Genomic DNA, 144,179 nt, shown 5'->3' on the forward strand with positions numbered 1-144,179 from the left:
AGTTGTAAGTGCGTTGTATAAGAGTCAAGTCAGTTCGAACGTGGGTAAACTGTTGGCACTCATATGGTAGGTGCATCCGTAAACAAGGTGTCCGAGGTGTTTGGTGTTTCAAGAGACACGGTATCGAAGATTTATACTCAATACGGGGAAAGCGGGTAAACATTATCCGCTAAGTAACAACACGGACGAAAGTGTATGTTGATTGACTGTGATGGACGGTTATTGAAGAGGATAGTGGTCAGAGCGAGCTGGAATGCCAAAACCATTCATCAGTGATGCAAATGCGCGTAACAGGAAAACGTGGCGCCGAAGCCCGTAAAACCTGGGCTATTCAGCTATGCCAGAAAGTCATTTGGTGGGATAAGTCTTTTTTCAGCCAGTTTGCAGCTTCTCGCCGTGTTTAGGTACTAAGAGTTATAACAAATGTTTGAAATTATCTTACAACAAGAAGATAATGAGAGCTTTATTTCATTGGGTTGAATTAATATTTCGTGAGGGTCAGTTATAAATTCGTTGTTACCAGGTAAAGATTATCTAAGATAAACACTATCTTTGAATCAAGCACTAAACTGTTAGCAAAAACTGCATGAAAAAATTCTTTTTAATGCTTGTTTTGATTAAATTCCTTTCTTCTTGAAAAACTCAAGCCTACGTTATTGAGTAGCTTCAGCTTGTGTGGTTGCGTTCGAAAAATTTGTTTACTGAAATTTAGACCGCGTGAATCAATAAAATCACCGAGCTTTAAAGTAATAAAACTACGTGCATGGCCTGAAAAATCGTAGATAGAAGAAATTGCTATTAAATATGCTAGAACATTAACTGCATTACGGAAATCCACACTATTTTCACCAGTACAATCACAGTGGCCACAAAAAGGTGGAAAATTCATTTTAATTAAATCATCTGAGAGTTCTTGGGGAATCATTGAAAGTTAACTAAACAAACACTTTTTTTTGCCTTGCTTCCCGAATTTTATAATAGTTACTGCACAACTTACGTTTGGGATTATAAGCCAATTTTCAAGTACATTAATGATTCCAAAGATGATAACCGAAGATAAACATGATGATAAGACAAAGATAAACACCTCAACTTCTTAATATATGGATTCTTTGCTTAATGAAAAATTACTTCAATGACCGTTTTTCGACGAATTGCATATGGAACTACAAAATTCAGCAATTAAACTAATATGTATAAACATACCTAGGAATGCAGTTATACATCACCCTAGAACTATTTAATCTACTAGTGGACTGAGGCCCAAAGTTTTACTTCTATCTAGGAGTTGTGATATCATCTAAAATAGGGAGTAACTGAACTTGGTTCGTTCATTTAATAGTAGTACGTGTAAGGATACATACACCTGCTTTTAATTTCTAAAATGCCTAACTAGCTGAGTTTTGCCCCCTTTTACTCCGTATGTAAGGTTTCTACATCTATTATGTATTTGTTATTTTTGTTAAGGTAATGTTCTCCAGGTGGAAAATAACATATATAAATTTGAAGAATTCTTTTCAATTATTATTATTCCAACGAGAATAACAAACTTACATTCGTTAGTACAGAAGTGCTATTAGATGCGATCACAATCAGAACAAAGGCAGCAATCAACGATCCATACTACAAGGTAATATACACTACTGGCCATTAAATTTGCTACACCACGAAGATGACGTGCTACAGACGCGAAATTTAACCGACGGGAAGAAGATGCTGTGATGTGAAAATGATTAGCTTTTCAGAGCATTCACACAAAGTTGGCGCCAGTGGTGACACCTACAACGTGCTGACATGAGGAAAGTTTCCAACCGATTTCTCACACACAAACACCAGTTGACCGGCGTTGCCTGGTGAAACGTTGTTGCGATGCCTCGTGTAAGCAGGAGAAATGCGTACCAACACGTTCCCGACTTTGATAAAGGTCGGATTGTAGCCTACCGCGATTGCGGTTTATCGTATCGCGACATTGCTGCTCACGTTGGTCGAGTTCCAATGACTGTTAGCAGAATATGGAATCGGTGGGTTCGGGAGGGTAATACGGAACGCCGTGCTGAATCCCAACGGCCTCGTGTCACTAGCAGTCGAGATGACAGGCATATTACCCGCATGGCTGTAACGGATCGTGCAGCCATGTCTCGTTCCCTGAGTCAACAGATGGGGACGTTTGCAAGACAACAACCATCTGCACGAACGGTTCGACGACGTTTGCAGCAGCATGTACTATCAGCTCGGAGACCATGGCTGTCGTTATCCTTGACGCTGCATCACAGACAGGATTGCCTGCGATGGTGTACTCAACGACGAACCTGGGTGCACGAATGGCAAAACGTCATTTTTTCGGATGAATCCAGGTTCTGTTTACAGCATTATCAAGGTCGCATCCGTGTTTGGCGACATCGCGTTGAACGCACATTGAAAGCGTGTATTCGTCATCACCATACTGGCGTATCACCCGGCGTGATGGTATGGGGTGCCACTGGTTACACGTCTCGGTCACCTCTTGTTCGCATTGACGGCACTTGGAACAGTGGACGTTACATTTCAGATGTGTTACGACACGTGGCTCTACCCTTCATTTGATCCCTGCGAAACCCTACATTTCAGCAGGATAATGCACGACCGCATATTGCAGGCCCTGTACGGGCCTTTCTGGACACAGAAAATGTTCGACTGCTGCCCTGGCCAGCATATTCTCCAGACGTCTCACCAATTGAAAACGTCTGGTCAATGTTGGCCGAGCAACTGGCTCGTCACAATACGCCAGTCACCACTCTTGATGAACTGTGGTATCGTGTTGAAGCGTGTACCTGTACACGCCATCCAAGCTCTGTTTGACTCAATGCCCAGGCGTATCAAGCCGTTATTACGGCCAGAGGTGGTTGTTCTGGGTGCTGATTTCTCAGGATCTACGCACCCAAATTGAGTGAAAATGTAATCACATGTCAGTTCTAGTATAATATATTTTTCCAATGAATACCCGTTCATCATCTGCATTTCTTGTTGGTGTAGCAATTTTAATGGCCAGTAGTGTTACATAAAAAATGAAAAAAAAATATATATATGAGCGCTGGCTCCTTACTGTATCGTTACTCTAGGACAAACATGGAATGTATATCAGTGAACCGGCCGGGGTGGCCGAGCGGTTCTAGGCGCTACAGTCTGGAACCGCGCGATTGCTACGATCGCAGGTTCGAATCCTGCCTCGGGCATGGATATGTGTGATGTCCTTAGGTTAGTGAGGTTTAAGTAGTTCTAAGTTCTCGGGGACTGATGACCACAGAAGTTAAGTCCCATAGTGCTCAGAGCCATTTGAACCATATATCAGTCGTATCACAGTTAGATACATTTATTTTCATTACATGCACGTAAAATAACATTCAAAAATGGAAACTCTCTCTTAAAATACTATGTGGTTCATAAGGAGGCGCCACAAAGTGAAGCATGGCAGAGGTTCGACGGTGACTTGGGCAGCCACAGCGTGGTATTCCATGGACCCCATGGTTGCTCTGCAAAGTCGCGTTACTGTCAACGATTATATGACCATTTTGGCTTATCAGGTCCATCCGATAGTAAAAACTTAGTTTCCCAGTGGCCATTCTGCTTTGAAAGACGAGGCAGGGCATGCTCACACATCTCGCACGGTGCAGGACTGCTTATGTGAGCTCGAGGATGAATTATTGTATCTGCCGTGGCCGCCACAGTCACCTGATCTCAATATCATGGAGCCATTGTGGTGTACTTTCGAGAGAAGGGTGCGACATTGATACCCACCTCCATCGTCGTTACCTGAACTTGTACTATACACATAAAAAAAAGTTTTTCATCACCTCGGTTCCGAGAGTTCCGGAACGTGTACAGAAAATTGGAATAGGGATCAACACAAATATCATTTCCACTCTTTTTTTGCTCATGAAAACCACACATTACATGTTGTACCACAATACAGCGATACCTTCAGATGTGGTGGTCCAGATTGTTGTACAACCGGTACCTCTAATACCGAGTAGCACGTCCCGTATCATTCATGGTTGTCTGTATTCGTCGTTGCATACTATCCACAAGTTCGTCAAGGCACTGTTGGTCCAGATTGTCCCTCTCCTCAATGGCGATTCGGCGTAGATCCCTCAGAATGGTTGGTGAGTCACGTCATCCATAAACAGCCCTTTTCAATCCATCCCAGGTATGTCTGGAGAACATGGTGGCCACTCTAGTCGAGCGATGTCGTTATCCTCAAGGAAGTCATTCACAAATGTGTACGATGGGAGCGCGAATTGTCATCCATGAAGGCGAATGCCTCTCCAACATGCTGTGGATATGGTTGCACTATCGGTCGGAGGATGACATTCGCGTATCATACAGCCGTCACGGAGCCTTCCATGACCACCAGCGGCGTACGTCGGCCCCACATAATGCCACCCCTAAACAGCAGGGAAACTCCACCCTGCTGCACGCGGTGGACAGTGTGGCATTGCCTCCAAATACATCTCCGACGATTGTCTGGTTGAAAGCATATGCGACACACGTGATGCCAATCCTGAGCGGTCCATTCTGCATGTTGCTGGGCCCATTTGTACCGGGCTTATGGTGTCGTGGTTGTAAAGATATACATCGCCATGGACGTCGGGTGTGAAGTTGCGCATAATGCAGCCTATTGCGCACAGTTTGAATCGTAATACGACGTCCTGTGGCTGCACGAAAAGCATTATTCAACAGGGTGGCGTTACTGTCAGGGTTCCTCCAGCCATAATCCGTAGGTAGATATCATCCACGGCAGTAATAGCCCTTCGGCGGCCTGAGCGAGGCTTGTCATCGACAGTTCCTGTCTCCCTGTATGTCCTCCATCTCCGAACAACGTCGCTTTGTTTCACTTCGAGACACCTGGACACTTCCCTTGTTTGGAGTCCTTCCTGGCGGAAAGTAACAACGTGGACGCGATAGAACCGTGGTATCGACCGTCTAGGCATAGTTGAACTACAGACAATTCGAGCCATGTACCTGTCAGACCCCCTCCGTCTAATAGGGGCTGCTCAGGCATTGTTGTTTATATCTTTGGGCGAGTTTAGTGACATCTTCGAACAGTCAAAGGGACTTTCCAGAATGAGATTTTCACTCTGCAGCGGAGTGTGCGCTGATATGAAACTTCCTGGCAGATTAAAACTGTGTGCCCGACCGAGACTCGAACTCAAAGGGACTGTGTCTGTGATACAATATCCACAGTCAACGTCTATCTTCAGGAGTCCTGAAAACCAGGGTGATGCAAAGCCTTTTTTGATGTGTGTATCCCTCAGGAACAGGTGTATAAGATCCAATGGAAAGATAAGGACCTTTATTTATCAATTCCGAGACGACAGGCGTGGCAGTGTTTTGTGATTCGGGTGATTCCATACTTTGGTTCACCCACTGAGTAACCATATTCTTCGCTTCCAGGAAGAGTGTGTGAATAAAAGCAACAGCTGTTCGTCTGCTCCTGTTTACTGTTACAGCTGAGGCACTGACAACGAGCGCAATTTGTCAGCTGGATCACTGCGGGCTGTCCACTCTCTGTTTAACCACGGGGACCGCGGTGTGGGTAGTCCGCTCTCTGTCCAACTGAGCCTCAGATGCGTACACATTATCGAGCAACGTGCTCTACAGGTGGTTCACGAACCACTTTCGCAATTCTATACACACCTTTAGTTATCGCGATGTACTGATCTGTGACGTAGTCAGAGGTATAGGTTAAATTGAAAAGCACAGTCTGATTGTAGATTGGCGAAGCCAACGAGTATGATACCATGAGAACAAATACGATACTTTTTACCAAGCGTAATATATGTATACTGGATTTTGTTGTAATAGACATGTAGTGTCTGATGATTCTGCTTATGCATTCTTCACGAATGCAGTTTTTAGAGGATTTGGTAAGGTTGTAATCTGAATAACACTGTACATGCTTGGATAATTCTACCACCATTTTGAAGTGGAAAGTTATAAGGTGTGTGTTGTGTAATCAAAACGAGATCCTACCATGAGTAGTTAAGTAAAGCCCTGATCTATTAAGCTAAGCTGTAGTTTGTGAATATTTATCCCCCAGAAAAAGATCAGAAACGTGATCTGTCCACAAATGTTCAGCAAAATACAGAGACATATAATTTCTTAATGTAGGAACAGTGGAAATGGGTTTTTACATATCTTGGTATCTAAACACCAAAAAGTGGGTAATCATTTATCAGGAACCCTTAGAAAATGTATATATTGAATGTGTGCCAAAAGCTGTGCAGTGTAGATGATCCATCCTGTCTGTGATCACTGAATTCAGACCTGGAAAGAATATTTAATCAAGTCGTTCACTAAACAACGTAGACCAGAACACAGTTCAAGAATAAGGCCTACACATATTACATTGTTGCAAATAGCGAGCCACTCGGAATCATGTATGCCACAGAATATTTCACTAATATATCGGTACACTGTGTACCGTATTCACAAATCGTCTGACGACTTATTTTCCTCCATCTGTCACCGTAATTCATGCTAAGAACAGAATGTTTATTGCTAATGATTTGCAGTGGTAGATTACGATTAATTCAGCTAACAGTTTCTGTCACGTCAGAGCATAGATGTGGCGAGGCCTGTAGCAACATGTGAGAAGAATATGGCAGTATGACAGCTAGTAGCTGTTTTGCTCAAGATAATAAATGAAATGACTCGGGTTGAACGAATTAATTTAGAGAAAAGGTACGAAAATTTATATATTGTCTCAAAACAGTGCAGATGACACACAAAATACACTTCGGTTCTCAATGTAGATGACACAAAATAAGTTCTCTCCAACAGAATGACGAAATTACTTGTTTATTTTTAGAAGACACTTGTACCTGTCTGAAGGTAAAGACGTAAAAGTAAATATTGCAGCCTAGACGGTCAAAAAAGACGATCTGCTGTCGTTGAACACGTTTCTCATTAACCCTGTTGCGCGATTCTAGGCAAATCTGCGAGCGCAAGGGGCCGTAGTGGCTGTGGCGTTTGGAGGGAGCCGAGATGATTAAAATGGTTCAAATGGCTCTGAGCACTATGGGACTTAACATCTGTGGTCATCAGTCCCCTAGAACTTTGAACTACTTAAACCTAACTAACCTAAGGACATCACACACCTCGATGCCCGAGGCAGGATTCGAACCTGCGACCGTGGCAGTCCCGCGGTTCCGGACTGAGCGCCTAGAACCGCTAGACCACCGCGGCCGGCCGAGATGATTAAGGCGACCGTTGGAGATAAGAGGCAAATCCGGGTTTGACTCCACATTCGGCACAAATTTTATGTGTCACGAATAAGTATTTCATCAATAGTTAACGTAACTGATGTCGAAATCATTCGCAATTTTGACTAATATTTCGGAAATTACATATACTCAGAATTATTTCTGGCAACACAACAAATCATTTATAACATGAGGTAGGATGATAATGTTAAATCTATAATATGACTGACTCAAAAAATTTTATTGAATCGTGTGATCAGCTTCCATTTCATGAAAAGTGTCAAAAGTATGACCTTCGCTTCGCTTTGCGAAACGTCACCAATACAAATTCTACACGCAGAATGACCGCATGATAGCTGTGTGAATATATGGAGTGAACGACTGAAATAACCTGTACGTCACCTATTAGACACCACAGCAAGTAACTGAGTAGCTCTCACCGTAATCTTTGTCACTGTAGTAACTCCGAAATAGTTCACATCAGCACCACACAAAGCAAAAAGTAGAACTGACCAGAGTGACTCCCAAATCGAAAACTGGGAACAGAATACAGACATACAACGGCGAAAACTCCTTCGAAATTATATCGCCTCCCGGCTCCATACCCGCGAACATTTCCCATTGGCTAATGCCGCAACAGTCCTTCAAAGAAATTAAATACACCAACTCAAACACACAGAGATAGCTCAAAGAGTTTGTCACGATTGATCTAAGCCGGCCATAGCATAAACACGCAAAAAATTGCAAAGAAAAACTCTCGATTTAAAAAACAAAAATATCGTGGGTGAAAATGAAAGTGCAAATGACCAGGCAACTTTCAGAATCTCTTTTGCCAGTTTCGAATTCCCTCAGAGTAATAGCCGCATTCTTAATGAAGCTCACGACCTGAAGATAGTTCCACTCGTATGAAGCCTTCTCCAGCAGCTCTGATCGCGTTTTTGATGGCTGCAAAAATGGATCGACTTAATTATGTTGCGCAATAGTCGATCGTTCAAAGGATTTGTTACGATTAATCGAAGCTGCTCATAGCACATACATGCAAAGCCTTGCAAAGATAAACCCCGGATTTAAGAAAAGCAAAACTATAGCGGCTGAAAAATTGGAAATTTGTGGTAAGGACTATGGGGCCAAACTGCAGAGATCATCGGTCCCTAGGCTTACGCACTACTTAATCTAACTTTAACTTATCCTAATTACAACACACACACACACACGCATGCCCGAGGGAGGATTGGAACCTCCGCGGCTGAAAATGAAAGTGCGAATGACCAGGACACTTTCAAAATCTCCTTCACCGGTTTCCAATGCTCTCAAAGTAATAGCCGCATTCTTGATGCACCACACGACTTGAAGATAGTTCCATTCTTGTGAAGCCTTCTCCAGCGGCTCTAGTTGTGTTCTTGATGACTGCAAAAATGAATTGTCTTAATTCTGTTGTGCCAGTAGTAACATGAGGCTTTAACAAGTGTCCATGAAGGCAATTGTGACGCAAAAATTACACTTTCCATCTAAATTACACACAATTCGTCTGAGATTTAAGAAACTAATGTATTTTAAACAATGGCGTGTAAGTATATAAGAGATTTACGCACTGAACGTACATGTTTCATACATTACTTGCACAAAAAAGGAAATTCTGGGTGTTATCAAGAAATTATTTGCCGTTGTAGGTACTTGTGTAACAGTTTTTCGTCACTGACGTGCACCTTTCGGCTGTGACTAGTTTTATCAAATCTATCAGCGCAGTGGCGGCTAACTAATCGATGAACTCAGTGGCCACGGCAGCGCATTTTATTACAGACCAGTATTTGCAAACTGCCAAGAAATGTGTCAGAGTTCGTCACAACTGAAACGAGAGTTAAGCTGGATTTTATCAATCAAGGGTTCTGTGAGCTTCGCTGGCCGCGTGGCCGTGCGGTTCTAGGCGCTTCAGTCTGGAACCGCGCAACCGCAAGGGTCGCAGGTTCGAATCCTCCCTAGGGCATGGATGTGTACGATGTGCTTAGGTTTAAGTACTTCTAGGGGACTGATGACGTCAGATGTTAAGTCCCTTAGTGCTCAGAGACATTTTTTCTGAGGTTCGCATTACGAACATTTGGATGTTCTCAAATTTTTGCAACCTCTTTTTTGTATTTTCTAGTCGTTCTCTGTGGTTCACATCTTGTCGCACGTTCTTATAATGATAATTCCTGTTTGACATGTAACAGAAGCTCAGGAAACATGCTATTCTAACAATTTGTCCATTATATTTGGACTGTTGAGCTCCGTGGCCGTGGATAATGATATTTCACTGTAAAAATACAGCAACCAGCCACTTTTTAATGCGTTTTATTTATGCCAATATGCATTTCGGGTTTGCACCCATCTTCAGCTGGCAAATTACATGGATCTTCAGTTACTACAGTAGTACAATCTCGACAGCAGTTTGGATGCTGCAGCAGGCCTGTGCAAAAGCAACGATTCCAATCATTTACTTCAATTTCGCGAGTTTAAAGTTACGCACTATCAGTTGTTCATTTTACTTACATTCTCCTCTCCTTGTTTTTTCTTGGCTTTTCTTCTTTTTTGCAACAACACAAACACTTTTTATCACGTATTTTACACAGGCGCACTGCGTTATCCGCCATGTTGTCGACTGACAGTTTTTGTTCACATACAAACGGTTTATCTATGGACAGAATTATATTTTTCGAAAGTTTTGAGGTTATAATATAAGCTACTGTTGTCTAAACATTGACTTGGGTGACAGAAGTATTCTAAGTACGATGTATACAATTTTTTTTGTTTTTTTTTTGTAGCATTGAAGATAATAAACTAACATAACACATTTGTACAACGCAGTAATTCATACATTTACAATATAACAAAGATAGAATTAAGATTTTTATGTTTTATACAATTACATGCATTTGTTGGGTTTATATTAGATTATGTTATTTCTTGATTGTGCTTCGTGAGTGGTTTGATAAGTAGAGTGTGGAAGTTTTTCAGAAATATTCGGTTTGGTAGCTCTGTTTGGTCGTTAAGTATGTCAGAAGGGGATGCATGTTTATGTGAATAAATTTCGATTTCTTCTAGGAGGTTCATTCTTTTTCCTTTGTTGGCTAGGTGGAGAACTTGTAGGTTATGGGATATGTCTGTTACTTGATGTTCTTCTTCTGCTACATGTTGGGCGAATGTGGGTTTATTTAAGTTTTTTAAACGAAGAGCATCCATGTGTTCTCGAAATCGCATGCTGAAGTTTCTCCCTGTTTGGCCTATGTATGTTTTTGGACATGAGTTGCAGTTAAGTTTGTATATTCCTGATTGATTGTACGGTTTGGTATTATTTTTAATGTTATGGATAGCTTTGTCCTTTATTTTGTTATTTCTATAGTAGCTGATTTTGATATCTGTTCCTCGGAACAGCTTTGCTGTTTTATATGACAGCTTTCCTACAAATGGCAAGCTTACATATTTTTCTTTTGGCTGTGTTGTGGTATTCTTTAATGTTGTTTTGCTATTGTATTTGTTTATGTGGGGATTTATCTTAGAGTTTAGTTCATCTATTAATTTTGTATTGTAACCATTATTGTAAGCAATTGCTTTGATGGTGTTTAGTTCTTCTATTTGGTCAGCTGGTTCTAGTGGTATTTTGTGCATTCTGTTTAGCATTGCTCTGTATGAGGCCGTCTTATGTTTATCCGGGTGGCAGGATGATTTATTAATTGTGTTATCTGCGTATGTTGATTTTCTGTATACTTGAAATTTGTGTTTGTTGTTGGACCTACTTATGCAGAGATCCAGAAAATTTAAACCTACTTCTGTTTGGTGTTCTACAGTGAAGATGATGTTCTGATGCATTTTATTCATTTCTTTTGCAACGTTATCAATTTCTTCTGCTGTGCCATCAAATAAGATTATTATATCATCAACATACCTTTTGTAATAAATTATCTTGTTTACTATCTGGGGGTTTTCTTTAAAAAATTTACGTTCTAAGTTATTGATGAAAATATCTGCAAGCAAACAGGCAAGGCAGCTACCCATAGCCAGGCCCTCTTTCTGCTGGTACATTTTGTTATTAAAAGAAAAATAGTTGTGTGATACTACTAGTTTTAATAGATCAATGAATTCATATATTTCTGGTAATGCCAAATTTTTATGTTTAAGTAAATTGTTTTTAATTATTTCTATTGTTTCTTTGACCGGTATGTTTGTGTAGACGTTTGTGGTGTCAAGTGATGCAAACCTAGCAGTATCAGGAATCTGAATTTCCTTTAGACAATCAATAAGTTCATAACTGTTCTTTACTGAGTATGTCTCTTCAAATTTGAATGTGTTGCTAAGGATCTCATTCAGTTTCTTGCTGATTTTATAAGTTGGGCTGCTCCGAGAATTAACAATTGGACGTATGGGACAGTTAACTTTATGGGTCTTGGGTTGTGCTCGTAGACGTGGTCCATAAGGGTTCATAACAGTGCATTCATGTATATCTTTTGCATTTAAGAGGAAATCACTTTTTTTCATCATATTTTTAAGTTTGTTCTGTAACTTAAGAGTGGGATCAGACTGAATTTCTACTATATTATTGTTACTGAAAAATTCAATGGTTTTTCTTACATATTCACTTTCATACATTACAACAATAGCATTGCTTTTATCTGCTTCTACTACTAAAGCTTTATTGTCGCTTAGTTTCTTATTAACACTTTTAAATATTGTAGTGTCATGGTGCTTTATACTACACTCCTGGAAATGGAAAAAAGAACACATTGACACCGGTGTGTCAGACCCACCATACTTGCTCCGGACACTGCAAGAGGGCTGTACAAGCAATGATCACACGCACGGCACAGCGGACACACAAGGAACCGCGGTGTTGGCCGTCGAATGGCGCTAGCTGCGCAGCATTTGTGCACCGCCGCCGTCAGTGTCAGCCAGTTTGCCGTGGCATACGGAGCTCCATCGCACTCTTTAACACTGGTAGCATGCCGAGACAGCGTGGACGTGAACCGTATGTGCAGTTGACGGACTTTGAGCGAGGGCGTATAGTGGGCATGCGGGAGGCCGGGTGGACGTACCGCCGAATTGCTCAACACGTGGGGCGTGAGGTCTCCACAGTACATCGATGTTGTCGCCAGTGGTCGGCGGAAGGTGCACGTGCCCGTCGACCTGGGACCGGACCGCAGCGACGCACGGATGCACGCCAAGACCGTAGGATCCTACGCAGTACCGTAGGGGACCGTACCGCCACTTCCCAGCAAATTAGGAACACTGTTGCTCCTGGGGTATCGGCGAGGACCATTCGCAACCGTCTCCATGAAGCTGGGCTACGGTCCCGCACACCGTTAGGCCGTCTTCCGCTCACGCCCCAACATCGTGCAGCCCGCCTCCAGTGGTGTCGCGACAGGCGTGAATGGAGGGACGAATGGAGACGTGTCGTCTTCAGCGATGAGAGTCGCTTCTGCCTTGGTGCCAATGATGGTCGTATGCGTGTTTGGCGCAGTGCAGGTGAGCGCCACAATCAGGACTGCATACGACCGAGGCACACAGGGCCAACACCCGGCATCACGGTGTGGGGAGCGATCTCCTACACTGGCCGTACACCACTGGTGATCGTCGAGGGGACACTGAATAGTGCACGGTACATCCAAACCGTCATCGAACCCATCGTTCTACCATTCCTAGACCGGCAAGGGAACTTGCTGTTCCAACAGGACAATGCACGTCCGCATGTATCCCGTGCCACCCAACGTGCTCTAGAAGGTGTAAGTCAACTACCCTGGCCAGCAAGATCTCCGGATCTGTCCCCCATTGAGCATGTTTGGGACCGGATGAAGCGTCGTCTCACGCGGTCTGCACGTCCAGCACGGACGCTGGTCCAACTGAGGCGCCAGGTGGAAATGGCATGGCAAGCCGTTCCACAGGACTACATCCAGCATCTCTACGATCGTCTCCATGGGAGAATAGCAGCCTGCATTGCTGCGAAAGGTGGATATACACTGTACTAGTGCCGACATTGTGCATGCTCTATTGCCTGTGTCTATGTGCCTGTGGTTCTGTCAGTGTGATCATGTGATGTATCTGACCCCAGGAATGTGTCAATAAAGTTTCCCCTTCCTGGGACAATGAATTCACGGTATTCTTATTTCAATTTCCAGGAGTGTATTATTATTATTTGCTTTCTCTGTTTGTTTGGTGATAAAAATGTTAACTTTGTGGCCTATGGCTATCTGATTATTCTGAGTTAGTTTTGCAGTATCACAGGCTATTTTGGTACCTACAATTAATTCTTTAATATTATTTTCAGTCAGAGATGGGGTGATATTATGTTGAAGCCCTTTATTCAGCAAACTTACTTCTTTATCACTGAAGATGATGTTTGTTGAATTTACTAGACGTTTGGAGAATTTATGCTTAGTGGAAGGTACATTGTCATTCACCTTTGGAATTTGTGACGTAAGCTTTTTCAACTTATTGTTATGCCCACATCTGACTTTATGCTGTTCTTTCATAGCTATTATACTGACAAAATCTAATGCATGGTTGAATTGTGTGGGAGTAAGTTGTTTACCTAGCTCTAAATGTAATCTATATAACTGGTGGTTTAAAAACTGCTTCTTTCTGTGTTGGTTTCGGATTTGAGATTGGAGCCATATAATTTCACTTCTTTCTTTAGCAATTTTCGCTGCTTTGCTTTGACTGTTGATGTTCACTTTGACATATTTTGGAGTTACATTCGCACTTAAACACTTTTTATTGAACTTGATACTAAGAATTGTTCATTCTAACTTAATTTTGTACTTTCTGAAGTCATGTAAAGCTCTTAGTACTTGGCTAGGTAGTGTCATTAACAATTTGTTCATTATATTTGGACTGTTGAGCTCCGTGTCCGTGGATAATGATATTTCACTGTAAAAATACAGCAACCAGCCACTTTTTAATGCGTTTTGTTTATGCCAATATGCATTTCGGGTTTGCACCCATCTTCAGCTGGCAAATTACATGGATCTTCAGTTACTACAGTAGTACAATCTCGATAGCAGTTTGGATGCTGCAGCAGGCCTGTGCAAAAGCAACGATTCCTATCATTTACTTCAATTTCGCGAGTTTAAAGTTATGCACTATCAGTTGTTCATTTTACTTACATTCTCCTCTCCTTGCTTTTTCTTGGCTTTTCTTCTTTTTTGCAACAACACAAACACTTTTTATCACGTATTTTACACAGGCGCACTACATTATCCGCCATGTTGTCGACTGACAGTTTTTGTTCACATACAAACGGTTTATCTATGGACAGAGTTATATTTTTCGAAAGTTTTGAGGTTATAAGATCTACTGTTTTCTAAACATTGACTTGGGTGACAGAAGTATTCTAAGTACGATGTATACAATTTTTTTTTTGTAGTATTGAAGATAATAAACTAACACATTTATACAACGCAGTAATTCATACATTTACAATATAACAAAGATAGAATTAAGAGTTTTATGTTTTGTACTATTACATGCATTTGTTGGGTTTATATTAGATTATGTTATTTCTTGATTGTGCTTAGTGAGTGGTTTGATAAGTAGAGCGTGCAAGTTTTTCAGAATTATTCGGTTTGGTAGCTCTGTTTGGTCGTTACGTATGTCAGAAGGGGATGCATGTTTATGTGAATAAATTTCGATTTCTTCTAAGAGGTTCATTCGTTTTCCTTTGTTGGCTAGGTGGTGAACTTGTAGAACATCAAGTAACAGACATATCCCATAACCTACAAGTTCTCCGCCTAGCCAACAAAGGAAAAAGAATGAACCTCCTAGAAGAAATCGAAATTTATTCACATAAACATGCATCCCCTTCTGACATACTTAACGACCAAACAGAGCTACCAAACCGAATATTTCTGAAAAACTTCCACACACTACTTATCAAACCACTCACGAAGCACAATCAAGAAATAACATAATCTAATATAAACCCAACAAATGCATGTAATTGTATAAAACATAAAAATCTTAATTCTATCTTTGTTATATTGTAAATGTATGAATTACTGCGTTGTACAAATGTGTTATGTTAGTTTATTATCTTCAATGCTACAAAAAAAAAACAAAAAAAATTGTATACATCGTACTTAGAATACTTCTGTCACCCAAGTCAATGTTTAGACAACAGTAGCTTATATTATAACCTCAAAACTTTCGAAAAATATAATTCTGTCCATAGATAAACCGTTTGTATGTGAACAAAAACTGTCAGTCGACAACATGGCGGATAACGCAGTGCGCCTGTGTAAAATACGTGATAAAAAGTGTTTGTGTTGTTGCAAAAAAGAAGAAAAGCCAAGAAAAAACAAGGAGAGGAGAATGTAAGTAAAATGAACAACTGATAGTGCGTAACTTTAAACTCGCGAAATTGAAGTAAATGATTGGAATCGTTGCTTTTGCACAGGCCTGCTGCAGCATCCAAACTGCTGTCGAGATTGTACTACTGTAGTAACTGAAGATCCATGTAATTTGCCAGCTGAAGATGGGTGCAAACCCGAAATGCATATTGGCATAAATAAAACGCATTAAAATGTGGCTGGTTGCTGTATTTTTACAGTGAAATAACATGCTATTGGTATGAGCGGAAGAAACAAAACATAAATTCTTCACCCCAGTCACAAAGCTGGTCTCTTATTTCGTAAGTTCGTATCTTCACTAGGCGAAAATTGCCCGCTGCAAGAAATGTAGGTTATGTGAATGTCATATCATCAATAAAAATCCGTGTTTCGTCTACAGCTGCACTGTGCAACAAGACACTTTGCGGTTCGCTGCCACGTCAATTTCCTGTTCTCTTATTATTTTGCTCCCTTCCGCCTCTATATGAGGGTAGTGCGCTTGGTCATTTTGCTCTTTCTCTGTGTTGATGAGTAATATTTTATTTGGTTCTACGTCGTTCGTACACCATCGATTTATTAATTGGATACCCCCCGGTGAAACGCTATGGTTCAGTTACAGCGCAACCGCTGGAGTTTCATTAGTGGCGTTTTGCACTACCTGCTTTATTAATGCTATTGTGGTTAGGTTCCTACTTCGACGAGCAATATTCAAAAAACGGCCAAACCCTTCTGGTGTATTTTAAGCCACGTTTCTCGTGAGAGGTTTCTCCAATGAATCTCTATCTGTTTTCTGCTTTTCTTGCAAGTGTTTTGGTTGTTCACTTTAAATCTCTCCGGCTGTGTGTGCCTTTTAATGGTTGCCACTTTCCCATGAACGGTTGCAAGTCGTAGTCCAATAGCAACTGGTCGTTCTACCTACTCATGCGCAAAATGTTATCCGTTTAGGCGAGGGTGAACTGCCAGTCCGTGCACAAAGCAGCAGTCATTTTCGGGTCTTCTAGAGATTTATACTAGCTTACCAAAAGTATCCGGACGTCTCCTATGTCATGCCGAATTGTCCACTAGATGCCACGAGAGTGTATGTCACACGATTAAGGAATTGATCACGGACTTTACAACCTTCGATTTGTGGATGATGTGACTGTGCAGTGGAAACTCGGAGGAACGATAATAGCTGTAACAAGATGAGCCAGACATAATGTACCGAGGAATAGAAACCGTCAAATTTTGCGGAGGTCAAAAGTCGCATGAAGGAGTCAGTGGTGAATTCCAAAATGCTACCAGCAGTCCAGGTAATTCAGTGACTGTTCGTCGGAAGTTAAAAAGATTGGGATACACTGATCCTCGTAGCCCACACATTCCCGTAGTCGGTGCTAAGCGATGGTCGAAGTGGTATAAAGAGCTGTGCCAATAGATAACAGATTATTGGAAAGGACTGGCTTAATATGATCAACGAAGCTATGCGCCGTGGCAATCCGATGGAAGAGTAAGTTTGGAAAGGACTGATTTGGTATGATCAACGAAGCTATGCGCCGTGGCAGTCCGATGGAAGAGTAAGTTTTGTCGAATCGCTGGAGAACGTTGCCTACCATCATGTGTAATGGAAAAAGTGAAGTACGGAGAAGGTGGCTGAAACCTGGTTGTCAAGGGAAGGCAGGATTCGGTTACTATTGTGGACGGGGCCGTAATCAGTTACTATCGGTTGCCTTCTACATTAACACACATTTATTTTTAAAACAGCAATTCCAGATTCATCAGTAAATAAAAAATACCACACGTTATTAATGAAGGAACAAACAACTGTGTAAATAATTAAATAATAGTTTTTCAGTGCGTAACAATTTAGCAAAACACCATAAATACAGAAACAGATAATGTTTAAAAAAAAAAAGCCACTGTGATCACGGCTGGAGGCCTTACAAGCCAAGAATGGTAATAAATTAAGAATGTTTAAGAACTTGCTGCAATTACAACTTAAAGGTATTGAAATATTAAAAATAAGGGGCCACAAACACTACAGAAAGTATCAGGAATGGCAGTAAATAAGGCTTAAGGCTTACTGCTAAAATACAAATATCGAATTTTTTTTTTTAAAGCAAATGACCACAATCACGGCTGAAGGCCATATAAAAAATTTAAAAACCTGCTGTAAAACAGCAAATACAAGCAAAGGTTAATTAAAAGAAACAAGAAACTGACCAACAAACGGGCGAAATAAAATAACACAACCCTTACACTGCTAGATTTATTCCAGAAGGCGACCGGAGATATTAACTAGACATACATAACCTGTAATTTAGGAATTATAATCTATGGTAATAAGTAATACAGTAATAAAACACAAGGACCAGCCACAGACGGTGCTACAGGAATCGATCTCTGAGAAGGTCCAGCAACAAACGCTTTCGAGAGCGATTAGATAGGCAGTCAAGAGTTGCCTTCACTTCACAAGGTAGTAACTCAGACTAGTGGCAGTCTAACGAATGACTACTGATAGTCTTGCTGAAGCTACCTGACGTCCAATAAACCAAATACAAGAATGGAATAACACGACAAAGCCGGAACCGGCGGACTGCACTACGCCCCCAGAATACTGTTCTTAGATCGCCCGGAACGAGAAAGGAATCACTATCACCAGAGTAGAAGAATCACAAATGGCTACAATCAAGACAGCTGTCAAAACTATGCGCCTTGCTAGACAGCAGAGGCAAGGGGAGGAAACGTACACTGCCGTTACATACATTAACCCCCAGGGCAGGTAACAGGGGCGTTAGCGCCCACCAGGCAGGAAAAATACCGCTGGTTGAACTTAACAAATTGTAACAAGCTGAACGCAGTAAATAGTTATAAGAAGTCGAGGAAACCTAATCACATCCGCTTTCTCCCAGCAGTCTACTCACTGATCTTCGCCTCGGCGATACTATGAGCAGCAACACGAACCCAAGTCACTGGAGAATCGCGAGATGTTACAATGGTGGAGGTTTCTCTACTTGAATAGAAATGCATTCATCTTAAAGCTTGCAGGATCTGGTTTACGACGAGGTCGTGCACCCTCGTGACCACAGCCCTCTGTGGCGTTCGCTGTGTTATTCAGTGGTTTGGTATTTAACTAATTTGTAAATGGAAATGATAATCTTATTTTATTACATTGAGTAATTACTAAATAATTTTTCTCACGGCTAAAGATTTGATCAAGTTGCTAAAGAACTCCAAGTTAACGTCGTGTTAAAGTGTTGTCTGTAAGTTGTGTAAGTGTCACTAAATCGCAGTTCATACAACACATTCAATATAACTATTGATCTATCTGATTCGAATCGTTTTCATTCAAATGAGTTCGGGACCACCGGTGCACATTTATTTTTACACAACTGTATTACGTTCGGCATTTATGTCTGCAGAGTTGCGTAATTTGAATTTGCCGCAGCGCTAATTGTTAAGATGGCGGCAGACAATTGATAGAGACTTTCTATTGTTAGAGCAAATAAGTAAATATTTAAAATGGTTATTAAACGCTATAAAATCTACTTTCGTATTGTGCACTATTTAGACTTCATCAAGCAAACATTTGATTTGTTTCTAAGAAAAACACAGACAAACACGCGATACAAATCGCTATCATCAATGGCTGCGCTCGTTGCAGCGGAAAGAAATAATTAACACAGATAATGCTTACTGAGAGAGGAATTAGAGTTACAAATAATTAATCACTCATATTTATAATAATAATGAACTCTATTTTCAAGTAATAACTAACAAATAATTACAATTTCTTAACAGACCTCAGTTTGATATGCGTCCGCAACTTACAAAAGCCAACCAACAAAAGGTAAAAAACAAAGGAAGACAAACGCAGATCATAAAAGGAATTTACAATTATCATTGTCTTTGTATGATACACATCGACATGTCCAATTACTTCATAGAATATTATATGAATAATTAATATTTATAAGTTTCCACTGTTTTGTCATACGTCGAATAGATAATGTTTATAACTGTTAGAGGCATAATTTCCTCTCGCCGCACTGTAGCCAAAATTTATCTCGTGGATGTTACACCTTCCATCCGGCAGTCCACGTGCGCTGCCAGTGGTCCCACCGTGTTCTTGCATTCCACTGACCTGGCTCCTCCTGAGTCCCTAACCGAATTGCCACGCACACACGATACGCAAAAACCAACGACGTCGCCCCAAAGATATGGCAACATTTATTACATACCGATAACCGCCGCTGTTGCCACTAGTGGACAGGCAATGCTTCCAAAACGAGTGGCGCCAGTCAAGACGAGAAAAAGACAAACAACCGCAACCATGCCAACTAAAGGATATGGTCTGGCCTTCAACAGAGGGCGGAAACCTACAAACAGCACCAACGCGAGCTGCAACACGGCTGAGTGGCATTACGGTATAAATGGTTCAAATGGCTCTGAGCACTATGGGACTTAACAGCTGTGGTCATCGGTCCCCTAGAACTTAGAACTACTTAAACCTAACTAACCTAAGGACATCACACACATCAATACCCGAGGCAGGATTCGAACCTGCGACCGTAGCAGTCGCGCGGTTCCGGACTGCGTGCCTAGAACCGCGAGACCACCGCGGCCGGCATTACGGTATAGGGATGTTTTTCGTGGTTAAGATGCAGTCCCCTAATTTCGCTAAATGAAGAAGAAAATGAACCTATTTTACAGTATTGTGTTCTGCGTACAGTGGGGGAACGTTTCGGAGACGGTGATTGTATTAGCATGGCAATGCGCCCAGCCGTAAAGCAGCACTAGTGAGCCGATGGGTTGTGGAGAATATTATTTTCGAAACGGAATGCCAAGAGTCTCGATCTGAACCAAATATAGCACCGTTGCGATGAGATAGAGCGTCGACCTCGCTCCAGACCCCAATCTCCAACATCACTTGAAGAACAGTGAGCAGCATTCCTCCACAGACGTTCACAAATCTCATTTGAAGTGTCCTCAGCAGAGTTAAAGCTGTCATAAAGGTGAAAGGTGGACACACCCAATATTGGTCCACTACTAGGTATCCACATGCTTGTGATCAGATAGTTTATATGCACCATGAATCGTAAGAATCGTACAATTCTCTCTTGGAGAAATTTGAATTTACACATTTGACGAGTTCCTTAGGAAATCTTCAATCCAGTCACAATGCTAGTCCGTTATTTTGCGAGGTCGTGTTTTGTTCACTGGGGACTGCGCCACCATGGGAAATCTAGAAGCGGAAAGGTTTTGTAAATTTTTATGACAAGAGGAAATTCAAGAGAGAAATTGAACGATTTAAACAGAAATCTGAAGTCGTTCTCGAAACGCTAATGGAATAAAATACGAAAACTTTTCGTAAGTCCGCTTCGCGACAGAACAGCAATAGAATTTTATACTGTATAATGAGATGGATTTATGGCTGAATGAGACATACGACAGTGAGACGAAAACCTACGTGAAATTAGGAGAGAATGTAAGCGGCACTGTCGACACGTTGGAATCCGACCCTGCACAACCGCGCGCCAGATAGCGCCACAGTGGCCCCTATTACGGCGTTCGATTACGTAAAGTGATAAACAACCGAATGGCGCCATTTGTCGTAATCATGCGCGCTGTTTCGCGAAATAGGACCATATTTCGTAAATCCCTTCTGAGAAGGCAGACGAGATCGAGCCTAGCTGTGCCCTCCCATCGTAATCGATGTTAGACCGGGAGATATACGCCAGCCGTTAACAAGACAGAGAACCCCGCAACGGACCGCTGTCCGAATTTTTGCGGTCGCGGGTGCCATCGGATACCAGACACAGTTCTGGGAGCACGTGCGCTCACACAGATACACACAAAGACGCACACACGTATGCACACACGCACGCACACACACACACACACACACACACACACACACACACACGCACACACACATACACAAACGTATAGGTAATCGGAAACACAAGAGCGTGTTCGCCCACCGATACGATATGGGTCGTTAATTTCACAGTGCGGACTGATCAACGGATCCACGAGAATTTGTTCTCGGCGTGACACCACCGTTAATTACTGCGGCGAACGTGATTGAAATGGCCTGCTCTTGCTGTAACATATTACTCTATTTTCTCTCTTTCTCTCTATTGCGATGATCCTTTTTTCACGTTTTTGCTTTTTGTACTGTTCTTTGTTCCACGAACGACTGTTATTGACAAGAGAGAGTCGCACACATTTCCAATTGTTGATGACACACTAAGTGTGTGAGAATTAGAATGTATGATTCGAATATATCCACAGCTAACGGATACCTTCCGCCCGTATTCAAAATCTCTCCACTCTTGATTCAAACACACGCGCATTTACAAACATACTCCGCACAGCACAGTATATTTCTTTATTATTGATTGATCTATTTTAACCTGATGAGATTCGGACCTGTAGGCTCTATCTTACCAGAATTTTACACATACAGCACTTTTCACATCTTAGTTACTTAAGAAAAGACAATAATTTTAATACTGTAAACATCAGTAAAATAATATTAATATATTCAAAAATTATTAGAAACAAGACTTGAATACATGCAATGATACTGCAAATGACGGTTCTGACTAAGCGATAATGTACTATTGCTACTTGCTAATAATAAAATAATAATATCGATAGAAGCGCATTGCAAATCTATTTATGGGTGTATTAAATTGGTATGTTCTGATGTGGTGAGTTCTGAGGAAGATACATTTAATTAGACTGTACCGGCTACGAGCTTTTGGAAATGAAGGAGGCCAAGTTGGAAAGAATTTTTTAATGAAGTAACAGGTGTAACTGTCCAATGCAGGCACTATCGCTGTTTTAAAAGGTAAGTCATTGATTGCATTTTGAAGCTGAATATTTTGTTTAGTTCTCTGATACACTGAAGGAGTTATTCTAGAGTTGTACTCCAACTGCTGAAAGGGTCGTAGGAAAGTCATTGATGGACAAAAGAGATTTTTCTCTAATGGTAACAAGTGTTTCTTTTGTGTTGTCCAGAAAATAGTGTTAAGATCAAGGAGAGATATACGGGACTGTACGCAATGATAATGTCGTAGAGCAGACAAAATCTGTAGAACCCTCTGTGATTGCTTGCACGTGGCCGGAATAGCTATGCATAAGGTAATGACATATAATCAAAAATTCGAACATCACAGATATATCAGGGATGAAGTCGCACATGCCATAAGCGATCTGAGGAATAATAAGGCAACTGGAAAAGATGGTATATAACGTGGGGAGGCAACAAAGCAATAGACAACATGACCAACATAATTCACTAGATCTGGAGAACAAAGAAGTTGCCAGAAGGATGGAAGAATGCAATTGTAGTACCAATACACAAGAAGGGGGACAAGAGAGATGCAAAGAACTACAGAGGAATATCACTACTAGAAGTCGGATACAAGGTGCTGTCAAAACTATTGCTCAAGAGAGTAGAAGAACAGGTAGAAAGTACACTTGGCGACTACCAAGTGGGATTCAGGAAGGGAAGAGGTTGTGTAGAACAGCTATTTATAATGAAGCAACCGATAGAACATAGGGCCTTAAAAAAACAAAAAGACAGTAATAACCTTCATGGACTTCACAAAGGCATATGTCTCCATCGACAGATTCTTGTTAGGATCCTGAAGAACAGAGGACTTGATGGAACTACACAAGAACTCATAAAAGAAATACTGACAGACACAAGAAAATGTTCAAATATGTGTGAAATCTTATGGGACTTAATTGCTAAGGTCATCAGTCCCTAAGCTTACACACTACTTAACCTAAATTATCCTAAGGACAAACACACACACCCATGCCCGAGGGAGGACTCGAACCTCCACCGGGACCAGCCGCACAGTCCATGACTGCAGCGCCTTAGACAGACACAAAAGCAAGGGTTAGATTCAGAAGAGCACTGTCAGAAGAATTTGAGGTCAAGACTGGTGTTAAACAGGGAGATGGATTGTCACCATTGTTGTTCAATATAGCACTGAAAGAAGTGATCAGGCAATGGAGAGCAGTAAAAGAGGAAATGAGAATACCAAAGACCCATATGGGAGACAAAAAGGACAACAGGGCTCAAGTGGACTGCCTAGCCTTTGCAGATGACATAGCAATAGTAAGTGAGACGGAAGAAGACGCAAAGACACAACTTGACAACTTAAGTTAGGTAGCCAGAAAGGTGGGACTGAGGATCGCCTGTAACAAGACAAAGACATTAAACACACCACTGCAGACTGGGAAACACCGTAAGGCACTGTGCAAATGGTGGAAAAAATTAAATACCTGGGAGAATTTATAACAGGAAGGAACAGGAGCAAGGAGGGAATAACAGAGAGGGTAAAGAAGATGAGGTCAGCCTTCTGCATGACGAGAGAGATATACAATAAAAAGAATATCTCCACAGAGGCAAAGATAAGACACTACAAGGCAACAGTGAGGAATGCAGTATTATATGCTGCTGAGACAATGACACTAGGAAGAAATGGAGCAGAACAACTAGAGAAAGAAGAGAGAAAAATACTGAGAAAAATACTAGGTCCGAAAAGATGTGGAGAGAGGTGGATGCGAAGACCTAGGGAAGAATTGTACCGGAACATGAGAACAATATCCGGGGAAATCATACTCAAAAGGGCAACGTTTGCTGGGCATGTAGTTAGGATGAGTATGGACAGAATGACGAAGAGAGTGTGGGAAACAACAGGGGGGACAAGGGGAACGACAGGAACCAAATGGGTTGTTGAACTTCGGAAGGACTGGTTGGAATTGGGGATCAAGGTCGAAGGAAAGGAGAATTGGAGGAACAAATATACACCGACAAATATGCCGGAGATCAATGACAGAGAGGAATACAGGAAAAGATTAGAATGTCACCAGTGGAGCCGTCAGGAGAAACGGAAACTGAAGATCTCGGAAGAAGAGCGGGAGAGAAGAAGAGAAAGAGGTTCTGGGAGAAGAAGAGGAGAATTCAATCCACGAAGGGGCTACCCGTGGTCCTACAGAGGCCGTAACGCAAGAAGAAGAAGATATCATACAAAGGGATTCATAACCAGTTCCCCGTCAGCTTAACTGAGATATACCTTACAGGCTAACATCGCTGTAATCTAAAACTGGAAATACAAGCGTTCCACTATTTTCTTTCTCACGTCGAAACGGAAAAGCGTTTTATATTTTCGTAGGTCATGGGGTGATTCTAATGCTTTCTTGAAGGCTGAAGCTACACTGTCCAGTCTCCTGTCAAAAGCCTGAGTAACCACCTTTTGCAGCACGGACCACTGAGATACTACTGGAAGAGAGCCAATGACCTTTTGGAAGGTACCAACAAGGATGTAGGATCATGCCGAGTCCAGTACCATGGCCAGCAGTCTTAGGTCTCACGGTTGAAGATCCATGGCGCAAACTGCCCGATCTAGGTGATCCCACAGATTGTCGATTGGGTTTAAACCCCCAGATTTCTTGGCCGGGGAGAGTACGGTAAACACTTCCCGGTGCTCTGTGAAACACGCACGTACACTGCGAGCTGTGTGACACTTTGAATTGTCCTGCTGTTAGATACCATCGTGCTGAAGAAAGACAAACCGCGTGTATGGGAAAACATGGTTCCCAAGGACAGATGCACACTTTTGGTATTCCACGGTGCCTTACAGAACAACGAGACCATCCGGGGAACGCCACGAAGACATTGACTAGATCATAACGCTCCACCGGCCGCTGTGGTCGAGCGGTTCTAGGCGCTTCAGCCCACAACCACTCGGCTACTACGGTCGCAGGTTCGATTCCTCCTCGGGCATGGATGTGTGTGATGTCCTTAGGTTGCTTAGACTTAAGTAGCTCTACGTCTAGGGGACTGATGACCTCAGATGTTAAGTCCCATAGTGGTCAGAGCCATTTGAACCATCATAAAGCTCCCTCCGCAGGCCTGGACCCGTTCGACGATTTTTGCAGTGTGTTTGTTTTCGTAAGTTTCATGCTGGTGGAGCATAAAACGTGATTCATCCGAAAAGACCACCTGTCGCTACTCAGTGGACGTCAAGTTGCGGTTCTTACCTTCTACAGCTCCCTCTGGTACCACGGAAGTCATTCCCTGGTGTCTTAACGGATGTCTTATCATGCTGCCCCTTCTCCTTGTCATTTTTTTTACATATGAGATTTGAAAAATTCATCTGAGTTCTAACACCAATTTCAGTGTATGAAGGAATATTTTCGGACAGTGAAGTTTGATCCTAACTACATTTTCTTCATCTTTCCAAAGGCAAAACATTATGAAAAAATTTTCATGCGAAGGTTTGGCACTGTTTTAGCGAACGGTCTTCCGTTAATAATCACTATTATTGAAGGGACTCCGAAGAATGCCGATTGTATTCGCCAGGACTTTCATCTACTGTAAAAAATGAAATAAATGTGAAGAAATGAATGAACTTGGTAGTTGACTTCGACGTGCTATGGCGGACACCAACCCAAATATAAGAAAGAATTGTTAGAAGTAAGTAGAACCAAACGCACCACTGACTTACTACTTTTTGGTTTAACGAGAAACCTAAAAAAACAGTTCATTTTCAATTGTTTAACACTTACTACTAAAAATAATTTGTCAGTTTAGAGATAGGTGTGATCCTTTTGACGGTCTAACGTTTACATATCCAAACTTTTTTAGGATGTCTGTGACATTTTATTTCGTTCGAGGGTAACTGTCTCAGAAAGCTTGGAAACCACTGTTCTAGTTAGAGTTTCTCACACACTCTCTCTTTCTCGCCAGTTTTTCAGACAACTTCCTCATTTGTAAACTCGTCACTTCCCAGGAGAACTATAAGGAGCAGTCAAATTACAATTAACACATGGTAAAAATAATGAAACTATTTATTATTTCAAAAGTAGTAGAGTACTGGGGTTCTGAGAGGAATTTTGATATAAAGTTGATATGCAAATTAATAAAATGATCAACTAATTGCCCCCACCCACCACGCCCACCCCCAGATGATGTCGTATTTTCTCAGCCTGCAAGTGGGTCCCTGTCCTCTCCCGCCTCCCCACCCCTCCCTGACCCCTGCCACATCTACCCTATTGGCTGGAATTTCAAGTTTTGGCGTGGAATTTCGAATTTTGTGGGAATTTCTTTATCCCAGGGATGTGCTGGCGTCCCACCTGATCCCCCTACCCGGATTTTGCGGAATGTTAGAAATGGCGGTGCACTTTCCGGGATTCCAACCCTTGTCATCCTGGACAGAGAGCCCTAGTGCACCCCCTAATGCAATTATACACCAGAGGCGCTTGAAATTCATGAGAAATTAAAAATGGCGGTGCCCTTTCTGGAACATGAATCGTGGTACTCCTGTACAGAAATCCGAAGTGCACTCCCCAACACTTGAAAACTGCCCAGATGCAGGAGAGGAAGGCTAGGTTTTGTGTAGGTTATTTATTTTGGTCGGGAAATTGAAGTAAAGCTCGGTCCTCATTACGTAATTAATCATACAGATAGGTCCTAACTACACAACAACAGGCGTATCGCTACACAAGAACTGCCTAAAATCGCAATAGAGCTCAAAAGTTGACTGTGCCATTCAACTGGTGTTATCCTGCTGCAAAAGAATTTCACAATGCCCCTCCAAACTAGTGGCAGGCACATTCCATCTCAACCCTTCACTTACAACCTGGCGGGAGAAAGGGTAGTGTGTAAGGTACAATCCTTACTTTTTTATTTATTTTCTTTTTTTTTGTATGCATATGGGTGAAGACTGTGTCTAACGCTGTTTGACATCAGAGTTCGCTACAGACGCCTGCTCGACAGTCACCTTTCAGCCCACGTAATCTAAGCCAATACACGCTACCACAAATGATGGAAAAAATGCATCACTGTTCTAATTACACTTCAAAATTGTCACGAAAAACACCAGCACTCGTAATGAATGGGTCATAATGCAACACATCTACTGGGGAAAATTGTCATCCCGAAAAACTGCTGAATGGGCGATAGTTGAACTTGCATTGTCCTCGACATACAATCACAACCTGCCTAAATTCGAGGTCCCCTTACCTCCCTTCACCTACCTCTCTTCCTCCCTTTCTCCCTCCACCAATCTACACGGGGACAAGGCTTTTTCAAATAGGCACTTGTTATCACCAAGCGCCTCATGGCTTTTCTGCAGCCAACAGCCATCCCATCGTGGTCGCTGTCCGCACCCAGCCTTCCGCTGTGCCCCTGCGGGTGCCATGAAACGGTGGCCCTTCACCAACACGAAAGGGAAATTTAGTGGCACCGCTCCACCATCACATCTGTGTCGGGAGACCACACACACTGGACCATCCCCCACACTGCCATTCTGTGATGGACAACAAATGTATTTAACGTCAACGCATCTCTTATAATCGAGCATCTATTAAAAAGGAGAACACAATCGTGATGATAGTAAACGTCCTCTTCGTACATAAACAGGCAAAGTATATAACTTCTTGGTGCAAGAGGAATGCTACCAAAGGTGTGGTGGTGCTACAATAAACATCAATAGGACTGTTACATCTCCTTTGGCTACTGATCATGGTGTTTACTCCTTCGTAAGAAGTTGCTGCTTCTTCGTTTGTATTTTCGTGCAGCAGGGTGTGGGTATTACCTCAATGTATCACCAATCGAAAATACTCGGGTTGGTTATTCCTCGCTCTAGTTCCTGGTGAGACATAGCCACACCCCTCAAAAGTGATACTACTACAAGTTATAAGAACGACTGATGAGGGAAGTGTGATTGAGGGTACGTATGTTTTCGACTTAAAAAGACATGTATAATCCATTAATTTCCTGAGAGACAGAACATCAGTCTCTGGACTTCATTCTAGTTGGTTTATAAGTTGCTCGAGAGGCGGATATATACTGACAACGCCATCCTAGGACACCAGAAAATTGTAGAAAGAAATAGCTTTATCATTTTAAATATTATCAGCAGAGTGATTTGGGTAGGAAACGTGCAGGATGGTTGTTCACCTGATGTTGGACAAATATAATCCTGCATTAGAGTATTAAGAGCGTTGCATTCCACATGACTAATAGCATTTTAAACTGCAGAACCATGTAACCATAGAATGTGTGCTTATGCTCTACAGTCATTTCTGTCGTGCTTGTATCTTCCTGGTACTTACTCCAGAGAGTGGAATAATGCTTCAGAATCGATAGCACGGTTTCTTTACGAGAAATGTTTCCAACTCCATCCGTCTAGAGATCCATCACGCATAAACAACATATTTTTTCTTAACCATCTGTTATATCACCGCAACACTCTTATGATTACTATTCACGGATAAGAGGCGCTACCCTCGTCGACATGCACACATCTGGAGAGATCTTGTACTTTTGGATGTGTGCCGTGGGTAAGATTGGTGCTGCAGGGAGGATTGGTTAAGGACAATGTAGAAGGGAATTGTCAGTCTACGACTTTATCTTAAGAATGCGAGAACACTCTGTGACGCCCATCCACACAGGGAAAGGTGGTCAGTCGTAATCGAAATTCTGCACTATTATAGTTGAACGAAAATATATAGATAACGTAATTGCATCAGTATAGGACGTTTTCTGGTATACTTTGGCGTGTATGATCGATTATACGTACTGTACAGTCATCTAGCTGCATTTGCAACCTAGTATATTGTAGCTGCAAAGTAGTGGAGGAGTGATTTAGCGATGATACAGCAGTTCGTGAGAATTCTGGTCATTAGCTGGCGTTGAAATTACGGAACAACTGATATACTTTTTTTATGTATGACTGAATGACGGTACTGTACAGTCATATATCTATATTTACAATTTAGTATATGGTACTTGCAAAGTAGTGGAAGGCTGACTTAGTATGGTACAGAAACTGGGAAGCATTCTCCTGTGTCAACGGCTGGTGTTGAAATTACGGAACAACTGGTAAAATTGCTAAAATTGATCATGATATCAACTGAAGTGTGTATTACAGTACATTATCCGATATCAAGTGTCTTTCTCATCCCATCTGTCTGGTACGCTGTTAATTAATGCATAATGGTTCAAATGGCTCTGAGCACCATGGGACTCAACTTCAGAGGTCATCAGTCCCCTAGAACTTAGAACTACTTAAACCTAACTAACCTAAGGACATCACACGCATCCATTCCCGAGGCAGGATTCGAACCTGCGACCGTAGCGGTCTCGCGGTTCCAGACTGTAGCGCCTAGAACCGCACGGCCACTCCGGCCGGCTAATGCATAATGATTGACTTGGTCGAGATGGAGGGAACCTTGGCGGAGCACTACATATCTGCTACTTGCAACTGTGGAGCATGGGATTAAAATCAGAGGCAGTTGTTTGGAAGTGTTCCTCAATGATGCAGACTCATCCTATTTTCTTATGCTGCAACGCTCTCCTCATGATTTTTTTTTCACCAATTAGATAACAGCACCTCTTCTTATTTCTACTACCCATGCATGTTGTGAACGCCAGCTTCTGGCAATGGTCAACACCGGAACAGCAATCGTGTACATGACTTCAAAATGAGGAAACAATGTTTGTCGAAATGGAACACCGAGACATCCGCTACACCGTCGCTGTGGAAGCGAACATAACTGTATAGGTCATCACCTTCGTATAGCTGTTGGAAAAGCTCTATAGGACCAAAGTGTGTTAATATCGTTCTAGCACCTGCCACAGACCTCAAAATCATGGTATAAAAGCAAAGTGTATGGTCGTGTACAAAACTTTAGTCGTATACGGCTTGATGTATTAAACTGTTTAAGAAGGATCAATACTAGAATCTCTTGTGACCGATAGCCTGCTGCATATTGTTTTCCCCCAGTACAGTCAACGGAACGTTATGCAGATCTGTGCAAGTGACTTCGAGAAGTGGCCACATACTCCAATGCGGTGATACATGTATGTGCTCAATGGTAACACGCAGACGGTATTTGTTTCTTCGATATAGCGGAAGAGGGAGGTGGTAAAATCCTGTGGTAGGTTGTATTATAAGGAGTTAACGTCTCGATGCTGATAGTTCTCTCAAAACTACACCGATTTTGCTCATTAAATTAATAAATGGTTCAAATGGCTCTGAGCACTATGGTCATCAGTCCCCTAGAACTTAGAACTAATTAAACCTAACTAACCTAAGGACATCACACACATCCATGCCCGAGGCAGGATTCTAACCTGCGACCGTAGCGGTCACGCGGTTCCAGACTGAAGCGCCTAGAACCGCACGGCCACACTGGCCGGCTCTTAAATTAATAGCAATCGGCTGTATCTATTCTCGTGGAATCATGACTGTTTTTATTATTATCGTCACGACTAAGTGTTTAAAAATCAGGTGTCACCATAAGTCCTATGCCATTTCATACTTTATAACCCCTAATTATAAAGTAGACACCACTTGAATTATAGCTAGTTGTGGAACCTAGAAATCATAGTGTTTTTTTCTCTTCCAACAAGTGAGTAGATTGTGTGAAACAGGCTGTGATGATTAAATTGCTTACAAAACTAGAACACTGGTAATAAATGTGGTTCCGAATCTAATTCTCTAAAAAATGACCCATATTAAGTAGAACTCGATACTGTATCCATATTTGAGGCTATGGCAAATGTGGCATTGGGAGAGAAACAATTAAATGAGTGTGATGGCATATGCATATCAGGTCACATACAGGGAAAACTGTGAAAACTTTACATAACGCTTCATGTTTGTCATATGTTAACCAAAATTAATATAATTGACTTTGTACGTCTGATTTGTTACTGCTGGTGAGACTTCGGCTCACTACATCAGGTGACGAAAAATGCAGCCAAGGTGTTAGTGTACCGCACATCTTAGGAGGGCGGTGTACCTTCTACTCCTCCGGTACTTCACTTAGAAATGCCACACGGGTAGTGAGGACGAAAGGCTGCGCGTGAATAGTGTAAAAGCTGTCGAGGCTTGGGCCAGAGTATGGGCACGAGGCTCATGGCTGTGTTAAAGCCACGGAACTTGATGTGATATAGCTAGTTAACAGCGGAGGAGCGATACGATATTGTGAGTGATTTATACTTAGGCCTTTGAGCTCCAATATTATAATAAAAGCTTTTAATTTTAAAATTTTTCACGAAATTGACCTTTATCATAGTAAGTAACCAATACAAGAATATATTGACAAAAAGTAAACAGTCAATTGTTTTAAGGGGGTGGTTTCACTTTGCAATACAATTTTAATTTTTTTCTCAAAATCAACTTTTATTATCACAGTTCGCAACGAATACAATCAGAAATTGGCAAAAAGTAAAGAATAAACTGTTTTAAGGTGGTGGTTTCTCTTTGGAACCACTGGGAAAACAGTTTTCAGGCACCCATCATTTCATGAGAGATATTTGAAAGCAATTTCGCATTTTCCCTAGATACAATTCCCAATCTCGGAACTTCCATCAACTCATAATGCCTAAAACTAATTGCAGTCCTAAATAAAAAGCAAAAATGAGCCTAAAATTTGATAAATTCATATCAAAAGTGCATACTGTCCCAGCGGTTTCATTTCGAAACCACTCACAAAAGCAATGGTACAAACTCAAATTTACGTTGCAATATACTTAGATATACTTATTTTGACTGTCAATGACTTGCTCAGTGAGATCACTATACAAAAAAGGTCACATGTCACAATCCCCTACAATCACGTAGCACCATCTCCGCTGCAGCTATTGCTGTGAACGCAATACTGCAATGTACTACTTTCGTAGACGTACCTTAGTACACCACTAGATGTCTCTGTCTTGCAACAGAATCGGTGCCTTCACGCTAAAGGCACTTGTATTTTAAAAAAAAGTTTCACGCAGAAATCACTGATACTCAAAAGCTTAATATAGAGCAGACTTTTGTACATGGGGACTCTTGTCAGACTATCGCCTCTACCCACCCCTATAATAAAAGTGATAACATTCACGTTATCTGTGCGGCAGTCTTTTTTTGCAATCATGAAAATTACTACGAAAAAGTAAGGTTTTTCCAAATGTGAATACATCTTCCAAGGTACAACATGGTACTGTGCCTAGTAACAATTATTATATTCAAATTTAAAAGTGTTGCAATCCAGAAATTCTTGTCAGTAATGTATTTGTCTGTGTGTTGCATTCTTACACTATTACACACCAATAATCACTCAGTGACATCAAATTTAGAAGTATTATTATCAAAAATCAGTTACAAGATAAATATGTTTTGCAACAGAAGCTATTCTCAACCAACTTAAATTTCTATTTTCAATGCAGGGTTAGGATATTAAAGAAACTCAATTCATTTGCAATTTCATGTGTTCCATGATGGAAAAGACCTTCCGTTTCAAGGTACAATATGGTACACGACTGACGAAGTGTGGCTTAACCGTCCACACGCTACGTAACTAGTTTTAAAGATATATAGAAATTTACTCATCATAAAACAATATCCCCAAGATATCTTTAATACTTTATACAGCATTTAAATATGAACAACTAGTAATATTTAAAAACTCTACACAGAAACAATATCATAACTCCCAACACCAAACCAGTATAAATGCTGGGAACTGATTATGGCAGTATCTAGTCGCAATTCTTTCCTGTGATTCCAAAATCGGTTACTAGACTGAAATAACGAGCAGGAAACACCGAGTGTTCCTAGTTTCACTCTCCTCCAGATACAACTTTCTCCCCTATTTTGTGTTGATTATTTAAAAAACTGGAAGAATTGTCGCTGGTAATGAACTAATGTGTACGAAAGATAGTACTGGGATTTCTATAGCTTGCGGATATTTGATCTCTCATTATTAAATACTTTACTGGTCATCAACAGTACATACTCGAAATAATGAGTTTAACCAATAAATTGACTAGTTAAGGCAACTGTTGGAAATAATAACGATGGATGTGAGCTTTACTACTAATTAAATAGTCTAACGGCCGAAAATTAATTACATCGTGATAAAAAATAGCTACACTTATGTAATTTTATATATTTACAATTAATGCAAACATTGTGAACCTTAAGATGAAGCCTTTACTGTAGGGAAGAGCTTGAACGCTCTATACTCGTCAAGAGAAGAAAATGCAATAAATATCTATATAAATAAATGCGTAAACACTTACAGAAATATATGTGTAGGGAACGTCTGTAACGAAATGAAGAGGTTATATCAGCTGCAAAGGCGTACTTAGCTCACATAAAATATCACATCAAGGATTGAAAAATTTAATCTGAACTACATTGATCTAAAGCTATATTAGAATTAGAAGTAAAAAAATTTTTCGTTAAATAAGATATTCTTTCACTACCAGTCACAGCTCTTTGCACTGTTTCTCCGTACCTTAAATCAGATGAGATCTGCCAGAAATAAAACTGTCAATGAAATAGATTAAATTTCGAAAACTACAACCAACAAAGCAATGGTTTTTGTGTTATTTCTTGTTGTCTACAAAGTTACAACTCTGAAGTCACTTTTTTTTATTATAAACGTTTTACGTGCACATGCAAATCCGAGGTATTCCTTTATCAGCGCTTAAACCGATTTAGGTGTTCATAATTAGTAAAAAGACATTGCACTCAAGACCATCCCGAAATAACATTTTTTGTTGAAAATGTAATACAGTAAAAATTCTTTGTCGAAAATGCTATTCCGGGATTCTCTTGAGTGCAATGTGCTTTCGCTGATCATTAATGCCTAATTCAGTTTGAGCGTGGACAAAGGAATATCGTGGATTTGCGTATATAATCTGAAACTGTAAATTGTTAAAAAAACTGTAGCATATACCTTCTTACACTTCGTGATAAATTATAAATATTCTGTGAAATTCAAGATGAAATATTGCAGTAACGTAAATATCGTGGCGAAGAACCTGGTGAAAAACTGAAGAATAGGGGATAACTCGATAACTCATTGTAAAGTCACTGAGAAATGGAGATAAAACGAGAATACGGGGACATCCACGCAAGTAAGTGATTCACGGATGGTGCAGCAAGACAGTGAAATTAAAAATGTAACGGAGGGTTTAAAAAAGTGAAATACAAAATGCGCTAAAACAGAAAATTTAATTTTAGTATGGAAGTTAAACTGAATCACTGAAGTAATTAAGCCGTTCGTACTGGAATAGCTAAGGAAATGACACATTCTCAAAGATGCAGTAGGACAATGAAATTAAGAATGTAACGGGCAATTTAATAAAAATTGAAACATAAAAGCTAATAAAACAGAGAATTTTACTTTCCTGGGGTAATTCAAATGAGTCATTGAGACAATTTAAGCGTTCGTAGGGAACTACATGAAACAGAAGATACAGGCGCAACATTCCACGCGCCGTTTCTTTGTAACGACGGCATTTCAAAGGCCGTGCTCGATTATAAGCATAATCGATTTAGCTTTTCCACGCAGCTTTCACGTCGACTTTGATGTTCCCTAACGTTGGATATATCCCTCTCTACCTCGCCCCTGCTCCTCCATCAAAACATAAAAGTCTACCGTCGGTAATATAACTGAAGCTAAATATTACGTCAGTGTTTGTAGTTTTACCTCACTTCATTACAACACGTAAAGAATCCACCAATTGACAAATGCTCGTCTAAGACGGGATTAAAGAGGTGCTGGCGATAGAGAGCAATTGTTAAACGAATAGCAACTGTATTTCAAGGCAGTACACACAACTTTAAAATTTATACTAGAAAGGAACCATGGCATTTGATGTGAGAAACTGATCCAACAGTTTCTGTTGATGCTTCTCATGCTCGTAAATAGTAGAACAATAGTTCAGGTTAAAAGATTCTTCCGTTGTCTCTTGATTTAATGTCATCGCACTTAAAGAAATTGTAGACTTTCTACTATTATTCATCTTTAGAGTAAGCATTCTGTTAGTAAATACTTCCTCACACTATAGCGGACTGTCATTGTTACAAACTCCCATTATCTCGTACTCTGAAGGACCACAGTTTACGTATCTGTATGTCTTCCTTGATTTTAGTTTATTGTTGTTTCCATAAATATTTTAATGCAAAATCTGTCTTTTCTTTCTTTCAAAAAGAGCTATCCTAATTTTTTTCTATACCTTAAACGATGTATTACTTTATCTAGAATAATCTTGACATCGAGAGGATGTTCCTTTACATCATATCTCCAACTCATTGTCAGTAACAGTATGTAATTGCTCTGCCAACAGATTCAATTCACGATATTGCAGTGCCTGTGCTCTTCAGAAATTTAATGCAATTTTCCTGCTGACATGCATGCTTCTCAGAAGGAAAATTTCATCGTATTTTTGAACAAAATAGGTGCTGCAATATAGTATTTATCCGCCAACGCCGGAGAAGCAACTTTCAAATAAAATCTCTCCTCCGTACAGGAATATACATATTGGATATACGAGTGCAGATTGCAGACAAATGGTTGACAACAAGTGGAACTTTGGGTCTGGCCGTGGAGAGTGCTTGGGTAGCCTAATAGTAAGCTAGCGATAAGAGAGGACATACTGGTTCGAGTCCCGTCGAGAGAAATTTTCACAATCGTCATTCCATTATAAAGCTGTTGGTTATCCTTATTCGCAACTGCGAATACCTTTCAGGTGCATTAAGTTTAGTATAGAGATGAAAATATGAGCGATTGAACGGGACAATGTTGATAAGATTCAGCATACTGAGTATGGACCGGGCGTAAGGAACGAAAGAGGAAGCCGCCGGGTAGAATTTTGCAAAGAGCGTTACTTGATCATCGCTAACACTTCGTTTAAGAATCATGAAAGAAGAATGTCCACGAGGAAGAGATCTGAAGAAACCGGAAAGTTTCAGATTGATTATATAATGGTAAGACGGAGATTTAGGAACCAGGTTTTAAATTTTAAGACATTTCCAGAGGCATATGTCGACTCTGACCACAATTTACTGGTCATGATCTGTAGATTAAAACTGAATAATCTGCAAAAAGTAGGAATTTAATGAGATGGGTCCTGGATAAACTGAAAGAACGAAAGGCTGTAGAGACTTTCAGCGGGAGCTTGGAGAACGATTGACAAGGACAGGGAAAAGGAATACAGTAGAAGAATAATCGGTAGTTTAGAGAGATGAAATAGTGAAGGCAACAGAGGATTAACTAGATAAAAAGGCGAGGGCTAGTAGAAATCCTTGAGTAGTACAAAAGATATTGATTTTAATTGATGAAAAGAAAAAATGTAGAAATGCACTAAATGAAGCAGACAAAAAGGAATACAAACGTTTCAAAAATGAGATCAACAGGGAGTGTAAAATGGCTAAGCATGGATGGCTAGAGGACAAATGTACGGATGTAGAGGCTTATCTCACTAGGGGTATGACAGATGTCGCATTCAGGAAAATTAAAAAGACCTTTGGAGAAAAGAGAAACACCTGTATGAACATTATGTGGTTCAGATGGAAAACCAGTCCTAAGGAAAGAAGAAAAAGCAGAAAAGTGGAACGAGTATAGTCTATAGAAGGGAGACGTACTCGAGGCCAATGTTATGGAAATGGAAGAGGACATAGAAGAAGATGAAATGGGAGATATGATACTGCGTGAAGAATTTGACAGAGCACTGAATGACTTAGGTCAAAACAAGGTCCCGGGTGTAAATAACATTCCATTAGAACTACTTATAGCCTTTGGAGCCAGCCCAGACAAAACTCTACCGTCTGGTGAGCAATATGATTGTGACAGGCTAAATACACCCAAACTTCAAGAAAAATATAAAAATTGCGATTTCGAAGACTGTAGCTGCTGACAGGTGTGAAAATTAGCGAACTGACAGTTTAATAAGTCACTATTGCAAAATACTAACGCGAATTCCGTCCAGACGAATGGAAAATCTGGTAGAAGCTGACCTCGGGGAAGATCAACTTGGATTCCTTAGAAATGTAGGAATACTCGAGGCAATACTGACCCTACTACTTACGTTAGGAGATAGGTTAAGGAAAGGCAAACCTACGTGTTACCTTGTAGAGATTTTGACCATGTTGACTGTAATACCCTCTTTCGAATTCTTAAGATGGCAGGGGTAAAATACTGGGAGTGAAAGTCTATTTACAATTTGTACAGAAACCAGATGGCAGTTATAAGAGTCGAGGTGCATGAAATTGAAGCAGTGACTGAGAAGGGAGTGAGACAGGATTGTAGCCTATCCCCGATGTTATTCAATCTGTGTATTGAGAAAGCAGTAAAGGAAACAAAAGAGGAATTTAAGTAGGAATTAAGATCCATGGAGAAGAAACAAAACACTTGAGGTTTGTCGATGACACTGTAAATCTGTCAGATACAGCCAAGGACCTGGAAGAGCAGTTGAATGGAATGGACAGTGTCTTGAAAGGAGGATATAAGATGAACATCAACAAAAGCAAAACGAGTACAATGGAATGTAGTCGAATTAAATCCGGTGATGGTGAGGGAATTAGATTAGGAAATGAGAAACTTAAAGTAGTAAATGAGTTTTGCTATTTGGGTAACAAAATAAGTGATGATGGTCGAGATAGAGAGGATATAAAACGTATATTGGCGTTGGCAAGGAAAGCGTCTCTGAAGAAGATGAATTTTTTTATCATCGAGTATAGATTTAAGTTTGAGGAAGTCTTTTCTGAAAGTATTTGTATGGAGTGTAGCCATGTATGGAAGTGAAACTTTGACGATAAATAGTGTAGACAAGAAGAGAATAGAATGTTTTGAAATGTAATGCTTCAGAAGAATGCTGAATATTAGATCGGTAGATCACGTAACTAATTCGGAGGTACTGAATAGAATTGGGAAAAGAGGAATTTGTGGTACGACTTGACTAGAAGAAGGGATCGATACTTCGGACAAGTTCTGAGACATCAAGGGATCACCAGTTTAGTATTGGAGGGAAGCATGGAGGGTCAAAATCGTAGAGGGAGGCTAAGAGATGAATACTCCGAACAGATTCAGAAGGCTGCGGGGCGCAGTAGTTACTTGGAGATAAAGAGGCTTGGACGGGATAGAGTAGCATGGAGAGCTGCATCAAACGAGTCTTTGGACTCAAGACCACAGCAACAACAGCACATTTTGATAAAGAGTTTTATGAAGTTGATTCCGCAAGATTGAAATAAAGACAAGAATTATCATGTGCTACAGAGACTAAATGTACAATAATTAAGAGGCCACTGACATTAAACCACACTGTGGAAACAATGTCACGACACCAAAAACAACTAATGTAGTGTAATGAAATTCGGGAAAACATTTGTCTGGATACTATATTTAAGTGATTAACACTGATCATTAATTAATGCAAGCGCGAGATAAGCCATTGCAAATGTGAAATGCTAGCACATTAACAACCGGTGTAATCGTCAGAAATTCGAATGCAAGCATAAAACGTTTATGCATTTTGTTGTACAGGTGCCGGATGTCAGGTTGTGTAATGGAGCTCCATGCCTGTAGCACTTGGTCTGTCGATACAGTGGCAGAGAATGCCGTTTGTGAATGATGATAGAGTTATCGTCCGATGGTATCCCACATGTGCTCGATACGAGACAGATCTGCTGATCGAGCAGGCCAAGGCAACATGTCGACACAATGTAGGGCATGTTGGTTTATGACAACGGCATGTGGGCGCACGTTATCGTGCTGATGGATACCCTCTGGAACACTGTTCAAGAATGGCAGCACGAGAGGTCGAATCACCAGATTGACATACGGTTCTGCGGTCATGGTGCGTGGGATAACCACGAGGCTGCTGTTGGTGTCATACGCAATCGCACCCCACACGATCTCCTAGTCAACTCCATGTGTATATCCAGTGTATCCAGCATGCAGACAGGTTGCAGGGCAACACACAGCCATCACTGGCCTCGGAGCAGAGCCAGAGCTCATCAGAAAACAGAACAGATCTCCATCCTGCCCTTCAATGCGCTCTTACTAAACACCGCTAAAGTCGCAAGTGGCGGTCCATAGCACGCTTCAGGACGTCTGGGTCGGAACTCTCCTTGAAGTAATCAATTTGTAACAGTTCGTTGTGTCTCTGTGGAACCAACTGCTGCCCGAATTGGTGCTGCAGATGCAATTCGATGCACCAGAGCCGTATACCGAACACGATGGTCTTTCCTCTCGGTAGTGGCAGGTTATCGTCCAGAGCCCGATTTTCTTGAGACTGTACATTCTCTTGACCACTGCTGCCAGCAGTCATGTACAGTGGCTACATTCCTTTTGTGTGTGTGTGTGTGTGTGTGTGTGTGTGTGTGTGTGTGTGTGTGTGTGTGCGTGTTTATCGCAGAAGGGAAATCCAGCTCCATGTGGCCTCTTACACGACCTCGTTCAAACTCAGTGAGGTGTTGATAATGGCGTCTTTCTCACCTTAAAGGAGTTCTTGACTAATACCAACTCACCACGTCCAATCTCAAAGATAACTAACGCTCACGACCGATACAGGGTATATTTCAAGCAAATTTGATTTGCACTCTCATAGTTCCGCTGCTAGCCCTTTTTATCAATGTAATGCAAGGGAATTTTTTCAAAAAAAAAAAAAAAAAAAGGTTCAAATGGCTCTGAGCACTATGGGACTTAACGTCTGAGGTCTTCAGTCCCCTATATCTTAGAACTACTTAAACCTAACTACCCTAAGGACATCACACACACCCATACCCGAAGCAGGATTCAAACCTGCGACCGTAGCAGCAGCGCGGTTCCGGACTGAAGCGTCTAGAACCGCTCGGCCACACCGGCCGGCTGAATTTTTTCGTTGTTATTTGTAACTGTCGTCGTCGAGTGACTGTAGGAGGATACAAGATGACTTGGACAGGATTTGTGATTGGTGTAAAGAATGGCAGCTAACACTAAATATAGATTAATGTAAATTAATGCAGATAAATAGGAAAAAGAATCCCGTAATGTTTGAATGCTCCATTAGTAGTGTAGCGCTTGACACAGTCACGTCGATTAAATATTTGGGCGTAACATTGCAGAGTGATATGAAGTGGGACAAGCATGTAATGGCAGTTGTGGGGAAGGCGAATAGTCGTCTTCGGTTCATTGGTAGAATTTTGGGAAGATGTGGTTCATCTGTAAAGGAGACCGCTTATAAAACACTAATACGACCTATTCTTGGGTACTGCTCAAGCGTTTGGAATCCCTATCAGGTCGGATTGAGGGAGGACATTGAAGCAATTCAGAGGCGGGCTGCTAGATTTGTTACTAGGAGGTTTGATCTTCACGTGAGTGTTACGGTAATGCTTCAGGAACTCGGGTGGGTGTCTCTGGAGGAAAGGAGGCTTTCTTTTCGTGAATCGCTACTGAGTAAATTTAGAGAACCAGCATTTGAGGCTGACTGCAGTACAATTTTACTGCCGCCAACTTACATTTCGCGGAAAGACCACAAAGATAAGATAAGAGAGATTAGGGCTCGTAGAGAGGCATATAGGCAGTCATTTTTTCCCTCGTTATGTTTGGGAGTGGTTCAAATGGTTCAAATGGCTCTGAGCAGTATGGGACTTAACATCTATGGTCATCAGTCCCCTAGAACTTAGAACTACTTAAACCTAACTAACCTAAGGACATCACACAACACCCAGCCATCACGAGGCAGAGAAAATCCCTGACCCCGCCGGGAATCGAACCCGGGAACCCGGGCGTGGGAAGCGAGAACGCTACCGCACGACCACGAGCTGCGGGCTTTGGGAATGGAACAGGGAGAGAAGATGGAGGTACCCTCCACCACGCACCTTATGGTGGATTGCGGAGTATGTATGTATATGTAGATGTCTACTATGGACGCTCCTACAGCGACGTCACAGTTTAACAATACAGGGATGTGTTACTTGTAGCAATAGTTTGTTTACTGCCTTATGGTTGTTGCTCATTCTCTTACTTAGGGTGGATGTTTGTGGGAAAGTGGCTAAAATTATAGCAAACTAGTGAAAACCGGTAGATTTTGTACTGCATGTATGTACTCGGGTTCCCGGGCTCGATTCCCGGCGGGGTCAGGGATTTTCTCTGCCTCGTGATGACTGGGTGTTGTGATGTCCTTAGGTTAGTTAGGTTTAAGTAGTTCTAAGTTCTAGGGGACTGATGACCATAGATGTTAAGTCCCACAGTGCTCAGAGCCATTTGAACCATTTGTATGTACTGATATACTTCTGCGTATAAATAAAAAGGATTATCTTTGTGTAGTCTAGAATCTATAGTACGTTGTAGGAAAATGTCGAAAGATGAAAGAGATGTCCTACTGATGAGATTCCACTACTTTAAGTGGTGCAAACCGAAGATGAATAATATAGGTTTTTTATTAATAAATCACGCGAATGAATAATATGTTTGACTGTCCCATAACTTTGGCGTGTTGAATTTCAGAGGGAGCACAACTGATAAGCCAGTTTTCAATGTCATTGTGTACGGAGGCATTCCAGCAGGCTTCAGTGAAATGAGAAATTCTACTGGATAATTAGCTGCACAGTCCTCTTCCGCCACTTTGTCGATGGATTTGTATTTCGTAACGACACCAGCAATCTTCAATTGAATCTTATTACTGATTCAGTTGACGTCAGCATTCTTTTGAACTAAGATAGCTTCCTCAATTATAAAATCGTGAGTCCTGTAGTTGTTGGCGATGCTCGGAGAAACCTTCTCTTTCCGAAAGTCGCTTTGCAAATGTTTGAGGAGGAACATCTCAAAGTAAATGCCCACCAATGGTCGACAATGTAATTTTCTCCTCAAGTCTCCAGAGAGTCGAGTTCCTCAGCCATACGTTCATACATTCAGCTCGTCTGGTGGGTTGATCTTGGAACGACGGGCAAAATTTGAAGAAAAACAACGGCGAGCAATATCAGAGCTCAACCCATTTAACGCCTGTCGCTTTGAAAATTTCGCAGAGTGCGACCGAGTGCCCCAAGTCCCTTCTTATGGGCCATAATAATAATTTGACACGTTTTCAATATAGTTGGCAATATAGGTGCATAGAGGTCTGGAGCTACCTTTAAATTTAATGATAACTTGATAGCGTAATACGGCGTGCGTCCTCCTTCAAGTTGCATTGTTGCTATCACTGATAATGTCATAGTCAGAGCAATATCGTGCTCCATTCGAAATGCGGCGAGTATCAATTTGAACACAAAAGTTTACGCCGTGCCACCTGCTGCATCAAGAAAAAGAATCCCAGCAACCCCGCCTCGTACATACTCCGTAGCAGGGTCGAACGGGAGTCGTTGATCATGTATTATATCTGGCTGATCTTGCAGTGCTTGGTTCACTGAGTGGCATTCCTAATCATTTTCAGTACCTCATGTTTGGTGGCAGATGAGGTACAAAAGATAATTTAGTTGTTCGGGAAAAATTTCTTTCTCCTGGATACAAAAGAAAATTGGAATGTCATTCGCCTATGAACAAAAGAGGACAGGTATCCATATCGACATCCAGCACTCAATCAAATGAAAATGGTATTCCATTTCAAAACTCAGTCACCCACTGATAATGGCAGTCACACTACTATTTGTTATTGCTGTGGAGTGATGCGTTGGTAGGATGTTCACGATCTGCTGAACGATATAGAAGTTGATAGGTTGCAGCGTGATCTGGTGGTGGATTACAATGTGGACACTGCGAAAATATTCTCCATGCTCAGATACCCAAGTATAACAATTTTCATGGCAATCGGTTGAACAGTATAAAAGTTGATGTGCTGCAGTACCATCAGGTGGCAAGTAATAGCAAATTTGATAGCATCAGAACCTTCTCCATGAAAAAATACAAGTATTTGACAACTTTTGTGGTGATCGATCAAGCGTGTCGAAGTCTCTTAATCTCAAAGAGATATACTAACAAGTACTTTTTTACATAAACGTTAATTAATATAAACAAGATCGGTAAAAATATGAAATAATATTCAAAACACGGGGTAGCCGTGCGGTCTGAGGATCCTTGCCACGGTTCGTGCGGCTCCCCCCGTCGGAGGTTCGAGTCCTCCCTTGGGCATCGGTGTGTGTGTTGTCCTTAGCGTAAGTTAGTTTAAGTTAGATTAAGTAGTGTGTAAGCCCAGTGGCCGATGACCTCAGCAGTTTGGTCCCATAGAACTTACCACAAATTTCCAGTTTTACAATTAAGAAAGCAGATATTCCTGTTTAACTGACACATATTAGCTGCATAAGACGAACAATTCCATCACAAGATGTTGTTGCTATTAATTCACAGAGGCATTGTCCAAACCTCGTGCATCAGTTTGGTTTTCTTAAGCATAATTTTACGAATGCCGTGGCTGATTCAAACCCACATGCCTACCTCCCGTTGGCGTGTGTACTATTAGAAATTTACTAGATAAGCTGTAATAAATGAGCCAGAGAAATGAATGGTAAGTTTGTGACGGATTTTGGGAAGTGGCAGTATGGACCAAAACAAGAAAAAAATGTCCACTAAACATGTACTCTAAAATGCATACCTTAAAAGTTGTGGGCATCTGCTCATTAGCCGGCCGCGGTGGCCGTGCGGTTCTGGCGCTGCAGCCCAGAACCGCGGGACTGCTACGGTCGCAGGTTAGAATCCTGCCTCGGGCATGGGTGTGTGTGATGTCCTTAGGTTAGTTAAGTTTAAGTAGTTCTAAGTTCTAGGGGACTTATGACCTAAGATGTTGAGTCCCATAGTGCTCAGAGCCATTTGCTCATTAGAAGAGTTACGTTTCAAAGTAGCGAAGATGAAAAACTGCTCATAGCTCTTAACGTTTGCATTTTAGACCACATGTTTACTGTACTTTTTTCTTAATTTGGTCTTTACTGCCACTTCCAAAAATATGGAAAGCAACGAGCTTGCAGTATCGAAGATAAAAAATCGCTCGTAGCTCTTAAGGTATGCATTTTCGATCCTATGTTTACTTAGACTTTTTCACTTCTAGTATCGTGTACTTTCAACTGTATGCGTTTACGCCATTAATTATGATACTCCCTGTATATCCAAGAGTGCCTTTGGGAGTCCGTGCTTTACTGGCTGTTAAAGTTTGCTGGTGGCTGACACTCAAGAGCAACAAGCTTAGGAGTTTTATAGACACACTTCAATAAACCTCCTTTGCACAAAATATACAGAATAATACAAAGCAGCACTTGGGCTAGAGCTGTAGAAGTGCTACTAGGCAGTATCACAGTTAACGGATATCTCTGCGGTGCCAGTCTTTAATGTGCGCCACAGTATGACCCACACTAATATTTGTCTTTTTTTTTCCTGGGTAATAAGTTTATCTAAGGATTGTAGCAAATGAACGTCGGCAACGACGAACTGTTGCGGGAGCCCACAGTCAAAGATAGGTCAGAGGATACAACAGAAATGGTTTCAAACTAATGTTGAAGTCCTATACCAACTGAGCGGATATTTTAAAGGACGGAGTGATAGTGTCACACTGAGCGGAAAGCCTCTGCCGCTCATAGATGCATAATAAGTTTGAGGCACCAAGGAATGTTCATAGAAGACTAAGTAATAGTCAACAGTTTAGCTGTAGAGGACAGTCTGCTGTTATCGATAGTAATGATCATAAATGACTATAATGTAGTCACAGTTCGTGGTCACTGGGTTTTAGTAACTCGACTTGCAAGAGAGCTGTCTCGTAATTAGAACTGCCTGTTTGAGTCGATAAATCTAAGCACAGATAATCGTTTGTTCCGATACGTAGTTGCAACTTGGCAACTGTTAGAGTGGGATGTGTTTGCTGGTTAACATCTACATCTACATCATTAGTCTGCAACTCACAAGCCGGCCCGTGTGGCCGAGCGGTTCTAGGCGCTTCAGTCTGGAACCGCGCGACCGCTACGGTCGCAGGTTCGAATCCTGCCTCGGGCATGGATGTGTGTGATGTCCTTAGGTTAGTTAGGTTTAAGTACCTCTAAGTTCTAGGGGACTGATGACCTCAGATGTTAAGTCCCATAGTGCTCAGAGCCATTTTTTTGCAACTCACAATTAAGTGCGTGGTAGACGGTTCGTCGAACTGCCGTCAAGCTCTTTCTGTACCGTCCCCCTCCCGAACGGCCCGCGGGAAAAACGAACACAGAAATCTTTTTGTACGAGCTCTATTCTTCTCTTATTTTATGAAGATGATCATTTCTTCCTATGTAGGTGGGCACCAAAGGAATATTATTGCTATCGGGGAAGGAAGTTAGTGATTGCAATTTCACGAAAGATCCTACCGCAACGAAAAACGCCTTTGTTTTAATGCATACCTTTTTAATTTACGTACCATGTTGTGGCACTTTCTCCCCTACTTCGCGATAATACAAAATGAGCTGCCCTTCATTAAACATTTTGATGTCCTCCGTCAGTCCCATCTCGTGCGTTTCCCGTTCCGCACAGCAATGGTCCACAAGGAAGACAAGATTGGTGTAAGCACTCTTTTTAGTAGAACTGTTGCATTTTCAAAGTGTTCTGCCAATATATTGCGGTTTTTGGTTTGCTTTTTCCATAACAATATCAATGTTATCGTTCCAATGTAAGTTAGTTCCAAGTATTTAGTTAACTTTACAGCCTTTAGATTAGCGTTTTTTATTGTGTAACAGAAATGTAACGGGTTTGTGTTAATACTCAGGTGTCTGACTTCATAGTTTTCATTATTTACAGTCAACTGTCACTTTTCGCACCATCTACATATTTTGTCTAATCATTTTTTCAATTGGTTTCCATCATCTGATGACTTAAGAGGGTGGTAAATGAGGGCACCATCTGCAAACAATGTAGGAGAGCTACTCAGATTGTCTGCTGTGTCGTTTATATAGATCTGGGAGTAACTGATAGCAAGTCGTGTGTATCCCAGATAATATATTTTTGATGTACTTCTCACGCAACAGGAAAAATGTGTAACTGCCAGCATTCAAATTCACAGGCGGTGCAGGTGATAAGTAGTTTCACTTGCACCATGAGATCGTTGGCGAGGCGGATTGTCTCCACGTGGGCGGTGGTGTAATAGCGAGACTGATAATATTCAGTGTGAGGCTCGTGGAAACATTAGGTAATACGTGCATGCACAAATCAACAGGCAGGAGAGCAGAATTAAGTGTATGTAGTAAGCCAAAGTGGATAGCAGCACGCAAGGTGTTTACATGCAGTTGAGCTGCATGGTAGGAGGAGGAGAAGCAGGATGAGATTGGTGTTTAACGTCCCGTCGACAGCAAGGTCATTACAGACGGGTCACAAGCTCAGATTAGGGAAAGAAAGCGGCCGTGCCCTTTCGAAGGAACCACCCCGACATTTGCCTAAAGTGATGTAGAGAAAACAGGAAAACGTACATCAGGACGGCCAGATGTGGGTTTGAACCGTCGTCCTCCTGAACGCGAGTCCAGTGCCAATCACTGCACTACCCCGCTCGGTTGCTGCATGGGTGTTGTAGAGAAGGATCAGTATGGTTCATGTCACTTCTAGCACAGTGTTCAGATTGGATAAACCCTCATGCAGCAACAGGAAGTCACGGACAAGCTGCTTTCAATTCCTCATTCTGTTGTATCGGCCCAGTTGAAGCTGTTGATATTTTTTGGTGTAGAGCAGATTTTCCTCTATAGGCGTAGGTCGCCGATGTTGACGGATGAGCGTGTTATTCTCGGAAAGGACAGCGGCACGATGGATAGCTGTGTCCAATGGGTTGGCGTCTTTGTAACCTGGTGTTCGGAATACAGTCGTAAGCTATCGCAAGGGCTGCAATGGCATCGACGATGCTGTGTGTTCACCGACATTACCAAGCGCTCACACTCTGTCGGTTTCTCGGTCATGAGTTCCAACTCGGCTTCTTCATTATGAACTGGTGACAGCTTGATTTCTGGAATGATTACGGTTTGGTGCGGTGTATGGACTGGGTTTTTCACAAGTTCAAATAACACTCCAGATCGGGATGGCTGTAATCTGACAAACGTGATTAGACAAAGAAATATAATACTACACCTCATTTCAATGCACTGCGTTGGACATAAAAATTCACACAACAGGCAATGGTACAGCTACAGTCAATCCGACGAGTAAGGCAGTTAATGATCGCTGCCGCTGGTTCGCAGAAGTTGAACAACGGCGTCTTCGGCCCATGGGAACTTATTGCTCAGTTACTTCTGACGAGTGTCGCATCAAGCTTGTTCTGTGGGGTAGGTGTGGAATCGTACAGTATCCATACCATACCAGGCAGAATGCGTCCCTAGTTGGCAGCAAACCACCCTTCGGCCTCGCCAATCTGCGGCCGGCTTGAGCCACACCTCCTGCTACAAGCACATAAAACGCCACCACCGAGCCGGCTTAAGAAGCCGCCGCAACAAGATCAGGCCAAGTTGACACCAGTCCAGTAGCGAGTCGGTCGAAGCCTCAGCAGTTTATAGTAGCGTTTCTGTATTGTGACTCAGACTTGCTGTTCAATTTAAATAATGTTCTTTTGTCATTCAGATTACTTGTACTTCTAGTCATTTCTGGTTTCTGTCTGAATACGCACCTATTCCTCGCCACACACTTCTGGTGAATCTAACACTTGGGACTGTAAGAAGACACTTCTATCACACGACTAAACTGAGGCTTCAGCCATAAATCCCGGCTCTTCTAGTAAACCAGAATCACCAATGTAATTTGAGATGCTCACAAGGCAGAATTAAATTTCTAATACTACTGACAGTTAACACAATACTTGCAAGATGGAAATATCTTTAACTGGACATTAAGCTAACCGATGCAGCACCAAACCAAGTTCAAAGTCAAGTTATGTTTGAGGAAATTATATAAGCGATTGAAAGGGATAATTCCCAACACACTCTGGGTTAATGGTTTTCGATCCAAACCTTAGCTTCAAAGGCAGTCTTTGTATTGCGCACAATGCGGGATAGCTCTATCAGCACTGGATTGGCAGTAAGGGTTCCAGAAAGATATGTTAGGAGAGTAGGGCGGCTTGCTTCGTTGTGATTTGTGTCTGATACATGACACGCTAATACTGGGTAAGACATTAAAGCTTTCGTACTGTAAACTGGAAGCAACAAAAGAGGTTCTCAATTTTTTTCTGGGGTCCAGTGCATACACTGGCTACTGAAACAAATGTAAGTTATAGAATCCAACGACAAATTTACAAAATATGGGGTAAAAGCAGACATCATCACGCCAGATGAGAGCAAGAACATTCTTCCTACGGTCAACAGATTTATGCACGAGGAAAGGTTGTCCTACTATAAAATGTCACATCCGGCGACACAGATGGTTCAGGCGTCATGGTACTAGCGATCAGAGACATAGACAAGATGAAAGATTTTACTTGCATTCTGGCCATTGATCAAAGGACACGAAACTACAGTGTCATAATAGGAACTGACTGCTACCGCATTAAGAGCGGCGGTGTAAAATTAGCAACATTAGCATCAACTTCATATCAGACAGGCGCGTTCGGAAAAGGTTTGTTCTCACACCAGAGTTCTGTAGAGTGATGTCAGCCGACACGGTAAGAAGGGAGATAAAATGTCTCTGTGATTTTGCCCGGGAAAGACGAGATAGTGAACCGGTATTGCTAGGTAAGTATAGACAGGGACTACTAACCATCAAGACACCAATAAGCAAAGAACAGCTTGAGTAGCTAAGCAGCAGAGCAAGAATTATAGAGGCAGACACAAAATAATCCCAGTTTCAGCGGAGAGCAGTCGCTCACCGATATTAATTCACAACGCATATGGCTAGAATGAACGACCGTCATGCTGTCTTTGTAGTAGCGGAAGAACCTGAGCTACTCAAAATATGTCGGAACGCGTCTCTATTTGTCGTGACTGTGATACCATATCTCTGACTGTCCATTCGCCAAGCAAGAAACACATGGGCGTCAGAGACGGTTGGAAACTTAGTTGTTTAGTTACAGACAACCCAGTAATAGGGCACCTTTTATCATCGGAAGCACTTGGAGTGTCTAGGAGACACAGCAATTAAGTAAAATCATAGACAGGAAATGGACTACACAAAAAAATCATGTCAAAGTATTAAAACAATATATGAAACACAATATTTACTTACTGACTCATTATCACATTCTCAAAAGTAACTGTGATTTTTTCTATCACCATTACCTGTGCTTTGGAGAAGATTCAGTAGAGGCCTTTACGAGCTGCTAGTCAGCTGACTGATGCCAGCGCATCTTAAAAATAAACCCAAGTGAACACAACTATACTCTAACTCGTAACCAAGAGAGGATTGAGCCAGCGGTGGACTCAGCTTATTGAAATTAATCATTCCTGTAAGGCGGCACGTGACAATTCATGCCAATAGGCGGATACAGCATATAACAGCACACAGTTCAGTTCCAACAGTCATGTTCACAGTTTCTACTTACGTATTGCTTAGCACCACAATGTGTTTGTATACAATGTTATACTGGCAATAGCATTGTTGGATGTGACGATTAGCAAATATTCAGACGTAAAGCTTGTAACAAGAAGTTACGTGACGTAAACACGCCTTGCTGGATGCCACAATTGGAGGTGGCGAGAAACTGAGTATTCTTATGTGCAGGTCACAGAGTGGGTGGGGGATGGGGGCGATAATGGTTCATGAAGAGTTTAGTTTATTTGCAACATTCTGATTCATAAAATTTTCAGTTGGCGTTTGTCCATGTCACGGATGCCTACACCACTGTATGCACTGTCGAAAACTAAGTTTGTGGAGCTGAAACGGCAACGCGTTATGGAAAGTAATTTTATTGCGGTCTGAGTATTCAATCAGTTGAGTGGTCAGTCAGATCTCAAAAGCTTGATTCCATCTCATATCGTTACATATTGCTGTTATTCTTGGTACCCAAGGGTAGTAACATCTTAAATAATGCAAAGAGGAAAACGAGCCTTGTTCATCTCATCACTGGTTCGGCCATTTCACTGCCAGATGCAGGGCCGTGCTCAAGATGCCTGCTGGCTGCTGCCTGCTGCCGCTGTCGGAGTGAGGTTCCCAGATTTAACGCTCAAGTCGTCCTCGCCTCGCCACCGTTGCCACCCCGCCATCACTGCCGTCGCCACCGTCTCTGTGTAAGGCTGCTGATGTGAATGTCGCTGTCATTAGCCTCTGCTTTTGCATGCTGTCGCCACATTGCCGGTGTATGTACGTGCCAGCTAGCAGCCATCCGTAACCTTCAGGGAACCGTCTAGCGGCTGACAAAGACCGCGGAGGTTAACTGTTATGGCTCCTTACAGCAAGACCTGAAGAATGATGCATTCAGGACTGTCACAGTGCGTCGTTTGCACTTGTCAATTACAGCATTGTATTACGAGCGACGCTCTGCTTTCTGCAACAAATCACTCGCTGCATGACGCAAACACCGATTGTGACACATGATATTAGCCGAATCTGACTTCCTGTCGCCCGCATCAAATAATAACTGTAAAAGTTTATACGCATACCCAGGTATCGAATTTGCTGCTCTTCAGTACTCTTCAGAATAAGCTGTCACACATCTGATTAGAATGTTACGGTACACTTGAAGATGGTCTCATTATGACTGGAGCTGGTTGTGCAACAAATCTATTAATATAGCCGTATGCAACCATGATATCTCAACGACTGTCAGTGAAGCCTACCTAATTATAGATGCTGTATATAACCTGAGGTGGTAACATATAATGTAGCCAGGAACACTGCAGAACATAGTGTGGGGAGGCATAATGTTGCATGGGCGTACTGCCCTCCAAATATTTAACACGATATAGTCACCAGTGAACGTCACTGAGATGTAACTTATCTCTGGAGCGGTTAGTGTGCCGGCTCCTTCTTGTGCCCGCTCTTTGCCGAAGTGCGACTGGTCGCGATCGCCTATTTAGGTGAGCGCGGAACAATGCGAAGGGACCCTCCTGGATGATGCCCTCTCTCCCTCCATTTATCCTTCCTATCAACTCTGATCCTCACCCCCCCCCCTCCTTTCCTCCGTCCTTTCCCTGGGCTCCCTCTTCCTCCCCCCTTCCATCCTGTGTTTTCTCCCCACCTACCCTCTCCCTATCTCCTTTCTCTCCCCCCCCCCCCCCCCGCGTTCTTTTAGACTCCCCTCCTCTGCCTTCCCCACTCCCAGGCACGTCTGCTCAGCACCCCCCCCCCCCTCTTATGTATCCTCATCTTCAATTGGCTCCTTTCCCCCTCCCCCTTCACTTTTCCTCTCCTTCCCCCCCCCTTTTTCCCGTTATCTGACCAGTTTCCCCCCACCTGCTCTCGGGTGTGGTATGTCATATATGTGCCATTTTTTTAGAGCAGTGTTTAAGTGTGTGTTCAGTGTTGTGCGTCTTTCCACAGTGTTGCGAACAGAAATCATGCTGTCGCTGGGTGTGCATTTTATATCTCTTGCGAAGAGAAACCAGACTGTCGCCGTGTTTTTTAATTGTCTGTCTCTTATTTTTTCTGCTTCCTGTGTATTTTATTAGCATCATCCACCCTGTGTTTTTATGTTTTAAACTCCAGTATTTTCTGCCATTTTACCTTTAAGTCACCGATTTTATCGCCAACTGTTATTATTTTCTATTATCTTCCTCTTTTTAAAACAAATTCTGTAAGCTGACGAGCGGCGTACTAAGCTGCTGGCAGCTCTAAACTCAATAAAGGAAAAAAAAAAAAAGATGCGAAGGGAGTCCGCGTAGCAGCGAGATGTGGTGGAAGTAACGCTGGTTACCGAGAGAGGGCACTGACCCTGTCTGTCGTCGTCGCTGCGGTGCTGGTCGTGCTGTGGGTCGGTGGTGGGCCGCGCGAGCCGGGTGGTTGTTTTGGCCGAGTACGGAAGCAGCGCTCGTGAGTGGATTCAAATGGTTCAAATGGCTCTGAGCACTATGGGACTCAACTGCTGTGGTCGTAAGTCCCCTAGAACTTAGAACTACGTAAACCTAACTAACTTAAGGACATCACACACATCCATGCCCGAAGCAGGATTCGAACCTGCGACCGTAGCGGTCGTGCGGTGCCAGACTGTAGCGCCTTTAACCGCTCGGCCACTCCGGCCGGCGCTCGTGAGTGGACGTCGTGGCGAGAGACTTCACGCTAATAGTGGAACTGGGGCCTTTGCTACGTCTGGAGCACGGGGCAGCCGTACAGAGGCCTGAACACAACAGTCCGCATCCTACCACCGTGCCGAGACTTCTGTCTGCCGCCCCCACCTTCAGCTGTGTCCGCCCCGATAGCTGAGTGGTCACCGTGACGGATTCCCGGCTGGGTCGGGGAATTTTCTCCGCTCAGGGAGTGGGTGTTGTGTTGTCTTAATCATCATTTCATCCACACTCGGCGCGCAGGTCGCCCAATGTGGCGTCGAATGTAATAAGACCTGCACCACGGCGGCCGGACCTGCCCCGCAAGGAGCCTCCCGGCCAATGACGCCAAACGCTCATTTCCATTTACCGTCAGCTGTATTATTTCTGGTGGGTAAGTTGTTTTCTCATTCAGGATCGTTCTTGTACGATTAACTGTTGGGTGGCCCTTTACGAGTTTCGCGTTGGCTGTGTTACCTCAGATGTGTTGTCGCTAGGGACTGATGACCTTAGCAGTTAAGTCCCATAAGATTTCACATACATTTGAATTTTTTTTTTGTGTTGTCGCGTTGTGTGTGTTGGAGTTTCTCATCCTGTAGGTGGTGTTTCGCTTACAAGTATCACCTGTGTCTACTGCGTGATTTCCTGGGTCTAACTTACGAAAGCTGTGCAAATTGTTCAAACTGTATAGAGTTTGCGTCCGGGAAATTTTGCTGCTGTAATATCTGTTCATTTAATGCCCAATGCCCTACAAGATCGATAAGCTCGATTGAGGTAAAGTTTGTTGTGTTGTTTCAAGTATATTGTATTGATCAGCAGTGTGTGTGGTCTTAATTGTGGGTCAGTCAGATTACTGGTAACGGTGGCTCTTGCAGTAGTTCATTACATGCTGGTTACCTCTGCTCAACTGAGTGGCCAAGCATATCAAATCATGCAATGCCGTTTTAGTTGTAATTTTAAACGTGTACTTTTATCTTAAACGTATAATGAGCTATGTTTTTACTGCTTTGGGCGCTGATAGAGTATTTTAATAGGCCCCCTACTTATATGCCTTTTATGATTTACATAAACGATCTGGTTGATGGTATTGACAGCGGCATTATACTGTTTGCCGATGGTGCTGTAGTCTACAGGAAAGTAGTATCACACGAAAGTTGTGAACAAATCAATGAGGATTTGCAGAAAATAAATGCTTGGTTTAATGACTGGCAGTTATCTCTCAATATTAGTAAGTGTAACCTACTGCGAAAATCCACATTAATGTACGAGTAGAAAAAAAAGTCCAGTGTTTGGAAGCGGTAACATTCGTCAAGTATCTCGGTGTGACTATTCAAATGGAATGATCAGATTACACAAGTAACGGGCAAGGCGAGCTCTTGATTGCTGTTTATTGGTAGAATCCTGAAGCGATGCGGTCCTTCAACAAACGAAATTGCTTACAAAACGTTAGGTCGTCCTGTCTTAGAGTACTGTTTATGTCGATGGGACTCTTATGAGTTGGGTCTATTGCAAGAGATTGAAAAGACCCAAAGAAGAGCGGCAAGATTCGTGACTGGTACATTTAGCCATCGCGAGAGCGTTACAAATCTCATAGAAAGTTTGAAGTGGGATACACTTGCAGATAGACGACGCGCTAAACGGAAGGGGCTGCTCACTAAATTCCGAAATCCGATCTTCGCCGAGGATGTAGAGCATATATTATTACCACCAACTTTCAAATCGCGCAATGATCACCATTCAAAGATAAGGGAAATTAGAACTCGTACTGAGGAGTTCAGACAGTCGTTTTTCCCTCGTGCGATCCACGAGTGGAAGAGAGAGGGGGAAATATGACTTTGGCGCGAATTGTGCTTGGTTGCTAGCGGAGTACATATGTAGATGTAGATTTAATATCGAAGCATAGCGTTGCAAAGCGATATGGTGTGTGGCATGAGCACATAAAGAAGATAGTAGAAAAGACGAATGGTCGACTTCGGGTAATAGGCAGAATTTTGGGAAAGTGTAGCTCATCAATAATGGAGACCGTGTATGGAACACTAGTTCGACCTATTCTTAAGTACTACATACGTATTTGGGATCTTCAGCAGGTCATATTGAAGGATGATACCGAAATAATTCAGAGGCGGGTTGCTATATTTATTACCGGTAGGTTCGATCAGCACGTGAGTATTATGGGGATGCTTCGTGAACACAAACAGGAATCCATGGGGGGAAAACGACTTTCTTTTCGAGAAACCCTATTTAGAAAATTTGATAACGGGCATTTTCAGCTGACTCCATAAGGATTCTAGAGCTGCCAACGTATATTTAGCGAAAGGACAGTGTAGCCAAATTAAAGAAAATAGAGGTATACAGACTTTCGTTTTCCTCTCGCTTCTCCGGCCGTGGTAACCGAGCGGTTCTAGGCGCTACAGTCGGGAACCACGCGACTGTCACGGTCACAGGCTCGAATCCTGCCTCGGGCGTGGATGTGTGTGATGTCCTTAGGTTAGTTAGGTTTAAGTATTTCTAAGTTCTAGTGGATCTGACTAAGGTGCTTTTGGCTTTATCTTAAAAACTCTAGTACAGCAGGGTCCCGCTAATCCGAACCCCGGTAATCCGAACGTTCGGTTAACCCAAACATGAGAATTGTTACTCTAAGTATGTAAAATTGTGCGGTAAACTGCTGTACATACACACTATTTGAATTTACACAGTACAGTAAACATGTATTAGAAAAATTGGCAAGAAAACATTAGGCTTAATCTATGCATAACAATGAAAGAAAAGTTGTCAAACTTACTAAAGTTCAGCGGACTTTTATCCCTACTTTTAAGGTGACAAAAACTTTCCTTTTTTTTTTTGGCATAATGAAGGCAGTCTGTTATATGACGCATAGTTGCGCTATCGTCTCATAAACACCAAATCAGCAGGTGTAGCAGACAGCTGTTGCCTCAAATAACGTAGCGGGAGGTCAAGGGCTTCTGCTGCGTCACTGTCTGACACCAGCTCTTGTTTATCGCTTTCAGACTCATTATCACCTCTGTCGCAGCAGTCCGCTTCTTCCTGGTCTCCAATCACAGCAGCAACTAAATCAGCATCAGTATGGTTCTCCAGATATGCCCCATCCGCTGCCATCCACTCATCTACGTCTCCTTCACTATCTTCTTCACTTCCAGGGATTGTCTGTATCATTTGTAATAGATTTTCCTCTTAATTTTCAAATAGAATGTCCTGAAATTCAAGAGATGTCCACAGTTTTCTCCACGATTTTCTTACAGTACAGGGTGTTTATAAATTAATATCGGAGTTTTAACGCTTTATAATATTAATTATTTTTAACTTTTTAACTTGTGATAAGTGATATGTCAAATGAAAGAGCAACTCAAACAGTTTTTCCAAGAATCTTATAAATGTCCAATGTGAGCACCATTTGTCACACAGTACACATCAAGTCTATGGCCGAGTTCTTCCAAACGTTGATAAGTGTGTCTTCAGCAAGCCCTGTCATTAGGCCCCTTCTGGCCTGTCCAGGGATGGGTACAGTGAAGTTCAATCTATCGCGTACTTTGCTATGTCAGTGAGGTAGCGCACCATCTTGCTGGGAAATGAAGTTCTCTGGCTCATCTTCTTCAAATTGAGGGAAGAGCTATTGCTCTAGAGTATCGAGGTAAGAAGTGCCAGTTACAGTAGGTTCACCAAAAAAGAAAGGCCCATAAACTTTCCGCCGCGATACAGTTCAAGAAACAATCACTTCAGGGGAATCTCGTTGCATTTGTATCACCTCGTGAGGATTTTCTGAGTCCCAGATGCTCACATTGTGAGTGTTAATATGCCCACTAATGTGAAAGGTCGATTCATCACTGAAGACAACATGATCCAAAAAAGCTTCATCGTCATGAAACAACATTTTGTTTCCGAAGTTGGCACGTAATCCATCATCTGCCGAATTTAGAGACTCTAATAACTGTAAACAGTAAGGGCATAGTTGTATGCGTTTTCTTAAAACTTTCCAAACGGTCGACTTGGGAACTTGTAAATCTCGACTAGCCTTTTGGGCTGATTTCTTTGGGCTACTAGTGAACGACTCTCTCACTCACTCAACAGTCTCTTCACTAACTCTTGGTCGTCCTGTGCACTTCCCTTTACAAAGGCAGCCAGCATCTTCAAATTGATGATAATATCTACTAATGTTATTATCACTTGGAGGACCACAACCAAACTTCACCCGGAATGCACGTTGCACAGTAACTACACATTCTGTCTTTGCCAACTGCAAAACGCAAAACGCGCTCTGTTCACTAGTCGCCATCTTCGCTACTACCGTTGTCTAGCGGAATTGCGGCGGAAACATTGCGCGCTGAACATGCGCACTAGTGCCAAACACAACTGTTTGAGTTGCTTTTTCATTTGAAATATCATTTATAACTGTAAGTTTAATGTAATAAATATTATAAAGCGTTCAAACCCAGATATTCATTTATAAACACCCTGTATTTTCTTAAATATTCTGCCATGACTCAGTGGCCCAGTAAACAACATCCTTCACATTTGTCTTTTTTATTTTGTCCACTAAAGGAATGCTATCACCTTGGATCAGCATTCTTAAAAATTGTTTTCTGTAAATCAGTTTTAATGTTTGCAGTATGCCCTAGTCCATCGGCTGTAAAAGTGGAGTAACATTAGACGGCAAAAACTTCGCCACAATTTCTCCATCACATAATTCCTCAGTGCTGGGGTGAGATTGCGCGTTATCAATCAAAAGGACTGCATGGCGAGACAAATTATTTTCCTTAGAAATACGTCGAACAGACGGAATAAACTAGCCGTGAAACCAATCTTTGAACTTTTTTTTTCATTTAAACACTATAGAGTAGCCCACCATCTGGGTTACTAAGGTGGGCCGTGTGCTACTTAAGGCAAGTGACAAGCCGGGCAGTGGTGGGTCTCTTAGCCGTAATTCGCTGCTTGCAAGTTAGGTTAGCTTGGCAAGCCCCCATTCCGTTACCGTCCCTGCCACGTGGAGGCGGACCTTCTTGTAATGTTTCTGCCCTGGCTGTTGCTCTGTGTGTTGATACACTCTATAATACAGTGAGTGATGTTTATATGCAAAATAATTAATAAAAACTAATATAATTAATTAAGTATAAAATAAAACAAAATAGATATAAAAATATATACACAAAAGAAAACAAAGGAAAAGAATTCTAAACTATATATTATCTATCAAGAACCGAGTTCTCCCTGATGCAATTTTAGAGTGCAAGTCTATACATTTGCCCCAAAAATTAAACTGAGCTAGATTTCTCTATGTGAGATTATAAATGATGTTAGAATTTCACATGAAGTATAAGATCATAATGAATATTAAGATATAATGGTATTGGTAAATTCTTGCGTAAATAATCTTACATACAGGAAATATTCAGGTAGCTATGTTTAAACATAATAGGATTCCTCTATTTTAAATTTAAAAATTAAATTTAAGTATGAGATAACTTACAAATCATCAATTGTTAAAGATAAGTGGTTACCAAAGTTAATATGATTGATAAAAAGGAATATAATTATACTTAGAATAAAAGAAAATAAGTATAAATAGTGAGTTTTTTAAAGAACATGGTGTCTCCTAAAACCTGATTCTCTCACATGCAATTCCTGAGTGTGGAGGCTATGTATGTGCCTGTAGATTGAACATAACTAGATTCCTCTATATGACATTGTAAATAAGGTTTCAAATTACACGTGAATAATAAAACAATATGAATATTAACATATAGCACTACAATTATACCTTGCAGGCTGTTAATCATAACTGATACCAAAGTTATCCCCAACACAAATGAAAATACAAAAATATTCAGATAGCTGAAGGTTATACATGATAAATTCCTCTATACAAGAGATTACTAAAGCAGAAAAGGATGTTAATATATCATAAAAGCTAGAATTCTATAGTAGACAAATCAAAAATTAAGTTACATAGAAGTCTAAAATGTGATAATTCAAGTGTAAGGTTACTTAAATTGATTACAAGTAAATGCGGTACATGTGGCAAGACAAGTGACAAGGTTGTGAGCCAGGAAGGGGAATCTGCATGAATGTCTAATGAAATCTCTGATTTTCTGTGAGCCAAAACTGGGAGCCTACATTATATGTCTAATGAAGTACATCATCAGTTGTGTGACACAATCATTGTAAGTTTGGCCCATCTACATCCATATAGTATTAATCAATATCTATTTCGCTGCCCTTCTACACCTTCTGTCAATATTAATCACTATCTGTTCTAGTCTCTGTGTCAGTGTCAGAGCTTGTATCTTCCCGAGTATTGTGTTGAGGTTCTGTTACTGTCTGTGTTCTTGTTCTGGCAGTAGGATGTTGATTTTTGTATATGTCAAGCAGTGTCGTTGACACTGAGTCAGCCAGACTATTTATGGTGTTCCATTTATCTGGGTCTCGAAGAATCGCACTGTCCTCGTCGTCTCTTACAGCAGGTCGTGCATGGTCGAGTAAGTTACACGTTAACACAACATGTTCAGGCGTTCCAAGAATGCCACATGTGCAAATCTCGGTTTGCCTTACTCCCATACGGTTTAGATATGTTGGGTATGGTCCATGCCCAGTCAAATAGCGAACCACGCCACGACTTGCATCTACATGCTGTAGTTTTAGCCTCTCAGATACGTTTGGAAAGACACGCCGCCCTTTGTCTGATGTCTCCCATTCTCTTTGCCACGTGTCTAATTTCCATTTGTGTAGTTGTTGCTTAGTTTGTATGTTTTCTCCTGTTATTTAGAAAACTGTTTCGAAGTCACCATTCTTCAACCAATATGAGGTCTATTGGGCATGTTCCTAGAACCACATACAGGGCCTCAACACGTGTTGTGCTAAACGCTCCCGACATCCTGAGTAGTACACTTCTTTGTCATCTCCTGACTATTGTTTTGTAAGTCACTAGACACAGACGATGTGCCCAGGCACTAGCTGCAAAACATGCAATGGACTCAAATAGTGCTGTATGTTACTTCTGCATCGTCATTAGTGAAACTGTACAGGATTTAATCTAGCAAGTTTATGCAGCTTTGTCTACAGTAAGTAGAAGGAGAGCCGTTCATCTAGATGGAGTCCTAAATATCTTGCTACCTGTTTCCTTTGTATATTAATGTTATTGAATTTTATGCTAGGATTCCGCTGTAGTACTCCCTTAAGCAATAAGTAAACTGTTTTATTTCCTGCTATTTTCAATTTGTTCTGATTACACCAGCAATTGATCATCTGTAGTGCTAATGTACATTTATTTTCCAATTGCAGTCTAGACGGTGCAGAAACAACAACCAAAAGATCATCTGCGTAAGCGACAACACCTCCTATAAGTGCGTCTCTATCCAAGATGTCCAATAGGGGCTCAATCGCTATATCCCAAAAAATGGTCCCACAGATTGATCCCTGTGGACATCCATTGGTTATTCTCTTAACCACCTTCTGTGTTCCTGCTTTCCATTCTACAATTCTTCCCCTACAGTAGTCCATAAAACTAGAATACATGGCAGTAGGTAGTCGAATTTCCCTTAATCTGGCGAATAGTGACGGCCACCAGAGATTATCAAAAGCTCCAGCGATATCAATAAGTACAGCGACCGCATATTTCTCCGTCGTATTCCCCACAATTTGTAGGGCGTGGTTTATGGCGTCATCTATCGATCTGTGTTCTCTAAATCCATATTGGTGGGGAGTTAGACCAAAAATGCGCCTATGTGCCTGCAGTCTATCACACAGAAGCCTCTCCTGCATCTTAGCAAGTGTATTCAGGAGACAGATAGGTCTATAGGATTTCGAGTCAGTTGGGTCCCTATCTTCAGACTTTTTAATATTTACTGCATTAGCCATTTTCCAGAGTGTAGGGATTCTTCCTTGTAGAAGGGCATCATTAAAAAGGTCAGTCAGATACGGGGTGATCAATGTACTGGCATTCTTCAATGTTTCTGTGTATATTCCATTGGGGCCTGGCGCCTTTCTATTTTTAAGTTTATCTATTGCTAAGGCTACCTCTTCCTGCGAAAAGGGGAGTGTGATACCCTGATTTACATATGCAGTTTCCATTCCATCACGTAAGTCACGATGATGTCGCTCGTCCTCTATGTATGAGTCATCTGGTAGGAGCTTGTTTACGAGATATTCTGCTGAACATCTCCAGCCGCTTGTCATGGTTCCGTCTGTTCGTTTTAACGTTGACAGTACCATCGGGGTTTTAATACGATCAGTCATTAGTTTAAATGGTTGTCCCCATATATCTTTCTGTAGATTCGTTTTAACAAAGTCGGTCCAATACTTTTGTCTGGTTTTACAGAGTTCGGTTTTATACTTTTGTTTTGCATTCCGGTACTGACCAAGTCCTAGCTGTCGTTCTTGGGCTGATCCCTCTGATAGTACTTTCTCTTATTCCGCGAGTCTTTCCGTAGTCGAGTTAGTTCAGCTGTCCAAGGTCGTTGACGCCTCCGCTTAGCACTGGCCAGTGGAATGGCACTCATTTGTGCTATTTGCAGGACTTCTGTCAAAACATGTGTTTTGAAGTCTATACTACCTCGAGTAGTGTGCAGTACCGATTCTTCTATTACATTTCTTAATTTGTTCCGGTATGCCCTACCAAAAGCTTAGTACTGTTGTAGTGCCTGGGTATTTTGAGTGTTTCTATAAATGTCTGTGTGAATAATGATAACATTGTGGCCCCATCCATGACTTCCCACATGGTAAGGATATATCATTTGCCAAACAAATGCCAATGTTACTTTGGCCACTGGCATGACCACGAAAGGTTGGTGGTTGTCCCGCTCTGTTTAATGGGAATAGATTACATTCGTTTATTACATTATCGACCATGTGTCCACTAACATCTGTCCTATCAGATCGTGTCAGTGTCGTCGTAACTGCCGCCTGCTTCACGTCTGCTGTGCAGCGAGCTACCTTAATTTAAGTATTAACTGTATTTTTCTTACTTGTCACTTCTTCTTCCGTGTGTATTTGCTTTTAGGAAGCTTTAATTTTCGAGTGCTCTTAATAGTGTTCCATAGATTTCGTGTTTGTTTTGAATACAGTCAGAGAGTCCCTTTAGTCAGCCATAGTGCCAGTAGAGTCAGTGTCGTCGTAACTGCCGCCTGCTTCACGTCTGCTGTGCAGCGAGCTACCTTAATTTAAGTATTAACTGTATTTTTCTTACTTGTCACTTCTTCTTCCGTGTGTATTTGCTTTTAGGAAGCTTTAATTTTCAAGTGCTCTTAATAGTGTTCCATAGATTTCGTGTTTGTTTTGAATACAGTAAGAGAGAGTCCCTGTAGTCAACCATAGTGCCAGTAGTGCTAGAGTTTGTTTTCAATACAGTCCAGAGACAGGTAGTGCTATTTTCATTGTTTTCTACAAGAAGTGGCTAGCAACCACAGTTTAGTGAATAAGCAGCCGCCTTTAGTGAATTAGCAGTCTAGTTAAAGGTTGATTAACTCCCTTCAGTAAATTGTTTCCTTAGGATGGATAGGATGTGTGACTGCTGTGTACGGACGCAGGAGGAGCTGGCCACTGTTCGCGAACAGCTGAGCGTGTTGATGGCCGCGGTCAGCCGTCTTCAGGCTGCTGCCTCGGAGTGTAGCGGCAGTGGGGAGTCTGGTGCGTCGCAAGGTACACCCCAGGTGTTACATGCTTCACCCACTGTCCCTGCTGTCGAGACATCTTCGCGGGTACCGGGCACGGTTGGGCCACCCTCTCCCCAAGGGGAGTGGCGGGTTCAGCGGCGTTCGCAGCGCACGAGGCGGAAGGTCAATGTGGAGGCTGGCCGTGTGGCATCGCCCGCTCTGCCTGTGAGGGGACATGTGGCTGCTCCTTCAGCAAGGTCCAAGCAGGCACACGGGGGGAGGGGTTTATTAGTTATTGGGAGCTCCAACGTTAGGCGGGTGATGGAGCCCCTTAGGGAAATAGCGAGAAGGTCGGGGAAGAAGGCCAGTGTTCACTCTGTCTGCTTGCCGGGGGGTCTCATCCGAGATGTGGAGGAGGCCCTACCGGCGGCGATAGAGAGTACTGGGTGCACCCGACTGCAAATTGTTGCTCATGTCGGCACCAATGACTCCTGCCGTCTGGGTTCAGAGGTCATCCAAGTTCGTACAGGCGGTTGGCGGAATTGGTGAAGGCGGAAAGCCTCGCTCGCGGGGTGGAATCAGAGCTAACTATTTGTAGTATCGTTCCCAGAACCGATCGCGGTCCTCTGGTTTGGAGCCGAGTGGAAGGCTTAAACCAGAGGCTCAGACGATTCTGCGGAGATCTGGGGTGCAAATTTCTCGACCTCCGCTATCGGGTGGAGAAATGTAGGGTCCCCCTGAATAGGTCAGGCGTGCACTACACGCCGGAAGCGGCTACAAGGGTAGCGGAGTACGTGTGGAGTGCACATGGGGGTTTTTTAGGTTAGAGAATCCCCTCCCTAGGCCCGACAAGACGCCTCCTGAGACGCGGCAAGATAGGAGTAGGCAAAATGCAACAGGGAATAACAATATTAATGTGCTAATAGTAAACTGCAGGAGCGTCTATAGAAAGGTCCCAGAACTGCTCTCATTAATAAACGATCACAACGCCCATATAGTACTAGGGACAGAAAGTTGGCTGAAACCAGACGTAAACAGTAACGAAATCCTAAACTCAGATTGGAATGTATACCGCAGAGACAGGCTGAACAGTGAAGGGGGAGGCGTGTTAATAGCGGTAAGAAGTGCAATAGTATCGAAGGAAATTGACGGAGATCCGAAATGTGAAATGATTTGGGTGAAGGTCGCGGTTAAAGCAGGCTCAGACATGGTAATTGGATGTCTCTATAGGCCCCCTGGCTCAGCAGCTGTTGTGGCTGAGCACCTGAAGGATAATTTGGAAAATATTTCGAGTAGATTTCCCCACCATGTTATAGTTCTGGGTGGAGATTTTAATTTGCCGGATATAGACTGGGAGACTCAGACGTTCATAACGGGTGGCAGGGACAAAGAATCCAGTGAAATTTTTTTAAGTGCTTTATCTGAAAACTACCTTGAGCAGTTAAACAGAGAACCGACTCGTGGCGATAACATATTAGACCTTCTGGTGACAAACAGACCCGAACTGTTTGAAAAAGTTAACGCAGAACAGGGAATCAGTGATCATAAAGCGGTTACGGCATCGATGATTTCAGCCGTAAATAGGAATATTAAAAAGGGTAGGAAGATTTTTCTGTTTAGAAAAAGTGACAAAAAGCAGATTTCAGAGTACCTGTTGGCTCAACACAAAAGTTTTGTCTCAAGTACTGATAGTGTTGAGGATCAGTGGACAAAGTTCAAAACCATCGTACAATATGCGTTAGATGAGTATGTGCCAAGCAAGATCGTAAGAGATGGAAAAGAGCCACCGTGGTTCAACAACCGAGTTAGAAAACTGCTGCGGAAGCAAAGGGAACTTCACAGCAAACATAAACATAGCCAAAGCCTTGCAGACAAACAAAAATTACGCGAAGCGAAATGTAGTGTGAAGAGAGCTATGCGAGAGGCGTTCAATGAATTCGAAAGTAAAATTCTATGTACTGACTTGGCAGAAAATCCTAAGAAATTTTGGTCTTATGTCAAAGCGGTAGGTGGATCAAAACAAATTGTCCAGACACTCTGTGACCAAAATGGTACTGAAACAGAGGATGACAGACTAAAGGCCGAGATACTAAATGTCTTTTTCCAAAGTTGTTTCACAGAGGAAGATTGCACTGTAGTTCCTTCTCTAGATTGTCGCACAGATGACAAAATGGTAGATATCGAAATAGACGACAGAGGGATAGAGAAACAATTAAAATCGCTCAAAAGAGGAAAGGCCTCTGGACCTGATGGGATACCTGTTCAATTTTACACAGATTACGCGAAGGAACTTGCCCCCCTTCTTGCAGCGGTGTACCGTAGGTCTCTAGAAGAGCGTAGCGTTCCAAAGGATTGGAAAAGGGCACAGGTCATCCCCGTTTTCAAGAAGGGACGTCGAACAGATGTGCAGAACTATAGACCTATATCTCTAACGTCGATCAGTTGTAGAATTTTGGAACACGTATTGTGTTCGAGTATAATGACTTTTCTGGAGACTAGAAATCTACTCTGTAGGAATCAGCATGGGTTTCGAAAAAGACGGTCATGTGAAACCCAGCTCGCGCTATTCGTCCACGAGACTCAGAGGGCCATAGACACGGGTTCACAGGTAGATGCCGTGATTCTTGACTTCCGCAAGGCGTTCGATACAGTTCCCCACAGTCGTTTATTGAACAAAGTAAGAGCATATGGACTATCAGACCAATTGTGTGATTGGATTGAGGAGTTCCTAGATAACAGGACGCAGCATGTTATTCTCAATGGAGAGAAGTCTTCCGAAGTAAGAGTAATTTCAGGTGTGCCGCAGGGGAGTGTCATAGGACCGTTGCTATTCACAATATACATAAATGACCTGGTGGATGACATCGGAAGTTCACTGAGGCTTTTTGCAGATGATGCTGTGATGTATCGAGAGGTTGTAACAATGGAAAATTGTACTGAAATGCAGGAGGATCTGCAGCGAATTGACGCATGGTGCAGGGAATGGCAACTGAATCTCAATGTAGACAAGTGTAATGTGCTGCGAATACACAGAAAGATAGATCCTTTATCATTTAGCTACAAAATAGCAGGTCAGCAACTGGAAGCAGTTAATACCATAAATTATCTGGGAGTACGCATTAGGAGTGATTTAAAATGGAATGATCATATAATGTTGATTGTCGGTAAAGCAGATGCCAGACTGAGATTCATTGGAAGAATCCTAAGGAAATGCAATCCGAAAACAAAGGAAGTAGGTTACAGTACGCTTGTTCGCCCACTGCTTGAATACTGCTCAGCAGTGTGGGATCCGTACCAGATAGGGTTGATACAAGACATAGAGAAGATCCAACGGAGAGCAGCGCGCTTCGTTACAGGATCATTTAGTAATCGCGAAAGCGTTACGGAGATGATAGATAAACTCCAGTGGAAGACTCTGCAGGAGAGACGCTCAGTAGCTCGGTACGGGCTTTTGTCAAAGTTTCGAGAACATACCTTCACCGAAGTGTCAAGAAGTATATTGCTCCCTCCTACGTATATCTCGCGAAGAGACCATGAGGATAAAATCAGAGAGATTAGAGCCCACACAGAGGCATACCGACAATCCTTCTTTCCACGAACAATACGAGACTGGAATAGAAGGGAGAACCGATAGAGGTACTGAAGGTACCCTCCGCCACACACCGTCAGGTGGCTTGCGGAGTATGGATGTAGATGTAGATGTAGATGTAGATCAGCATGCCATATGGTTGACCGTGCATTTATGTCTGCTAATATAAGCAATCTTTTCCCTTGTGAAAACCGTGCAATGTCTCGCATTTCTTCGATAAAGGAGTCAATTTCATGTGAATATTGGGCATATATAGATGAAATTATCCATATGTCGCGTCCGTGTACAATCTCTGCTGTGGCAATGTGTTCTGTACAGAGCTGAGATATCCTTGTCACAATCAAATTGGGGTTGATCAGCACTATTGCTGCTTTAGCACTTTGAGTTCACACAATTGTGGTGAATTGCATCGATAAGCCGGGAACTTTGCCACCTCGCATATGTGGCTGTTGCAGACAAGCTATATCAACATGTATTTCGTCTATTAACCTCTTAAGTTCCATACCCACATGGGTACTTCCCATACAGTTAAGTTGCATTATCTTCATTTGTTTAGTATGACTAGGATTAGATGTCCGTGTGACTACTTCCGTGACTGGTTGGGGGTGTACTGTCTCGCGATTTGAATTACAGTTCATATTAGTGGGCATTATTCACTATATCGTAGTCTTTACTTTCAATTTGTCTTTCATATGTTTGACATTCAGGCCCCCCTGCCTTGTCACAGACCTTGTTCCTACACTTGCATGGTATATATCCAATTTCCATCTCCTCTTTACATTCAAATCTCTTATGCCCTGACTTGGCACATCTTCCATACACCTGCATCTTGTCACATCGTTTAGTGGAGTGTCCAAGACCCCAACAGTTAAAACATTACTGTACACCTATGAAATCTCTAATATTTAGTGCTTCAAACTGAATGTACACCCTATCACTCAGTAATAACTGCTGACGAATTTTTGGTGATACCTCAAGAACATTATTTACTGCACGTTTCCCTCGCGGTCCCGTTTTGAACTTAATTGAAACACCCCCACTGAATTCTTCCCTTGAAATGTGCTCACTTAGGTTGATTTCATACAACTCTTCGAGAAATTCATCATCAGTTAGAGTTGTTGGTACTTGATACACAGCAAGCAATGGCCTAAATTTTCTAGTTTCCTCACATCTGATATTCTGAAGTTGTGCTGCCTTTTCCATTATTTTTATTTTATCAGCTTGTGTTTCTGTCTCCAAAATTACAGTATTTGCCGTCGATCTTATTGCCTTTATTTTAACTTTGTCCTGTTTGGGATTTATTGTCTTTGTTAACACTACCCTTATTGTTTTAATATCTTTATTATTATCTGACTTGAAAAAGAGGGCGCTGGTCTGTTTCGCTTTCATTTGACTAATTTGTTGCTCCAACTTACTTTTCAAATTTGAACAGCTTACCATCCATCCATGCTTTTTCTGGTTGCGATAATATACGGGCAGGGACTTGATGTTACAGTTTTTAGAGCCGGCCGGTGTGGCCAAATGGTTCTAGGCGCTTCAGTCTGGAACCGCGCGACCGCTACGGTCGCAGGTTCGAATCCTGCTTCGGGCATGGATGTGTGTGATGTCTTTAGGTTACTTAGATTTAAGTCGTTCTCAGTTCTAGGGGACTGATGACGTCAGATGTTAAGTCCCATAGTGCTCAGAGCCAGTTGAACCAATTTGTTACAGTTTTTAAAATCTCTGGGCCTAGCAATTTGCCCATACGCATTAAAGGCAGCTTGTGATTACCAGCAGCGTTACTGCACGCTAATAAAGTCTCATGATCTTTGCACATTTTAAAATCAGGAGTATGGTTTTCTGCTTTTGATGCCAGGGTTTTTGCTGGCAATGCCCTAAAATTAAGGCCAGTCTTGCCAGTGTTATAAATTTGTTGGGGAGAATACTTTCCCTTTCTTATCATTTTTTCAAATTTGCCCAAGCACTCCTTCGCTGCATTACGGTCAGACGAAAACTTCTCTCGAATAATTGTTAGCTGACGGATTCCATGACGTTTCTTCATTCTGTCCAACGAACCCGTACTCGCACTAAAAGACTCATCACCATTCATTAACTTGTTCAGGTAAACAACCTTCTCCTGAACCAGTGCTCCACCCAAAGGCGTTCCCCTTTCTCTTTCCTGCGTAAACCAAAGGAAAAGAGCTTCATCCACTTATCGTACTGGGGCTGTTTCAAAGTCTGCCGAATTTCGAGTGTTTTCCCTGAAGACGTTGCACAGGCCTGTTCAAGGTTCACTCGGTTCTTCTTCCAATCACAAATGGTTGCTTTACGAACACCCATTTCCGTTGCCAGTTTAGACACATTCTCACCGTTGTCTATCCGCTTCAAATCATTCAGTTGTGAGTTAACATTGCATGTTTCCGTTTACACATGACGAAAATACGTACACCATTACGTCTGAACGAATACAGCACAACTGTTACGAGTGCCAGCGATCCCACAACTAACATAACCAAGCGCTATGCGACCCAAGTTTCAGTGCACTGACCTCGGATACTACAAAGGTCTCAACACTGCACAGCAACAAGGGCAGGGAATGAGAGTCAGCCATTGTTCCGACACATGTTCCCTTTTTTTACCATGGTGTACCTACTTATATGCTGGGTATACTTCATTCTAGAATCTCGTCACCGTACTTCCGACTAATCCGAACAAATCGGTAATCCGAACAAGGTCGGCTGCCAATTAATTTGGATTAACAGGACACTCTGTACTAATACTAGGGCTACCCAGAAAGTAGGTTACGTTTTCACCTGTAGCAGCAATGGGCGGGGCTAGAGCGGCCATATGGTTGGTTGTCTGGGCGTTTGTCCGTTCAGTTGGCATCAACCGTGCCACGATGAGGTTCGTGTCGTTTCCCTTTTTCACAATAAAAGTTTTATTTGAGTGCCGCAATTTAAAATACCATGAACTGCCAAGTGCGGTTAATAATACGGTATTTGTTGGCAAAAAAAGGTAGAAATTTATCACCAGCTGTATTGAAGAGTATGGTAAGAACATAAACCACTGAAGGTGGAGTGCGCCTATGGAGCATTAGGTTTAAAAGTGACCGAAATAATGTTCACGGTGAAAAGTGAGGTGGAAACTCAGGCATTGTGACTGATCAACTGGTCGCAAAAGTCGATAAGAACATCGTCCATTCACAATGACGGAACTCTCGTCTACTTTTCCACAAATTTCATGAAGTTTGTTGCCTCAGATTTTATGCAATCCTTGACAGAAAACCACAAGGACCAGCGTATGGCGGCATCACTGACATATTTGAATTCTCACGGAAGAGATAGTAACTCATTACTTGTTCGAATCGTAACTGGAGTCGAGACTTGGGTCGAAAATGTGAACTACGAGACAAATTTGCAATCTAGTGGGGGCACACAAACACTGCCCTTCCCCCCCCCCTCCATACCCCCCCCCAAAAAAATTGAAAACTTAAAAATGCTTGTAAATGTTGTCTACAAGAAAGGTTCATGGTGACTGTTTTTGAGACAGGAAAGGTACACTTCTTGCCTATTTTCTTGAGCGTAGCACATCAGTGGACTGTGCGAGATATTATCAAACTTTGGAAAACTTAAGAAGAGCAATACAGAATAAGCTTAGCGAAATATGAGCATAAAATTTTTTTTCCTCTACGACAACGCTAGACCACACGCGGCAAATCTCAACGAGAAGTGCTCGATGCTTTCAAGTGGAAGGTATTTTTTCATCCGACGTACAGTTCGGATCTTACATTCAGTGACTACTATCACCTATTTCTAACGATGAAGACCTGTTTCGCAACGCAGTACCCTGACTTCGACACAGAACAGTGGATGGGCGTTATTAAGCGACAGGAGGCAGAATTTTATGAAACTGGAATATTAAAGCTTGTTCGCCGCAGTGATACGTGCCTAAATTTTTATGGACAGTATGTGGAACAATAGTGAAGAACTGTCGCTTTCAAATACATAAAACATTTTTTTCCTATATTTTTTTAACACCAAAACATAATCTACTTTCCGGATATCCGTCGATAAGTACGCGCTCGTGAACATGAGCCACATGGTTAATTACGAAAACAATTGCACGTACACTATTCCACTCCGTAGCACTGACGAGAACTATTTGTCTATTTAGTTACGCAACACAGTAATTTATCCGCAATTAATCAAAACCCTCGTGCTGTTCATATTAACGCCGCTCAAACTACAAATATGCGCCTGCTGTTCCTAGTAGTTACGATATGGTCTGTTCACAGACTGTTTATCGATACCCTGTGTCCTCCTGCTGACAGTACTAATGCTGTTCACACGGCATTTGCGAAACTGTAAGCGGATCGTGACACACGAAAAACCACCAACAGTTACGGTTTCCTATCTCTGGGATATTGATTTGGTAAGTCTGGTAAATTTCCATGAAAGAATGGAAAACTTTTTGTTGCTCCATCATGGTTGGTTTTATTATTCTAAGGATGGTATAAAGAATTTCAACAACGTACAGTTAGCAGGACTTTTTTACAGTCGTCTGAACTGGCCAGTGTGTCGACTACGACTGAAAATGGAGAAAACTGAGGTTACCTGCTGTTTTGATTTGAAGGGTTGGACTGCCGCACAAACCAAAACAGAGTTGAATAAAGTTCACACTGACTATGCGCCACCACTGAAGACCATTTACCTTTGAAGTAATGAAGCTAAAGGTGGCCGGACAAGCATCGAAGGCGAAGCGCCCTCCGGCCGTCCAGTTGAGGTCACCACAAAGGAGAACATTGAAAAAATCCATGATGTGGTAATGCAAGACCGCCGAATAAAAATTCGTATGATAGTTGAGACTGTGGGCATCTCAACTGAGCGAGTGCATAATATCCTGCTCAGAGAAAACACAGTGTCTGGCGATGTTTAATCGCTATCCGCAAGAAGTTTTGCCCCGATAAGGGACTGTTGATGAAACCTGTATCCACCATCACACACCAGAGTCAAAACGGCAATCAAAACAATGCGGACAAAGATTGGTGTAACTGCAACACAGAAGACAATGAAAATTTAGTCAGCTGGTAAGGTTTTGTCACTGTTTTTTCTTCTATTCGCAAGGAATAATTCTTGCAAAAAGGCAGAATCATGACTGGACCCAGCCGGCCGGGGTGGCCGAGCGGTTCTAGGCGCTACAGTCTGAAACCGCGCGACAGCTGCGGTCGCAGGTTCGAATCCTGCATCGGGCATGGATGTGTGTGATGTCGTTAGGTTAGTTAGGTTTAAGTAGTTCTAAGTTCTAGGGGACTGATGACCTCAGAAGTTAAGTCCCATAGTGCTCAGAGCCATTTGAGCCATTTTTTGACTGGACCCTATTATGCTTAACCGCTGGATTGTCTGAATATGTGTTCGCTGGAAAAAGACCACGGCTGGCATGCAAAAAGTTCTCTTTCAACAGTATAACGAACCATCCCACACATCAGCGATAACTATGACAAAAGAGGATGAACTGGGCTCTGGACCGGTTCCCCATCCCCCCTATTCACCAGACTTAGCCCCTGCTCCATAACTTTAATCTTTGGCTGCTGGAATTCTTTCCATCATCAAATGAGGAAGTGATAGTTTCTGTCAAAGATTATTTTGCAGAGTCTGACAGAACCTATTTTTCCGGTGGGATCAAACCGCTGGAGAATAGATGGACCAAGTCACGTGCATATCGCCAAAGAAGATTACATCACGATGTAAAGTGAGCTGTTTGCAAAACAAATATTTTTTCTTGCTTTTTTACTAGACTTACTAAACCACGCTCGTATTTCGCAACAGATTCTCCTCTGTTGATAATCTCTCGTAACACACATTACCTACTCATACATCAGTATTCAATGGTAGTACAGCCACATTTGTAGCTAACAAGAAACACTGGTACTAAGGACAAAATACTATAAAATAATTTACATCGGCCCCTGATAAATGCCTCATTACATCTAGTATGTGTACCGATGTTCATTTAAAAAGGTAGAGGTTCCGGTGGGAGATAAGCAACTGTATTAAAATGCTGCCTATACACTGTAGCGTTTCTCTGTTACTACGTACAGTCGTGGACAAAACGAGGGAGAGTCCGCAGCTCGTGGTTGTTCGGTAGCGTTCTCGCTTCCCACGCCCGGGTTCCCGGGTTCGATTCCCGGCTAGGTCAGGGATTTTCTCTGCCTCGTGATGACTGGGTGTTGTGTGATGTCCTTAGGTTAGTTAGGTTTCAGTAGTTCTAAGTTCTAGGGGACTGATGACCATAGATGTTAAGTCCCATAGTGCTCAGAGCCATTTGAACCAAAACAAGGGAGACCCCTCGCCTTTTCGCTATGCTGATCCGCACAGCTTTAAAGTCTGCTACACAACATAACAGGCAAGGCGACCAAGTGCTACCAACATACTATGCACAGGCGTGAAATTGAAAAACTATCCGAAATTTGTCAGACTGTTTTCAATCGTGTGTAACACTATATTAATGCTGATTAGTGTGTTAACCACAACACCTAAATATGAGATATAAATGAAAGAAGAAACGCTAATTAGTACGAACCGTACTAATGAAAATTAATTTCAGCTTATTGAGATAACATAACTGTTTTAGTAAACCAAAGTAACCCAGATCGTTACGAATTAGCAAGATATTATGCACATACGGCCGCGAAATGGTCTGCGTCAACGTTCAGACCAGTCATACTGGACTACCGCTGCTGACCTTCCATGAAAGTGGGCAAATTTAGCAATGCGAGAAGATTCATAACGAAATTCAGTTAAAAATCATTCAGCGCCACACTCAAGTCAATTCAATTACTGACAGAAGCGGAAAAACATAGGCACTAACAAGTATTAAATTCTACAAGAGTTTCATATCGACATCCACAGGGCGCCGGTACAGAATAAAGGTAGCGATAAAACGTATTAGGGACGCGAGAATATCTTAAAATTCCTTTACTGATAGTCTATCTGCCTCCATCGAGGTTAGAACCGAAAACAAACCAGACCTCCCTTGCAGTAGCAAACTCGTTTCACTACACTAGCAGACAACCCAGCCCAACAGCCTTCTACCTTCTACCCCGGACATGAATAAGCCGGCAATTTCGCAATGAAAATGGCAAAATGGTCTGCAGTTTCTGTTGCATAGAACTTTCTGGACTCAGAAACATGTATTGTCTACCTTTATGTCACCCCTTATGTGACAATCATTCTGCATGTTTATCGAAATAACAAAAAACTGTTATTAGCGAGTAAATTTAGTAGGATAATTCTGCACCACCCCAGGAAATAAAATGGCGACGTAGCTGCCAAACGTATTCTACAATGTTCAGAATTCTCCATTAGACGTGGCACATCCAGAAAACGTTCATTAGCCGAAGTGTTCCTTAAGGGAATGCTCGCACATCTAAAACGCGGTGGCATTAATAGTGGGATCTGAATTACCACGTGTATCGGCAAATGTATTTTATTTGCATTCCTGTAAACGTGATTTGGATCGAAAGCGTAGCTACGATTAATATGCTGATGTATCGACTGCAACTGGAACATTTCGAATGACGAGTAGGGGAAATTATTATGTCGCCCTCATCTTCAGTAACTGTGGTAGCTATTTTCGTTGTTACGATTTCGTCACGTAAATCGGTAAAAGTGGACCCTTACTAGTCTCTCTTTCTCGACCGTCTATTTCTTTACCCAACCCCTAAAACCCGTTTACCTCGAGTACGGGTGGACGTAATAAGCGGAAATGTATCGCTCTCCCTGCGGTATAGGGTCCCTTGGTGGTGTAAAAAAGTGAGCTATGTCAACGCAATCTAAAGATACGGCCGTTTATGTAAAGAAAATTTACGCGGAAGGTCAAAAAATGGCTCTAAGAACTATGCCACCAAACTGCTTAGGTCATGAGTCCCCTAGACCTAGACCTGCTTCACCCTACCTAATCTAACACACATCCATGCCCGGGGGCCGGCCGCGGTGGACGTGCGGTTCTAGGCGCTCCAGTCCGGAGCCGCGCTGCTGCTACGGTCGCAGGTTCGAATCCTGCCTCGGGCATGGGTGTGTGTGATGTCCTTAGTTAGGTTTAAGTAGTTCTAAGTTCTAGGGGACTGATGACCACAGCAGTTGAGTCCCATAGTCCCCACGTTCGAATCCTGCCTCGGGCGTGGATGTGTGTGATGTCCTTAGGTTAGTTAGGTTTAAGTAGTTCTATGTTCTAACGGACTGATGACCTCAGATGTTAAGTCCCATAGTGCTCAGAGCCATTTCAACCATTTTTTATTCATGATGTTATATTCGCAATCTTAGCATACGTACTATCCATAACCACACTTTAGAACCAAGTCATAGTCATATATATGCGAATACAACACATTGGCTTATACTTGAGGTATTTCGTTTCCCACGAAGTGGTGGCAGACGATGCTGTGGCGTCTTCGAAGCGCGAGTTTCTCCTGTGCTATCTATCTCAGGACATCAGCTGAGCGAACCTGCATAGTATGTTGGTAGCACTTCGTCGCCTTGCCTGTTACGCTGTGTAGCAGACTTTAAAGGTGTGCGGATCAGCATAAAGAAAAGGCGAGGGGTCTCGCTCGTTTTGTCCACGACTGTACATGTTACAAAGTGTCGTCCGGGTAAGCTCTTTTATTCAGTTGTCGTGAAATGAAATAACTGAAAAACATCTAATTCTTGTTCTTTTGAAACTGCAATAGCTTCATTAACCTTCTGTCGACCAAACAAAATCATAATGACGACAGTTCATCACACGGGCAGAACCTTTACAGACTTCTCGTACAGTCTGCGTGAAGTGAATACGTCGAAAGCTAAAAATATTGCCAACTTTTACCTAAATGAAAGGACGCATTTGCAGTTAACTGTCTGTTCGACTGCTTCGTGAAGAGCGAAGTGCGTGATATTCAGAGCGACAGACAGTTATAACTGCTGGCTTTGTACGTTCTCATCCCTCTTGAAAAACGAACAGCGAGACTCTGTAACGAGAGAAAATGCACGTGTTAAATCCGTAGCGGCGGGGCGACCTTTTTTTAGTCGTGACAGCTGCGAGCTGCGAGCCAGACACGCGATGTCACGCGGCAGCAGGTGTGTTCTTTTTTTGGCCACGGCTTTTCTAGGGACGGCCATCGCGTTCGCGGCAACCGTCGCCGGTACCAACCGGAATGAGCCACGTTGGAGAGAATATCCTGAGCGCGCTTTTGGTACAGGCGCTGCCATCTGTTGGTGAACGAAGCAATCTGGGCGACAGCGCGACATTCAAGTGGAAGTACTTCTGTAGTATCTGGTTCCGTAGTCAAGGGAACCGACTATAGCACATTGTTTAAATCGATATGAAATGTGAATATAACATCAAACAAAATTTTCACTATTACCAGCATATTCCGCAACTAAGATGACATTTAGAATTTACCGTTTCTTGTGACATTTCAGTAGCATATTCATTTTTATGATAGGACCACTCTGAAAGAATAGTTCCGTATGGATATAACTGGATGCTTGCACAACTGCCTTGTTTTTTTTTTTTAACTGTCCGTCTACTTTTTCCCTGTGTGCTTCCTGTGTAGTTTCTTATCATCGCCCACCATTTTGTTTTATGTTTTAACTTTCCACAATTTTCCGCCGTTTTACATTTTACGTCACTGTTTGATCGCCTGTTTTTATTGTTTCTTGCTTCTTATGTTTTAAAAATTCTGTAGGCTGAAGAGCAGCGTACTAAGCTGCTGCCAGCCCGCCCCCTTCGGTGGGAATCGAAATCCAATAAGAAAAAAAAACTGTCTTGATCTAAAGGTGATAAGACTGATCTAAACTAGTCATATCACAAAAATAAGTATGTAGTAGAAACTTTTAAGAAAACAATAATTTTTAAGCATTGAATAAAGTTTTATTTTACTAATTTAAGAGCTAGTTTGCCTTCTGATGGTAATAAGAATTTGCACCTGTATAAAGCAAGAGGCGACAAGTGCGAGAATTATCGCGCAACCAACTTAACAGTCCATACATCCAAGTTGCTGATAAGAATGATACACAGAAGAATGGAAAACAAAACTGAAGATCTGTTAAATGATGATTAGTTTGGTTTTAGGAAGGCAAAGCTACCAGAGATGCAGTTCTCGTGCTGCCGTTGAGAAACGGAAAAAAGGATGAACAATATTAAGACACGTTCATAGGATTTGTTAACCTGTTCGACAATGCAAAATGGTGCAAGATGTTCGAAATTCTGGTAAATATAGGGGTAAGCCATCGGGAAAGGCGGGTAATATGCAATATGTACAGGAACCAAGAGGAACAATACGACTAAAAGACCAAAAGACGGATTAACAAAGGTTGTAAGGCAAGGGGGAGTCTTTCGCCCCTACTGTTCCATCAACACATCGAAGAAGCAATGGCGGAAATAAAATAAAGGCTCAAGAGTGGACTTAAAACTCGAGGTGAAAGAATATGAATGATAAGATTCGCTGATGATGATGCTATCCTGAATGAAAGTAACGAACAGTTACAAAACGTGTTGAATAGAATGAACAGTATAATGGACATAGAATATGAGTTGACAGTAGATCTAAGAAGAACGACAGTAACGAGTAGAGGCAGAAATGAGAAAAGCGAGAAACTTAACATCAGAACTGGGAATAGCGAAGCGGATGAAGCTAAGAAATTGTGCAACCCCGGCAGGAAAATAACCCATGATGGTACAAGTTGAACATAAGAAGCCGACTAACAGTGACATAAAGGGCATTCTTACCCAAGAGAAGCCTAATAGCATCAAATACAGGCCTGAATCTGGAGAAAAAATTTCTGAGAATTTTCCTTTGGAGACAGCATTGTTTGGTAGTGAAACTTGGATGTAGGACAACTGCAACGGGAGAGAATAAAAGCATTGGAGATGTGGTCCTATAGAAGAATGTTGAAAATTAGATGGATCCATAAGATAAGGAATGAGCAGGTCCTGTGCACAATCGGTGAGGAAAGTTACACATGGAAAACACAGGCAAGAAGAAAGGACAGAATTGTAGGACATCTGTTAAGATACCACTGAGTAACCTCCACGGTACTAGAGTGAGCTGTAGAGGGCAAGAACTGTAGAGGAAGACAGAATCTCAATACATCTACCAAATAATTGAAGATGTAGGGTGTAAGTGCTATTCTGAGATAAAGATGTTGGTACAAGAAAGGAATGCGTGACAGGCCGCAAGTAACCAGTCTGAATACTCTCTTTTAAAACACATGGAATCGACACCATTTCCTCAGAATTATTGAGATCCTTGGAATAGCTGCGCATGACAAAGCAACTCCATCTGATCTGCAAAATAATAGTCTCACTTGATACTCTCACACCCTGAGAAGAATGTAATAACCACAATAAAAAAGACAGTTGTAGACGGAAATTATATTACAAAACAATCACTTTAATAAGGCATGATTGGAAAACACTGATATGTTATTTGCAGAGAAATTGAAAAAGTGGCATAAGCCGACCTTGCGGAAGACAAGTTTCAGTTCGGGGAAAAAAGTGGGAACACGCAAGGCAATACTGTTCCCACGGTTTATCTTCGAAGACCGATTATAGAGATGCAATCCTACATTTACAGCATTTGAAGATTCAGAGAAGCCATTAGACAATATTCTCTGGAAAACACTCTGAATTTCTGAACAGAGTAGGGATAAAATACAGAGAGCAAAAGTTTATTCAAAAACAGTACGCAAATTAATCTGCAGCTTTGTATTAAAAGAGGTAGTTGTAAAACGAATGAGACAGAGTTGCAGTCTATCCTCGGTGTTATTCACTACGAGCACTGAGCAAGCAGGAACAGAAATCGCTGAGAAATTTGGGAAGAAATAACTCTAATTCCGTCTGTCAGAGACGGCAAAGGACTTGGAAGAGCAGTTGAACGGAAAGGGCGTTATAACACCAATAAAACTAAAACAAGGGTAATGGAATGTAGTCAATTGAATAAGATGATAATGAGAACATTTAGTTAAGAAATGAGACACTAAAAGTAGGTGAGTTTTGCTATTTGGGCAACAAAGAATATGGTGATGGCTGAAGTACAGAGATATCAAATACAGGCTGTAAGTTTCTGAGAAAGACAAATTTGTTAGCACTGCATATAAATTTAAACGTTGGATATAAATTTAAACGTTTGAAAGTTTTCCAGGAGATTATGTGCAGTCTACAAAATGCTGAATAGGTCGCCGAGGAAAAAATCATTGACCGGATGCAAGCTGACTTTATTGTTCCAGTACTACGCGTTTCGGATATGGCCATCATCAGATACCTCCAGAGAACAACATAAAAATACATAGCTACACAAAAAATAAAAATGAGTTACAGAACCAAGATAACCAGACACACAAAAAATGTATTACAAGTCATCACAAGACACATACCTCGGAACATCATGTGGCACATAGATACAAAAGTTACTTGTCGAATTGGTAACGATCATAAGGAGACTGCTAATAGCTTAATGGTTGCCATACTAAGGTACAAATTTTCATCAGCAGATGACGTTGATGTGGCGATAGTTGCTCTGTAGAGTACCACAGTTTAATTTCCATGTAATTTACAAAAAAAGAATCGAATACAACGAGAGACGAACCCGCTCGTTAGGCAGATGCGCTAACCACCAGGTCAGCTCAGCACTATGGCTTTGCACAGCTGCAAAGGTTACCTTAGCATACCTCCACATTTATTGAAGCACCTATGCCTGGGTTTCAGGCAGGATCCTCCGCGCTATCTCAATAAGTTGAAGAGCCTCTGCAAGGCTGTTACAGTTTAGGGGTAATACCAAGTGGGCTGAAGCCTGAATGGAAATTTGGATTCCAGAGGGACGCATGCTAGGGAGCAAAGCCACTGTGCCATGGTGGCATGGTAGTTAGCGCATCTGCCTAGTGAGCAGGAGACCTGAGTTCGAATCCCAGCATTAGTACCAATTTCCACTCGTCATATCAATCATATATCATACATGTTTAAGATTTGGAAAGCTCTCGAAACCATATACTTTCATTGTAGAAATTAATGTAATCTGACTCCAATATTAGGAAGATAGGTCCTTTCTCTGTTAAGCGAATTATCAGCGAAAGAGGAAATATGGTGCTCGCACCGTTCGGTCGCTGAACAATCCAGTTCCAGCTCTCTGAAGATGTCCTCTAAAAAACACAAATAACACATGTAACCCAAAAATGTTATTCAGATAATGGAAGTAAGTTATTTCATCTATTACAACTAAATTAAACATAGTTAAACAATTAATGTTTGATTGTTATTCTGTAAGCAGGTTCTGCACATAACTTACATGATGCTTCCGCAACAATAAGACAGAAAATGACAAGTAAGTATGGATGCGACAAACCAATATGAAACATAGACATGTTAAAATAAGACACCGTAACATACAGCGAGTCTCTCAGTCTTGTCATATCAGTAATATACTTATAATGTGCGCAAAATGCCGCAACCATTGGATGCGCAGTCGGCTGGGGAAGCTTTGAGAGAGTGGCTGTAGAGGACGGGGTGTGTGGATGGTGATGGTGGTGCGGGGGGGGGGGGGGGGGGGCTCAGAGAGCTGTAGGAAACATGCCGTTCTAAAGTGAAGATTACGCGAACATATTTTATAAATATTAAGTGGGGGTCCCTCCACGCCCACACTTGCATGGTGACCAGTCAAAATGATTTACTGTCACCTCTGCTTTCGTTAGCATCTAAAAAGTATTCCGCCAAAAATTCGGCGATTTATTTTCGCATGGCTTATTAACCATTTATAACTTTCCGAGACGCATCGTGAGTGGCGAATTTTAAGTAAAACCTACAGATTTCTTTGGTCGCCATGTCAGAACTTGCTTCTTTTGCTAGAACACATACGCAAAACATATTACATAATACGCACCAAACGCAGAATCATAGCGACCCCTATTTTTCATTGCACAGTTTCCCGAATTTTGAGGAGTGTCTACTTTCACGTACATATTACAATAACTGTTACCATTAACGAAATGATGGGCATATCACCATGAATCTGACATATAAATCTATAAGTAAAAAAATTAAATCTGTTTTACCGAATAGTTTGTGTAAAATCGTTTGAGGAACATTACATTGTTCGCGCCTCAGTTCTGTCATCGCTGACCGGATGAAAGATGGAAAAATCGTAAAAAGGGCTCTGAGCACTATGGGACTTAACATCTATGATCATCAGTCCCCTAGAACTTAGAACTACTTAAACCTAACTTAACCTAAGGACATCACACAACACCCAGTCATCACGAGGCAGAGAAAATAACTGACCCCGCCGGGAATCGAACCCGGGAACCCGGGCGCGGGAAGGGAGAACGCTACCGCACGACCACGAGCTGCAGACCAGGTGGAAAACACTTATCGGCCTTCTCTTCCGAAGAAACGAATTAACTTGCCCAGCGCATCGGCCACTGTATCCTGCGCGAGCTATAATCAGCTGTTCGAAAATTGAAGTTTTTTATCCTAAACACTGCGTGTGCAAAAACAATTTTGTTACGCATCTCAGTTTGTGACAAAAAAGAAATGCTAAGTAGCCACTGCCCCAAGTTCACATCCCCTCTTAAGAAACGTATTAAGAAAGGGCGCCACCGGCCGCTGTGACCGAGTGGTTCTAGACTCTTCAGTCTGGAACCGCGCGACCGCTACGTTCGCAGGTTCGAATCCTGCCTACGGCATGGAAGTGTGTGATGTCCTTAGGTTAGTTAGGTTTAAGTACTTCTAAGTTCTAGAGGACTGATGATCTCAGATGTTAAGTACCATAGTGCTCAGAGCCATTTGAACCATTTGAAAGGACGACCTCAGGACTGTGTTAGTGGTCCCAATTTCTGGGACTTTAACTTAGAACCACTTCTGCATGGACTTAGAACCACTTCTGCATGGACTTAGAACCACTTCTGCATAGACTGTAGAACGGTGAAGATTTATTATCAACGAAGCATGTGATGACGACTCATTACTTTTAGTGCACACCAACAGGCGAAATTCAGTATAAGATACTGTGTCAAATTCCTTGGACTCATGCCTGAGTGGAGCTCGCACTTGCAACTCAAGGAAGCATCACAAAAATCGATATATATATATATATATATATATATATATATGTGTGTGTGTGTGTGTGTGTGTGTGTGTGTGTGTGTGTGTGTGTTGCTTAAAGAGAGACTTATTAAGGATCCAACGATTAAAAAAATCATGAGATACTTAAAAGGCTTATTGTTGAAAGTTATTTAGCTGTACACCTGGACGCACACTGGACGATCAATGCCCACACAGAATTTCAGCTTGGAAAGGGAATTGTATAATGAATAAAATTATTAATAAGGGACAAAGGAGGTTTCATTTGCCCCTGAATGTAACTAGACTGAACCACGAGTATATATTAACTGCAGTTGTGGTCTATGGTGACAGTGTTCGGACGCACGGCTTACGTCTGGTCAGACCTGACGTTATGGTGAGAAAAGTACAGGAAGGAATTTTGCTATAATGCTGTGGAGCCTACAGCATCACTTCTACAGAAGTCCTAACTGTATTAATGGACGTATGACCCCTGGAAAAAAGGCTGCTATCTATTGGCTGAAGAAGAAACAGTATGAAAGAATACACGGAATTCTTGAAGAACTGGCAAACAATCTGTTAGTCATAAAGAATATAATGTCTATAGACTGGCTACAGCGATGGAGTTCCTTAGAGATAAGAAAGAGAACGTTCCAAGTGTCTTCGTAACGTAAACGAAAGGCTTGGTTCAAATGGCTCTGAGCACTATAAGAGTTAACATCTAAGGTCATGAGTCCCCTATACTTAGAACTACTTAAACCTAAGTAACCTAAGGACATCACACACATCCATGCGCGAGGCAGGATTCGAACCTGCGACCGTAGCAGTCGCGTGGTTCCGTACTGAAGCGCCTATAACCAAATGAAAGGTTTCAGATATATTTTGAGCCAAGTAGGAGATTGGCCCACAGACATTGCCAGATATGAACCATACCTTACATATCAAATCAGAATTGGTAAGGGGGATACGACTACTCCTAACTGTGGCGGAATCGGCACACCGAGTCATGTACTACGGAGAAATACTAGCTGAAGAGACGGAAAGCACTGCGAGGCAGGGTTTAAGAGATAAAAATGTTTATAACGTGATTAGAGTGGAAGACGAATTTGATACCTTAAATTTTGTAGCTGATACTGTCTCAGAAAAAACAAGACATAGGTATAGCCAACACACACCATGGCAAAGACGAGCAAAGCCTGTACATGGCCCTAGCCAACGCGAACTGAGCCTGATATCATTACAATCGACTGATCCAGAAACACAAGAGAAGAGGGAAGTGGCCACAAGCGTACCGAACAACATAGGAAAAATCAAGGAAATATACGTGGCGTCTTCTGTGTGTAGTCATGCTGTCTGGAGACAGCAAAATATTGCTGGGCCCCATGGGGTTGCTGATCTGCTATGGAACAGTGAGAGAAACTAGATACATTTGAGTAGCAGCCAATTGTGTTGTGTGTGTGTGTGTGTGTGTCCCTCTCAGAGCACTGTAAAAAGAAAAACTGAAGGTGCATAAGGCAAAAACGCTATTTATTGTTCTCTGAGTGTCAGTGACACCAACATTATAATTTATTGTCGTAGTACAAATATTAATATTACTATTAGCAACATAATTTTCAATCGTAGTATTTACCAAAGATAAAGATAGATAGTGGTAGCCGTATTTGTTTTTTTTTTATTGTAAGAGCTATACCGTTTGTTATTCTAATAGTAATATATTTTGGTGTAACTGTACTAATAACAGTAGGTACAACAATAATTGCCGGCCGCGGTGGTCTAGCGGTTCTAGGCACTCAGTCCGAAACCGGGCGGCTGCTACGGTCACAGGTTCGAATCCTGCCTCGGGCATGGATGTGTGTGATGTCCTTAGGTTAGTTAGGTTTAAGTAGTTCTGAGTTCTACGGGACTGATGACCACAGATGTTGAGTCCCATAGTGCTCAGAGCCATTTGAACCATTTTACAACAATAATTGAAAAATTAAGTAAGATACTTTGAAATAAGTGAAACCTTTGGCTCTTTTTCTGTCGCAATAAAGGAAGACCCAGTCTGAAGGTGAAAGAGATGCCATGGGTAAATTATATGTGTAGTAGCGTGTAAGTAGCCATCTAAATGTTGAAGACATAGTGATAAAAATAAATACAGATAAGGAAAATACAATGTTCAGAATAGAAAAAAATTAAAGGAAAGAAAGGTTCCTTTCGGAGTATGCTGATGCATTAGCTCCGTACTTAATAATCATATAGAACCGTTCGCTCGACGAAAGATCCGCACCCAAAGACTGGAAAGTTGCACAGGTCACACCAATATTCAAGAAAGGTAGTAGGAGTAATCCACGAAATTACAGGCCCATAACGGTAACATCGATATGTAGCAGCATTTTAGAACATATATTGTGTTCGATCCTTATGAATTACCTCGAAGGAAACTGTCTATTGACACACAGTCAACATGGGTTTAGGAAACATCGTTCCTGCGAAACACAACTAGCTCTTTATTCACTTGAAGAGCTGAGTGCTATCGACAAGGGATTTCAGATAGATTCCGTATTCCTGGATTTCCGGAAGGCCTTTGACACTGTACCACACAAGCGGCTCGTAGTGAAATTGCATGCTTATGGAATATCGTCTCAGTTATGTGACTTGATTTGCGATTTCTTGTCAGAGCGGTCACAGTTCGTAGTAACTGACGGAAAGTCATCGAGTAAAACAGAAGTGATTTCTGGTGTTCGCCAAGGTAGTGTTATAGGTCCTTTGCTGTTCCTTACCTACGGTTTTGGTGACAATCTGAGCAGCCGTCTTCGGTTGTTTGCAGATGGCGCTGTCGTTTATCGACAAATAAAGTCATCAGAAGATCAAAACAAGTTGCAAAACGATTTAGAAAAGATACACTACTCTTCTCCGTCCTCTTTTAGAATACTACTGCGCGGTGTGGGATCCTTACCTGATAGGACTGACGGAGTACATCGAAAATGTTGAAAGGAAGTCAGCACGTTTTGTATTATCACGAAATTTGGTAGAGAGTGTCACAGAAATGATACAGGATTTCGACTGGAAATCATTAAAAGAAAGGCGTTTTTCGTTGCGACGCAATCTTCTCACAACATTTCAGTCACCAATTTTCTCCTCCGAATGCGAAAATATTTTGTTGACACTGACCTATATAGGGTGGAACGACCACCACGATAAAATAAGGGAAATCAGAACTCGTACGGAAAGATATAGGTGTTCATTCTTTCCGCGCGCTATACGAGATTGGAATAATAGAGAATTGTGAAGGTGGTTCGATGAACCCTCTGCCAGGCACTTAAATGTGATTTGCAGAATATCCATGTAGATGTAGATGAAAACATATGTGGATTACCATTAGAATTCACGTAATTTTAATTGTATATGTATCGGTCCATTGTTATTATCAAGGAAGTAGACTAAAGTAAAAAAATCGCTGGGATTATCAGCAAGTAGAACGGTGCCTGCTTGTACAGACTGTCTTGAAATATTTTATACATCGTTATAGCTCATGCTATAGAGTAAAATGCGTCATATTACAAGGCTTAGACCTCTGGACAGAACACAATTTCAGGACACGCTTCACAGGAGTAATCTACTCCGTAAGACATTGCGAGATCAGGGAAAGCCGGCTCCACATTGTGTTACGCAGCTCGAACCGTTGCACGATCGATAGGTCGCGACACGGTCCCTAGTAGAATATATTTGCCTTAGAGCGTGGCTCGCGTGGGTCTCAGTGACAGTCAGACGGTGAGACCGGGAAGGTGAAACAGTTCGCGCGGATCGAGGCGGTCGAGTTGGAACATGGCGAGGAGGCGAGTACTGCGCCAGTAGTTGATGGTTGGTATAATTTCGGCAGTTAACGGTCACAGGCTCTGAGCGTAGCAGCGGTACCAGAAAGAGACACGCAGTCAGGTTCCTGGCTTACGAACCGCCATTACCTCGGTTGCGGCCAGCTGCAAACCTTTGGACGTGAGGGGGCGCGTACCGAGGGAGTAGCGTGTTGTGTGCTTCAGCGAGTGGCAGGATCTGGAGGCGGGCGGCGGTCCGCCGCTGTGTTGAAGTCGTGTGTCGGCTCCACGCTGCCCTTCATGGATTGTTGTACGGACGTGTCTGGTGAGCTTCCGATTTCATTTATCGGATGCGAGTGGGCCGAACACCGGCAGTAACCATAGCTATAATTAGCATTTTCTGTACCAGTGCTGTGACCGTTTAGTTCTGTAGTTTTCTGGTTGTCTGTCAGAGGTTCACGTCCGGTTCTATATCGGATTTCTGGTTATTGATCTTGCTTATGTCTCTAGTCAGGGAAGTTGTGTGTGCTCTCCTATGAAACTATGGAATCTTCATTTATTAATGCTTCACTCTGAGTCCAAGTGTATTCGCTATAAGGCTTCCGATTTGTGGCAGCGCTCATTCACGTTTTAAGTGGGTTCACTTCATGTGCCACGTCTTGCATGTACTACTGCTGGAGAGCCCAATTTCATCTATTGTCTTATTGAGTGTTTAAGTCTGACCGTGTTTTTTTTTTCATTTTGGGTAAGGGTGGAACCTCTTAATTATTAAGTCTCTCTCAATGAGGACTTTATTTTGCGTTTGTTACCATCATCTTATACGTTGCTGTAACGTTATTCAAAAGGTTATATACCATCTTCTGTTAATCTGGGGTTAGTTAGACAACCGGACGCGTTTCTTTGGGGTTTAGTGCTTCGCTCCCCTTCTGCGTGCCTTGCACACCTGCGTTCTCCGCCGATATAATAACTTTCCTACATGGTGCTTTCTTGCGGAGCTTACTTCTATGTTGGATTGTAAACCTTGAATGTTCTTTAGAGAAAGAATTTTTACCTCGCTTATTGTAATGCTACACTTTTAATTATCGTATTTAATCTGTTTGCTATTAATCAATCGAGCACAGTGTTATGACTGTCAATTCCTCTTTTTCTTAGTAGTCGATGCAACTGGTGGTGTTTTTCAAGTAGATGTTTAATAAATCTAACTGAGTGTGTTCTGTTAAAATGAAGGGAAAGTTCACAACACGAACGATGTTCAGTATACCTTAGGCCCTGTACTTCCTACCACAGAAGGCCAGACGTGGGTACTGCGTACCACACTGGAAGCTGAAAATCGACACTCTGCTAAAAGGAATGAACACATTGGCGTGTCTGCATGGGTTAATGTTCAAACACCCACGGAAGCCAGACAGGATACAACCATACTGTAAGGACACAGTGGATGAACTTAAAATTAATAGAAGGAACGTAAAACTGGATCGCTAAAACAGCAGTACGAGAGCTAAATTATCACCGACCTGAATTCAGATGATTTTTGGTAATCCGTTTGTTTTGTTTAGCTGACTATGTAATTTTGTGTGAGGTTATATTAGTCTATAATGCGCATCAGACGAGAGGGGAATTTATTTATTTGAGGGGTTCAATAGTCAGTGTTCTAACTAATTGGATGTGGTATGCTTGTAACAACCTTTTTATCTCAGTAGTATCGTCTCCCAATGTCCTCAACCATTTACTATACATATTTAATCTCTTTCTTGCCCTGCATTTTATACATTTTTCAGCTCCCTCATTTACCAAAGAAATTATTCCTTGATGACCTAGTACATGACCAGTCATTCTGTCCCTTCTGCGTGTTAATGTTTTCCCTGTGATTCTTTCTCTCCTCGCTGATTTTGCAGAGGAAATCCCGAGTTCTTATCTCATCAGTCTACATAGCTTTCAGCACCCTTCTATAGCATCATATTAAAAACGCTTCGTTTCCCTTGCCTTCCTTTCCGTTTTCCCACAGGCCATAGTTCACAAGAGACTTCTATTGGGCACAAATGCCTTCTTCGCTTGTGATAGTCCCCAGTTCTAATGTTGAGATTATCGCTAATCTCATTCTACTAATTTTCATTACTTTGGTCTTTCTTCGATCTATTACCATTTCATAGTCTGTGTTCATTATAATATTTATTCCAATCATCAGGTCCTGCAGTTCTTCTTCGCTCTCAGAACGATGTCATCAGCTAATATCATTGATATCCATTCAGCCTGAATTTTAATCCTACTCGTGAAATTTTCCTTTACTTCTGTCATAGTTTCTTCAATTCATAAACTGAACTGGTTGGTGAAGGGCGGAGGGGAGTGAAGGAAGACTACACCCCTGCCTCTGCGTCATACCGTTTCTAACTTGAGCACTTTGCTTTGGTCTTCGAGTCTCATTTTTCCCTTTTGGATCTTGTAGATATTGTATATTACCCGCGTTCTCTACCGTTTACACCTATTTTCCACAGAATGTCGAACACCTGGCACTTTGCTAAATTGTTGAACATATTTTCTAAGTCTATGAATCCTATGAACAGGTTTTGATTTTTCCTTCCTTGCAGTGTCAAGGGGAAAGTCTTAACTGATCGTCATATAAAAGATTCTCAGTTTTCTTTTCCCTACTTCCCAATTTTATTCATTTCGGCAACATGTATGTATGAAGAAGAGGGTTCTCAGAGATTTACTTAGCAATCTTTTGACCGTGCATTTCGATTATTTAAGCTCAAAAGGAACCCGTTTTACTTCCCAAACTTAATGAAAGCAACCACGTCAGAATATCCCAACGAACACCAAAAGAACAAACAACACGAAAACTCCCGTAAATAATTAAGGATACTACTTTAATTTTGTTTCGTTATAACTGAAAAATCGAAATAAACTCGCATTTGGCATTGAGAATGCCATAATACGGTGTCTTGCTATATGTCAATGCAGTTTACGTAGTTGACAGCTGTAAAAATAAAACTTTCCTTTGGTAGCGTGCCTTGCACCAGTAACGAGGGAAAAGCATTGGTGTGATTGGTAGGCAACCTGAATCTAATGATGGACGCCACAGTTTACCAGGGCTGGCACATACTACGATAAATATATAAATTTACCTGGAAGAACACTGACTAAAGGCACAACCCTCCAAAGGAACACGTAAAACATTTGCAGTAATTACTTCAATAAATAAATTAATAAGATAAAGTAGATAGCAATAAGTACTATTAATGGTGGGTCAACGATGTCAACATAACTAGCAAAACCGCTTGATTCAAATTCCGTTTATTTCTAAGGAAAGCAAATACTGAAAAATGTCTGTCACAAAACACAGATATTACAGCTGAATTACATGAAATTCTTTGAGTCTTTAGAGGGAGAGCATTTGTCGTTACAGCTTATTATGGCTCCTTTAGTCATGTTACTGCCTTGAATACATCCTCTTGTTGTTATAGGTTCCTCCATGCAGCAGTGTTGTCCTCTGTTGCGATCATTTAATCACAGGCGTGACGGATGTAGTGGTTGCTGCATAAAATCAAAGTTGGTATGTGCATAGTTACGACATTCCTTATACAAATGATTCCGTTAATAACATTCTGTAGACAGTTTTAAAACAGTATGAGAGGTGGCACACCATTCGCTCCCTTTAACAACATTGTCTGTCAGATTAACGTTCATATATTAGGTCATCATCTCTGTGTGGTTTGATCTTTTCACAAAGGGAAGTTGTAATTAGGATGCTCTTATACTGTATGTGTAACCTGTAGAGAACTTGTAACCAAGTGGCCATAATGATGGGGATGGAGAAAAAGGAGAGAGATGAACTATACTGAGTGCAGCAACCTGGCCATGTGAGGGATTCTGCGAAGCAGCACTCAGTGCATGTTAGCTGCAGACCAACTTCTGGCTGAAGCTCTCTCCTCCTTCCACTTAGGGTCAGACAGATGGGCGCTGTTTCACAAAAACATTTTACCTGGGCTCGGTGGCAGTCAGGAGGCTGGCCAATGGCTGAAAGTGGTTGGAGGAAGCCATTTAAGAGAGACTGCTGTAAAATGTGATTTTGTGCAAATCATGGAAGGTCATAAAACCCCATGCATTGTCATGTTAGAAGCTGGGAGAATATGCACAGAGCAGATGGTGTAAATGTACAGTGGAGGCAGGAATATAACCCCCTCCCCTCCCCTGACACCAGGAAGTCGTCAGCTGCTTTTAGCGAGCAGCAAAAACATACATTTCACAGGCACGACTGTCTGGGAAACTTAACAGCTTTCCTTCAGAAATTTGAAATGGCCAGCCCAGAAAGATTAGATCAGTCCATAAATGAGGGACTGCAGTCTAATCTAGGTAGATGTTTTTTGCCAAAACTTAGCCTTGCTTCCTGGGAGAATGATGCCTCCCTAGTCTAAAATCTTCCTTTTTCAGACAAGAGAGATTTGGAGTCGCTGACTGGCTCCTCTCAGGACTTTGAAGGTAGAGGCTTGCTTCCCTAGCATGGGAAACCCCGTGCTGCGTCTAAACTGGCTACCAGGTCAATAGAACAGGCGAGACTGGCGATTCAATGAGCAGGGGATAGTTCGATTGGGTTATCCAGTGTGTGTGTGTGGGGGGGTGGGTTCGTTTATTTATTTATTTATTTTTTGTTACGTGGGACCAAATTAAGGAGAAGTCTTCATGGTCATGGAACGAGTCAATACATGAAATTATAACACGATAGTAGAAACAGATAAAATGAAATATAAAAAAACATATTCAGGTGACAAGTCGTAAGTTTAAATAAAAAAAATCAACAATGTAACACTGGGATTTGCTTAATTTTTTAGCTCTTCCAGGAGCTCCTCGACAGAATAGAAGGAGTGAGCCATGAGGAAACTCTTCAGTTTAGACTTAAAAGAGTTTGGGCTACTGCTTGTAGTAGCTTATTGAAAATGGGTGCAGCAGAATACTGAACTCCTTTCTGCACAAGAGTCAAGGAAGTGCATTCCACATGCAGATTGGATTTCTGCCTAGTATTAACTGAGTGAAAGCTGCTAACTCTTGGGAATAGGCTAATATTGCTAACAACAAACGACATTAAAGAAAATATATACTGTGAGGGCAATGTCAGAATTCCCAGACTATTAAGTAGGGGTCGACAAGAGGTTGTCGAACTTACACCACATATAGCTCGAACAGCCCGTTTTTGAGCCAAAAATACCCTTTTTGAATCAGAAGAATTACCCCAAAAAATTACCATACGACATAAGCCTATGAAAATATGCGAAGTAGACCGTGCTGAAGTGTCACATATTTCAGATACTGTTCTAATGGTAAATAAAGCAGCATTTAGTTTCTGAACAAGATCCTGAACATGGGCTTTCCACAACAGCTTACTATCTATCCGAACGCCTAGGAACTTGAACTGTTCCGTATCGCTTATAATATGCCCATTCTGTCTGATCAAAATATCGGTTCTTGTTGAATTGTGAGATAGAAACTGTAAAAACTGAGTCTTACTGTGATTTAGCATCAAATTATTTTCCACAAGCCACGAACTTATTTCATGAACTGCATTATTTGATACTGTTTCAATATTACACGCCAGATCCTTCACTATCAAGCTGGTGTCATCAACAAACAGAAATATTTTTGAATCACCTGTAATACTAGAAGGCATATCATTTATATAAATAAGAAACAGCAGTGGCCCCAGCACCGACTCTTGGGGAACGCCCCATTTAACAGTGCCCCATTGGGACTGAACATCACTACCACTCTCAATATTGCGGAGAATTACCTTCTGCTTTCTGTTCTTAAAGTAAGAGGCGAACGAATTGTAAGCTACTCCATAATGGTCCAACTTCTGCAGTAATATTTTGTGGTCAACTCAGTCAAAAGCCTTCATTAAATCAAAGAAAACACCTAGCGTTCGCAAGTTTTTATTTAATCCGTCCAAAACCTCACAGAGAAAAGAGAATATAGCATTTTCAGTTGTTAAACTTTTTCTAAAACCAAACTGAACATTTGACAGCAAATTATGTGAATTTAAATGCTCCAGTAACCTAGTATATACAACCTTCTCGATAACTTTAGCAAACACCGATGGCATAGAAATAGGTCTAAAATTGTCGACATTATCAATGTCTCCGTTTTTATAAAGTGGCTTCACTACCGAGTACTTTAATCGGTCAGGAAACCGACCACTCCTAAAGGAAAAGTTACAGATATGGCTAAGTACTGGGCTAACATACATAGAACAATACTTCAGTATTCTGCTAGATACCCCGTCATATCCATGAGAGTTCTTGGTCTTTAGTGATTTAATTATTAACTCAATCTCCCTCTTGTATTTCGCTATTTCGGTTCCTGTACTGAGCCTTGGTGGAAAGTGGTTGTGTTTCTTTGCCTTCTTCATCTTCCAGTCCTCTCTTGGTGGAGAACTTCAGGTCTGTCCCTAGTGGGTGAGACTTGTTGTCTGTATCTTGTCGTGGACTAAGAGCCAGTGACAAATTACGGCTGTAGTGACAGTGGAACTGAATGTCACCTCAGGCATCATTTATCATGGGGCTGAACTTAATCGCCCTGCGTCGGCCGTCTGACGTTTGACAGTTCCAACACGTTTTATCGTGCCTTTGGGTCAAATTGCTTTGGCCAGACCGGCGAACGGGTGCACCTCACACTGAAATCTGCTTGGATTTGAGGTCTCTGATAAGGAAGTTCTCCAAGTTCTGATAATCAGAATGCCAGACCATGTAATTTTCATATGTTAGTGGACATGTCAAAACATACAGCTGCTGCAGCACAACACGCTTCGTTTTATGAAGCCACACTAATCGAGGTGAAAGTGTTAAGTACTGGTGTACTGGCGTAGGTTTGTTAAATATTCACAGCTCCCTGTTCTCAAGTGAGTCTAGCGGTTCTAGGCGCGCAGTCCGGAACTGCGCGACTGCTACGGTCGTAGGTTCGAATCCCTCCTCGGGCATGGATGTGTGTGATGTCCCTAGGTTAGTTATGTTTAAGTAGTTCTAAGTTCTAGGGGACTGATGACCACAGATGTGCTCAGAGCCATTTGAACCATTTTTTTTCTCAAGTGAACCGTAGTTTGTGGTATACTTGATCGTAGTTCATTCCGAATAGAGTTTTGCCTCGCAGTGGATTCATTTAAACAAAGTCAGATTGCGTTGTTAAAAGGATTAATTTAGGGGAGAATTAAATGGCTTCCACCACAATGTTTGCTTTGCCTATCAAACACAATTCCTTAAATGTTTTCTGTTTGTCATTTTTGTGTAAGATTTATCAGCTGGTTATCCAGAAAGTTGTAGTTACTACAGGTTTCATAAACCTGTCATTATTTTGTAAACTTTAATACATCACTGTTGTCATTCATACTCCCTCTGCTATTCACTGTTTTTATTTTATTGAGGTAGTACATGGATTCACCAGCAAATTAAGGTTTAATCTTATTAAATTAGTTAACTTGATCAGTAATTTGCTTTCTCAAAGTGATGAGCCATAAGGAAACGAAAGTGCCATGAGTGAATTCACTAATTCATATATGAAAAATAAGGGTGTAGCAGACGATTTGAAGGTTCTTGCCAAGCTAATATTTCTCTTTATGTGAAGATAATAACATTTAGCTTCACGCGGATGTATATTTATGATTAAAGCAAGTGAAAGCTTGTAAGTACAATATTCAGTTCCACGCTCTGATAGCGATATTACTGTCTGTACACTGCTAGCAATCACGATCGCAAATATACAGGTCTGGCAAAAAATGTCACAACAAGCTTCTAAGTCTCAAGAGCGACAGTTACTGACTTAACGCACATCACAGCTCATTAAATTGCACTTAAGAGAATAAATTCAAAGGACATTAATCCATATAGTTCAGTACTCACAACGACAATCACAGTCCATTTGCGAAAGCATTGTCACTGCTGTTTATGGTACTCCACGTAACTCACAGCAGTCACACAGTCTAACATTTTGTTACGTAACGTCCAAAACGTGACCGAAAAAAAATTACGCTTACATGAATTATCGCGTCATTCTGTCTAGCACGATTACACAACACAAACGGCCCATACACCACGACACTACATACCACTGAGTGTCCTCATTGTCCGACTGCCGCTATTGACATCGTTCTCACATCACAGCTTACGCAACAGCGCTGCATTTTGCATTTGGTTGGCACAGCACATTTCATAAAGGCATTACAAAGAAAATCAAACATTCATTGACACTTTGACATACCCAATTGAAATAAAGTCTTCTAGAAATATCAACAAAGCAAAACATAGTAAAATTCATATTAAAGGACATCCAAAAAAGTATTCTAGACCAAACACGTACATACACAGTAAATGAAGCAGAACAAACGAAAGAAGAAAATGTAAAAAAAATCTATCCCATTATTATCAACAGCTTCACAGATGTAAGAGCTGTTAAGCTGACTGAAAGTAGTTATCGCACTTATGTGCACTTGCTGCTTTCCGAAGTTTCTAGATTATATTTTTCCAAAAGCCTGATTGTTTGTTATTGCTTTTTGTTTCTATTTTAGGGTGAAAAACAATTAGGGTCATACGCGCCCATGTCAGAACCATAAAATACGAAGAAAAAAAGGGGTTAAAAATGACTACACGCTAAGCCCAATCGATGGAAGGAAAGACAGCTAGAAACAGGGGCTTGGAAAAAGGTCTATTAAATACACCACTGAGAAACGAAGCTCCTGAACTAAAGATTCAATGTCCTTTCCATATTGGTACAACGGATAAAAAGTAAAACGCAGTCGAAACCCGTGCGTCGTTCGCTAAAACTGCTGACAACTCAGGCGGCAAACATAAATGAGAACGTGAGTGGTTAAAACAATGGCACTCCGTCAGGAAACGGAAAGCCATCAGAGGTGGAGGGCAATGGGCACAAAGTGGTTGGGCAGCACCACTTAAATAAATGGCGATGAATAAAAGAACAGTGCCCAATACGCAACCTAGTTAAAATAATCTCCTAGCAGCTAGAGGGCTGATAACAGATCCTCCAAGTCGTAGAGAGAGGCTTAATTCCCCAGAGCTTGTTCCCATGAAGTCACCAGCGGCGATGCCAAAGTAATACCACCTGCTGACAGACAGCAACACAGAAATGACTGGAGGGAATGGAAGAACTAGCAGGCTGAAGTAAGAGGACTGCAGCCATGGCAGCACCGACAGCAGCCTCGTTTCCCGTCAGACCGATATGACCAAGAACCCACAAGAGTCAGCAAGAGACAGCTCTCCTGGACCCAATGCACTAAGGAATGGACGGTGTATAGCAGGTGGAGGCTGTGAAGGGGACTGAGAAGGTCGTAGCAGGTGACGCAATTCAAAAGCCTATGTCGCCAGAGGTACTGCATGGCCTGGTACAGGACGAAGAGCTCTGCTGTAAATACTGAGCAGCTTTTCAGACGCCGATACCGAAAATCGTCATTGCCAATGATGAAGGCACAATCGACACCACGCTCACTGAGGAGAAAATCACGGCAGTATGACAGCAGTAGTTCGGCAGCCTCAGGATACAGACTCACAAATGGACCAGTGTGAAAGGCGCCAGTGGTCAAATGAAGCCATGATTGAGGATAGTACTGAGATGGAGCAAGAGGGTCGGAAGTGTAGATTCATAAACGAAACACCGATGGTCTAGTTTCGAATGGACAAGGCACTGATACAAGCGGAGGAGAATGGTCTGATCCGCTCGCCAAGAAGTACCGCTGACAACACGTAGGACATTGAGGGACTGCGTACAGCGGGCACCCAGGTAAGACATATGGGAGGATCAAGAAAGTTTCCTATTGAGCGTGAGCCCCAGTAATTTCACAGTTTCAAAGAACAGAAGAGCAACAGGCCCGAGATGTAAAGAAGGTGGAAGAAATCAATCACGCCTTCAGAAATACATACACATCGTTTTGTAAGTGGAAAATCGAAAGCCTTGTCGATGTTCCATGAGTAAAGACCATCGAGACATCCCTAAAGACGCCACTCAAGGAGATAAGTCCGTGCAATAGATCGCAAAATCGTCAACGAAAAGGCAGCCGGAGAGGCTTGACGGGAGAGAGGCCGTTATAGGGTCAAGGGCGACAGCAAATAGGACGACACACAGGACAGAAACTGAGGCACGCCGTTTTCCTGAATAAAGGTGTCCGACAGCCCACATGTACCTGAAGGAGACAGGGCATGCGGCAACATGTAGAGAGTACAAATGATACCAGTCCTGCAGTGGGTGTCCCCAGATAGAAAAACACGGCCACAGTCTGGTATTTCCGCAGAAAAACGTTCATGACATGGGCTGACAAAGTGACAAGATGGTCAATTGCAGAACGGGCGCTCAAAATCCACACTGTGGAGTGGTTAGTAAATTGCAAGCGTCAAGCCATCATACCAGCTGGGCAGGAATCATACGTTCCACCGCCTTGCAAACACAGCTGGTGATAGAATCTGGGTGGTAACTAGAAGGAAGGTGTTCGTCCTTGCCGGATTTAGATATGGGTATGACAGTGGCTTCTGCCCAGATGCGATTTTATGTATGAAGTGCTTTCCCACTAGATAAAGATTCTTAGCATCTGAACGTTAACATCGTCGGCCCTTTGGCGGAGGATTGGGAAAAAGTGAGAGCATGATCTAGCTCCCTCATGGTAAAGGCAGCATTGTAGCCTAATTCTGAGAAGAGGGAGGTATCGTTCGAGCCTCCTCCACTCGTTTCCGATGGATTAAGACAGGATAATTGTGGGTGGAACTCGAAATCTCCGTAAAACTGTGGCCCAAGGTGCTGGAGACAGCAGTAGGAAACACTAAGACATTATCTGCTACTGTCAGGCCGGATGTTGCTGGAGACAGCAGTAGGATACACTAAGACATTATCTGCTACTGTCAGGCCGGATGCTGGCCCACACAACGGAAGAGGGAGTGGAACTGTTAAAAGAAATAGTAAAGTAAATCTACATAGCTTTTCTGCTATCTCGAAGAACGAGACGACACTGTGCACTGTTTGTAACAAATGCAGTTTGCCATCGTAGAATGGCGGTTAAAAACATGAAGAGAATATCTCCACGCGAAAGTTGCATCGTGGCACGCCTCAGTCCACTAAGGGACCGAGACATGTTGCGGTAAAGAGGAAGTGCGAGGAATGGAATGTTTTAGGGATGTGAGGATAACGTTTGAAAGATACTCTGCCTGACCATTGCAGCTGGGAAAATATTGTTCGTCGAAGGTCGCCAGGGAGAAGTAAAGCCTCCAGTCGGCCTGTGAAAGCTGCCTTTTGGGTGTGCACGTAGGTGGGGTAGCAGTCAGCAGTTGGTTAGCACACGGGAAATGTTCGCTCGAGCACTTGTCAGAGAGAATGGGCAACTGGGGAAGTGCAGAAGAACAGGTCCAAATGGGAATAAGTGTGACTGGAACGTGGGTGCTGAGAGGCAGATGAGGGTCAGTTGATTGATAAGGTCAGCCAAGAGGGCACCTCTGTGACAGATTACAGAGAACTCCAAAATGGATGGTGCGCATAAAATTTACCAAGCAGCAGACAGGTGTGAGGGAGTTGCCCAATAAGGCGGAGGAAGTCTGCTCTGGTGACATCAAATGATGGAGAATGTACGAAGTTGAAAGGTCAAATAAGGAAGGAAAATGCAGACTGCAGCAGCTTGAAGCTGGGTAGTCAGGGAGATAGGTTGACTATGAAAATCATCCCGGATAAGCAGCATCATTTCCCATGAGATGGAATGCCATTCTCGAGGGAAAGAAATGCAAGATCTCAAAGTGGTCAGTACGCAGTTTTGTTTCCTGGAAGCAGAGGACAAACGGGTGCTGCGCTTCTAAGACCAGCTGTAAGACTTCTTTGTTGGATTGAAGGCCACGAATGTTCTATAGGAGGGAGTCAGATGAGGAAATGGGAGGAGCGAAAAAAAGAAGGGGCGTCACTGCGGCAGCTGCGAAGTGGCAGCCTTCGAAAACTCACTGCTACAGTGTGCAGAGGCTAGAGGATCCTGCTCCACGAGATCTACAGTGGTGTTGGCATTCTCCTTCAGTCAGTTTGCGCAGTCCAGGGCAGAGAAACGGTTGGCGGTGCGCACCGGCGACACGGAGGCCGTCAGGGCGAGGGTATCACAGGGCAACATCATCAAAGAGATGGCGAAGGAACAGATGATTTACCTTTGGCATCTTGGTTTGCTGCACAGTTGGAGGAGAAGACGAGGATGCTGCCGTGACACTGTGTGATTTCAGAACCATGGTGCTAAATTTGAGGTTGCACATCCGTGTGGACATGTCCTCTGTGGAGCAAGATGTAGCAAGAACAGTACAGGGAGAATGCAGGGTTTCCGACTAGCCAAAAACTTGCAAGCGACTGGGTAATGCACTTTTTCCTTCACCTGAACAGCCTGCTTATCGGTATACACGGGAAAATCTCGGGAGGAGACGTCATGGTCGCCATTGCAGTTAATACAGCTGAGAGAAGGAAGCAGACAATTGCTCTTGTGAGCATCCCTACCACAGGTAACACATTTGGCCGGATGTCAACAGTACATTCGAGTGTTGTTGTAACAGTGACACTGATAGCAGAGCATCGGGTTTGAAATGTGTTGTCAGACTACGATAACTTCATAACCTACTTTCATCTTTGACGGAAGCACCACTGTATCAAATGTGAGAGAAAGAGTCTGTGTTCACATTAATAATGTATCTACCTTTTTCATCACCCGATGGACTGCAGTGAGAGGTACGTTTGGATTTCTGCCTCAGTCAGACCATCGAGCAGCCTAGTGTAGATAATACAGCTGGATAATACGATGAGCCTGACACAAACAGAATAGCAGTGGAGGAGCGAAGCTGCAATCAGTTGTGCTTGATAATCAGAAGTAGTCTCCAAAAGCAAAGTGCCATTAAGTAAACGAGAGCAGCATTTCTCAGCTCCAACAATTTCATCAACACCTTTCTCAATAGTAAACTTGTTTACTGTAGCAAAGGACTGACTGTCTTCAGTATGTGAACACGAGGAACCATGGTGCAGCTAGGAGGGTCTTTGAATCATTATCTTCATTCCGTTTACGTTTAGTAGACCTTGACTGTGAAAAGGTGATAGGCTCATTGCGAGAAAATCCTCCATTATTGACAGCTTCTTCTTCCAACCGGGGCCCCCACTCAGAAGGGGGCGCACCTTAAGTGATAGTTCACACCTCAGCTCACACCTCCCAAACACCTGTCACAGGGACCAATCGGCAATTTGGGAAAGTATTACCTAAGGGAATCATCCCTACCTGGTCCTGGGCGTACGTGGGAGCGTTATCTGTCAACCCGGGCTGGGAATTTTGCTTTGCCCAGTCACCTGTTTCGCGTCAGACGCGTGGCAGGAGCGCACAGGGAGGAAGAAGAAAAAGAGGAACCTCAAACTCCGAAACTGAGAAAGGATAGGAGAAGGTGAACGAGAAAAGAAAAAAGGAACGAGAAACAGTGGAGATCTGTTCTGATATCGCCTACTGAAAATGCAGAACACCTTTCTAACAACCCCGGGGGGGTGGGGGGGGGGGGGGGAAATAGCAAGAGGACAGACATGCACCACACAAGGGAAAAGATGCTCCAAAGGCTGGGGCGCTGTGGTAGCCAAGCACGAACCCGCCAAACAGCGGCGAGTCCCTGGAGGAAGTCTGTATGTCTCCAGATTCATTGATTCTACAATCCAACTTGAATAATCGTTTCCACTTCCGCTCAATGGTTATAAGGATTCTGAAAGAAAGTGGTGTATGCCTTTCGCCTATATTTGGCCAGAATAGAATGGAACAGAATATGAACAGAAACAATTTTGCCAATTTGTGGTATCTAATATGTATTTTAATAAGGAAAAATTACATCTTTCTTCTTCAAACGTTCAAAAATAAGCATAATTTTATGGCGATGATCTATGTATTTTTTCAGTGCTAGACAACAGTGCACAAACATTTCAGAAACAGAGTATTGAAAATGTAAATACTATTAAGGCAACCAAGGCATTAATAGCAATATTAGTGTTTAGGCATTAATAGTGTTTTAAAATCTGGATGTCATTTGAAATGGAGTCATCGAACTAGTAAGTACTCATTCGAAATAATGGTCTAATATCTACAAACAAGAGCAACAGAGCAACTTATTAAATTCATATGAGCAATGCCACATACTGGTAATACGAGGAAATACTCTAAAGAGTAGTTACTGACAGAAGCTGGGCAAACAAGCAAATCAGTGACGCTCAAAGACTGCATTTGCGTAAGTCGGCGAGGAAATTTACAATCTTGCTTATAATACTCTGATGGAAAAGAAATCGCAGCACCAAGAAAAAAAATACTATAGAGTAATGTAAGTTCAGGATTACATTTGTCTAGGTAACATATTTACGTAATTAGCGTTGAAATATTACAGGTTAAAGTAAACTCGAGATAAGGCATTGCAAATGCGAAATGCTGGTACGCTGATAACCGGTGTAATCACCGGAATCTAGAATCGTAGCAAGCAAACGTCCATGGATTGTGTTGTACAAGTGCAGATTGTCATTTTGTGTGATGGAGTTCCATGCCTGTTGCACCTACTCGCTCAGAAAACGCACGGTTTAATTCTGGTTGTGGATGACAATGGAGTTGTCGTCCGATGTTGTCCCGCATGCGTTCGATTGCAGACAGATCTGGTGATCGATGAGGCCAAGGCAACCTGTCGACACTCTTGTGGGCGAGAGTTATCCCGTTGGAAACACCCCATGCATGGCAGCACAACAGGTCGAAGCATCAGACTGATGCACAACTTTTCAGTCACGGTGCGTGTGATAACCATGAGAGTGTTCCTGTTACACGAAATCGTACTCTAGGCCATAAATCTAGCTGTAGGTCCAGCTTGTCTAGCAGGCAGAGAGGTTGGCTGCAGGCTCTCAACTGGCCTTCTCCTAACCAACACACAGCCAATGTTGGCGCCAAGGCGGAACCAACTTTTATCAGAAAATACAACAGACCTCCACCCTGTCCTCCAATGGCGGTGGTTTTGAGTCAGTGGAATGCACGCTATAAGGCGTCTAGCTCGGAGCTGTTCTTGAAGTAACCGATTTGTAACAGTTCGTTGTATCACTGTGGTGGCAACTGTTGCGCAACTCACTGCTGCAGATGCAGTACGATGTGCCAGAGCCATACGCCGGGTCCCTACCAGGCCCGTATTTAACTAGTACTACAACCATGGACCCTCCAACTTTTCCGCCCCACAACAACAAACTTAGGTAACTCTGAAAAAAAAAATTGGCAGAAAAATTGTAAAGAGGTAACCTAAAATAATTATGTACACTATTGGCCATTAAAATCGCTAAACCACGAAGATGACGTGCTACAGACGCGAAATTTAACCGACAGGAAGAAGATGCTGTGATATGCAAATGATTAGCTTTTCATTTACACAAGGTTGGCGCCGGTGGCGACACCTACAACGTGCTGACGTGCGGAAAGTTTCCAACCGATTTCTCATACACAAATAGCAGTTGACCGGCGTTGCCTGGTATAACGTTGTTGTGATGCCTCGTGTAAGGAGGAGAAATGCGTACCATCACGTTTCCGACTTTGATAAAGGTTGGATTGTAACCTATCGCGATTGCAGTTTATCGTATCGCGACATTGCTGCTCGCGTTGGTCGAGATCCAATGACTTTTAGCAGAGTATGGAATCGGTGGGTTCAGGAGGGTAATACGGAACGCCGTGCTGGATCCCAACGGCCTCGTATCACTAGCAGTCGAGATGACAGGCATCTTATCCGCATGGCTGTAATGGATCGTGCAACCACGTCTCGATCCCTGAGTCAACAGATGGGGACGTTTGCAAGACAACAACCATCTGCACAAACAGTTGGACGATGTTTGCAGCAGCATGGACTATCAGCTCGGAGACCATAGCTGTCGTTACCCTTGACGCTGCATCACAGACAGGAGCGCCTGCGATAGTGTACTCAGTGACGATCCTCGGTACACGAATGGCAAAACGTCATTTTCTCGGATGAATCGTGGTTCTGTTTACAGTATCATGATGGTCGCATCCATGTTTGGCGACATCGCGGTGAACGCACATTGGAAGCGTGTATTCGTCATCGCCATACTGGCGTATCACCCAGCGTGATGGTACGGGGGGCCATTGGTTACACGTGTCGGTCACCTCTTGTGCGATTGACGGCACTTTGAGCAGTGGCAACAGTGGACGTTACATTTCAGATGTGTTACGACCCGTGGGTCTACCCTTCATTCGATCCCTGAGAAACCCTACATTTCAGCAGGATAATGCACTACCGCGTGTTGCAGGTCCTGTATGGCCTTTCTGGATACAGAAAAGTTCGACTGCTGCCTTGGCCAGCACATTCTCCAGATCTCTCGCCAATTGAAAACGTCTGCTCAATGGTGACCGAGCAACTGGCTCGTCACAATACGCCAATCACTACTCTTGATGAACTGTGGTATCGTGTTGAAGCTGCATGGGCAGCTGTACCTGTACACGCCATCCAAGATCTGTTTGACTCAATGCCCAGGCGTATCAAGGCCGTTATTACGGCCAGAGGTGGTTGTTCTGGGTACTGGTTTCCCGGGATCTATGCACCCAAATTGCATAAAAGTGTAATCACATGTCAGTTCTAGTACAATATATTTGTCCAATGAATACCCGTTTATCATCTGCATTTCTTCTTGGTGTAGCTATTTTAATGGCCAGTAGTGTATTATTTAATGAATAAATCTTCGAAGGAGGAAATTGGGTTCTGAATAGAAAGATAGGTTACAGTGAGTTCAAAATTCGTTATGGAGATGCCAAAATATACTACTATTAACTAAATATATATACACGCAAAGTATATCTCAGTAGAAACTAGATTATGCTGGTAACAAGACAAGAAGAAAGCCATTCAACTATTGACCAATACATTTATCACATTGCCAAAGTGCGCTTTCTCAGTGAGATGATTTTGAAACCTTGCCAAGGACTACTCCACACTATAGCCATGAATGCACTATCTTTAGAGATAAGTGAGCCGTGGCAGGTGTGATGCTTGTTCCATTTCATTTGAGGCCTCTACAAAGCGTGTGCTCTGCTTCCGCATAATAATGGTGTATTTTCAGATGTGTGTCATTAAGTTCTAGTGAATGCCGGTTTTCGTGAGCTAATTTCTTTCCCACTATCAGAGTTTGTTAATCAAGTGCTGTTTCAGTTAAAGGAAGTACTTCCTAGTCAAATTACTTGTTGTTTAGTCTTGATTTTCTAAAGTTGATTTACTGGTCAGTCTTAAATGTTGAGGTTAAGAAAAGTTTTCCTGCCTTCTGTTGTCGGGTGTGGTCCCTGTTTCAGTGAGCTTAGGCATCGGGCAACTGACGCGCAGCCGGCCGAGGTGTACGAGCGGTTCTAGTTGCTACAGTCTGGAACCGCGCGACCGCTATGGTCGCCGGTTCGAATCCTGCCTCGGGCATGGGAGTATGTGATGTCCTTAAATTAGTTAGGTTTAAGTAGTTCTAAGTTCTAGGGGACTGATGACCTCAGAAGTTAGTGTTCAGAGCCATTTTTCTTTTAACTGACGCGTAGGGCGTCCCCCTTTAGACTACAAGTTTGGCTTACGGGCGATGGACTTCGCCTGAGCTCGTGAGTTCCTCTTCGGTAGCGTTTGCTTGCTTCACATTTTGGTGGCCTACTCTACGTGGGGTTGCAAACGGAGCCACGTCTTGGTTCGAACTTCAGTTCAAAAATGGTTCAAATGGCTCTGAGCACTATGGGAGTTAACATCGGAGGTCATCAGTCCCCTAGAACTTAGAACTACTTAAACCTAACTAACCTAAGGACATCACACACATCCATGCCCGAGGCAGGATTCGAACCTGCGGCCGTAGCAGTCGCGCCGAACTTCAGTATTAAGTATTACCTCTCTCAGTCGGTTCCACCGTTCATGGTTAAACTTTGGCCTTACAAGCTTCGGCCTTTCTATTTATCAACTAGGGTTGTGTTAAAGAACTACACAGCAGCACTATAATGTTGACAAAAAGATTTGAACAGTAACAGACATATGGAAGTAAGGACGGACGATTGTTGAAGATAGAAAAAGGCCGCTTAGAAAAGGGAGGGAGCATTTTTCCGAAGTCCTGAAGAAAGAGCAATTGAAAGACAGGATGAAATATGAAACGTGGCAAATGGCAATGCGAGAATCAACACAAACATCTCAACTAAGCCTGAAATCAAAATAGCCCTCCAACAGGTGAAGAACGGACAGGTTCAAGAGATGTACGGCATTACACCTGAAGTGCTTAAAGAAGATATTGATACCGTGCTAAATCTACTGCATACATTGCTAAGGAGATATGAAAAGAAGAGAAAGTAACAAAGGAATGAAAGAGGAGCTGATTATTAAGTTGCCATAGAAAGGGAATACTACCAGTTGCAATAATACCGTCCTATCTGTGCCAAGTAAAGTATCCTGTTGTGCTAAATCTTATTAAGAATTCTAAGGAGGCACAGCTGAGAAAAGAGCAATTTGCACTCAGAACACCGAAATGTCTGTCTGATAACACTCTACCCATAGCACTTGAACAGAGTGGAGAATGGCAGAACACACTCTTACATACGTTTACTGACTTCGAGAAAGCTTTTGACATATGGCATACCATGGAATGACATGAAATACCATGAAAAATCTTCAGTATTATTAAAGCGATTTATGATTGATATGAATGTAGGTTCAAATGGCTCTGAGCACTAAGAGACTTAACATCCGAGGTCATCAGTCCCCTAGAACTTAGAACTACTTAAACCTAACTAACCTAAGGACAGCACACACATCCATGCCCGAGTCAGGATTCGAACCTGCGACCGTAGCAGTCGCGCCGAACTTCAGTATTAAGTATTACCTCTCTCAGTCGGTTCCACCGTTCATGGTTAAACTTTGGCCTTACAAGCTTCGGCCTTGCTTCATTGTACAAAGTCGTAACTTTGTATGCCCTAAAAGTCCATCTTACACGTCAATGGCCATTTGAATAATTTCGGGGTCGCTCTGTAAGATTGACCAAGTTATAAATATGTTCTAAGTATTCGTGTTAAAGGAAGCTGAGTGTCAAATGTTATTTTACATGTAATGTAAGGTTTTAATTGAAAGAGTCTTAAATAATGTGTCTTAACTAGAGTTGTTTGTTAAATTTATGGTTAAATTCAGCCTCAGTGGCATCTGTAAGTTTTGGTGGGAAATCGTGGGCTACATGTAATGTTAATTGAAAGGGTCTTAAATAATGTGTCTTACCTAGAGTTGTTTGTTAAAGCCATTTATTAACTTTCTCGTGATTTATGTAATGAATGTCTCTTAAATAATCTTGCGCGAGTGTTGCTTGTCAAATTTTAAGTGAGATTGTTTTGGTTAATTACTAAACCCATTGGATTTGAAATGATCACTTTATTGAGTCAGCGCTTCCACCCCCTTTAGATTAAAGGTTAAACAAAACAGCTGTTAAGTACTCCGTTCCAATAAGTTTGTGCATTATCCCTGTTTCTGATTTAATCACAGCTTTCTTTCTTTTCTCTTCACAAATACACTTAAGAGCTTCATTGATTGCATCCCGATTATCGTTTATGCTTTTGCAGACATCTTCTCGAGCTGACCATCTGATACGTCCGTATGTAGCCAAAAAAATTAACGCAGAGGCATTGTTGCCAGCAGCATGATCCGCAGATCTCGGTCCGGCTATCTACGATTGTTCACTCACTAATAAGAATTCCCGCAACCACCGCCGCTGTTTCTTTCTTCTTTTTCCTCAAAAATTTGTCACCGGTAATACTTTGCCGCCCTGGGACGGGCTCGTGTGATCCATGTGTAAATACACGATTGGTCTTGTCCTCACGGTAGTACCAGGTGGCTATCCGGAGCCCTCGTGACCACCACTGCCAGCAGTCATGTACAGTGGTTACACGCGTGCCAAGTCGTTCTGCATTACCGGGAAGAAACATTCTTCTTCTCGTGGTCCTATTACACGTCCTCGTTCAAACCCAGTGAGGTATTCACAATGGCGTCTTGGTCGTTTTATAGGTATTCTTGACTAACATCAACTGGCCACATTCAATCTCAGAGGTAACTAATGCTCATAGCCGTTACAGCGCGTATTTAAAGCAAATCCAATTTGCATCCCCACCTGCTCCTTATGTCCATCGGTGTACGTGGAAAGAAGACGGGAACTCCATAGAAAGCATAAGAAGAGTGTAACAAAGGATAATAAGCAGACGATCTTAAGACTGTGTACAACCCTTTATTCCCAAAAGAGTTTAGTATTCCAGTCGGACAGAAATACTGTAATGTTTTTTCATCTGTGCGTCGTTTCATTATGGTTGTTTCCCGAGCCAGCACTTCATTTCAGTCTTCCAGATAAATGCAGCAGGAGACTGTATACGATAAATGAAGCAGGAGACTATTTGCAAGTCGTTTAAAGAATGCGATCATGTCTTTGAATTTCAACGCTGCACTTAAAACTGCCGAATTTTCTCAGAACTAAGGAGCTCAAATGGATGATGACCCAGGAGGAATGGTCAGTATTGAGGGATATGACGATCATTCGATGCAAAAAAAAAACTAGTAAACATGGGCTCCAAAATGCATACGTTAAGATAGTGTAAAACAATTCTCTTTGCTTCGCTGTTGTGAGCGGTGGTAGCGTGGACCAAAAGGAGGAAAAAGATGTTCAGTAAACATAGTCTCTAAAGTTCGTACCTTAAGAGCTATGGGCACTTGCTAATCTTCACAATGTGTAGCACACCGAGTGAGGTGGCGCAGTGGTTAGCACACTGGACTCGCATTCGGGAGGACGACGGTTCAATCCCGTCTCCGGCCATCCTGATTTAGGTTTTCTGTGCTTTCCCTAAATCGCTTCAGGCAAATGCCGGAATGGTTCCTTTGAAAGGGCACGGCCGATTTCCTTCCCCATCCTTCCCTCACCCGAGCTTGCGCTCCGTCTCTAATGACCTCGTTGTCGACGGGACTTTAAACGCTAATCTCCTCCTCCTGTAGCACATTTATTCTACAGAACACGTGCTCATAGCTCTTAAGATTTGCATCAGTTGAATTCGCAATTGCAAATAATGACAATCATCAGCTGTAGAATGGAATTCCGACAGTGAAAATTTGTGCCGGACCGGGGCTCATACCCGTATTTTCCGCTTATCGCGGCCGGTCGCCTTCCCATTTTTTATTTTTTTCGTTATTATCAGAATGATTTGGTACTATGACGACACTTCATAGACCATAGTCAAATCATCATGTAATATAAGCTGCAAATGGGAGAAAAATTTAATTATGATAACAGAATAATAATAATGTAATCCCAATTTGATTGAAAGGACAGTAGACGCTCATATGTATCTATACTTCATCTATACACATTTAACAATAGAACTGGAGCGATGCTGAGTCAATATACACAACAAAACGAACAGGGAAACCAGGAGAGGACAAGCCGAGGCAAATCAGATGGAAACATACATAACAAAAAAAAAAAAAAAAAAAAAAAAAAAACACTGATCAGAAAAATTAAATTAACAAACACCTTGCAGACGGAAAACAAGATTCAATATGTTGGCGAAGAGGTCTCGATAGCGAGCGATTCACAAGCATGCCCAATAGGCAGTGATTATGTACTGCATGAAGTTCATGTCATCTTTCCCCTTTCCTTCTACAACATAACGAACCAAGTGTCCCAGCAACCACATAATGGTGTGGGTTTTCGAGCTCGGAAAAAAAGAAGAATCTGGGCTCAATATAATGACGTAGTGTATGCAGCCTCAGAACATCGAGTAAGGAAGGCCAATTGTGTCCTAATCCAAGACCAGTTTGCCATATGAACTCCACAAGTAAAGCGATGTCGTATCGTATCTGGAGCAGAGTAACAGAACGCCTTTCATGTTCTAGTACCGCTCCCTGAAATTTTCCCGTGACAAACTTCCAGTTGAGCGTCCCATTCTGACAAAAATCATCGATTACAGCCTTCAGTCGAGGTATCTCACCAGGATTGCGAAGTAGAACCTTCACGTCATCCGCGTATGCAGGAACAGCTATAGTCCCGCCGGAAAGCGTCCAGCCTGTCAGCTGGGATGCTAGCATCCGAAGTAGGGGCTCCAGAGACAACACAAACAAAGTCATTGACTGCGGGCTTCCTTGAGGCACTCCCCTACGAATATTTATTGAGGGCGTCAGTTGGCCATTAACAACCACCGAAACAGATTTGAGAGAACTCACCGTGTGGCAACAGTGAATCCAACTGCCTCCAGATTGGTTCAAATGGCTCTGAGCACTATGCGACTTAACTTCTGAGGTCTTCAGTCGCCTAGAACTTAGAACTAATTAAACCTAACTAACCGAAGGACATCACACACATCCATGCCCGAGGCAGGATTCGAACCTGCGACCGTAGCGGTCGCTCGGCTCCAGACTGCAGCGCCCAGAATCGCACGGCCACTCCGGCCAGCCAACTGCCTCCAGAATGCGAAGCAGAAAGCCGTGATTAACACGATCAAATGCCTTATCGAAGTCTAGAAAAGCAAGGGCACAAGGAACGGACGTTACAGCAGCAACCGAGTATAGGAATAACAATGGTACAACCAGGTACGCAGTTTTGATGTTTTGCAACAGCCGTTTCCATCACAGCCTACATACTACTGTCAACTGCCCTCGCTACAGTCTTATAATCAAAGTTTAACAATGTAAGGGGCAGCCGGTCCTGTGCGTTTCAGGATTAAAAAATTTTTCCCACTTTGAACGAGGTTGGCAGTACTCTATCCTGTAAGGGTAGAGTAGTAAGGGAGGTAAAGGTAGCACTCAGCAACGTCCAAAAGCGCACTTAAAATTCCTTGGGAAGTCCATCTAGATCCGGGGACTTTTGAGAAGGCGATCCCACGATAATTTTGTAAAGTTCCTCAAGCTGAAAGGCGGCTAAGAGCGTGGATCGTAAAAGGTTTCATTGGACGCATCGATGCTGTAGATGTCTACACAGTACTGCTGTAAGATACGCACTATATCAGCTTGCGCCTTTACGATACATCCATCATTTGTCGTGAGAGAGTGAATACAAGTACGTCAGCGACGGGTCTGATGCCGAAGCAAATTATATAAGGAAGTCAGTTTTTTTCCGTCACCAGTGAACGCGGATTCGATCGGATTTTCAAAACTTCCATTTGTATTCTCTTCAAGGTCAACAATTTTGCTTTTACACGCCTAACAATCGCAATTCGCAGAGGGGCACGATCCGAAGCAGCATAAAATTCACGCAGGATGGAATAGTAATATTCGTAAGTTCTCCGAAAGTCTCGTGCTTTGGAAGCACAGAAAAGTATCAAAGTTTCCCTGACCCTTGGTTTTGCTAGCTGTGTCCACCAGTCAGGGGTGGAAGAGTATTATCCAGTGGACCATAGAGTACGCTTCCACATGACTCGCATCACGTCATGGAGAGAGGGGGCACTCAGGTGAGCGAAGTTTAACTTCCGCGAAGGTCGAAACAATTTGACTGGTTGCCGTTCAAGATTGAGAGTAATGACCACAGCACAGAGATCCGTAAAGGAAGCTAGGATGACTTCAACATTAAGAGCACTACGCTCATTCAGTATGATAAGTAAAACCTATTTAACCTGCTACTGGAAGTGACAGTGAAGTGGATAAATGTAACTAACGTCGGGTATTTACATATCCAGGCGTCTTTTAGGCTTAAGGAGTGGACCAATTCATATAATTAACGAGAGAAATTAAAATTAGGAGAATGATCTGCAGGACGCAATACCACCCACCACAATCCCCGGAGGACTCTTACGCAACAGATAAACAATATCCTCTTTATCAAAACTCAAACGATCCACTGAGCAACCAGTGCCAGATGGGGCATATAAAAGAACCAAGGTCGGCCGGGGTGGCCGAGCGGTTCTAGGCACTACAAGCTGGAACCGCTCGACCGCTACGGTCGCAGGTTCGAATACTGCCTCGAGCATGGATGAGTGTGATGTCCTTAGGTTGGTTAGGTTTAAGTCGTTCTAAGTTCTAGGGGACTGATGACCTCAGAAATTAAGTCCCATAGTGCTCAGCGCCATTTGACCAATTTTTGAAAAGAACCAAGGTAAGGTTAAAAAGTTGACAACCTATGCCAATGCCAGAATACAACATTTCCACCTCAGTAATAGGAATGCCTTCTCGAAAGAATAACGTGATCCCCGTAGAATATTCGGGTGCTACATCAAAGATCATACAAAAACCGGGTAAGGAGAAATTACTAAATAACACCTCCTGTAATAAAACTATGTCAGCACATGAATCATAAATGAACTGAAGCAGCGAAGCCAATCGTAATTCTGATTCCACACGATTATCGTTTAAGGAAAGGAACGTGTAGGTTTGGGTCATTGATCGCAGCTGGGCAGGGATGTACGCAACCTCCGAGTAGAATTAGGTAGACAGCTGAGAGTCAAGGTCCACTGCAGAATCCACAGAGGAATCAGACATCGAGGGACCAGAAACCTCGTCATCGCAATCTTTTTTCTTACATTTCTTACGTACCACCGCACTGTCAGGTTGTACACGCTGTTTCTGTCGGCTACATCGGATTGCGGCCTCTGCGGACGGAGGTGAGGGAGGGGGTCATAGGCACGGCTTCGTCTCCCCCCCTCCCATAACTAGGGTCACTAAGGGGGAAGCATTCTGTGGAACTACTAATACAACAGGTCGCTAATTTTATTCTCCTCGGGAGTTTCTGTAATGGGCAAATGCAGGAAACCGTCGGCGGCTGAAGACGAAGGAACAGGAGGACATTGCATCGTCTCAGACTGTAACGGAGGACATAAAGACGAAGGGGAGGACTCCGCTCCCTCTCCACACTCAGGCAGCTCAGAAAGAGCCATTTCGCGAGAAGGAGGGATGCTGGAGATAACTTCTTCGCCACTCACCGTACCACGGACGGGAGGTATCGCAGCATCGAGAGGAGCAGGGAACACAATCGATGCCGAGGTGGTTGGGTGCAGAAGGCACAGCCAAATCCTCACTATCACCATCCTGAGTGCGACGCCGCTTGTTTGTCGCCGTCATAGGTTCTTTCCTGGGGCAATAGGATTTTGAACCTGTCGAGGAGGTAAATGCGGAAATTCATTGACACGATTATCAAAAATGGTTCAAATGGCTCTGAGCACTATGGAACTTAACATCTATGGTCATCAGTCCCCTAGCACTTAGAACTACTTAAACCTAACTAACCTAATGACATCACCCAACACCCAGTCATCACGAGGCAGAGACACGATTATCAGAACTGACTGTTTGTTCATTAAAATCCGAAGCAGAGGTAGGGCTGACGGCGGGAGTGGAAGGAAAAAGATCAGCAACCGTCAATTTGCGACGCTGCACTAATGACGGATTTAATACAAAAACCCTCCTCGGACAATTAGACCGAACGAGTCCACTTTCATTACATAGTACCAGTATACATGACACGGACGCAGTAACCACACACTTGTAAATGTGATGGAATATTGTGTTTTACATGCATTTCCACTATAACACTGTAATCTGTGGTAAGTAGACAAGCGTTCACGGCAGACGTCTTTCACGTTACCATAAGGAGTCAATACGTCCTTTACACAGTTATCATCAACTTCCGGCGGGAGGTTGAACATCTGAACATTGGTATATTCGATTTCACCATCTGCGGTTGACGCCATACCAATGGAATTATCGCGATGTTTGAACGAGACTTGAGAACCATGTCGGCACAGTAATCTGTCAACCTGAAGAGGGTCCATAAATTTGACGTAAAACAGGTACTCGTCTGCATCAAAATAAGCGGTGTGAACCTGATCAGAGTTTACATGAATTGTATCGACAAGCCAACCGGGGATTTCTCGAAACCCGGGCTTCACGTGTCGCGTTGTTTTATCGAAAGTAAAGCTCATAGTATCTATTCGTGGAATACACGTCAAAACTATGGTAGCCATAGCGGAGTGGTAGACGCCGCTTTAAATAGACAAACACAGAGAGTAATGGCGGAGCGGAGGCGCTACGACTCACTCGGCAGACAGAACAACACTAACGAGGAAAACACACAAGCGACGCTGCGGCAATTGAAATCAACAAGAAGCTTCCCACTCGGCGCTCGAAGCGGAACATGACCATTTGGCTATCCATGCACGACTCACGGCCAGATCCAAACTTCCATCTGTACTCGCACATCCGTTATGTGTATTCCCGTACAGATCAGACGTTTTGCTTGAAAGTCGCATACCCGGTATCGGCACATAAATGCGATATTGTAGAGTCTGTGTTATTCTGACGACGATGCACTCGGCGACCAGCATTCTACAGCTGGTGGTAGTCATTATTCGCAATTGCGAATTCATCTGATGTGTTTCGTAACGGTTGTGGTCGCTGGAGGGCATCGTCATCAGAGTAACACAGGCACTACAATATCGTATTTAAGGTAAATATTATGGAGCCTATGTATACCAGAATGTTTTCTTGTTTTGTTCATATTACGTCCTCCCAAAACATGGAAAACAATGAGCCTATAGGAAAAGAGATGTCTTCCATAGTATCTAAAATGAAACAGTATTCATAGTTCTCAAAATATGCATTTTAGAGCACATGTTTGGTAGATAGCCGGCCGGAGTGGCCGTGCGGTTCTAGACGCTACTGTCTGGAGCCGAGCGACCGCTACGGTCGCAGGTTCGAATCCTGCCTCGGACATGGATGTGTGTGATGTCCTTAGGTTAGTTAGGTTTAATTAGTTCTAAGTTCTAGGCGACTGATGACCTCAGCAGTTAAGTCGCATAGTGCTCAGAGCCATTTGAACCATTTTTTGTTAGATATTTTGCTTCGAATGAGCGTTCCAGTCATATTCCTGAATATTGAGCATTTCTCCTGAGACACCCTGTATCAATGCTGTAATATGACCTCTCAAACAGTTAAATAGCTGCTACCAGTATGCACTGATTGTCGCTCTTACAATTTTCTTAGTAATGCACAGTACAACGCTTTATATTATTTTTATATGCACTGCTGAGCCAAAACGTTATGGCCACTGCCCACCAGGAAACTGAATGCCGACTGTTGGCTTTTCAGGGAACGTGATGCTGTAAGGAAAATATGAAAGCGTAGCACAGACGAAGGGTAATCATTCAAGTGACGACATGGCCCTCAAATTGCCCCATCTACTGTCAGGACTCTTGAAGCGGACGAAAGGAGCGGCGGCTACCTGCAACGCTGGGCGCTGGCGTGGACGTGAAACGTAGCCTTTTTAAATGAGTCCAGGCTCTGCGAACAGCACCACGACGGACGTGGAGGCTCCGAGAAGCACTAACGTAAACGCAGTGCATTTGTCACGGTAGTTCGGGCCAGCTACAGGGTGCCCCTGGGAAAAAAAATACAATCACCTCCGATTCATGGAGCTGGTAACGTCAACCGCAGTCCTCACATTTCTAAGGTTTTATGACTGGTGATGGTGCCTTATGTTTCAGGTTTCCGTGGTGTCATGGTCTAGGGTTAGTGTCTTCAGTTAGTAATCACAACTCCTCGGTCGCGGGTCCGAAATCCAACACCGCCTAAACTTTGACTAAAAAGTTATCATTGGCGACAGAAGAGTTACGGCATAAGAAGTCACCCTCTTTCTGACAACGGCCTTGTCAAAGAGAGAGAAGGAGCGGACAGTGGTTCAGGCACTCTTGTCCTTGAGATGGAAAGCTGCATCTAAAGGTGCAAGAATCACCAATGATCAATGGCATGAGGATGCAATAGGTAATGGAAACCACTGCACTAAAGACACGTAACGTGTTACCACAGGGCATGTGGCCTGTAATTGGAAGCGTAGCATGATGATCTCTCCGTTGCAAAAATTTCCGAAATAGTCCTTGTTGTGGACTGACAAGACAGCCAGTCCACAGTGACGGGTAACCGAAATGCACGCGTTACTCACGCCGGCTGGCGTGAGGTCTGAAACAGGATACGTGATGAGTGCTATAAAGAAAAGTACGTAGCTGCGTTAATACTTAACTTTAATTCATCCTTGTGGTACATCGCTATTGTTAATACAAGTGAGACTCTCTACAGATATGGTTAATGGCGCCTTGCTAGGTCGTAGTCATGGACTTAGCTGAAGGCTATTCTAACTGTCTCTCGGCAAATGAGAGAAAGGCTTCGTCAGTTTAGTCGCTAGCAAAGTCGTCGTACAACTGGGGCGAGTGATTGTACGTCGCTCGAGACCTGCCGTGTGGTGGCGCTAGGTCTGCAATTACTGACAGTGGCGACACGCGGGTCCGACATGTACTAATGGACCGCGGCTGATTTAAAGCTACCACCTAGCAAGTGTGGTGCCTGGCGGTGACACCACAGTCCTCCTTTCGGATCTCCGGGAAGAGGCTGCCAAAGGGGAGGTGACCATGAGAAAAAGATCGAATAACCAACGAAAGGATACCGTTTTACCGGACGGGCGTGGAATGTCAGAAGCTTGAACGTGGCAGGGAAGCAAGAAAATCAGAAAAGTGAAATGCAGAGGCTCAATCTAGATACAGTGTGAGTCAGTGAGCAGAAATGGAAAGAAGACAAGGATTTCTGGTCAGATATATATAGGATAATATCAACAGCGACAAAAAATAGTATAAAGGGAATAGGATTCATGTGAATAGGAGGATAGGGAAGAGTGTGTGAACATTTCAGTGATACGGTTTTTCTTATCAGAACTGACATCAAACCAACGACAATGACAACTCAGGTATATATGCCGAGATCATAAGCTGAAGATGAATATATAGAGAAATTATGTGAGGATACTGAAAGGATAATGATGATGATGATGTCCCATGCTCCTAGGTGCTTAGGGGCTATGCGGGAGACCCGCACCGCCGACTAGGCAAGGTCTTAGTAGAGATGGTTTGCCATTGCCTTCCTCCGACCGTAATGGGGGTGAATGATGATGATTATGATGATGATGATGATAACACAACGACACCCCGTCGTCTCGAGGCAGGAAAAATCCCTGACCCCGCCGGGAATTTAACCTGGGACCCCGTGCGCGGGAAGCGAGAACGCTACTACATAAAGGGAGATCAAAATCTAATAGCCAAGGCGGACTGGAATGCAGCTGTAGGGGAATGAGTAGAAGAAAAGATTACAGGAGAATGTTGAAAATTAGGTGGACTTTTAAGGTAATAAATGAGGCGGGCTGCGCAGCATCGGAAAGAAATATATGGCAAACACTGATAAGGAGAAGGTACAGTATGATAGGACATCTGTTAAGACATGAGAGAATGACTTACACGGCACTAGAGAGAGCCGTAGATGGCGAAAACTAGGCAAAGACTGGAATACATCCAGTAAATAATTGAGGACGAACGTTGCAGGTGCTACTCTGAGATGAAGAGTTTGACACAGGAAAGGAATTCGTGGCGGGCTGCATCAAATCAGTCAGAAGAATGATGACCAAAATAAAAAATTGCCAGGGATAAATGGTCCCTCACGCGAGTGTTGTGCATAAGTTTTTTTTTTTTTTGGAGCCCAAATACTTTCCTTGTGAGTTAGAGAACTTGGTGCTGTCAGATGTGGCTGCTCTCTATAATGTATACAACCAAATCACTTGTAAATTTCATCATGTATTCTTCGCTCTATACTTTATACCGACGATAAATGAAATTTTCATTACTGCGTTTCTCACTGGCGGTGCAATTTTTATGGCCATCAGTTTATTTACTGATGTTTTTCTATGTCGCCAACAGACAGTTAAAATGTTCAAATGTGTGTGAAATCTTATGGGACTTAACTGCTAAGGTCGTCAGTCCCTAAGCTTACACACTACTTAAACTAAATTATCCCAAGGACAAATAGACACACCCATGCCCGAGGGAGGACCCGAACCTCCGCCGGGACCAGCCGCACAATCCATGACTGCAGCGCCTTAGACTGCTCGGCTAATCCCGCGCGGCAACAGACAGTTAAATGCAATCACCTTGCGCAATAAGAATATCCATTTTTAGTATTGCATTTAGTTATTCTCTTCTGTAGTAATGGTAAAACACCTGCCAGGCACTGGAGTGCAGGCTGGGACTCGCTATCGAGCAATAACACCGCGGCTTTCATGGAACAGCGTACCACGCCTTCGCCTTCAGCGATTCAGGCTTCCTCCAGGAACGTAAATCTGGATTCCCGGACTCGGATCTGAACTCTCACTGCACCCAAATACAACTACTGGGAAAGGCTACTCAGCTCGGTGAGAAGAATCTGCTGCCACTCAGCTGACGCGCTGTACGTCACCGACGCATCAGAAATTTAAATTTGCTCCATTCCAGTCGAAAATTTGTTACGGATCATTTCATTGGTGAGTGACATCTGCATAATTCACTGGTGCGATCAGAGTGGTGTGACAGGACGGCACTTCTATTTTTACACTCGCGTAGGTCTTTGATAATGGCGGCGCGACACGTGATTAAACATAGCCGAATGCGAACGGCGTGCTAGATGCGTCCTCCAAAGTGCGGCTTTCACACGCTGTTCGCATGCAGGGCGCGGGCCGCAAGCGGTGGCCGGCGGTGACCCGGAGCGAGGTGGGCAGCAGCAGTTAGGACTGGACGTACGTGGCGTGCGTGTCACAACGAGGTTAGTGCGCATAATGGCACTAATTACACCGCCGCGGCGAGCGCTGCTCCGCCACCCCCACCACCCTCCTACTCCCACCCTCCGCCCCCACCCTCATTCCCAACTGTCGACGAGATTCACGCACACGTCTCCCACACCTCGCTGCCCATCAGAGCCTCGCCTGTGACCGCAACTCCTCCATTGTCCTGTTGCTGTGACCTGGCCCGTACTTGCACGAGGCGACGCGGGTTCTCATCAGCAACGGTAGCGGTCTCGCACACGGGGAGGGTCGTAACGAGGTAGCCGTAAAACGGGAACGACCTCGTGCGGATGAAATCTTTCGTATGAATGTCAAATAGGCTGTGACAGTGGTAAGGGCGTAGCAGCAAAATTTACATCATTGGCAACGGAGCTGCTAAATGCTCATTCATAAAGAGACAGAACGAATGAAATAAGTGTCCAAGGAATAGAAAAGCAACTGGAATCACTCAACAGAGGAAAGTCCACTGGACCTGACGGGATACCAATTCGATTCTACACAGAGTACGCGAAAGAACCGCAAGTGTCTAGAGGAACGGAAGGTTCCAAATGATTGGAAAAGAGCACAGGTAGTCCCAGTCTTCAAGAAGGGTCGTCGAGCAGATGCGCAAAACTATAGACCTATATCTCTGACGTCGATCTGTTGTAGAATTTTAGAACATGTTTTTTGCTCGAGTAGCATGTCGTTTTTGGAAACCCAGAATCTACTATGTAGGAATCAACACGGATTCCGGAAACAGCGATCGTGTGAGACCCAACTCGCTTTATTTGTTCATGAGACCCAGAAAATATTAGATACAGGCTCCCAGGTAGATGCTATTTTTCTTGACTTCCGGAAGGCGTTCGATACAGTTCCGCACTGTCGCCTGATAAACAAAGTAATAGCCTACGGAATATCAGACCAGCTGTGTGGCTGGATTGAAGAGTTTTTAGCAAACAGAACACAGCATGTTGTTATCAATGTAGAGACGTCTACAGACGTTAAAGTAACCTCTGGCGTGCCACAGGGGAGTGTTATGGGACCATTGCTTTTCACAATATATATAAATGACCTAGTAGATAGTGTCGGAAGTTCCATGCGGCTTTTCGCGGATGATGCTGTAGTATACAGAGAAGTTGCAGCATTAGAAAATTGTAGCGAAATGCAGGAAGATCTGCAGCGGATAGGCACTTGGTGCAGGGAGTGGCAACTGACCCTTAACATAGACAAATGTAATGTATTGCGAATACATAGAAAGAAGGATCCTTTATTGTATGATTATATGATAGCGGAACAAAGACTGGTAGCAGTTACTTCCGTAAAAAATCTGGGAGTATGCGTGCGGAACGATTTGAAGTGGAATGATCATATAAAATAAATTGTTGGTAAGGCAGGTACCAGGTGGAGATTCATTGGGAGAGTCCTTAGAAAATGTAGTCCATCAACAAAGGAGGTGGCTTACAAAACACTCGTTCGACCTCTACTTGAGTATTGCTCATCAGTGTGGGATCCGTACCAGATCGGGTTGACGGAGGAGATAGAGAAGATCCAAAGAAGAGCGGCGCGTTTCGTCACAGGGTTATTTGGTAACCGTGATAGCGTTACGGAGATGTTTAACAAACTCAAGTGGCAGACTCTGCAAGAGAGGCGCTCTGCATCGCGGTGTAGTTTGCTCGCCAGGTTTCGAGAGGGTGCGTTTCTGGATGAGGTATCGAATATATTGCTTCCCCCTACTTATATGTCCCGAGGAGATCACGAATGTAAAATTAGAGAGATTAGTGCGCGCACGGAGGCTTTCAGACAGTCGTTCTTCCCGCGAACCATACGCGACTGGAACAGGAAAGGGAGGTAATGACAGTGGCACGTAAAGTGCCCTCCGCCACACACCGTTGGGTGGCTTGCGGAGTATAAATGTACATGTAGATGTAGATGGTCGAGCTAATTACTTAGCTGTTTGCACGTTCCATAGAACGAATGTGACGTTCGCTGCGATTTGTAACGCTACTAAAATGTAGACTTTCACGGCCGGAAATATCGTGTCCATTATAATTATCCGGGCTGTTATGCCGTGGTCGGTTGATGAACTCTGTCTCGTTTCGTCTCCGACTGCGCGAGACATCTTCAAGGGGGTCCGTAGGTCGCTAGCGAGCCAGTGGGTGTGTTGGACCTTCCATCGAGCTACGGACCCCCTTGAAGATGTCTCCCGCAGTCGGAGACGAAACGTTGGGAATCGAGACAGAATTCATCAACCGACCACGGCATAACAGCCCGGATAATTATAATGGACATGATTTGTAACGGATTAGTTCCTAAATTACAAACACTTTCTGCACAAAATACAAGGCAACATGCTGACCACTTACATGACAGTAATGTGTTTTACATGGCTACAGTGACTTTTCCTTTGCTAAGAGGTATTGGTCTTATGTAAAATCAGTAAGTGGTTCGAAACTCTCTATACATTCACTTAACTGACGCAATGAAGATAACTGGGAGAAGGTCGAAATACTGACTTCGGCTTGTAAGACTCGTATATTTCTATTGTCTATTGTCAAACCACAATTTATGAAAGATGTTTATATTTCATTAATAGGATTAAGTAGGAATAATTAATATTTGCCATGCTGGAAATAGTTGTGGTAGCAGGTAACGTCTGCACCAAAGTATTTTTGGCAAGAGAGACCGCACATTGATATTGTTTTAAAAAGAATGGGAGAGACAGCGTATGGATACATTTTAAGAAAAGATCGGGAAAGACCGCGCATTGATACATTTTGTAATGGTAGTAGGGATTGGCTGCACCAGAAAGCATTGTTGGCGGGAGAGACCGCACTTTAGCGTGCGTAGGAAGTCAGTAGTCAGCGAGATGTGAAGCGAGTCGGTAGCAGTTCCGAAGCGAGAGGATGAGAGGAGCGGTGTGTCTGCCATCCACCAGCTATGATTTGCAAGAGATTATAAACGGATGTACAGAGACATCAGCTAACTATTATCATAAGAGGAACTAATATTATTGAATTATTTTTTTGAGAAACTGAAGACTAGTGAAGGTATGTTTGCGCAATGCTAGTTGTAAGATTATTGTAAAAAGTAAGTTCCATTTGAAAAAAAATGGTTCAAATGGCTCTGAGCACTATGGGACTCAACTGCTGTGGTCATAAGTCCCCTAGAACTTAGAACTACTTAAACATAACTAGCCTAAGGACAGCACACAACACCCAGCCATCACGAGGCAGAGAAAATTCCTGACCCCGCCGGGAATCGAACCCGGGAACCCGGGCGTGGGAAGCGAGAACGCTACCGCACGGCCACGAGATGAGGGCAAGTTCCATTTGAACGTTTGTAAAATCTTTTCATCCAGAATATAACTAATTTTTGCCAGCAATATTGCATTACTGATTATAATCCATCTCAAAAACCATCAACGTAAAACTTCGCAAAATTTTATTGTTGTCAAGAAAAAGTTTAACTATGAGTTACGTAACTTCAGTCAAATTAATTGAAGAATAATGTCAGCTTTGCTATTAAAGAATAACGTCAGCTTTGGTAATAAATACAGCCACTTATGACAGCCCACCAGCAGCTAATAGATTACAGTAAAACAGAGTAAGTATATTCATGTCGCAGTTCGATGTAGCAGTCAGATGGCGATCCAGTAACAGTAAAAAAGGTAAGGAAGAGTTTTGGGTTATTGCAGATACCGACTGAGGGCCACGACGACGACACATTCTATGTTTCGTCGAAATAATCAGAAAATAACTTTTAATAAGCAGCATTTAAATTTGTATGTGAAGATTGAGAAAGACAATTAATATCAAAAGGAAGATATCATTTGTTATTATTAAGCAAGAGGTAGAAAACCTAATGGAAGGTTTCATAGGTTATTGTAAAAGGGAAGGTTGCGTAACAAAAGAGATATAGAGAAGGCGGGAAGGTTTCAGGCTTTCCGAAATTGTTTCATGGCCGAAGTTCATAATACGCTCCGTCTTTTCAGTCCTCATACGAAAGTCGAAATGACAGATTTTTCAGATAACCGAGTGCGGAACAGAAAAGGAACTGCAGTCCATTAGTTGTAGAAAGGCATCAGGACCAGATGAGATGCCTTTTTTTATCATTAGTCTACTGACAACTATTTTGATATGGCCAACTACGAAATTGTCTCCTATGCCACCTCTTCATTTCAGTATGGCACTTGCAGCCTACGCCCTCAATTATTTGCTGTATGTATTCCATTCTCTTTTTTTTCCTTTACAGTTTTAATTCTCTGCTGTTACTTCTAGAAGTCCGCAGCTCGTAATACAGTGGCTAGCGTTATTGTCTCTGGATCACGGGGTCCCGAGTTCCATTCCCGGCCGAGTCGGGATTTTCTCCGTCCGGGGTCTGGGTGTTTGTGTTGTCCTCATCATTTCTTCATCTTTCGGAGAAAAGACAAAACTGGGCTGTGTACAGATTGGGAATTTGCACGGACGCCGATAATCATGCTGCTGAGGGCCCCACAAACCAAACTCATCATCATACTTCTAGCACGATGGAAGTTTTTTCCCTGATGTCTTAACAGATGTCTTATCTTCCTGTCCCTTCTTGTCAGTGTTTTTCATATATTCCTTTTCTCACCGATTCTCAGGAATATCGCCTCATACCTTACCTTATCAGTCCATCTAATTTTCAACATTCTTCTTTAGCGCAACATCCCATACAATGCTATGCCCCAAACGTTCATTCTCAGAAATTTCTTCCTCAAATTGAGGCCCATGTTTGACACTAGGAAATTTCTCTTGGCAAGAAATGCCTTTTTTGCCTGTGCTTGCTTGATTCTTAGGTCCTTCTTGCAAAGTCCGTCTTGGGTTATTTTGCTGCCTAAGTGGTAGAATTCCTTAACTTGATCTATTTCGTGACCATTAATCCTGATGTTAAGTTTTTCGCTGTTCTCATTTCTGCTATTTCTCATTTATTTCGTCTTTCTTCAATTTAGGTTCAATCTGTATCCTGTATTCATTAGAACGTTCAGATATTGTAATTCTTCGTCTCTTTCACTGAGGATAGCGACTTCTTCAGCAGATCTTGTGATTGATATCCTTTCATCTTTAATTTTAAATCCACTCTCAAACCTTTCTTTTATTTCCGTTGTTGCTTCTTCGATGTAGAGATTGAATGGTAGGGGCGAAAGACTATATCGCTGTCTTACACCCTTTTTAATCGGAGCACTATGTACTTGGTCTTCCACTCTTACTATTCCCTCTTGGCTCTTCTACATTTTGTATATTACCCATCGTTACCTATAACTTAGCCCTACAAGATCCCACAAAAATTATGCGAAAGAACTTGCTCTCTTTCTATAAGCAGTTTGCTGTACATTGCTGGAGCAACGATGGGTACCCAGCGACTGGAAAAAAGCACAGGTCATTCCTGTTATCAAGAAGGACCATAGAACAGATGCACATAGTTACAGCCGTATATCGTTGACATCAATCTGTTGTAGAATTACGGAACATATTTCATGTTCAAGAATTATGACGTTTTTGGAGAACGAAAAATCTCCTCTTTAAATCTCAGCATAGATTAAACAAAGAGTGATCTTGAGAAACTTAACTGGTTCTGTTCCTCCATGAGGCCCACACCGGTGTAGAGAATGGCTCTCAGATTGATGCCGCTTCTCACAACGTCTCGCACAGCCGTTTTGTGAAAAAAACAAAATACGAGTTTACCGAGTATCGGACCAGATTTGCGACTGTATTCAGTAGTTCCTTACAGATGGAAATCAACACGTCGCTCTTACGGAACAAAATCGACTTACATAAAGGTAATTTTCGGAGTACCCCGAGTATGTGTGATAGCACCATCACTGTGTACAATGTGTATAAATGATATACCAGAAAGCGTCGGAGCTCCTAAAGGTTGTTCGCAGATTATGCGGTTGTCTATATGAAAGTAGCAACGCCAGAAGGCACTACCGACTTGCACAGCGACCTGCGACATGAACGTAAATAATTAACATATCACACGTACCTAGGAAATTAAATCCATTGCTGTACAACTACACTATTGATGGCAAACCCCTGGAAACCCTGTCTACCGTAAAATATCTGGGAGTAACTATGCAGAGCGCCGGTCGGGGTGGCCGAGCGGTTCTAGGCGCTACAGTCTGGAGCCGCGCGACCGCTACGGTCGCAGGTTCGAATCCTGCCTCGGGCATGGATGTGTGTGATCCCCTTAGGTTAGTTAGGTTTACGTAGTTCTAAGTTATAGGGGACTGATGACCTCAGAAGTTAAGTCCCATAGTGCTCAGAGCCATTTGAACCATTTAACTATGCAGAGCGACCTCAAGTAGAACGACAGCGGTTAAATAAACGTAGGAAGAGCAGATGTTAGGCTGAGAATCGTAGGAAGTATCTTTAGGAAACGTGAATCATCCACGAAGGACGTTCATTAAAAGGCACTTGTTTGATCGATTCTTGAGTACCATTCATCAGGCGGGGATCCTTCTCGGGTATGACTGATAGAAGAGATAGAGAAGATTCAGTGAAGAGCCGTACATTTCATTGCGGGCTCGTTTAGCCGGCGGGAGGTTTGCAGAGATCATCAACAAACCCCAGTGGCTGAAGTTAGAATAGAAGCGTTTTGAATCACAAAGAGGTTTGCTACTGAAATTTCGAGAGGGCACTTTCCGGGAAGATTCGGACAACACATTACTTCCTCCCACATACACCACGCAAAATGACTAACATAAGAAAATTTAAGAATTTAGAGATAAAGCAGTGGAGTATCGACAGTCGTTTTTCCCACAGTTAGTGTTAACAATAGCCCAGATCACGTAAGAAACAGATTGACCGTCCTTACGGCGGAACAGGCAACCGTAAAAATAGTTTTCCCGTCGGTCAACAGATGTCGCGGGCGACGCTACAATGCTAACTGACCTGTCCATGTCGCGGAATTGGCAACGCTGTATCTTCGATGACGTGAATGACGCTGATTTGTGTTCGGCTAGAGCGCTGCGCGCGAATTGCATTCGTCACACAGCTGACTGTAGACCATGATCGGCTATGGTTTTTCCCGAGTTTTCAATCGAAGAATGTAGATTAGCTCCTGTAATTCTACAAACTAAGTTCATTTCTACTGTAGGGATACTTCTCACAATCATATGCGAAATGAAATAAGTGGAAAGTAACACACAAATAATTCTCTGTTTAAATGCAGACTGTATTGCAGTCGCATAGGTTTTACACTCGCCTTCCTTTCCTCGTTGTTATACAGCGCTTCTGATACGGATTAGGTGGTAAAAAAGATCTGCACGTGCAGGTTAACACTAGAAAATTTTCAAAATCTTCTCAACGTCTTTGAAACATAATTCGTTAGTTTACTGACAAATATTGCACTGAGCAGTGGGTTTCGCGTCCTGACGTTACCGACATAATTATTTTCCTACTCCAGTTGATTGCTTTGTCAAAACCAGTAGGCAAAATAATCTTATCTCAGTATCAAAGATTTATATCGTAGCTGTAACTAGAAGTCTGCGCGGATAGGAAAAATGCCGCCGTCCGTATGTGCACCGCATCCGCAAGATCATTATCCACATCTGCCAAGTTGCTTATCCGCATTCTGAGATATTAACGTTTTGTAAAGCAGTTTAACCCACCACTGCTCTGAAAAGAGACTTGTGCCTGGCCTGAATTTTTGTCTGCTGATGTCCGCACTCGCTTGTGATGCGAATTAAGGCTTGACATATTTCAGTGACAGTCATTTCAAATTTAAATTCTTTTACTTTGCATGTAACTTATCTTAAATGATATAAGAGTGGCACAAAACGATGAATTTTGGATTGTTGTTGAAAGGGGGCTGCAAACGTGGTAATATACAAATGAAAGCGTGTTTTTCGAGCATATTTTGGCGGTGTCAACTTTGAAGAGCCACAGACGGCAAACCATAATTATGTCAAAAATTTACTTTGTACAGTTTAAAGATAACCCGCAAATATTCGCAACAGACGTACGCTTTTTACTACTAGGGATATCCGTACTCGCGCAGACCTGTTACTATAAGTAGTGTTGTTTTCGAGTGAAAGCTGTGGGAGGATTATTAGCGCACAGATAAAAAAAATTAAAATAGGCAGCGTCTATAGTTTGCAGGCTATGCTCGTTCTCTTCTATTCTCTTCCCTTCATTCCAGTATAAACACTTGTTCACACGTATAAACGAATGGCAGTGAACATTGGCGAATTATCTATGAATACTTATTTGCAGCAGTGTAAACGAGGTTTTACACTCGTTCACTTCGTTCGCTCTAGTATATACCAGGATTTAGAGGGACCGGTGACCTAGCAGTTAGATGATCGCTATTATTCATTTATTCCACTGTTGCGATTTCAGGTCTAGAGCCATTTTAAAGTGCCAAGGGAAATGTCTTGTAAGCTAATGCTTCTTAAATTGTTTACCAAATTTTTCCACACTATGCTTTGCATTTTGTTATCCATATCTTACATTGTTTTCAGTTTTCACATTGCCCACAAAGATGCCTCTACAGCCAAAATTACGATAGTGAAGTGAATAAACAGTTTTAAAAAGTCCAAATCGCAGCAAAGATTTCATTTGAAAATTATATGATATGATTCTTGTACAGGAAGGGCTGCCACGTTATATCAGAATATACGATCGACAAAATTGAGATAGGATCGAATGCTTAGGGCTCTTTATCAATTCTTGCTCGTAACTAATTTATTGATTTACCTGAATTTAAAATCCACTTGCGTAACCTTTCTTTATCTTTGACAGGAAATCTGAACATTTTTAGTTCAGGATTTGTTCGTCTACTCTTTCTACAGTTGATATACTCGCAGGCCCTCGGCATGACGACTCTTTTCACTACCGCCGGTATGTCAGAAACAGCTGTACTTCACAGACGCCAAATAGTGGAAAGCTGCACGCGTTCAGCCGATGTTGCCACATATTTCACAGAACGGAGTGCCATCTAGTGGTTGATTCCACAAGTAAGGGTGTGACGCTGTTGCCGCCTGGTGGCCGTTCCCTGACAAGGGCTGCCTGCTAGACCATGCGATCGGGCAATCTGTTTCTTACGTGATCTGGGCCAATAGCATCCTCCGCCACACAGCGTTAGGTGATTTGAGGAGTGTGATGTAGGTGTAGACGCTATGTTAAAATTCTTCAAGATGTAAGAAAACACATGTACACCGTAAGGACAGACAGGTAATATGCAGCATGTACAAGAACCAAAAATGAACAGTAAGAGTAGAAGAGAAGTGCTCTAGTTAGAAGTAGTATAAGACAGGATATAAGCCTTGACCCTACTGTTCAATCTATACACCGAAGTATCAGTCACTGAAAAAAAAAAAAAGAATGGTTCAAACATGTTGAGCCATGCATGGCTCGCCATCCCACCATTTGGTATTTTACAACCTGTTTTAACGTATTTCCATCTCAGCACGTTGGTTTAAATTACTGGCGTTACTGAGCTGTTGTTTTGCCTGACCGTGATCGGCGCTAGCAGCGCGTATTGATATATACCCTCTGATAGGATCTTTGGTTGGCTGCTATGACTTCCCAGTTTTCACCTGTCGTGGAGTCAGTGGAAACGTGTGAGGAGGAGATTTCACGGCGGCAGTTCAGGTCGTGAGTTGGCCCTGCCAGGGAGTTGCAACGCTTCTGGAGCACAGCCTGGGCCAGCCAGTCGTCGGCTTGCAGCAGCAGTGAGCCCTGCGTGGACATCGCCCGCCCGACGGTTGCCGCCACGCATCACTTAGGCCGGGCCTGACCTTTGATGGATTGCTGGTCGGTCTGTTGGTCCGAGGACATCTCCGTGCGGCGTGGTCGACTGGGCCCACTGGCGGTCTCCGTGCAGTGTCGGAGTCAGTCTGGAGCTGTCCGATCGGTATGAGCATCGTCGCTCGCCGGCCCAGGACGTGAAGGTTAAAGTGGTTTCTAGCATTACGTTTTTGGTTCCAGCGTTGCTGATGTGGAGGTTTTCCTGTGAGCAACAGCGAGTGAGGTGTCCGAGATAGCTGCCGTCAGGTGGAATTGATTAATTTATCCATAGTTAAGTGCACCAGGGGAATTTTCTGCCTTGTGGCCGTTAGTGTTCTTATTACCTGCCCTGGCCGCTAACGTAATTTTTAGGCAGTGTCTTTTCCTCACTGGTTGTTGCTGACCAACATGGTGTGTAGTTTTGGCAGCTCAGTTCCCATACGCATTTGTTTCGGGATAGTGATACTTGTAATAGTTTAGGGCCTTGAATTCTCGTGTACTCCATCGTGGCAAGCAAGCGGTTGGTCGGTCGGTCCGTGACTGTCCCTTGGTTGGGTCTGGACGAATCAAGTGTAGTTGGGCTCACCGCCTGTCTCGCCTAAGTGAAGGAGGGCAGACCGATCCCCTGGAGGCTCCTGAGTGCTGTTCACTTAGTCTTTGGCAGTGATAATGTTGTTGTAATTTATTTTAAAGATATTTTCAATTGCGCAAGGTTAATTGAGGGCCTTCAGCCCTGGAAATATGTTCTCAGAGTTTCCTTCAAGTCCAAACATTATTCCCTTCTGCCCTTGAAAGGTTATTGTAACTCCTCTGAAAGATTTTACAAGTTATTGTGGGCCTTCCGCGGTTGGTGTTGAAAAAGGAAGTTTGTAAACTTAATGTATTGTTTTACCGATTGTTCATTATATATATTTCCTTAATTTTCAGAATTTAAACTTGCGGCCTTCAGCCATCTTATTGCGTTTTTTCATCTCTTACTGTGCATCTTGCGGGCCATCAGCCCTTTTAGCATCTTAAAACATTGTGGTGTTATGCCTTCAGTAATCGTCATGTTATATTTGGACTTTTGAAGATTTAATCAGGAGGCCTTCAGCCGCTCCGCATGCTGACCTCATATACACTCCTGGAAATTGAAATAAGAACACCGTGAATTCATTGTCCCAGGAAGGCGAATCTTTATTGACACATTCCAGGGGTCAGATACATCACATGATCACACTGACAGAACCACAGGCACATAGACACAGGCAACAGAGCATGCACAATGTCGGCACTAGTACAGTGTATATCCACCTTTCGCAGCAATGCAGGCTGCTATTCTCCCATGGAGACGATCGTAGAGATGCTGGATGTAGTCCTGTGGAACGGCTTGCCATGCCATTTCCACCTGGCGCCTCAGTTGGACCAGCGTTCGTGCTGGACGTGCAGACCGCGTGAGACGACACTTCATCCAGTCCCAAACATGCTCAATGGGGGACAGATCCGGAGATCTTGCTGGCCAGGGTAGTTGACTTACACCTTCTAGAGCACGTTGGGTGGCACGGGATACATGCGGACGTGCATTGTCCTGTTGGAACAGCAAGTTCCCTTGCCAGTCTAGGAATGGTAGAACGATGGGTTCGATGACGGTTTGGATGTACCGTGCACTATTCAGTGTCCCCTCGACGATCACCAGTGGTGTACGGCCAGTGTAGGAGATCGCTCCCCACACCATGATGCCGGGTGTTGGCCCTGTGTGCCTCGGTCGTATGCAGTCCTGATTGTGGCGCTCACCTGCACGGCGCCAAACACGCATACGACCATCATTGGCACCAAGGCAGAAGCGACTCTCATCGCTGAAGACGACACGTCTCCATTCGTCCCTCCATTCACGCCTGTCGCGACACCACTGGAGGCGGGCTGCACGATGTTGGGGCGTGAGCGGAAGACGGCCTAACGGTGTGCGGGACCGTAGCCCAGCTTCATGGAGACGGTTGCGAATGGTCCTCGCCGATACCCCAGGAGCAACAGTGTCCCTAATTTGCTGGGAAGTGGCAGTGCGGTCCCCTACGGCACTGCGTAGGATCCTACGGTCTTGGCGTGCATCCGTGCGTCGCTGCGGTGCGGTCCCAGGTCGACGGGCACGTGCACCTTCCGCCGACGACTGGCGACAACATCGATGTACTGTGGAGACCTCACGCCCCACGTGTTGAGCAATTCGGCGGTACGTCCACCCGGCCTCCCACATGCCCACTATAAGCCCACGCTCAAAGTCCGTCAACTGCACATACGGTTCACGTCCACGCTGTCGCGGCATGCTACCAGTGTTAAAGACTGCGATGGAGCTCCGTATGCCACGGCAAACTGGCTGACACTGACGGCGGCGGTGCACAAATACTGCGCAGCTAGCGCCATTCGACGGCCAACACCGCGGTTCCTGGTGTGTCCGCTGTGCCGTGCGTGTGATCATTGCTTGTACAGCCCTCTCGCAGTGTCCAGAGCAAGTATGGTGGGTCTGACACACCGGTGTCAATGTGTTCTTTTTTCCATTTCCAGAAGTGTATGAATACGATTCATCTTATTCGTAAATTTAGCTGTGTGTCATGTCTTTTCAAAATGGAATGTATTCTAAAGCATCAGTTTGGAGGCCTTCAGCCGTGAAGCAAATGTAATTCTTTCAAAAGTGTATTTGTGAACTAAATGATAATAAATTACAGCTGTGAAAGGAATCCAAACGCTCCTCCCTTGGCCCTTACCACAACCCTAATTACCTGTTAGCCCCGCGTGATTTAGCGGGCGTTTCAAATGTGATTAAAATTCAGGGTGAAAGTCTGTGAATGATACGATTCACTGATGACGTTGCTATCTTCAGTGAAGGTAAGGAACATTTCCAATAGCTGTTGAATAGACTGAACGGCCTTATAAGCGCACACTATGGATTGAGAGTAAACTAAAGAAAGACGAAAGAACTAAGGAGCAGAAGAAATTTGAGATGCAATAAATTTTACGTCAATAGTAGGGACCAGGAAACAGAGAAAGTGAAGAAATTCTGCTCCCTTGGAAGCAAAATAATATATAATATACGAAACCAGGCGGATATAGGAAGCAGACCATCATACGCAAAGAGGGTATTGTGGGGCAAAAGAAATCTACTATTATTAAACATAGGTCTTCATTTGAGGAAGAAATTCCTCAGGATGTTTGCTGCACAGCATTGCATGGAAGTGGATCATCGAAAAAGAGGAACATGAGGGAATTTAAGAGTTTGGAACGTGGTGCTATAAAGGGCCTGGTATCGACATTGGGAAGCAATGACTTATTTCGTTTTACTTTTCTTGATCAGTCACCTCCTGCAAGGATCCTAGCCAGAGCTGTAATATTGCCTAACTTCATCTGGCTAGCTTCTCACTTTGACACTTTCCTGAATCAGTGGTCTTTCATTCTAAATCCGTCTTCTTGTTAAACGGTATTTGGGCTTAGGCTGATGCTCGCGCCGTCTGTATAATGTCGTTTTAATGAGCGTCACATGAGCAGTTCATCGCCCATGAGTTACGGTGCAACAGTTAGTTGGGGTGCAAACTAGTTGCCAGCAATATCTGATGTACCACAATATTTGTGCTTCTACAAAATGGTTCAAATGGCTCTGAGCACTATGGAATTTAACATCTGAGGTCATCAGCCCCCTAGACTTAGAACTGCTTACACCTAACTAACCTAAGGACATCACACACATCCATGCTCGAGGCAGGATTCGAACCTGCGTCCGTAACAGCAGCGCGGTTCCAGACTGAAGCGCCTAGAACCACTCGGCCACAACGGCAGGCATTTGTGCTTCTCTAGGACAATATTGTAAACTGCACAATAAAATGCTTTGAATTATTCCAATAAGCAGTTATCAGCAGGTATCAGACTCCCCATCTGATAGCTTTGTTAGCAACAGCCTTTTCTGATAAGATGTGGAATTTATTTGCTAATAATGCTATTTCTAAAATTTTGTACACCAAGTAAATTAACTTATGTACTTTGTACATCTCGCATATTTTAATAACTCCAAACGTAATCTTTCAATTCCATCTTTCAACTATCCTATGTATTTGTTCCAAGGAATCTGTTTACAGCAAATCAATGCATAACAGTGAAACATTTTGTATCTCCAAGGTCTGATTGAATAACGGGTCTTCTTACGTATAATATAATGGAATCTCACTTCACTCTGTGTTACTTCTTTCTTTTTAAAGATGTAAGATAAACGTTTAAATTTGAAAATTTCTCAGTAGATACTCTTGCTTGACTTAGATCTTATGGAGCAGCAACTGAAATTTCAGTATGAACAGAAATATAAACGTTGAGAAAAAAACATCATATTTTTTCTGCAAGGTTTTTTAAAGCATGATTCTTAGAATTCGGAAAAGAAAGCCTATCTTACATCAAACAGAACCAGAGTTTTTCGCTTTCTTTAATTCTGAGTACTAAAGAATTAGCGGAGCATTAAGTAACTGAATTTCTTCATTGTCATATGTCGCGGAAGAGAATACAGACATGGGCGTGCGATACTGGTGCTCTTAGTTGGACTTAAGTGGTAGAATTAAGCAAGGTATTGTTAAGGTTATTTGTCGTCTGGTCGTTAAACTCTAAATATTTCAATGAGAACGAAAATTTTTACTTTGGACGTAGGTCGTACAGGCATGTTGAAACGTCCCCTTAGGCAATTTATACAAATGAAACGTCCACTTAGAACAATTGTACAGGACTGTGCTTAACCTGGCACACAATAATTTTAGCGCAACGCAATCTGACTATCAAAAATCCCTGCAAAAGAATGGCCCTGAGTAACATTAAACTACACCTTTCACAAATAACTTACCTCACAAAAATCTTCATTACTGGAACTACTGCAATACAGCGAGCGCCACTACTGCCAGCTAAATAAAAGATTCAAACTACTGAAGGCACTAACTACTGATAGGGATAGTTAGCAAATGAAAGATATTAATAGTGAACAAACACTGTATTTACCTTAATATCATCAAAAGTCATAATATATATATCAGTTCATGACAAATTACAAAACTCCGCCATCTCTCTCCCCACATCCACCACTGCTGGCGGCTCACCTCCAACTGCGCAACGCTACGCGCTGTTCACATCCAGCTATAGCAGTTCATGACAACAATGGCAGACAACAATGCAAACTAGCCACAGACTGCACACAGCACAGCCAGTGATTTTCATACAGAGCGCTACGTGGCATTACCAATAAGAAACATAAACTGCCTACTTACAATGTCTTATGTTTGAAGATACTGTTATGACAGATAGTGAGAGTAGTAGTGAAATATGCCGGAGGCATATTTTCTTGCTATTTTACTCCTACTCATCACACTATAATGGAAAGAAAATCGATGTTCTAGTTAATAAATGGATTTCCTGATGAAGACGGTTAGGGACCTTACTGGATGTGGCTGTATTTCTGGCCGTTCGCCAGACGTCGGACGCAATTCTGCTGGGTAATGTTCCATTTCCGAGGACGGTTGAAAGAAAGCTTCGCAGGTTATTGACAGCGCAACTCGAGGATACAGAATATATTTACTTCTGCAGCCATCGCCGGCCTGTGTGGCCGAGCGGCTCTAGGCGCTTCAATCTGGAACCCCGCTGCTGCGACGGCCGCAGGTTCGAATCCTGCCTCGGGCATGGATGTGTGTGATGTCGTTAGGTTAGTTAGGTTTAACTAGTTCTAAGTTCTAGGGGACTGAAGACCTCAGATGTTGAGTCCCATATTGCTCAGAGTCATTTTAACCATTTCTGCAGCCATCGTTTCTCAAAGAAAACAATTTGATCAGTTTATTACACCTCAAAACGCAGTTGTCTTAGGTATTGGCCATTAACGGCTATATTAATCGCTTACTACAGAAAGGCAACAAGTCTGACATTTATAAATTTCTCTTTTTGATGATAATGGTTGTTAATGGATCAATGCATTGTTTACCGCTAAAAGAAAATATGTGTGCACAACACGGGTCTGTCAAAGCCCTCAGTTTTCCTGTTACTGCAGACAGTGATCGAGGCCTGGACAGGTTACTGGCGAGTGACGTTGTTGAACTCATAAAACATTCCTCAAAAAACGATAGCAAGACCACCATTGTTCAAATGAAAGTGGATTCTTTTATCGACTACAGTTGTTGATGGCCTGCGTTCTATACAATAATCTGTTTGAAGGACCGATTGTTATGGCAAAGTCGTTCCTAGAAACATGAAAAGGGTTCGTAGAATACCATGACACATATTCAGCTAAACGTTCGCATAGTGTCAGGTGCAACATGAATATTGCCCGCTTACCGATGAACACTTTTAGACTGAGAAAAGCTGCACTACCTTCGGAACTTCCTTTTAGACAAGATGCATTTTTGGAATTCAGCCACATCATGGTTGACAACAACGATCTCTCGTGATGTAGATGAATATAACTGAGAGACGAGACGCAACCATGGAAAACGTCAAATATTATTCGGAAACATGTAACAATGTTTATTGCAATAAAAGACGTTTATAGGTGCGCTTCTGTTTTAAAACAAGTAATTTAACCCTGAAATTAATTAGAAAATCCTGCACACAGCAGAAAGGGAATATGTCCAACACCAAAAAAGTTGTCGCCGCTCTTTCGCCTTAGGTCATACTTGACCTTTAAACGTATATGATAACCAAATATACCCACGTCAAGAAACCAAAAATATGTCAAGGGATAAACTGCATGAAACCGGTTTTATTCGGTTTTTTGTCCCCACTGTAAAAGTAGGAATTGTGGACATTTTGCCTTTCTGCAGTTAAGTAGTTGATGGATGTGTGCAACGGAATCCGACAATCACGTTTTCATCGAGTACGTTAGATACATAATTATCTGGATGTCGGATAGAGAGAACGTGAGGGTCCAGTATTCAATGCCATTTGACCCACATGGGTGATTTCGTTTGCTAGGTGATGTAATTCTGTTTATTACGACGAAAATATTTCTATAGTAAATTTTGAATGCGGATTTCGGAAAAATATGGCAGATGAACTGTGACGCAGTTATGATTTGGGAGGGCGAAATATTAGAGATTAAAATCTCGTCCATGTTATGTTAATTAGAAACGGGACGGTAACAGCACTGACTTGTTTTAAGGAGTAATCCTAAAATTCGGCACAGTACTTTTGAATACGATTGAAAATTTCAATCATGAAGTTTGTTCAGATGCTGTAAAACTCGAAATGGAAGGCAAGTCGGAAGACATTCGTTTGGTTCTGCAATTTGTCATTAGTGCCTAGTTCCTGGTTCGTTGCCGAAAAAGAGGGTAACTTAAACACCAGCTTCAGCAGCTTTTTTGTAGATGACAATGCCAGCTGTCAGAATAAATTCGTCACAAAAATTTCATAATGGTATCGTCTGAGGACACTGCCTAATTGAAAGAATTTTTCATTTCTCATTTTCACTTGAGAAATAGACAATCTAGAAGGAAACTGGATACAGCTTGGAGGGGAATACAATTACAACATATACACCCCTACACGCCTCGGAGTAAAGCTTGACCGAACACTCACTTTCAAAGGTCACTGCGAGAAAACAAAGCTCAAAGTCTGCACCCGAAGTAATATAATACGCAAGCTCACTAATAGCTCATGGGGAGCTCAGTCAAATGTCCTATGCACATCTGACTAGCTTTATGTTTCTCCTAAGCTGAAAATGCAGCACTAGTCTGGCAGAACTCTGAATTTTGATACAAATCTCAACGAGACCAGCCGCTTCATAACAGGTTGCCTACGACCAACTACCAGGTGGCAGGCATATCACCTCCGGAGATAAGACGAAGAACAGCGGCAGAATTTGGAATGATAAAACAGGAAAATGATCCCAGGCACCCTATGATTGGAAGTGAAGCACCGTGTTCAAGGCTGACGTCCAGGAAGTTTTCTGCAAACAACAGAAGCAATTACATCTTCACCTTTCACTCGCCGAATTGAGCTGTGGCGGCACAAAGTAATTGGAAATAATAGCCAAAACCTAAATGAAGAGCCTGCTCCTGGTTTCCAACTACCATAGCAGACGTGGAAGACTGAACAGACTGCGGACTGGAGTGACGCGGTGTAACCGACACTTAAAACGATGGGCATACACTTCTGGAGATGCAGCCTGCGAATGCTGAGAATCTCAAGACGATGCAGACCTCTTGGTCTGATCGAAGTTAGTGAATTCTGCACACTTGATGATCTGGTCGCAGCAAATGTTCCAGCAATCAAGACTGCCAATTTCGGGGCCTCAAAACCGATATGACTTGTACAAAATCTTGTGTATGTATTTTAGGTATGGTTGATGTTGCAAAAATTTTTTGTACTGTTCTGGACACGAAAATTGAAAGAATTAGATATGCTTCGTGAGACACTATCAGCAAAATCGATGACTATAGCAGCGAATGTGTAGCTGCAGTCTGTCACCTAACGCACGAGTATACTGGGTTCAATAAAGAAACCTGGCGTAGTACGTCTCACGTGTTAGGCCGAGAAGAGCTACAGAGGTGTGGGAAAGCAAAATTCCCTAAGGGGGTAAGCCTGCTACCAGTTCAATGTAACGATGAGCCACACCAATGGAAGGAAGCAGTATTCAAAAAAGATGTAAGAATTACAAAAACAACGCACTACCGAAATTATTTTCCCTTCCAATTTTATGTTTTCTCTGTTCATTATCTGAACTGTACTTTCTTTTGTAAAAAAGACTGTTATGTTACGTTGTAAATTTCATACAATGGTTTCTGTTTGTTACTAATAATATTTAAAATTGTCTTTGCTATGCCTCATTTGTTCTTAAGTTTCCTGTAATTCGAAACTTCCACAATGAGATTTTCACTCTGCAGCGAAGTATGCGCTGATATGAAACTTCCTGGCAGATTAAAACTGTGTGCCCGACCGAGACTCGAACTCGGGACCTTTGCCTTCCGCGGGCAAGTGCTCTACCATCTTTTTTTTTTTTTTAACAAAAATGAAAAAAAGGGAAAAATGATTTTGGAAGGTTGGTTTTCCTGCTTTTTTATTATTTTTTTTTATACAAATGGATGAAAGGAAGGCCGTTCCTCTTCGGCTACATAAACAGAATAATACGAAGTCGTCCCGTTAGAACAAAGGATGCTCCATACTATAGCCCGCTGACCATCTGAGCTACCGAAGCACGACTCACGCCCGTTTACTTCCGCTAGATGGCGAATCTGTTTTCGCGTCCACCTCGTGGCTTCCTAGGCCTGTTTAGCGTTTAGCATGACGGCAGCGATGTGTGATGTCGCTCTTGGCCTTAAGCGACCTAGCGGCTGTCATTGTGTTCCACGTAATATTTTACCCAGTAACAAACATGTTATACTTTTATATTTTAGTTTTTATGTAATTCGATTACTTCCGCTAGATGGCGAATCTGTTTTCGTGTCCACCTCGTGGCTTGCTAGGTCTGTTAACCGTTTAGCCTGACTGCAGCGATGTGTGATATCGCTCTTGGCCTTAAACGACCTTGCGGCTGTCATTGTGTTCCATGGAATATTTTACTCAGTAACAAACATGTTATACTTTTATATTTTAGTTTTTATTCCTGTGACGTTTTTGTTCGACGAGAGCACTTTTTCTCATTCTTTTTTACCCATGGTGTGATTACATGTAAGTACATTCTGTTTGTACGTAATTTATGGAAGTAATGCTACTAAGAATATTGTATTTCAAACCATGTCATTATATTTTCTAGGTAATCCATGTAATTTCTTATTCTGATGAAGATTGACCTAGTCCAATCTCAACCATGGTCTACTAACAAAAAAAAAAGTGTGCAACAGATGTGGTTGCATATACATCGTACAATTAAATAACGTGCGTTTGCTGGATCTCAGCCAATAAAAAGGTTTCAAATTTAAGGAAAAGAGAGATGTGTACCAAAAAGATTTACAAACTACTAGATATAAAAGTATGACTGCTATTTAAGAAAAATACTGCTAGGAAGAAGAAAAATTGTAAAGTAATAAGGCTGTACCTATAACACTAATAGTGAGCCGTGTGTCGGCTCCTATAGGTAGAGGTCTTCTCTCGATCATATCTTTGCCTCAGTAATGCAGCAAAGTCATGTGACGTCTCGCTACAGTGTGCAATGTGCCCTCCAAATGACTTTCAAGGCGCCGTCGGCTTAGTCCTACTCTCACAATCAGTCTGTGCTCTGTCTCCAGTGAGTTTTACGCTTCGTCCGGCAGTCCAGAAGTGCAGAAGGTTGTAGGGCGAGCCCCTGCAACAGGTGACGCTGCACACAGTAAACTGTCGGAGGAGACATGCTGTAGCCCGAAGGGTGGGGCCGGTGGCAGACCGAGTACAGCTGCGTCTAAAGAACTAGATGTTACCGACTTCGCACGCTGCACCACCAGCGGACTGCTGAAGACAATATGGTGACAAACGTCGCAAAGCGCTTCCTTTCGGGTGATCGGTGTCCCAAAGCCAACGGCTGCTGCGTTGGCACAAGACAAACCGTGGTTAATTTGAGTTGCCAAGCTTCATTTGCTGCTTCTGTGATAGGGCAATGCGGTCCAGCTCTAGTTGTCTTTTTAATACAATTTGCAAAGTTGCAAATCAGTGTCATTGGTTTGATGTACGTATTTCCACCCTAAGTTATGATTTATGTTGATTATGTTCTACTCTCTGCACTAATTGTTGTCTGTTCAGTGCTTTTTAAACGTAAATAGCTTTTATGGAAGAACAGCTGATTTCCGAAATACTTATTCAGAGCTCTGAAAATGAGATTGTTATACATGTTCCATGTGTAATCTAAAGTTTCCCACGTTCATATTTTTATTGTTGTGTACTTTTCAGTCAACCCTGTGTTTAATGAAAATTTCCTTGTGACTGTTGTCGCTGTCGCGCATCGCCAGTTTACTGCTTGAAACTGACGAGTGTGTCAAGTGGAGGGCGCCTCCAGTCCTGGTGACAGTCGCTGGGTCCTGACAGTAGATGCCTGCGCTACAACTGTTCTCAAGAATATTTTATGTGTCGGTTTGGCACGTGATTAAGTCCTTGTATTTTTTGTTAAGGCTGACGGCAATTATATTGTCCAGTTTTATTCTTTTTGTGCAGTGCTGGCTTGTACGGTACTGGCTCCAGGAGATGAAATTGTTGTTGTTGTTGTGGTCTTCAGTCCTGAGATTGGTTTGATGCAGCTCTCCATGCTACTCTATCCTGTGCAAGCTTCTTCATCTCCCAGTACCTACTGCAACCTACATCCTTCTGAATCTGCTTAGTGTATTCATCTCTTGGTCTCCCCCTACGATTTTTACCCTCCACGCTGCCCTCCAATACTAAATTGGTGATCCCTGATGCCTCAGAACATGTCCTACCAACCGATCCCTTCTTCTGGTCAAGTTGTGCCACAAACTTCTCTTCTCCCAATCCTATTCAATACTTCCTCATTAGTTACGTGATCTACCCATCTAATCTTCAGCATTCTTCTGTAGCACCACATTTCGAAAGCTTCTATTCTCTTCTTGTCCAAACTATTTGAAATTATATGAAATTATATGAAATTATTATTTTTAATAAATATTTTTTGGCCTGGAAACTTCCGTTATCGCCTCCTCGCTCACAGCCTTTCATATAGAATATATAATGATTTTGAGAAATATAAAAAGTTGTGTATGGCGTACTACAGGATCTGAAGCAAGTGGATGGACATCAGTTCATTCTTAAGGCAATTCTAATGAAACGTCTATGCGTACAATTAGTATTATAAAAGTTTTTGCGCCTTCCACGACTTTGTTAAATAATTTTTGTTCATTTTATTTCAAGTTACTTAGACGCGCGTTTGTAATATTTTAAAGTTGTCCGTTTTCATTCACACCGAAAAGAGATGTTTAAGCGGATAGGGCGACGAGTGTGCCGAAGATTTACGTAGAGTGTGCCAAAGATTTACGTAGAGTGGGTGGTACTCTGCTCTTGGCGGTACGTCTTCCGCCTGTCGTAAACGTTTTTTTTGTTTTGGTCTACTGACTGGTTTGATGCGGCCCGCCACGAATTCCTTTCCTGTGCTAACCTCTTCATCTCAGAGTAGCACTTGCAACATACGTCCTCAATTATTTGCTTGACGTATTCCAATCCCTGTCTTCCTCTACAGTTTTTGCCCTCTACAGCTCCCTCTAGTACCATGGAAGCCATTCCCTCATGTCTTACCACATGTCCTATCATCCTGTCCCTTCTCCTTATCAGTGTTTTCCACATATTCCTTTCCTCTCCGATTCTGCGTAGAACCTCCTCATTCCTTACCTTATCAGTCCACCTAATTTTCAACATTCGTCTATAGCACCATATCTCAAATGCTTCGATTCTCTTCTGTTCCGGTTTTCCCACAGTCCATGTTTCACTACCATACAATACTGTACTCCAGATGTACATCCTCAGAAATTTCTTCCTCAAATTACGGCTGGTATTTGATATTAGTAGACTTCTCCTGGCCAGAAATGCCTTTTTTGCCATAGCGAGTCTGCTTTTGATGTCCTCCTTGCTCCGTCCGTCATTGGTTATTTCACTGCCTAGGTAGCAGAATTCCTTAACTTCATTGACTTCGTGACCATCAATCCTGATGTTTTCTCGCTGTTCTCATTTCTACTACTTCTCATTACCTTCGTCTTTCTCCGATTTACTCTCAAACCATACTGTGTACTCATTAGACTGTTCATTCCGTTCAGCAGATCATTTAATTCTTCTTCACTTTCACTCAGGATAGCAATGTCATCAGCGAATCGTATCATTGATATCCTTTCACCTTGTATTTTAATTCCACTCCTAAACCTTTCTTTTATTTCCATCATTGCTTACTCGATGTACAGATTGAAGAGTAGGGGCGAAAGGCTAAAGCCTTGTCTTACACCCTTCTTAATACGAGTACTTCGTTCTTGATCGTCCACTCTTTATTATTCCCTCTTGGTTGTTGTACATATTGTATATGACCCGTCTCTCCCTATAGCTTACCCCTACTTTTTTTCAGAATCTCGAACAGCTTGCACCATTTTATATTGTAAAAACGCTTTTTCCAGGTCGACAAATCGTATGAAAGTGTCTTGATTTTTCTTTAGCCTTGCTTCCATTATTAGCCGTAACGTCAGAATTGCCTCTCTCGTCCGTTTACTTTTCCTAAAGCCCAACTGATCGTCACCTAGCGCATTCTCGATTTTCTTTTCCATTCTTCTGTATATTATTCTTGTAAACAGCTTTGATGCATGAGCAGTTAAGGTGATTGTGCGATAATTCTCGTACTTGTCAGCTCTTGCCGTCTTCGGAATTGTGTGGATGATGCTTTTCCGAAAGTCCCCCAAATCTCTTTTAAATTCCGATTCTATTACTGGATCCCCTATCTCTTCTAAATCGACTCCTGTTTCTTCTTCTATCACATCAGACAAATCTTCACTCTCATAGAGGCTTTCAATGTATTGTTTCCACCTATCTGCTCTCTCCTCTGCATTTAACAGTGGAATTCCCGTTGCACTCTTAATGTTACCACCGTTGCTTTTAATGTCACCAAAGGTTGTTTTGACTTTCCTGTATGCTGAGTCTGTCCTTCCGACAATCATATCTTTTTCGATGTCTTCACATTTTTCCTGCAGCCATTTCGTCTTAGCTTCCCTGCACTTCCTATTTATTTCATTCCTCAGCGACTTGTATTCCTGTATTCCTGATTTTCCCGGAACATGTTTGTACTTCCTCCTTTCATCAATCAACTGAAGTATTTCTTCTGTTACCCATGGTTTCTTCGCAGCTACCTTCTTTGTACCTATGTTTTCCTTCCCAACTTTTGTGATGGCCCTTTTTAGAGATGTCCATTCCTCTTCAACTGTACTGCCTACTGCGCTATTCCTTATTACTGTATCTATAGCGTTAGAGAACTTCAAACGTATCTCGTCATTCCTTAGTACTTCCGTATCCCACTTCTTTGCGTATTGATTCTTCCTGACTAATGTCTTGAACTTCAGGCTACTCTTCATCACTACTATATTGTGATCTGAGTCTATATCTGCTCCTGGGTACGCCTTACAATCCAGTATCTGATTTCGGAATCTCTGTCTGACCATGATGTAATCTAATTGAAATCTTCCCGTATTTCCCGGCCTTTTGCAAGTATACCTCCTCCTCTTGTGATTCTTGAACAGGGTATTCGCTATTACTAGCTGAAACTTGTTACAGAACTCAATTAGTCTTTCTCCTCTTTCATTCCTTGTCCCAAGCCCATATTCTCCTGTAACCTTTCCTTCTACTCCTTCCCCTACAACTGCATTCCAGTCGCCCATGACTATTAGATTTTCGTCCCCCTTTACATACTGCATTACCCTTTCAATATCCTCATACACTTTCTCTATCTGTTCATCTTCAGCTTGCGACGTCGGCATGTATACCTGAACTACCGTTGTCGGTATTGGTCTGCTTTCGATTCTTATTAGAACAACCCGGTCACTGAACTGTTCACAGTAACATACCCTCTGCCCTACCTTCCTATTCATAACGAATCCTACACCTGTTATACCATTTTCTGCTGCTGTTGATATTACCCAATACTCATCTGACCAGAAATCCTTGTCTTCCTTCCACTTCACTTCACTGACCCCTACTATATCTAGATTGAGCCTTTGCATTTCCCTTTTCAGATTTTCTAGTTTCCCTACCACGTTCAAGCTTCTGACTTTCCACGCCCCGTCTCGTAGAACGTTATCCTTTCGTTGATTATTCAATCTTTTTCTCATGGTAACCTCCGCCTTGGCAGTCCCCTCCCGGAGATCCGAATGGGGGACAATTCCGGAATCCTTTGCCAATGGAGAGATCATCATGACACTTCTTCAATTACAGGTCACATGTCCTGTGGATACACGTTACGTGTCTTTAATGCAGTGGTTTCCATTGCCTTCTGCATCCTCATGTCGTTGATCATGCTGTTTCTTCCGCCTTTAGGGGCAATTTCCCACCCCTAGGACAAGAGAGTGCCCTGAACCTCTATCCGCTCCTCCGCCCTCTTTGACAAGGCCGTTGGCAGAATGAGGCTGACTTCTTATGCTGGAAGTCTTCGGCCGCCAATGCTGATTATTTATCAAAATTTAGGCAGTGGCGGGGATCGAACCCGGGACCGAAGACGTTTTGATTATGAATCAAAGACGCTACCCCTAGACCACGTACGAGACAGGAACTTAGGTCAGGTATTCGATGCTTGGGGAACTTTGTTCCCAGTACGTTCTAGAAGCTTTGTGACATGTGTAGACCCTTCGTTGCGTTGGACATGCAAGGGGAGGCATAATCGTAGGAAATTTCCCTTTTGGAGGTCTACATTCTGCAGAATCGGGGCATTTCAATGACTTCACATGCGTTGTGATCTTGTTTAGTTGTCTCTTCAAGTTAAGATTTCTATAACCCTACATTATGTCAAGAAGAGTAAGAATCGCCTTAGTTGGCCCCCAGCACTTAGACAGTAAACGTTAACACTTCGTAATTTCCGTGTTGGTGCGTGTACGTCGCCTCGAGGAGGCGCAGGTGTGTATGAGGTAACGTATGGCAGTACTTTGTAGTGCTGCCAGTGGGAACTAGAGGTGCTAAAAAACGAGAACTTCAGGGAATTGAGAACTCTGTTTTTGAGACTCAGAAGAGCCGAATGTACGACAACCGAGAAGTTGGACACTAAAACATCCCACCTCTTTTCTTAAAAAATCCAGTAGCGTACTTGCGTCCCTTTATGCAGTTCAAAATAGTACTGCTACCTAACTTTTTTTCTAAATTGTACTTCTAAGTAATGAGTGATCCGCGTCCGACCGGTTGCGATCTAACGCACAGCTTTCCGGATTGGGAAGGAGCGCCAGGTCCCCGGCGCAAATCCGTCCGGCGGACTTGTGTCGAGGTCCAGTTAGTCGGCTTGTTTTTGGATGGTTTTTAGGTGGTTTTCCATCTGCCTGGGCGAATGCGGGTTGGTTCCCCTTATTACGCCTCAGCAACACTATGTCGGCGATTGCTGTGCAAACAAGTTCTCCGCGTACGCGTATACCATCATTACTCCACCATGCAAACATAGGGGTTACACTCGTCTGGTGTGAGACGTTCCCTGGGGGTGTCCACCGGAGGCCGAACCGCACAATAACCCTGAAAGAGTGGTTCGTTGTGGGGCGGCGGAGGGGTGAAGTGGACTGCGGTAAACGTCGTGGGTTTCTGGACCACTGCGACTGCGGCGGGGACGGAGCCTCTCCGTCATTTCTAGGCCCCCAGTTAACATGCAATACAACACAATAGAATACAATGACTGATCCGCAGTCCTTACCTCTAGAAAGAAAAACTCTTTTGGTCTGCCAATCGCTTGTTTACTATTTAAAGGCTACCAGTTTCAGGCACTGTTATCCATGGATCTTCAGATCAATATTATCAGCTACAAAGAAGCCCATCGAAGAGAAACACTGTCAGTTGCTTTGTATAAATAAGTTCCTTATGCAGAGTGATTTTATTAAACGGGGGCAAGCTAATGGAACGATCCCTGAGCGGCCTATGAGCAAAGTGGGTCACGTGGACATACGGCCGTAGATTCTCTCCAAGGGTGGTAGATACTTTTGAAGGTGGAGACGAAAAATATTTCACAGTGTAGGTTTCACTGTTTCAAAGCACACAGGAGGAGACACCAGGATATTGTTAACATTCCGTCTGTACTAGTGCTGCAGCTCCACACTCAGGATGGCAGTAATGTTGTCTATGACGTTGGTACGCTCACACATAGGTGTTATGGGCATCTGCTTCACTTCTGTAGCTGAGTCTAGCGAGGACGTGTGTCGAGAGACGATGGCCCGCTATACCAAACAGGAAGACGCCGACATGGTCTTTACATACCAACCGGCAAATGAGAATATGCGGGCAGAAGCACCAGCATTCCCTGTAGCAGGAGAAGCATCCCCGTGACAGGAACCGCACAATAACTTTTTGCGGCATTGTTCTGTCGTTTGCATGAGACAGGTTCGTGGGAAGGAATGGGTAACCACAAAAGGCGGGTCTATCCGGGATACAGGCCTTGGAGGAAAAGGTGCTGAACACTGTAGAAAATGAATCTGGTATCGGCACCAGGCAGGCAGAATGCCAGCACGGGGTACCTTCTCCATGACACGTGCTACTATCCATATCACTTACACTGCGTGCAGGCCTAGTTACGTACGAATTTACGTCTGCTGCGACTGTTGATGTCGGAATCACTGATTTCTGACATAATGTGCATGTTCCTCGATTTTTAATAACTTTTCTTAGTAATTTTAAGTAGTTCTTCCCAAGAGATAGAATTCCCTTTTCGTTTCACAAGAAACTTTAATTCCTCTAGTGATCCATGGTTTTTTACGTGATCGTTTAATTCCCTTTTTGATTGGCGTATACGTTAAGTTCGTGGTCTTGCGGTAGCGTTCTCGCTTCCCGAGCACGGGATCCCGGGTTCGATTCCCGGCGGGGCCAGGGATTTTCACCTCCCTCGAGATGACTGGGTGTTGTTGTGTCGTCTTCATCATCATCATTCATCCCCATTATTACGATCGGAGGAAGGCAATGGCAAACCACCACCGCTAGGATCTTACCTAGTACAGTGGTGCGGGTCTCCCGCGTCGTCACCTACGCTCTGTCAAGGAGTATGGGACCCCATCGTCATCATCATGCGTAAAGCTGTTTTCACATAATGAAATGAATTTATTTGAATTTTATACCTGCTATTGGTTCAGTATAAATTTCATTCCAGGTCACCTTTTGTAAACTACTCTTAAAAAGTCGGTTCTGTAATCATTAGTTATTTTAATTGATATCCACTGTGGAGTGTCTACACTGTAAAGCCCTAACTCATTTATCACAATCGGAGAGAGCCGTTGTCCCTCGGTCATTCCTATCTTTGAGCTTAGGTTCCTACTTTCTTTGTCCAGTCGTGTTGAGAAGTTAATTACTGACATTAAATTGTAGAATCTAAATATGGTTCAGAGATAATTTTTTTTTATAACAAAATACTTTAGAACATCTACATTGAAATCTGAAGTAATAGTAAAGAATACAAATTTCTCGTAAACAGTTTAAATAGTTCAAAGTTTCCCAGTAGGGATCAGTATGAAATTGCAATTACAAGTGAACAATTTTTCAGTATTAATTCACAAGCACACACTTCTGTATTCTGATCATTACAAGGTCTACTAGTATGAATGTTTCTGAATTTGTGTTCTGTCTTAATATGTGTAACAACTTCTTTTCACGTACTAGTTCTGATTTACATTGAGTATGACGCTAGAGTGTAAACACTGATATTTAACTTACATGTTTAACAGCCAGACGTGTATTATACACCTACATTTGTATACTGTTTCTCTGTACTTTTGACGTTAGACTGATTACAAAATACTTATTCACCTTAAGGTAAAATAAACAACTCTCGCAATCAAAATTTAAAACCAGTTATGCATACCTGAAACTGCGTAGTTCGTCCAGTTCTGTCTGTGAAAAGCCTTTGCTAACCCAGTATCGAGTGACAGTTCCACACATTGTTGCACATTGACAGGAGATAGAACATAAATCGACTCACCCGACTGTCTTTGGTCCAGTGCTGATGGTGTAAAAAATTATTTACTGTGATGTAGTATTTTACAAGCAGGTTTCTAGGTGGATCCAGAGCAATCTCTACATATCCGCAGTGAATTCGGGAAAAATAACGTGTTATGAATGAAGATTTGTGGTTGTCTAGTTATCTTCTCTTACTTTAGTTCAATAAAAATAGAAAAACCTTTTTGTAATGCCTTGTGAAATGCTCTTGTGGTTGTTGTTATAAACGATAAAAAGGCTGGGCGTTGGAGCTCCGATTAATAAGTGTGAAGGTTTAAGAGCGAAGTCACGAGGAAGAAGAGATCTTTCCTCTCTATTATGTCACTAAATTAAAATTTGGATTATTGGAAAGTTGCTTAGTGATTTTCTGTTGGCTACAGCTGAATTTAGGAGACGTAGTATCTACCTACGAAGCAATGGTATTCAAGCGCGATGTTCAAAAGATACAAAGGAGACAGTTTCAAGAGGGCTTCAGAGGTAATGCTAGTACATTGTCGCAGAAGGGGAGTAGCATCTCCAGATTGTAATGAAACTGATCAGTTCCTCACTCATTTCTTAGTCAACAATGCAGTTCTCAACTCTAGTAAACCATTCGGTATATAAAAATTTGGCTTTCTATTCGCTGGATCTCTGTTTTGTTGAAACGTCTGAAAATGATAAAATACATGTTGTTCGTAAAATTATTTTGTTTATCTAAAAATATTAACGTTAACACTAATGGAATAAC

The sequence above is a fragment of the Schistocerca cancellata genome, chromosome 8 (genome assembly GCF_023864275.1).
Source record: "Schistocerca cancellata isolate TAMUIC-IGC-003103 chromosome 8, iqSchCanc2.1, whole genome shotgun sequence".
NCBI classification, from domain to species: Eukaryota; Metazoa; Arthropoda; class Insecta; order Orthoptera; family Acrididae; genus Schistocerca; species Schistocerca cancellata.